The sequence below is a fragment of the Canis aureus genome, chromosome 37, assembly GCF_053574225.1.
Source record: "Canis aureus isolate CA01 chromosome 37, VMU_Caureus_v.1.0, whole genome shotgun sequence".
NCBI classification, from domain to species: domain Eukaryota; kingdom Metazoa; phylum Chordata; class Mammalia; order Carnivora; family Canidae; genus Canis; species Canis aureus.
This window is the reverse complement of record NC_135647.1, coordinates 12479869-12592809: the sequence shown is the minus strand read 5'-3', so window position 1 is coordinate 12592809 and position 112941 is coordinate 12479869. Positions and strand designations below refer to the sequence as shown.

The window sequence follows — 112941 nt, the reverse complement described above, 5'->3', positions numbered from 1 at the left end:
CCATAACACAAAATAAGAAAGTTGGATTTTATTTTATTTTATTTTATTTTATTTTATTATTTTATGAAATCCTTCAGGGGATTTTAAGCAAATGCATGATATGATCTGATTTCTGCCTCAAAAGTTTATATTTTTGGAAAATGAATGATTTGGGACAAGAGTAGAAGCAGGAACACCAGTTAGCACAGAATTTCAGGCAAAAGAGAAGGCTGGCTTGGCAGGTGTCCTGACATCTGTATATACTGCATTTACCCAGGTGACCTCTCAAAGAACTACACCAGGAAATGGGCTAACATTCACCCAGAAAAACTCTGCTCAGTGAGCAAAAGCTATCTGGAGACATTCTACCAAAAGAGGTAAATTAGAACCTGAAGACCATCAGCCTTCAGAGAGAGTCCAGAAAATCACTTGGACAGTTTCTGAGTGCAAAGGGCAGAATCGGGTCATCTTTCAAGTGCCCTTCCACCTGCAAGGGTGTGTGGTACTGACAATTTCCACACTGATAAGTCACCACAAGACACTGCCACCTTCAGTGGGTCAGGCCATCAGAGGTCAGCGGTGCCCTCCCTCCCCATGGCTCCATTCCTCCCTCCTCTGGTACATACCAGAGCCGCACACAGTCACTTTCTTTTCAGAGCTGTACTGATACACATCCTTTCCAATAAATTAATATTTCCATCTCGGTGAACAAAAACAAGTTAACGCACCAACAGCATGGGCTACCTTCCAGGGTTCGTCTGCTGACAGATTAAAAAGTGTGTCAACATGGCTTTATATTAACAAATATTGCAAGGCAGTAGCCTTTGTTTGTTTTGTTTTGCTTTGTTTTCCCGGTTCCATGGTAATGTCAGTGGATCCATGCCTACGCCCATGCAAAGGTAGACAGACCACGTGATGCCAGCCTGACCGAGACCTTGATATGTCAAAGTGTCAGTGAATTGCAGTGGTCAGTCTCCCACTCCTGCCAAATGAATCAGCCAGGAGAGCACAGCGAGGTGAGTGGGTGTGCAGTGTCTTTATCATGCGATTTGGGTGCCTAAATGCACGTTTAAGTGCCTGAATTCTAATTTTCATATCAAAGCAGGAGGAAGATGGTGATGGAAATGAGAGAACCATTTGACAACTTTTCAAGAAAAGTTTAAAAAAATAAAGAGGAAGAAAGGGGGGTAAAATCACCTTTTAACTCTAAAGAAGGCACTACCTGGATTTTCTTTCACCTTCCATCCCCAGTGGCTACCTATTTACAAATAGTGCTTAAGGGTTGACCTTTATCCAAGGTCCCTGGACTGGCCAGGGCACAAGGTTACTCTAGAGCAGGGGCCTGCCAACCATGGCCCTCAGATCGATTTTGATTCACCAGCTGCTTTTAACCTCCCACAAGCTAAGAGTGGTTCTCATGGCTTTTAATGGTTGGAAAAAGAAATCAAAAGAACCATATTTTGTAACACACGATCACACTTCATAACACATGAAAATTAAAATTATGTGAAATTCAAGTCTCAGTGTCCATAGATAAAGCTTTATTGAAACACAGCCATGTTCTTTCATTTGCATATGAACTATGGCTGTTTTGTGATACAGCAGCAACATTACCTGATGTCAGAGACCACAAGGCCTGCAGAGTCTAAAGTGTTGACTATCTGCCCCTTTACAAAAAAGTTTATCAACTCTTGCTCTAGAGATTAAGGAAGAAGCACACTGGATTTTGTCCTGTGGTCTCAGATCACTCTCGAGGATTAGGAATTACTGTTCTCTTGAGGATTAGGAATTCCTGTTCTATCCATTTGAGAATATATATACAGAGCTCCTGTTCTGTGCCAGGTGCCATGCTAGGTCCTGCTAGGCCAGGCTAGGTTCACAGTTGTGAACAGTAACAGACAGTCCTCCTCTCAGGGCTCAGAGTCCAGTAGCAGAGCAGGTGTTCAGCAGAGTCATGCAAATGCAGCGTGCTAAACATGATAACTGGGCCAAGTGTTCAATACAGGAGGTACGGGGAGCTATAAACACACTAAATAGATGAACTGACCTCCTGTTCCACAATATCAAGTAAGATATGCCCAGGTTAGATTAATGATTGATTGGGGGTTTACAGAAAATGGTGGAGTTGAAAAAAAAAAAAAAAAGATAATGGTGGAGTTGACAGGAAGGGGAAGAGAAAGGGCATCTATTTCAATTTCTTGCACACACTTTTCTTATTTTCTTCTATCCTTTACTGTAGCTCTGTCTGGGATGGAGGGGCAGAAGCACAGAATATGAGGTGAGCGAGGAGCAAGGTGAGGGTGCACAGTGTGGCTGGGGCTGGGCCATGCAGATACCCTGAGGCCGCGTGAAGGATTTTGTCTTTAAGAGCAGTGGGAAGTTCTACAAGGCCCTTCTCAGCAGCAGCGTCCCCTTAGCAAAACCCTGAAGGCAACCAAAGACCCACCTACTGGAGAAGAGGCACATGATGGCACAGTCACAAAGTGAAATATTACGAAGTAGTTTAAACGAGTCTGCTACGGCTACCGGCAAGAGTATGGATGCGTCTCAGCCATCTATTATTAAAGGAAAAAAGCAAGTCTCAGAAGATAACACAGAGAATGATGAACTTTTCATAACGTTTAAGGTAACTAAAATTTAACAGGACACTTTTTAGGAATACATTTATAAAACAAAACCACATTTAAATAAAGCAAGGAATAATTAAATACAAGGCTCAGAATGGTGAGTTGGCAGTGTTGTGGGATGGGGCTCAAGGCATAAGTAGACAAACGTTCTTGTTAATGTTCCAGTTCTTATGGGCAATGGATTCATAGGTTTTTATAATATTAAAAAATTTTAAATTGCAATGAGAAGCCATTAAGGCAATTTGTAACAGAGGGTGACGCAGTCTGATTTGCAATTCAAACAATCTCTCTGGCTACACTGAGGAAACTGATTTGGAACAGGGCAAGAGGGGAAGCAGGCAGGCCAGCAAGGGGCCGGAGTAAGCGAGTAAGCATAGCAGCAAGGCTACGCTCAGACCGGGAGATGGTGGCAGAGATGGACAGTGGCATCCCTTTGCTCAAACTGGCTTACCATCTGTTTCTACATTTAAGGCGTCAGTATTAAACAAACAGCAACTCAACACTTCATTAAATAGATGGTAGAAGAAACTAAATCAGTACAGCGCCTTTTACCAACAGATTTCCAAGCCTACCCATTGGAAAAAAAGAGTTATCAGATGAATAAACATAGCCTATGTCTGAATGAGGATTCAGAGATCGTTAGAAGTATTATCAGCAAGGCCAGCTAGCTTAGGAGATCTCATAGAAAACCCTCTAGAAAAATAAATAAGAGAAACACGGGATGCCTGGATGGCTCAGCTGTTGAGCCTCTGCCTTCGGCTCAGGCCGTGATCCTGGGATGGAGCCTGCTTCTCCCTCTGCCTGTGTCTCTCCCTCTCTCTGTGTGTGTGTGTGTGTGTGTGTCTCTCTTGTGAATAAACAAAATCTTTAAAAAAAAAATAAGGGAAACATGAAAGACACCTCAAACAGTGTCACACAGCCTCGCCCACCCTTCTTGAGAAGTTTTCTCCCTTCACTTGTGCTGTACCAACCTCCTACCCCCACAAACATACTTCAAGTTCTCCAAAGTATCAGTTCTGGGAAACCAATGTCCCAACTGGCATGTTTAGCTGCTCAAGTGTAAATGCAACTTGTCATACAAGGATCAAAGTTAAAGTCCAGCTAAGGCAAGTGGTGAGTTTGTTACCTCTACTCAAGGGAATGCTTCGCATAATTACTGAAGGCTGCCATCTTTGTTAGACCACTGCTGGGACTCCAAAAGGCAATGAGTGAAAATACGTTCCTCACTGTGACCGACACAGGGACCTGGGTACCAACCTATGAACCTGACAATACCAGGCCCGGGAAGACAGAAGCATTGGTCACCCAGCCCTAAGAAGTCATCTCAAAACACACCTACTTAGGTTAGGTGTACCCTGTTCTCTGCCTCATTATCAAATGGTCCAAAATAACTTCAACTTCTATTCCAATTGGTTTCCTTTTCTCTACAGACTCAGAACCCAGAACAGAAACAGAAGCCAATGAAAACTATTTTTGGAGGTTTACACTCCGGTGTGTTCCCCACAGTCACCCACTGGGCTGAGGACAGGTCTTAGGTCTTATCCTCTGCAATGCTGAGTGGCTTCTTTTTGTTTCCCCTTCTGCGTGGTTCTTTGTATCTGATTACTTCTTGGTGATTACAATTGTAAATCAAACAACTTAAAGGAAAAACAAAAGAAAGATAACGGGTCAACCATCCTTTGCCCCATCATACTCCATCCCCTTAACCAACAGACCCTTCTTCTCTTCCTCCTCCCCAAGAAACAATAAGGACATTATTTACAAGGCAGTTCTCATAGTGTCAGGCTGTAAAGGTTTACAAGTGTGTTTTCTGATTCTGGGGACTGTAAGATAAGAATCTGCCCCCTCATATGATATGAATAATAGTAATGGTAATCTTTTAAAACCACAGGAACAACAAAGGATATGAAAGCCCTACAGAAGACCAGATTTTCAGAAATGCGGAAGGTGGTTCGTTCAGACACCATCATGTAAGTGAGCTCCAGTCATGCAGGGGATATGGGTGTCCCTCAAGAGCTTCCTGAGCACACATTATGTACCTGGTAGAAATGGGAATTATGCACCCTGGGAACCCTGGAGACCTTCTGGTTAACTCATTTACATTGAAAGTTGAACAGATTTGCCCCATGTCACAGATGACAGATAAACTTACTGACATGGATTATAAATCGCAGTGCTGCAGAGCTGGAAGGGGTCCAGAGATCATCTAACCAAACTCGTTCATGTTACAGAAAAGGAAACCGAGGCCCAGAGATCCCAAATTTCCAGCCCCAGGGGCAGAGCTAGGCCGCAGGGTGCTGCCGTCCTGGCTCCGAGTGCAGTCCGCTTTTCTTCCAAGCCTCCATATGCTCTGAACTTGAGCAGAATGATTCTGTTATCTTACAGCAGACAGAAAGCAGTGAGGGAAACAAGATGGGGAAAAAAAAAAAAGAAATTGAAACAGAGAGGAAAGAGTGGAAGAGATAGAGAGTGACAGACATTACAGGAGGGACTCTCTGTCTTTATCTTTCTCTGTATCTGTCTGATGCCGTTCTCTCTGTAACCTGTCTCTCTCCTGTCTCCCACATGCTGGCTCCTGAAAGAGCACAGCATTATTTAATTTATCCTAAGTACTTTTGAAGAAGGCTTTCAAGCGAGCGAAATGCTGGTGGCCTGGGAGCAGTCAGAAGGAATTTTCCAGAACTTTTGCACTGTGGGTTTAAGGTGGGTGCCTCTCCCCTTCACTGCCACTGAGGAAGCAAGAGCCCATCATGCGTGCCTCCAACTATAGATCATGGGCATCACCTGAAACTGTTAAAAATGCAGAATCTCAGGGGCACCTGGGTGGGGGGCTCCGTCGGTTGAGCATCTGACTCTTGATTTTAGCTCAGGTCATGACCTCAGAGTCATGAGATCAAGCCCTGCATCAGGCTCTGCGTTCAGCAGAGAGTTTGCTTGAGCTTCCCTCTCTCTCCTTCTCTGTCTCTCTCTTTCTGCCCCTCCCCATCCACTCTCTCTCTCTCAAATAAACCTTCAAATAAAATGCAGAATCTTAGACTCAGCCCTATATCTAAGGGTTCCAAGTCTGTATTCTTTTTTTAAGATTTTATTCATTTGTGAAGAACAGAAAGAGAGAGAGAGAGAGAGAGAGGCAGACACATAGGTAGAGAGAGAAGCAGGCTCCCCGTGGGGAAACTGATGTGGGACTCAATCCCAAAACTCTGGGATCACACCCTGAGCCGAAGGCAGACCCTCAACCACCGAGCCACCCACAAGTCTGGATCTTAACCAGATGTCCTAATGATCAATCAATTCACAAGCACATGAAAGTTTGAGAAGCAGAGCGTCCTGGGCCTTTGGCTCAGGTCATGATCCCAGGGTCCTGGGATCAAGTCCCACATCAGGCTCCCTGCAGGGAGCCTGCTTCTCCCTCTGCCTATGTCTCTGTCTCTCTCTCTCTGTGTCTTTCATGAATAAATAAATTAAAAATCTTTTTAAAAATTTAAAAAATAAAGTTTGAGAAACAACAATGTCTAAAACATTGGAAATTCTTCCCAAGTATGCCTCCTCCCTCAGGCACAAACCTTCTTTCAGGCCCAGGGAGGAAGAGAAGTCAGAAAAGTGAAAGACTGAGTAAGATTTTCTCAGTTTTTTAAATGCTAAAACCCATCCTGGGATAAGCATGGGGAACACACACATTCATTTAAATAGTTAATTCCTAAAGCAGCTGAGGTTTGGTCTTTTCAGGCTAGTTGTCATCTGTGACAAATTCACAAGAATTTCTATAACAGGTTGGGTTTTGCAAAGTCCAGAGGGATGTAGATTTCCAATATTTCCAGCCTCTCCTAAATCAGAAAAGTATAAACAGCAGGAAGGATTTAAGTATTTTGAACTTGCCAAATTCCATAGTAAAGCAAATCTCTTTCCATGCCTTGCTGGAAAGGGGAGATTGGAATGGACAAAGCTGGAAGATGTGGATAATTCCACTGCTTAGAAAAGACAACCTTGGGGCACCTGGATGAGGTGGTTGAGCGTTTACCCTTGGCTCAGGGCGTGATCCCAGGGTCCTGGGATCAAATCCCGCATCAGATTCCCCACAGGGAGCCTGCTTCTCTCTCTGCCTATGTCTCTGCCTCTCTGTGGGTCTCTCATGAATAAATAGAATCTTTAAAAAAAAGAAAGAAAGAAAGAAAGAAAGAAAGAAAGAAAGAAAGAAAGAAAGAAAGAAAAAAAGAAAAAAAGAAAAAAGCAAAGCAAAGAAAAGAAAAGAAGAAAAAGCAACCTTGGGGGTGCTTGGGTGGCTCAGTCACTTAAGCATCTGCCTTGGGGTCAAGTCACGATCCCAAGGTCCTGGAATCAAGTCCCATGTCAGGCTCCCTGCTCTGAGGAGAATCTGCTTTTGCCTCTTTCTCTTCCCTTCCCACTCATTATCTCTCTCAAATAAATAAAATTTAAAAAAAGAAAGTGAAAGAGAGAAAGAAAGATGGCAACTTTGCTGCCAAGGTTTCTTGTAGTATGATCGCAATAAAAAATTAGTGGGAGAAATTTTTCAGGTGTCAGTTCTAATTGTGGAGTAACAGGCAAAGGAATAAGAAGCTTCTTATGTAGAAGCATTTCCAACTTTGAAGCTGGTGAGGGAATATTGACTTATATCCTTATTTCTCCCAAGTGTGATGTCATCCCATGTGTCACGTTGACACTGACAAGGATTTCTGGTTAAGTAATCCCTTTGCCAACATTGGGGAATAGCCCTGCCCTTTGATCTAAACAGATAGGATCTCGAGAGCTACCCTGCTTACACATCTCCAGTTAGGCTGCTCGAAATAATATTTCTGCAGGAAGAACGAGGAGAAGCAAGGTACACACAAAAGTAGAATGAGTGAGCTCAGAAAAAGGAGAGAGAACAAATTCTAGAATGTGTATCCTATGAATAGACACTGCCAATGTGCAGTGTGTATAAAGCATTCTACACCATTCACAGATTTTATTTAATCTGCAGATTTTGCCAATCACGTTCATATTTATAGCCGTATGCAACTCTTCGTAACTCAAAATCTAAAACAAAGGCCAGAACTTCTACCCCGGAGAATCTGAATTCTCTTTTCCTTCTTTCTATACACACATATGCACGCACATGCACACACGCACATGCACGCACGCGCACACACACGCACAAGCCCCCCCATGAAACTCTCCTGTGCCCACACGATGTTAACATCGTGTCACACCTCTGCCTGCACAATGATCTCAGCCACCGAGACTGAAAGTAAGCCTCTCTCCCACGTTGGATTTGGATTTCCCCGTGTCACCCAGAGGGAGGACGAGCTGGGCTTCAGGACTGGAAACGCTCAGAGGAGAAAATGAAAGCTTCAGGATTGAAGCAAAACCACTTCACTCATTGCAACGCACCCATCAGATGAAGCGCACACGCACACTCGTGTCAGCCCATGTTTCCTATGCCTTCAAAAGATACTTTGCTCTATTTTTATTGGACTTTGAATCCGGCACTGCAACGCTGAAAGTCTGATGATGCTCCAATCTGCTCCCTATCTGAGCTGGCTCCGGGCATCACAAGTAAACTGCAGGTCGGTTCCTGCCATAAGGATGAGCAAACCGAGCCGAGTCTTCTTTTCATCAAGAGGAAGTAGAGTGCAGGCAGGACCCAGTCCTAAAGACTTGGGAGAGCCTGTCTCTTTGGAAGTTTGGGGAACACAGAGTGTAAAAATACTTTAAAATAAGGAATCAGCCCTGTGACATGGAAAGCAATGCGGGAAGGGAGCGCCTGGCTCCCCGCCACTGTGCAAATGTGTTTTCAAAACCGATTACAGTGCAGCGCTCAGGCGGTCGATCTGCCCCTGCACCAGACCCCTTAGACCAGTAAGCTGGGTGCGGCCTTCCTGGACGCACCGCATCCTTGGGAGCCAGGGGACAGGTTTCTGTCGAAGCCTCTTGATAAAAGACAGGATTTCTTTGAAAAAGGACATCTTTTATTTTCACATCTGTTTCTTCTCAGTGTAGACTTCGGGGTCAAATCAGGTCTTCGAACATTCTGCAGGATAATTTGGCACTTTCCTCCTCGAAGCTGGAATACGGAGACAGAAAAGGGCTTATTTTACCACCTCTTTCACCACTGAGGACGACAGGGCTGCTGGGAACATCCCCCACCCCCCCACACCTGCTTCTATGCAAGAAGTCTTATAAATGGACGGTGGGGGGGGGTGAAAAGACTTTTGAAGGGGAAAAAATAGACGCCATCCCTCCCCAAGAAAAGGGTGTTAGTTAAATTTGTTTTCAAAAACTGCAAATCCTTATATGTGCGTAAAGCAAGTGAGACCGTTGTGTCTATGTACGGACCTCCCTAGATGGAGCACAAGGCCGCTGTTTCTTTTGAAATGGTGAGGTCTGGCTCCTCAAGTTCAAGCGACTGGGACACAGTATGAGCTTCCCTCAGTCACAAACAACTTGACACTTTTATATGAATCCAAGAAAGAAGGAGGAAAAAGCAAACATCAAAGAGACTTTTTTGCTCCAGCTGCTAAAAAAAAAAAAAAAAAAAAAAGGACTGTCCCTGTTCCTGGCCTTTCTCCACTGCTCACATTAGCTGGCCTCAGAGGGGTGAGATCCCTGAATGGAGAAGTAATCAAGCAGGTTGTGTGCTGGCTGGTGTGGAGCTCAAGCCACCAAAGGAGCCATGCAAACTCTATCGCCACCATCTCATCTCTCTGTCTGATCCCCAGCTGCTCCCCTCCCCTCCCTCCCTCCTCCTACTGCAAAACTCAAGAGTACCAGAGAGCAACATCAGCTACAAGCACAGCCCAAATTTTTGTTTCCGAATATAGTGCTGAAGAGAAGTGGAAAATGAAATCATTTACAACAAATTGCCCTTGGGACAGAGTAACTAATTCTGTGCAGTACTTTGTACGACCAGGTAAACGGGTAGGGAAATGGATATAAAGAAGTAGAGATTTGATTAAAGGGATAGGTAAGTTTTCCAGACGATATCAAGGCAAATTGCTTGACTGAGATTTAAAATTTTGGGGGTCTGGGTGGCTCAGTGGTTAGGCGTCTGCCTTCAGCTCAGGTCATAATTTCGGGGTCCTGGGATCGAGTCCCACATCGGGCTCCCCGCACGGAGCCTGCTTCTCCCTCTGCCTGTGTCTCTGCCTCTCTCTGTGTGTCTCTCATGAATAAATAAATAAAACCTTTAAAAAAAATATGTAAGCAGAAGTATGATTTGGGGCGGTGGTGGTGGGGAAGGGGTGGCCCACTAAAGGCCAGGACATTTTGTAGAACAATGGAGCTTTGCAGCTGGATTTATTAGAAAGTCCTTCTACCTCCCTCTCCATTCAGTTCATGTGACCATCACCATCCCGAGGGGGTGGTGACCCCACCAGGAAGGGGGAGTCCAAGGTTTCCTGAAGCTGGATGTGACTGAGCAGGGTCAGCCATCAGCGGGCTGGGCACTGAGACCTTCCCAGGCTACCAGGGCAAAGTGAGGTGTATGTCCATGTCCCCCCAAATTCAGATGTTGAAGCCCTAACATGTGGCTATGGGGGCTTTGGGAGGTGATCAGCTTGAGATTCCTCAATGAGATGTTAGACCCTCATGATGGGATTAGTGGTTTTATAAGAAGATGAGATTCTCTCTCTCTCTCTCTCTCTCCTCTGTCCCCTCCAGCACCAAGTAAAGGCCATGTAGGGACACGGCTAACGGCAGCCATTTACAAACCAAGAAGCAAGCCCTCACCAGGACCCAGGTCTGCTGGCCCCTTGATCTTGGACTTCCAGCCTCAAAACCCATGAAAAGCAAACCTCTCCTGATTAAGAGCCTCAGTCTGTGGCACTTTGTTGTGGCAGCCTGAGCAGACTAAGTCACATCCAACTCTGTCCCTCCCCCAACAGCCAGCTAGCGTCTCCAGGAGGTCACCTTCTCTGCTGCTAAAAATAATCCCTGCCTTAACCCAGCTGACCTATCTTCATTTCCTTCCTTCTAAAAATCATGGGATTAAGCTTCTGACTTCTGAAAGGAGCAAATAGTGTGTGTGTGTGTGTGCACGTGTGCACGCGTACATTGGGCAGAGAACATCCTCTCTTTCAAAGACCAACTAGAAAAATACAACAGCTACAGGCAGGCTTTCAAGAACATCATTCCAGAGAGAGGTGTGCTCTGTGCTTCTTTCCAAATGTGCTTGGCCTCCTTGCACACTCTCTGTCACGTGCATCGTGTCTGGTTCTTATAAATAACCTCTTGAAGAGGGTGTAAAGGTCATCCTGATTCACATGGGCAAAAACAAGGGGGCATTTGGTTGGGCTTGTCTCCATCAAAAATATTTTTTCCAAACTTCCTAGTGGCCACAAGCCTTTGATATCGGAGTGAAATATTCCTGAAACACAGAGACACAAAAAATACACCAAGTCAGATACACAAAGCCCTTGCACTTGATGATGCAGTCACCTTCACGGGAGTTAGTGTGGCAAGCTGGCAGGATCGATGGCAGAAGGACAGAGCCCAGGCTGAGATGGGGCTTCCATACTACGTTTCCTTCTTCTTGCCCCAAAATATGGCCCATCCCACACAGCCTAGAGAGCTTAGCTCTAGACGACACCAAGGGATAAGCCTTGCTTTCCCCAAGCCTTCCCAAAGGTCAAAAGCACCATGAAGGATGTTATTATGATTAAACCAACAGTGCTCATCTCCCACAGACTGCAGGAGAATGTACAAGAAAAAGGAAGTGGGGTGGCAGAGGAGGAGGTACAAAGAAAATTCTGGAGAAGAGTTAAGGGCTGGCGAATGTGGGGTGGGGGTAGGCTGCTGCTGTCCAGCAGAAGAGAACAGAAGGCTCAATGGGCAGATGGGGCACCTGGGGGGGAGATTAAAAATAACCCCCAATCGACTTGGGCCATCCCAAGTTTCAGGAATGTTCAGAGAAGGGGCAAGGGAGAAGATGGAATTCCATCCCACAAACGGGTCAACATCTCTTCCAGATGATTGTACCCCTGGACAGGCAGGGCTCACAGGCAAGGTCCTGCTGCCAGACAGGCCTGAGGAGCGTCCAGTCAGGACATTTATCAGAATATTTATCAGGAAGAGCTAAAAACAGGACGAGGAACTCCAGGGCAGGGACTGTGTCCTGCTTGTCTTGTACCCAGAGTGTCGTGTCCAGCCCTCACAAGCCTACAGCTCTTGGGCACTCTCACTCCCCTCTTCTCTATGGCTTGCCCCCATCCCCTGGTCATTGGTGGTCTCCACACCACACCCTGCCTCTCTGTGTCCTCCCATGACATCCCCCACTGCCTGGTTCCCTCTACTTGCTGCCTCTACTGAAGACAGCCCCCCACACCAAGGGCTCAGACTTCCTGCTCTGTCCTCCCAGCTTAGTATGCCAAAGTGGCCCTGTTTCTACCTCACAGGTAACCCTGGAGAGCACTCAAGGAAAGAGCTCTTACTACCCCTCCTACCCAGAGGGAGTTTGTCTCCAATACCCTTTAGACCTTGGCAACTCCGCCTACTGATCCATGGAGAGGCTGGGATCTGTACATCCCCACCCAGACCCAGCTCTCTTGCTTCCAGAGATGACTGGAGTGGTGGTCATCAGGCTCCAGATGCTTCCTGACTTGTTGGTCTTCATCACACAACTCTGATGGATGCCTAAGGAATCCCTTACTGGTGGGTCAGTTTACACTGGTCTTGCACCGTAGATGTGGGACATAGATGGATATAATCACACTTGATAGCTCTGGGAACATTATCTTTGGTGGAGGCTATGGGGCCTCCTCTTGTCTTTCTCGCTTTGGTTTTATCTATGCCCTTTTGTCCCCATCCATTATTCCATTGACTCTTCCCCACTGGAAATTATTCTGATGTGGTCTACGGCCATCTTTTTTTTTTTTTTTTTTTAAGATTTTATTTATTTGAATTTATTCATGAGAGACGCAGAAAGAGAAGCAAAGACACAGGTAGAGGGAGAAGCAGGCTTCCTATGGGGAGCTCGACACAGGACTCGATCCCAGGGTCCTGAGATCACACCTTAGGCCAAAAGCAGAGGCTCAACCACTGAGCCATCCAGGCATCCCTACAGCCATCTTTTTTTTTTTTTTTTTTTGTCGATGCATTCTCTTGCACAGTTTATTGCTCTTTGGTGTATTTATTTTTAACTCGCACAAATGGTTAGTGTTTCGATTTTATTCTGTTTCTTACTTTTTCCACTGGCATTACTTTTTTTTAAGAGAACCCATGCTGCTTTGTACATTTAGCGCATTGCTTTGAATTACTGCATGGCACGTACATCGATGACCTCCATCTACCTGTTTTACCGGGTAATTCTGCTGATAGACAGGAGTCTCTAACTCCCTGTCTACACAATAGTAGGGTAATGTACGAATACAAATATCTTCATATATTTTCCTGTCCAGACCAGGGTAAAACTTTCCCTGGGATATATACCTCTCTATGGAATATCTGTGCCACAGTTTATGCAGATACTTAATGCACCTCAGCAATGCCAGATTACTCAGGAAAACAGCGACCTGGCAGTCAGGCTCCACCAGCAGGGCACGAGGGAATCGTAGACAATCCATTCTCCACCATCAGTTGACATCACTGAGTTTTCAAATGTTTTTCCAGCTTAAACTGGGGTAAAGCGAAATCTCATTGTTCGTATCTGCAGTTCTCTGGTTGTTAGTACAAGATGGGCATTTCTTTACATGTTCACTGTCTTTTGGGTTTTCTCCTTCCTTAAAATGTCTATCTTTTGTTTGTTTTTCCATTGGAGGTGATTTGCAGGCCTCCTTTGCATATTCTACATATGCATATTGCTTTGTCCATTTCAGATGCAAACATCCTCTCCCGCTCTAGATCTATCCTTGGGTGTTCTATTGTGTTCCATTTCCTCTGTTTCTGAGGACTATTTGTGTGACTATGGTTGGGTTGTGTTTTAATATCTGAATAGGTACTCCCCTCTTTAACTTTTGTGTTTCTTTTGTAATATTCACTTAACTACTTGAAATCTTTTTTATATAAATTTATTGAGTTCCTGGAAAAAGTCCGACTGGAATTTTGACTGAGAGTGCATGGAGATTATAAATTAATTTGGGAAGAATTGCAATCTTCATAATATTAAATTCTTCATCCAAGAACATGATGTTTACTGATATTATTTTCTGTGTCTTTTATTAGAGTTTTTCAAGCTTTTCCCCATGGGGGACTGAGACAATCTTGGTTAAATCAACTCCTAACTAGTATTCTTTTTGTTCCTATTGGAATGGCATCTTATTTTTTATTATACTTTCTGGATGATATAGCATAGTAGGAACTGAAGTTATAACTGTGTCTGACTTAATTATTCCTCCCCACTAAGAAGGGAAGGAGGTCTTCCTGAGCTGAGCCTCTGTAAAGAGAATGCCCCATCTGGAAGTTTCTTCTCTCACATTTTTCTCTCTCTCTCCAATACCCCACTTCTTTTCCAGAGTCTTCGTGTTCAAATCTCCCAATGTGGAGATTTGAACTCAAAGAGCGGTTCTACCATTTTTTCTTTTTATTTCTTGCAAATTCCCAACGACAGATGATGTCTGTGGGAGTTGGGGACATGAGTGGGGCAGGGGATGAGCTCCAATTCTGTGAATGAGAACAAAATTGGGTGCCCAATTCCAGTTTTATACCTTAATCTTCCACCAAGAAGCACTCTGGCTAACTCCCAACTGGTTTCCTTAGTAGTAGCAGAGAACACCTCGCCAAGCCAAGCATTAATTTTCCTCGAAGACATCACAGTACTTTTTTTTTCATTTTTTTCTTTTTTCACAGTATTATTTACACGAAGAAAGGACATCGCTATAATAAAGATGACTTCGACCTTGTCCCTTTCAAAATAATAAACTTTGGCATGATGGTGTGATGGAGCCTTTTCTTCTTTCTTGGACTTGCACACATTCCAACAGACATCGCAGCAGCTATAAATGGCTCTCTCCCACCACCCTCAGTGGATGACACCAGCTCTGATGAAATTTTCTGGTTTTGTTTTGATGTCAAAGAGTTCTTTAATAAGAGGAGGGAATGCTAAGCTTACAGAATCCCTTTCCCGGCACCACTAGTAATACTATGGGAACCATGAGATCCAAGACTTCCCTTCTCTCTGCCATCCCAGGACCAACCTGAAAAACACTACCTGTTCTATCGATCACCTTCTACAGGCTGACAGGGGGCAAGTGGTGAGAATACAAATCATTCCAGGGCCTCAGATGTTGAAATGAGGTTTTGTCGCAAGGGAATTTGCTCAAAGTTTTACCAAATTCCTTGATATTTAGATGCAAGCTGGGACCACTCTGAATCTGGAGTGCATTTCACTTGCAGGAGACTCGAACCCTGCTCATTGGCATAGCTGTCTCATACTCCACCTCCTCAGTCAGATCTCTCTCCGTTCGCCCCTCTTGTAACCAGCCTTCCATCTACAAACCGCCCCTGGTTTGGGAACCACTGAATTGGAGACACCACTTCAAAATCATCAAGTTGACAGTGAAAAATCAGAAGAATTTTCAAAACCCACTCCTTCGAGGGGCCCTTCACATGTCCCTGTTTTCACAAAAGAATTCACCACTTCCTTCCCCTCCTACATCACTGAATGCTGCTCCAGGGCAAACACACCCTACACTTGCATGGAGGCAAAAATGAGGCAAGAAGGCAACTTTCTTCTCCTTCCTCCCTGTCTTGTACCGGACAGTGGCTGCACACAGTACTCATTCCGAGTGATCCTTACTTGCTCCTTATTCCTCAGCCTCACATCTTCCCTTTAATCTACTCACACTTCACCTCTGCACTTCAGCTCCAAAGCCAGACTGTGAGCAACCCAGACTGCAGGGAGGCTCCCTACCCGGTTGACTTGTCCTGGTCTCTCCCAACATCAGGGCTCCAGACTTCAGAGTTCTTTTGTTTATTTGTTTTTTTAAGATTTTATTTATTTATTAATGAAAAACACAAAGAGAGAGGCAGAGACTTAGGCAGAGGGAGAAGCAGGCTCCCTGAAGGGAGCCCAATGTGGGACTCAATCCTGATCCAGGCACCCTGGGATCACACCTGGAGCCAAAGGCAGACAGACCCTCAACGCCAGAGCCACCCAAGTGCCCAAGACTTTGGAGCTCTTGATATGCATGCAGGTAACAAGCCAGCTCCAGTTTTTTTTAAACTTCCATGCAGTTCTAGGGCGTGATGGCAATCCTCCCCACATCTCAAACCTGGGTCATTAATCCGCAGGTAGAAGCCAGGGGCATGGGTCTGTTTTCACGTGTATTTGAAGTCAGCGGGTCTGTATGTTCCCTGGATCCCCTGGGTTTTACCTTTTCACCTTGAAGAGGGGATTCCTGTTTCACATTTTACTGTCTCCTAAGAATTTGCTCACATCCCAGTCCAGGGTGGGGGGACACGCTCCCACCTCCATCACATGTGCCCCCCAGGACGGGATATTGTAGCCCTGAGGGTTTCCAGCCCCCTGATGAACAGATCGAGCTGCATTCACGACCCAGAGGCGCATTGTTAGGCGTTCAGCAGCCTTGGAGAGGCGAGGTCCCGCTGAGCCGGCTGCAGAAAGGGCCCGCGATTAATTGGTAGAATTGAATTGTTAACATTCCCTCGCTGTTCCCAGCGCTGGGCTCTTGACTGGACTGCTGCAGAAAATAACCGGGTGGAGGCGACAGTGTAGGGTGGAGGAAAGGAGAAAAATCTCTCATGAAAACCTCGATCAAGCCATTTTAGCACCTGCCCCCCCACAAGGCATTTGCTCAGAGCCCACAGTGTCATACCTGGTGAACACTTTCTCATAACAGATCTTGGCTCTTTCCTAAAACCTGAAACCATTGGCTTTTGTCGAGGAGTTTTGGGGTGGGGCGTGTGTCTTGAAAAGCTCACATAGGCTGAATCTTCAAGAGATCATGTGTTTGTCCTATAGGGTCTCTGACAAATGCGTTTTTAGGCAGCAGCGCAGGTGTGTACGTAGAGCGAAGCACAGAGATGTGTGTGTTACAGCAGATTATATTCCAAACTCTGGCCCTTTCTTCTTTTTCTTTCTCTCTCTTTCTTCTCTCTTTCTTAATTTCCTCCCTTCTTTCTCTTTCTTTTCTTCCTTCCTTTCTCAAAAGCAGGCCTTAGGTTAGTGCCTAAAAAACCTTTTCTTACATAAGGACTGCTGTGAGAACAGGTGCCTGTTAGATTGTATGGGCAGTCCTCCTTTCTGGAACTGCCCTCCACCCTCCTTGCCTTGGTCACAGGGAGCTCCCAGGAGCCATGTCTGTTCAACATGGTCCTTCACCCCCAGCCAACAGGACTGCAATAAGAATAGGCACCAGACCCATTCCAGACCAGTGAGAATTCCACATTCCAGACCCCAGGACTTTAGAATAAGAATTAAGGGGTGGACATCAGGGTGTGGCTGTGTTTTCTGCTTTGTGAACTAAGGCAGTGATAACATCATATTGCTGGAAAAAAAAGAAAGAAAATATTACAAATGTGTGGCAAGAAAGGGAAAAGTGAGATGGAGCTGTTGTCTAGGTGCCCAGTGGCCCAGCAAAGGAGTGTCCTGGTCCCCTGGTCGCCGGGACCACCTGTTAGCCAACTTCTGCATTCATGGAGTGAGAGCCCTTCCATTGGCGCACAGGGCCAGGGAAGGGAGGTCAGAACAGAAAACTCCACTGAGGATCCTAAGAAGGAGAAGCATTCAGTGCCTCCCATGTTATTTCCACCTCCTCTCACAGGGAACTTTCCAACAACAAAGCATATCATCAAACACATCTTATTCAAGGTAAAAGTATCAACGTACTGTTGTCATGATGAAATTTGACCCGTATCAAAATAGCTACTCAGAAATTCCACATGTTCTACACTTATCTGCTCACATTACTGATAAACCCACAAATATAAAGCCTGGGAAGAAAGGCTGACTCTGTATATTCACATACCCAAGACATTCCTAAACATTAATATTTACACAGATGAGGGAATTTGAGAGGCACTGAAAAAAGTGCCTGGTCCCAAATATCCCCCATCCTTTCTGGCTGCTGTCTTGCTACCTGTAAATTCCATTATTATAATTATTCCTCTCATTCCTATGAGAGCTCCTTTTGGGGATGCCTGGGTGGCTCAGCGGTGGAGCATCTGTCTTTGGCTCAGGGCGTGATCCCAGTCCCAGGATGGAGTCGGGCTCCCTGAGAGGAGCCTGCTTTTCCTTTGCCTGCGTGTTTCTGCCTCTGTGTGTGTGTGTGTGCATGTGTCTCATGAATAAATAAATAAAATAAAAAAAAAAGGAAAGCCCCATTTGTAGATGTTTCTTCTTGAGATGAGAATATCACATGGAAAATGTTACACAATAAACTACACAACAGCATGAATTTAGTCATCAGAGTCATTAGTTGACTTTTTTTAAAAGCTTAAGGATCTAGGCTATGCTATGGTAACCTTTAATGGGTGAGAAAGCAGATTTTCCTTACATTGGAGAAAATTATTGAGTCTCCACTATATGTCTGCTGTTCTGCCAGTGACATATAATGAACAGGACCTTGCTCCTTCCTCAAGAAGTTCTGAATGATAGAGCCTCTGTATATATACTGAGGAATTTGAGTATTTTTGTTCTACGTACACCCCTGGAATGTCTGCTAACTCTAACAGGCCACCTGCCAGTCAAGGTAAAATATGCAGAGTCAAGAGGAACCATTGAGAAGGTTACTTCTAAATGCTCAAAAGGACGTAAACAGACGCCTGCCCAAGGAACACCAACGTGGCTCTTTTAGCTTTTCCAAGTCCTGAAGCCCAAGCTCCAAGGTCACATGCAAGTACTTTCTTGAAAATTTTGTCTTTTCTCTTGCTTTGGTCATTGACAGGGGTTATCACATATATACATGACTTCTTGTTTATAATACTTTAGCCCTATTTCCAAAATGGACTGATATTTAGATAGTTTTTTTGGCTAAACCCAGAGACTTGTCTTCATTAAGGCTTAACTGGATTAACCTATTTAGGCATGCTGAGGTCCACCTCTGTGCAATATGATCTGTGGCTATATCCCAAAATACAGCAACTAGGGTGAACAGCTGTACCCTTTTGCTCATAATCAAAGGGTTACTTAAGGCCATTCAAAGCCAATCTCTGTCATACATTTCAGAGAAAGAAAGAAAATAATTTGGTATTTTTTAGAAAAAAAATACAAAGGGCACCATGGACAAAGTCAACAGACAAAATATTGGAAGAAGATATTTGCAATGTCAAAACTGACAAGGGGGGCACCCTGGGTGGCTCAGCGGTTTAGCGTTGCCTTTGGCCCAGGGCGTGATCCTGGAGACCTGGGATCGAGTCCTGCGTTGGGCTCCCTGCATGGGACCTGTTTCTCCCTCTGCCTGTGTCTCTGCCTCTCTCTCTGTGTCTCTCATGAATAAATAAATAAAATCTTAAAAAAAAAAAAAACTGACAAGGGACTACAATCTAGAATATATACGAGAAACTTCTGCCAATCTACAAGGGCCTGGCAGCCATTCTGGAGAGAATCTGGTAGTATTTCACCAACATAAGGACTGTGACCCAGCATTCCTGCCCCTGTGTCCTGGGTGATATATGCCAGGAATTCCTAAGGATTCTCCTTTCAGTCAACATGGGGACATGTTTGAGGATATTCATCACAGCATTTGTGGCAACGGGGAGTTGGAGACGGTCTAGGTGCTCATCACTGTTGCAACAGATGCGTAAAACAGGGTTGCTGCACCCAGCCACACAGATGCCTGTAAACATGCAGGGCAGAAAAAAGTAAGAAGCCGAATGAGGTTTCCAATATGCCATTTATGTAAACTTAAAACACATGTTCCCCAAACAGAAATACATGTTTTACAAGAATACAGGCAAATAAAACAACACACACAAACGCATTAAACTGGTTGCCTACAGACAAGACAAAAATGAGGGTGGAGAAGGGGAAGAAGGAAAATATTCCATCAATCAAGAGAAGAGCCTTGAAGAGATCAGTCACTGTAGCATGCCATGAACTGGCCTTCTGTACTTGAAGTGTAAAAACAAACAAAAAAGGGGGCAGGAGAAGCCCAGGGTCTTTGGCTCCTGGAGGAGAGGAAGCAAAGGGCTCCTTTCTGAATCCCCAACAGCAGTGAGCACTGTGTCCTGTCCTTGGGCCATGTCTACAATTTGTACAATAGATATTTGACGGATGGATGTATAAACAAATGATTCCATAAAAGGAAAAATATCTAATGGAGGATGGCCTGGAGCCAAGAAGCTGTCCTGTAAATAAATAATTACTGATGCTCTTTTATGTGCCAGGCACCATGCTAGACCCTGAGAATGAAATGAGTGAAGAGGGAGACAGTCAGAGTCCCCATGGGGTTCTGCTGAGAGAGAAATCAACAAGTCAAGTAGCAATTATGACATAGTGTGTTGATGGTTATGACACAGGTCATAGCACAGAGGGCCCTGGGACACCAAACGGGGGCTCCTAACCCAACTGTGGAAGTTCAGGAAAAGGATCCCAGGAGACACGGATGCCTGTACTGAATCCCAAAATATAAGTGAAAGTTACATCAGCAAGGAGGAGGGCGGGGGCGCCAGGAAGGGTGCATAAGAAGCAGGAGAAATCGCATATGCAGTGGGGCCCGGGGTCAGAATTTTACCATAATAACTCTGATCCCTACTTCAGAAGGGTTGTCTTCCTAGCCTGAAGATATAACGGAGCAGTTACTTTAACAGGTGGAGCTGCATGGCATTTATTAGTGTTCTGGAGGCGTCTTTATCAAACAAAGAACTGATCCCTGGGTAAGAGGGGGAAAAAAACCCCTTCAGTTCTCTTTTCAGAGCAAGCAAATGTGCACATCCAAGTCGATATTGCCTCGAGCAGGCCAACAGGAGTCGAGCACTTATCACTGTCCTGTGAAATCATTTCAGTTCGACTTAAGAGGAATAAAGAATTTTGAACGGAAAGGCTTTTAACCTGCCAAACAAGTTCACCTTTCTATAGTTTTCCTTTAATCCCTTAGTTATAATTCTTCATTTGTATATGGGCAAGGATGCTCACAGCTGACACACTTCACACGTCTCACTCGGGAGATGCTCTCCTGGATACGTAGGGCTTCAGGTTTGCTCTGGCTTGATGAGCTGAAGCAGAGTCCTATGAAAGCCGGTGCTAGAAACTTACTCCAGGGAGTCTCAACCTGGAGCCTGCAGCAGCACCCCCTGGAGGGTTTGCTGAAACCCCATGGATGGCTGGGCCCCTCCCAGAGGTCTGACTCAGAAAGTCTCAGCTGGGGTTGGAGAATTTGCATTTCTAACAAGTTCCCAGAGGTTGCTGATGCTGCTGGTCTGGGGACCACACTATGAGACCCACTGAACTACTCTAATTCTGCTGATGGAGAAACTGAAAGTCAGAGAGTGTGTCAAGAAAATCTCCACTCCTTTATGCTCACTCAGCTATGACTCTCACAATGCTTCTGAGACCAGAGGTGGGGGGAGGAGGACTCCAAGCAATTCTCTGGGACACCAGCTGGGTGTCCTACAATGTAATTCAATTCTGACACTACGTACCTGGACATAGCTTCAATCCCTCCAGACTGCTCCCCTCCTCCCCACCTCAGATGCCAGTTGCAGGTCCTGGTAGTCACCTGTGCTTCTGGCCTGTAGGAGGGACACTGTACATTGGAGGTTCCCACAACCCCGTCTTTGGGTTTGAGTCATTTGCTAGAGCAGCTCACAGAACCCAGGACAAAGGTTTACTCACGGTTTACCAGCTTACATAAAAGGATGTGATTAAAAAAAAAAAAAATGAACATCTAGATGAAGAGATGTCCAGAGCAAGGAATGTGGGGAAGGGTCTAAGCTTCCATGTTCTTTCTGGGCACCACTCTTTCCCAACACCCCCATGAGTTCATGCACCCAGAAGCTCTCTGAACCCCATATTTTGGGGATTTTTGTGAAGCCTTCATCACATAGCCTTGATCAATCATTAATTCCATCTTCAGCTCCCCTCCCCCCTCTCTGGAAAATGGGGGCAGGGCTGAACATTGCAAGCTTCTAACCATGGCCTGGCCTTTCTGGTGACCAGCCCCCATCCTGGAGCCCCACGGGTGCTTACCCAGAGTCACCTCAGGAGAACAAAAGACAGTGCTATCACCTAGGAAATTCCAAGAGATTTAGGAACTCTGTGTCGGGAACAAGGGTCAGAGATCAGATATTAGAACAAAAGATGCTCCTAATGCTCTTATCGCTTAGGAAGTTACAAGGGTTTTGGGAGCTCTGTGCCAGGAACAGGGGACAGAGTCCAATATATATTTTATCTATGATCTCATAGCAAGTGACTTATGTAAAGTGATACAAATTCCTGGTAATCCAATCCAGGTTATAGGGGAATATAGTGAATAGGAAAGAAATAAAGAGCTATGGAGATTCTTGAATCAAGGTCCTCGCAATGAGTGGCCTCATAAGATAAACAGGAGACATCTTCTCCTGTTCTTACAACCCTCTCCCTTCCCCTCTCATCCAGGCCTGAGAAGTGACACCAAGTGGGGGTTCAGGGGTGGCACCAGCAACAGAGAGGGTGGAGGTAGGTGCTGAGGGTCTAACCAAGTCCTAGAGGTCCTTGCAAGTCAGGTGCAGGTAATATGTGGTGGTGTGTCTCCACCCACAATGCCCAGTGCTCAAGACAGAGGACAGAACAGTGGGAAGGAGGGAGCCCTCTGCCAGAACCTCCTTTACCCATGCTCCATGACACTTGCAAAAATAGGTTGCAGGTCAATTCTGAAGAGCCTGCTCCACCTGTCACCCTTGGTACCCATGCGGGGATGGCTGCTTCTGGTAACCCCACAATGGTGCAGGGTGTACTCTGGGGAAATGAGGGCCTCAGCAGTTGTGGGACATGCAAGGCTTTGAACACGTCGGGGGGAGGGAGGCAAACAAAATAGAAGCAACAGCCGGCCTGTTTACCAAAGAGGGCTTAATGGTTTTAATGAGAAAGAGCAGGAAGTCTGTGTTTTCACTCTTACTTGTCAGCACCCTGCTGAAGAATCTAAATGGAGAAGGACTCCAGCTAGTCATCCTTGTTTTGCTGTCCACACCCCCACCCCCATTTTTTTTTATGAGAATTTGATGGGGGAGAAGTTAAGCCATCAGCTTGAGCCCCGGGGCCATCAGCAATGTCAGGTATTGAGCTGGAGATGCATTGTTTAGGCATTAAGAGTTCAGAGGTCAAGTCTCTCTGACTGTTTATTACACCTAGGGCCCAGAATACTCTAGACATCTGCAATTATTAACTGAGATTTCACTACAGAATTCTTTCCAATGGCCCTCCTAACGATCTATGATTATAGAGATGGAAATGTCTTGCTTTGCAAGAAGCATGATTGTGAATTCCACCAAAAAATAATAGTTCTGCTCTTCCGTTCAATGAGATGTCACAAGAAAATGATCTCAGAGCTGCTAAACAACTGCGTGTTATTTTAGAGCGACGAGTTCTAAGTTTGCTTCAGGTTCTCTTTCAAAGCTACAGAGAGAGGTCATTGGTCTCTGGAGACTCGTGGTCACAATGTGACTTAAGGGTAAGATATTCATTGCAGTGAATCCGAGCTTTAGCTCAGTAGCTGGTAGTGGAACAAGACATGCACCAATAAATATTTCATTTTATCATATAGAAGACATCTGGGCAAATATTCATAGACTACTAGTTGAACCAATTATCAACCTATCTTTGAAACCTGATTGCTGGTGAATAATCATGGTGCCCTGGCCACAAGCCTGAGCTACATACAGCTCACCTGACCCCTTATGGCCCCTGTTTAAAAGGCCAAAGAAATCAGCCCCACAAAGGTCTTAGTTAAAAAGATGTTGGAAGCTAAGGCTTCCAAGGTTGGGTCCCGCAGGGCAAATTCTCTTTACTCAGCCTTTATTTCTGATCGTAATAGCCTGATTCAGAATTTTGCAAAGTAGAGGCTCGCAGAACAGCGGCAACCACCATGCAGATCCACTGCCGTATGCTAGGCTATAAAGAGAGTTAAGTCCCCCAAATTAAGTCCATTCTTGTGGTTTGCATCCTTCTCCTGCCCTCCCCACCCACAACAACGTGCACACAGGCAGGGGACTCTGGTGTGGTTTTAGGTTTCCAAGGGTCATCAGCTAACCTCCCAAGACTTGTGTAAAAATGCCCCTTATAAAACTCTTTACACGTTTGTTTTTAAATTGTGGGGATGGCTGATTTACTTCCGAAGAATGTTTGGAGATCTTCCGAGCTGTGCAGGATCCATAATTATCAACAATTGCTAAGGCAGCTTAACCCTTATGTAAAATATTGTGCATACAAATGGGTTTATTTTGAACCAGTTCACACTATTAAATTTGAGTCTGGTACAGGGTTTATCCCTAGGCAGTGCTCAATAACAGCACAGTAGCAAACACCTTGGCTATATGTCTTTCTATTTGGTTGGCTCGTTTTATATCTTTGCATGTTTAAATAGGCAATGGGAGTGCTAATTAAAATGCAATCATGCAGATAAATTAGACCATGTTTCTAAAAGGTAAAATGAAAACCCTATTGAGTTCAAAATCCTTGTGATAGTCAAGGCAAAAGCACAGCGTGATACTGAACACAGAAAAATCTTCCATGATTATGGCATGTTTAAAACCAAAATGCATTTGTTTTGTTTTGTTTTGTTTTGTTTTTAGATGTACGGAACATGCGACAAATTAATTAATTTCTTATGGGAGTCAAGACTCAAGGTTTCTAGCAAAATGTTCAAGCTGTAGGTCACTCTGAAAGATCTGTTTTGTCTATGTTCTACCCGGAAAGGGGGAAGTGTACTGTATATTTCAAAGCCTACGTCAGTCTAAGCACCAGGGTAACCCCAAAATCTATGGTCAAGCCTCGCTCATTGGATTCTCCATTCTACCTATTGCTTATCTGTTCACAGGTGAACTTCACTGCCAGCAACCAAAGATAAAACAATACGCTGATGTCCCGTGAAGTATTTTATCTCTCTGAGCTCCAGTTTCTTCTACCTGCAAAATGAGTTCTGATAAGGCATTGCAGATGGCTTTTGATATTATAAACTGTTTGGAGAATTTGATGAAAGCCATTTACACTGTTTTTTCAAAAAAAAAAAAAAGTAGGTGTGCATATCCCCCCCAAATTGTGCACACGCATCCACTAATCCCCCAATACATATCTATGGACATGATCCAGCAATCCCAATTCTGGGCATATATGCAAAGACAATGAGAACTCCATGTCCCTATAACAATAAGATCGCATATATATATTTTTTTAAGATTTATTTATTTATTTATTTATTTATTTATTTATGATAGACATAGAGAGAGAGGCAGAGACACAGGAGGAGGGAGAAGCAGGCTCCATGCCGGGAGCCCGACGTGGGACTCGATCCTGGGACTCCAGGATCGCGTCCTGGGCCAAAGGTAGGCGCTACACCACTGAGCCACCCAGGGATCCCCATAGCATATATTTTTATCTAGGACTTTGTCCTAGCCCCTACCCTGTTCCCTGTTGCTCAAATTGTGCACTACAAATTCATCTTTGCAAAACAATATAAAAAAATCATATAAAAATTAATCTCTGCTTCAGCATGAGACTATTCTGCTGTGTATACCATGTACGAGGAAATAACTAGAAACCACATAAGTAGTAATGCCATCAGTTTGGTCTAAGTGAAAGCATTAGATGGTCTAGGAGTTATTATTTGCCCACTCCCTCCTTTGAGAAAGCATGTATTTTATTTCAAGGACACGATTTCTCCCATAGGTTCCCACTACCTTACATTTTCTAGTCCCAGACACTGAGCCTACTACTGGTGCCAAGAGGAGGATGATGCTTGGGTGTTTGCTTCTTACCTTCCAGATTTTGATCCATAGCCTCTAGAAGTGTTCAATTATCACCCTGAACTACCTTCTCCCCAGGTCTGTTCTAGAACATTTCCTCAAAAATGTGCCAGAAAACAATGTATTCCATGGACAAAAGAATCTGGGAAATTCTGAACCTCAGATACTCCCACAGCATTTTGTCATGTTAATGGCACTGAGAAGTCTTTCATAAACAAATCAGTTTAATTGTGCTTTCCCAACGTTTTAAAAACTTAGGTGATCTGGGGTGCCTGGGTGGCTCAGTCGGTTAAGGTTAAGCATCCCGACTTCCACTCAGGTCATGATCTCAGAGTTCTGGGATCGAGCCCCACTCGGGCTCCACACTTAAGTATGGAGTCTGCTTGTCCTCTCCTTCTGCCCCTCCTCCCTCTTCATGTGCTTGTGCTCTGTCTCTCAAATAAATAAAATCTCTTAAAAATAAAAATGTATGTGATCTTAGAATCATCTTGTTCCTATGATATTACCATCAGAGCACACTCAGAAAAATCAAAGATCTGGTTTCTACACATCCTCAGCCAATGGACCCTCAATGAGCTTAACTTAGATTCTCTGTTTACTCAGGTTCACTGCTCATCGCTTTCATCTTAACATCATTTTATCCAGAGACTTCTTAAGTCTTTTCCAATTTTGTTTGCTGGTGCTGTCAAGCCACCTGGGTCCATCTTCCTCCACCAGCAGTTCATACCCACACTCCCTTCTGGAACTCACAAAGCACATTTATGTATAAAAAGACGGTCACTATCCTTCCCAGGAGATAGGCCCCATTGTATCCCCTTCAAATGTGTTTAGAGTCTTAGCAATTTCAGACCAAGAGAGCCCTGGATATCACCCAATCATTTTATAAATTTACAAACAAGAGAACAGATCTGAGAGGTTACAAGCTTTGACAGAAGGGAGACCAAAGCCCAGCATTTCTGATTCCCGGTCCAGTGGTCCTAGGAAGTAACTCAAACTAACTAGAGGTACATGAGATTGATACATACCAGAGAATAAATTTACTAATTTGCAAGGAGGAATGAGATGCATCTGGCTAGACCAGTTATCCAGAGAGAGACCTAACCAAACAATGAAATTACAGCTCAATGTTTTCCTGATGAGGATGGGCCTAGAGGCTGGATGAGCAGTTGGATTTTCTTAAGGCATTGATGCACTGGAGAGCATATGGGATAGGGAGTTAGGAAGGGGATCTTTATTTTCTCACTACCGAATGGCAATGTCATTGGTCTTTCGTTGCATCACGGACTACCTGGCAGGAGATGAGACAATTACTTTCCCATCCCTTCCAGATCCACATTTTGGGATTCTGTGATTCTAAGTTCCTTCCTTTAAATGACCCTGTGTTCATTTCCTCAACATCCCTTTTTATATGTTAACACAAAAACCCCTAGTCCTTGGTCAGAGGTTCTTTCAGTCCATAATCATCCAGTTTTTGGTACAGCCCTCTTTGTCTTCACAAGGTCATTAGATAAATCGTCTCAGTATTCTCAAATAAAAGACTCTTTAAAAAAAAAAACAAATTTTAAAAAAGTAGGTGTTCGTAGCTTCTCATTTGATCTTGAATATACCCTAATGTCCCCGTCTCTTCCTGGAAACTTTAATTAATGTAGTTCCCTCATACTCACCAATATTTATTCAGTCTATTTCACAGCAAGACCTAGGGCTCCCAGGGAAACCAGAGTCACACGGTGAAGTCTAGACTACTCCATCGGGGAGTCTCCACAGCTTCCTGCAACACCAAATCGCAGTGTCATTAGCTTCAGATTATGATGACAGGGTCCCCTAATTCAAGTCTGTGATGGTGCTTTTAAATCACAACAACTACTAAACTGCTTCATTTATTTAAAGAATGTCCACTGCCCCCAGGGCCTCTGGGCATGGGTACAAAGTGCTGCTATCAAGAAGTGTCCACAGCAGTTCTCTGTAATCAACTCATTGCTCATTATCACACTTTTACCAGTAACACTAAGTGCATCAACAAGGATGAACTATAAGAAACATATGATTCTTGTTCACACTTACATAAAATAGTGACAGTGCTGTTAGTAATTAGTTACCAGATCCTCGATTGCTTTGTTCTTTGGCATTAGTAATATGCCACTTGAAGTTTTACACCAAATTAACATTACCCACATTCAACTATTTCCAAGCCCCTTGAAAATGTGCTATCCTTCCTCATAAGCAAATACATGCGCCTGACAGTAAGACGTGTATTTTGAATTGTTTGCTCGCAGCCTCAAGTGAAAAGGGTGCTGGGTATGATCTATCTTGGTGCAGGAACATTGCTCTGACCTTGTTAGCAATTGTCCACAACTAGGAAAGATTACTTCACTATTTGAAGCTAACTCACCTGTCTGGGAAATAAGTTTATTAACATGTAGCTCTGTTAAACCATGAAGCCTAGCAGATGAAGGTGAGAGAAAGCAAACTCGAATACAGCCGAGGCTCTTCCTCAACCAGGACTCATTTTGATTCCACAATTGGCTCATTCCACGTAATGCCAGAATCTTAGGGATTAAAGAGTTTTGTAATCAATGCTGCTAACACCCTTAAATTCAGTTTCTATTTTCCTATTTGTAGGAACTCAATGGTAGCTGTTGACACCTAAATTTCTTATGAAGATGGGCAAGGTGATAAGCACATAAATTACTTCCATTTTAAAGGGAAAAAATGCTTCTGGAATAAAGAGAATTAGTGTAGACCAGATGGGATCCCAGAACCAGGCTCCAAATTCTGCTCCCCCAAAGTGGGCATCTACTATCTCTAATTCTATCCAGAGTAACTATCACTACCTTCGTCTTATGGATGATCCTGTGGACAATGTTTTTATATAATACCTAGGGATTTTGTTTTGTTTTGTTTTTCACTGTCACTATACATCAAGTGTTTTCAACCGCCACTGTAGCTAGAAAACTGGATCTAAATCTTCTCACTGGTTAACAATTCCAAATCCATCTGAAACTCCCAGATCTTTGACTACCCACTTCCAATTGAAATTTGAATGTGTCAATTAGCTATCTGGCTGAGGGAGCACACACCGAATCCAGAAACTCCAGACTTTGCCACAGGATTAAATATTTCATATGCTATAAGCACAGATCCTAGAATTATATTTAACCTTTTTCTTTCCCATAATCCTACTTGAGTCAAATGCAATGTCGTTCATGTTCTTGCTGATTGGCTCACGGTGCTGTCTTTCATGTATGGACGTTCTGATTCATTAACACAAAAATGTGCTTCTGAGGGTTTTAACCAGGAAAGAGAGACTCCATTGTCATCAACCCTCATTTCACCAAATTCCTCTTGCAACCATATGAAAGATGAGTGCTTGCACTGAAGAGCCCCCTCTGTTAAACCAGAAGAGAAGTGGGTTGTTGGCATTAAGTAACATGAAAGAAATTGAAGTTCGTGATCTTTGATTCTTAATATCACAGTCTCATAAACCGAACCAACCATCCCAGATATTATAAGAATGTGACTCAACATTTATGAGGAAATAGCACCTTAAGTGTTTAGTTAAAGAATGTATTCTAGACTCTAATAAGTTTTTACTATGTTGGCAAACCGAAAAGAACTATAGGATTGGTAACAAATGTTTTGCTCCTGCAAGTAATTATTTCACTTAAAACAAAATACTCGACTATTTTTTTCCCTTTCCACAATGTGAATTCTTCGATCCTTTTGGATAAAAGGCTTAGATGATCTGTTGTCTCTAGCCAGAATGGCTGCATATGTTCAATAATATATCAGTTTCATCAGCCGCCATAGAATAGGCACATATGACAATAAATCATTTTGGGAACTTCCTGAATCCCAGCCAAGTTGTAGACAATAAAAGATCCTGCTTGTAAAGGCAGCTATAAAAGTTAATTTCATACAGGTTCCCCAGCACACATGCTACGGTTCAGTTCCAAACAGATGTGATCTTGGAACAGCAATGGAAAATGGCATGAAGCATTTTCGCTAACTTTCTGTATCCAGGAGATTCAAATATTTCGTGTTTTCTGTAACCTTTAGTCATTAACACATTGCAGCAGGTATGAAAAATGAATTCTTCAAGCTTTTCTAATGCCTAAAATACTGTTGTTCCAGTCTAAAATATTCCTCCACGTTGGAAAGATTATCCATCAAGCCAGACACGCAGCGACTGAGAAAATCCTCACTGAGCAAAATAACAAAGACAAAAGCAGACATGTGGGGCTGTATTCTGGAAGAACCTCTTAAAACAAGAACTTCTATTAATTTCCTTATTTGCCTTTGCCTATAGATGCCCCAGCAAAGAGCCACAGAGACAGCTGGCCACTGCACTCCCTTGTGGCACCGACAGGAAAAAGGGATTTGAAGGAAAGAGCCGCTAAGGTTGAACTTAGGCCACATACACCAATGACATGAATTGATTTAAAATTTGTCTCTAGGTCACAAATTGCACTTGGTCTTTCCACACTAGCCATCATGAATTCTTTCCCTACCCCTGCCAAGGACCACTGCACATCCTCATTCATTCCTAAAATTCCCCATGATGGTAAGACTAAAACCACGCTTCTCCTGATTTTAAACAATAGTTGAGTTCCTGGGATGTTGCACGTTCATCTGAATTTTTGTAACATGAGCTGTTCTCTATATACTAGCGGAGCTCCCTGTTCACGGGTCTCTGGAATCAATTCGCAGCAAAAATTGTCAAACCTGTGGTGTATCTGTGGCTGGAATGGGGATTTTTTCAAACTGTGGTAAAGATACACTCTCTCCACAAAAGCCCTGCTGAGTTTGAGAGCACAGAGTGCAATTGAAGTCCGAGAAATTATAGAACAACGAGCTGCTGAGGGCTGAGTGAGGGTGCCATTAACATATTAATCATACACCTGGAATTAATTAAAGCCAACCTCGGGATTAAGGTGCTCCAGGCCAAAAGAAAGAAAAAAGTGGATTGATGATGTTATGCGGTAGATATTTATATAATCACATCTTAGACCAGCAGACTGCTTTAAAAGCACAGGTGACACTTCCCATCCATTAGTTCCTAATGAACGTTAGGCCAACCTCAGAAATTCATGGGGGGGGGGCTCTTATTTTGAGGGTTCGAGGAAACAGGCTCAGTGACATTGGGTGGCCATCCCAAAAAGGAAAAAGGAAGAAAAGGCCATGACTCCAGGGACATGGCCTTGAAAGAGTTGAAAGGGTGTCCTGGGGATGCCTGGGTGGCTCAGTGGTTGAGTGCCTGCCTTTGGCTCAAATCATGAACCCCAGGGTCCTGGGATTGAGTCCCGCATCAGGCTCCCTGCAGGGATCCTGCTTCTCCTTCTCCGTCTGCCTGTGTCTCTGCCTCTCTCTGTGTCTCTCATGAATAAATAAATAAAAAATTTAAAAAAAGGAGTCCTAACTCATCCCCAAGGGCACCACTCACCCTGCTTCTGGGACTGTGCTCCAGGAGGATTGGGTTCAAGCCCAAGGCAAAGGAAACCGTGTTTTATGTGCTCAGACACCAACCAGCAGTGGCCTTGGCAGATCACTGTAAACTCTTGAACCTCCCCTTCTTTAACAGCAAAAAGAATAGACTAGAAAATGAACCCTAAGATCCTTTCCATATCCTCCCTTCTACATGGGTCAGGGAGGAGGGGGCACAGCTGAACTTATTGGCAAAAGGCACCAAGAAACGTGTTTTGTGAGCCTTGGGTTGAAGGTATTCCTGCTCCTATGTTCCTATGAGCTATGTTTTTATCACAAGTGCTTTGCATTTTCAAGAAATAGGTATAAATATGTCAAACCATGGGTGGGGGTAACCTCAAATCAGAGGATATTTGCTTTTGCACCAGAGTGAAAGACCAAGCAGACCCCAGGGCAGGAAAGCCAGGGACCAGAAAGGCAAGAAATAAGGTCAGTCTCATGAGCCCCTGGGCAAATTTGGTCGGTTTCACCCGAAACCTTGAGGTGGTTCTCAGTTTTGTGGTTGGTTTTCTTGGAAGTAAGAGCAAGTGGTTTTGCTTCATCAAGCAGGTCAGAAACCAAATACCTGTACTGTGACCAACCTGATGGTTGCCTGAGGAAATAAAGCTGATTGTGATGTCTCTCTGTGGACTCCTACGACCTGTCTCTTTGACCACCTGGGCTAATGCCCCAGGCAGGAATGAATCTCACATCCAGTATCCTCCCCACCCCCCAACCTCCCCACCCCCGCCCCATTGTGCAGTTCAACACACTGCAGGTCTTCACTAGCCTGCTATCAGATGAATAGGAAGGGTCCCAACTGCTGGAAAGGTAATCTGTAGCGTTCGACAGAAGTAGGACTGATTTGATGCCCAGACTCTACCACTAGAATGATTCCTTCATTTAGCAATCCCATGAAAATCATAGTCCTATTTTATAATAACTAGAACGTCTATAGCTCCTAGCAATTTCTCTCTGTCCTTGTCTTCTGTCATTGGAACAGACTGATTTGCAAGATAATAGAGCTGACTTGGTTATATATTACTTAATGGGTCAGCTCTTTGGAAGCAAACTGGGTATCCTATAAGGGAATAAATAGTACTTCAGTGGCAGGAAGAGTTCTCATCTGGCTTCCCGGGCAGAGCTTTCTACCTGATATAGAGATCATTGGTTTACCGTCCATACTACTTTCTAGAAGGTGTGGGCTGCGAAGAAGCTCTTCTATATATGTGCCACTGTTTAAAATATGTCAGCCCACAGAGGAGTACACCCCTCTGCAGTGTCTAAACCAAGACCAGGTGATATTGTTTTTTAAGATTTTATTTATTCATGAGATACAGAGAGAGAGAGAGAGGCAGAGACACAGGCAGAGGAAGAAGCAGGCTCCATGCAGGGAGCCTGATGTGGGACTCGATCCTGGGTCTCCAGGATAACGCCCTGGCCCGAAGGCAGGCGCCAAACTGCTGACCCACCCAGGGATCCCAAGATTGGGTGGTATTAAACAACCTCTACCCTTCAATGCCTCCCTAGCACCCCCAAAGAGCAGCCTTGTGAGGTAAGACTCCAGCAGTGGGCTTCCCATTGACAGATAAAGAACTTCACACCGAGAAGACATGAGCCATCTGTCCAGGCCACATTTGTCCAGGGATATACTCATGGTTTTCTATCTCACCAGCTCGGGGTGACAGTCAAGAGAAAGTTTCAAAAGAAGGGCCTTGTGCATTGATTTTTTATATTGATCATAGGTTTCTTCTCATCTTGGAATTGTTCTGTACATAACGTAATAATGCCATGGGCAAATCCCCCAGATCTTGGTAACATGATCATCCATTTTAAAACATTGCCACCCAAAACACAAGATTTCTACGAGCTGGTTTCTCATTGAGGGAAAAGGAAAAAGTCACAGAGAGGTACTTCGAGCCAGGACTCTTTGCCGGTATTTTCACCATCACTGGGCAGAGATGTTTTTTCTAGTTATACAATGTATTTTATCATTGAAATAACCTCCTATGTCTTAGACCTTGAGAAAGAAAATGAACCACGAAGGTATCTAAAGACAATTCCAAATATTTTAGGATGCTTATGTTATATCACAGGGAGTTTGGGCAGAGATTTGTCTAGCCCCAATCCAACCATTGCAATTATTTTTGTAGTTTTATGCAATTCGTGGTTAAGCTTCAAAATAGCCAAGTTCATATCAGGCCATTCAAAGTTATTTCAAGGAAACTGACACTTAGTCATAGAATAGGCATAATAAAATCTCACATCCGTACAACACTTGACAGTTGATGGAGTGTTTTCCTACATCACATTTTAATCCCCACAACCTGTCTAAATTGGCTACTATTATTCTCCTTGTATAGATTAACACCGTGGCTGAAAATACCCAAATACAGGATTCACACTCAAGTCACCTGAAAATCTAAATCAAAATCTAAAGCTCCTTTCACTCTACCACAAAGAAGCCTCAATAGTGTCAGATCAATTCATAGGACATACTGGGGAGTCGTACGTTGAATGAAGAGTAATATTACATTTCTGAAATTGTGCATGAACTAATTTTAAAGTGGGTGAAATAGTATCCTAAAAACCAAGAGGATTAAGTACTGAACATGATTTACTTGGCAGATCTCCTCAAGTTTTATTACTTTGAGCAATGCTGTGTCATTTGTCATGTTTCTCAACAACCAACCAAGAAGACTTCAGTTCTCTGTGGCAAACGTCCTCTGCCTCTCTGATGGCCTGCATCTCCCTCAGGAGATTTCATCATCTCGCTCCATCTCTGTCTCTAATATGCCTCCAGAGAACTAGAGTTCAGATTCTGGGTATTGCTCTATACAGTCAACACCCATATGGGTTTACGGGTGGTTTGCAAATAGTATCCAGCAACCCTGCTTCTGCTCCCTGAAAGCTCCTTGGAAGAGAACGAATGGCCCCACTGATCACCAATGCCAATGCCACCTTGAGCTGCCCTGTTATGGCCCTAGCAAGGGAAGGCCAGGAATAGACTTGGCCCAGAGAACAAAGATGTTTGGCCAGTAATTGGCCATGAATCATTTGTCTCTTCAATTAGAATTTTTAAATCCTGGTTCATGGTTATTTTCCCCAATTCCTGGGATAGTATCTGGTAAGGAATAAGGGTTAAATGAATGTCTGTTATACAGGGAGGAAAGGGGAGAGGCAAGGAGGGAGAGAGAGAGTAGGAGGAAGGGAGGACGGAAGAGACCGCGGCTATGCTTCTGAGACTACCTCCAGGAAAACAGATCAGAGATAAACAGGTTCAAATGTGAAAGCTTTTAAAACCACTTTGATCACAATGTGCCACTTCCTGGGGACTTTCCCCCCCCTCCCTCCCTCTGTACAGTTGGCATCTCCCGCCTAGAAGCAAAGATCTCCTTCTACAGTATTTGTCACTGTGTCCAGTTTCCCTAGGCTCCCTGCCTTGGCTCTGCGGGAGGCCTTCCATCTTCCCTGAGAGTGCCTCCTTTCCATTCTGCCTGCCAGCTACACCCTGGAGCCACGCTTCGCCTGCGCTCCATAGGCCTGGATGGGCCAGCTCAGAAAACCAAGCCTGCTTCCCCCAAAAGCCACATGTTTTCTGTCTCATATCCCAACCTTCATCAGGGGGTGGGGAAATGTCCTTCCAGTTTACAACAGGCTCCTTCCCACACATTCCTTTTTTTTTTTTTTTTAAAGATTTTATTTATTTATTCATGAGAGACAGAGAGAGAGAGAGAGAGAGAGAGAGAGAGGCAGAGACCCAGGCAGAGGGAGAAGCAGGCTCCATGAAGGGAGCCCAATGTGGGACTCGATCCCGGGACTCCAGGATCATGCCCTGGGCCAAAGGTGGTGCTAAACTGCTGAGCCACCAGGGCTACCCCTTCCTGCACATCCTTAGCGCGCGCGCACACACACACACACACACACACATACACACATCCTCAAGGGCTTAGGGAAGCATGTTCTTGAAACCCCCAGCCACCTGTTGCTCAACCTCAGCTCCTGATCACCCAACTTGACATGGTTGGTGTCACCTAAAGATGCATTCTTTGCAGAGAGAAGAGAATGTTTGTTGCGTTATTGCCTTGTTCCCAGCTCCTCTGGCTGGCTCTGTCCCTCCCTGTGTTTAGATCAGAGCTGAGATTCTGTTTGCCTTTGATCACATGTGAAAGATTACTCCCAGATCAGGAATATTAATGGGTAAACCACAGGGAATGTTTTTGCAGGTTCATTTCATTTGCTTATAAGGATAACATTAGCCCCCTTTGTAAGGAAGAAAGGAAAGAAAGAGAGAGAGGAGGGCTAGAGAGGGGACGGGAGGGGAGGGAAGGTGCTTAGAGAAATTTTAGCTTAGGGACTATCAGAGGGGCTGTCTGCTCATATTCATCCTCCCCATTTTAATACTGCAACTCCTAAATTGTACCTGGGCCTAGCCCGTCAGCTGAATACTACATTTCCCAGCCTCCCTTGCAGTTTTGGTGTCCATGTGATCAAGTTGTAGCCAATGGGATGTGAGCAGAAGACTATGTGCCCAGCCAAGTTCATTGTCCTGGCTCTTTTCCTCCTGCCTGCTGAGTGCAGCTGTAGCCACTGCCTTGCCTGCAGCCCCAGCCTGCTGACCTCTGGGCTGTTATATAAGAGAAGAAGAAACTCCGATTCTCTTTATATCACTATGTTTTGAGATCTTTCTGTTTTAATACCTTAACCTGTGCCCTAACAAATACAGAGGATCGGGGCTTTCATGTCACAGTACTTAGCTGGGCATTTACCTAAACTGTGATTTCCTCAAGTCTCTTACTCAAGTGAGTTTTTAATTTTATGTCAATCAATTTACTGATTACATATTTCTGAGTGTGTGCTCCATTCGAAGCACTCTGCTTGGCCCTGCAGACATACGTGACATCATCCAGCTCTCAGGAATGTGTCACCTAGCCATGAAGACCAGACAGACACACAAACACCACCACACAGCACTGTGCACTGCAAATCTCCATGCCAGTGGCATCAGTGGTGAGCATACAGCTACACTTCTTCCACCTTCATCAGTAATGCTCTTCCTGGTCCAATAGGCCTCCCAATATGAAATAAGATTTTGTGGTGTTTGAGTAAGTTTTCTCCTCCCCAGGTTGCTTAGTTTTCCTCTACCTCAAATTTCGCAATTATGAAATCCCCAGCGTATTATCAATGTCCATAACCGTTTGACTCTCTGGCTTGGAATTCCCAACCTCTCCAATATGCCTTCTTCATGGTCCTAGGGCACATGGAAGTAGTTCCAGGCCATTGCAGAGTTTGCTTCTAAGTCATCCATTATTAACGTTGGAGATAATTGCTCAGCGCGTCTCTTCTTGCCACCCAAATAGCAAACCTTGCTCTCTCGTAATGGTCACTGCTGTGCCTCATGGGGAACAGTGGCTCTCCAGCAGCAGAGAAAAGGGGCTGTGCAAATTGGCCTGGATGCCCAGGTAACAAGGCCAGAAAAGGAGAAGATTCACAGGCCTGAACAAAATCAAGACACAAATTGATGAAATGAGGAGGAATATAGATTGATTCTCATTATGTGTCATTGGCAAGTTAACCTAGAGCTGTTTTCTAAACTGATCAAATTGTTTCATTATTCACCAAAGGTAAGAGTAATACCTAGCTACAATATTGACCAATGTTAAATAAAACATGCAAACACGAAATGGAGTTCTACCTATTACTTTGGATTAATTACATTTCCAAGCTAGTTATATGGCAGAACCAGAGCCCCGTCTAAATATTAGATGAATTGGAGAGCTATCTCCTTCATCGAGGTATAAGGGAACCATTTGTGATAGAGAGAGAAGGCATTTTGTGGTGGAAGACCTGCCTGACGACTATTTTACTACGAGTCTAACTTGCCAAGTGACAGTAATTCCAGGTGAAAAAACAGGATAGCAATGCAGGATTTCACCGAAAGTTACTGATAAATCAAAGTACCTCTTGCACTGCCTGACCCAGAGTAATCAATCATTAGTTGTTAGCTCCAGCAGAAGCAGACATTACAAAATGCTAACATTTGTTTGAAAATCAAAATAAGGGGCACCTGGGTGGCTCAGTGGTTGAGCGTCTGCCTCTAGCTTAGGCCGTGATCCTGGAGTCCCAGGATCGAGTCCCGCCATCGGGCTCCCCACAGGGAGCCTGCTTCTCCCTCCGCCTGTGTCTCTGCCCCTCTCTGTGTGTCTCATGAATAAATAAATAAGATCTTTAAAAAAAGAAAAGAAAATGAAAAGAAGATCCTACAGAGTGACATGGAGGGACAGGCTACCAGAATACGTGAAACCAGGAAAAGGAGTCAGGAAATGAACCTACATCCTCTGAAGAGGAAAGATTTCAGGCAACCTGAGAAAACTGGCAAAGACACAGCGTGAAGTGACAGAGAAACGTGTAGGAATGCTCAGAAACCAGAGAGGATCTCCAAGGACACAAGGCCGGGGAAGAAACAGAATCACTCACAGTGTCTTCCTATCGGTAGGACATGGGAGCCGTCCTAGCCTAACAGACTCAAAGGGTGCGGCGGGGGGATGACTGTCAACCACATACAAGGGACACACACACACACACACACACACACACACACAAGGTGGGGGCCTAACAGACTCAAAGGGTGCGATTGTCAACCGCACACAAAGGAGAGGCCGGTGGAACGCCCACCTTGGGATCAGGATGGAAACAAGGCAAAAGGCAAACCGATGGAGGGGGAGGCCTGGGGAGACATACAGAAGCCCGAGGTAAATAATATAAGATTCCATATTCCCGTAACGTGCTGAGTGTGGAGATTTGCATATGTTGTGTAAGATCATTGTGGAAGCTGACAGCATGTGTGGGGTTTCAGAGAGATGCCCGCTTTGGAAGGGTTGGGGGCTGCTGGGGCAGGAACCTACATTGTCCTGGGGGAGAAATACGTTGTAATTCTCAAGACCAACTGTAAGGCTCTGAGAGAGAGAGAGAGCCCCCCCCCCCTTTTTTTTGTCCAGCAACACTCCAGATTCTGCTCTCTCAGGCCACCCTGAGCTGGAGAAGTCATTTGATTTGTACCTTTTTATCTAAGAGAGTAGAAGGTGGGGCATCTGGATTTCAGACTGTACAGCAGTTAAGTCACAGAGGACACATCCACCCCCAGCCGGTGGGTAAGCAGCCCACAGAACAGACCAGTGACTCCCCCCAGGGACTCGAGAGCTCCTGACAATTAGAGACAGAGAGAGGGAAGAAAACCTGTCCCCAAACCCCTGGCTTCAAGATCACAGCCTCACCTACCGTCAGGCACAGCTCTGCTTCGCTTTTTCCCCCAAAGCAGGCATAAATCCTACACCAGCCACCCCACCGGCCTCCCCACTTGCAGGCTGCATGGGCAGTACCTTCCGGATGCCCACACCTCGTTCATGGGCAAAGGAAGGCCAAGGAACCTCTCAGAACACAGAAGCGTGATAAATGGTTCCCCATCCACTCTCCAGTTGGATATCCCCACCCCCAAGCCTGTCCCCACCCAACACCCTGCACCCCGGTCCTCGCAGAGCCTGCCCCCAAGTCCCACACCCCATCGACGATGAGAAGGGACGAGGGGAGACAGCCTTGCTGCCAGCAGCCTAAAACAAACCCAGGCCCAACTGCAATTGGACCCACATGGGGCATCCAGATGGCTCTTTCTCTGCCTGGGAATGTGCTTCCCTCGGATGGCCCGAGCTCCAAGGGGAGAGGAGGCAATTGTCGCTGCAGGCAAACATCAGCCTCACTCTCATCGTCCAATTTCAGCGGCACTGAAAGACCACAGGGCACCCTCGCTTCCCTGACGCCCTCCCACACACACAAAAGCTCAGAGCCATTTATTTTCCTTTGCTCAATCTCCCCTCTTTTTTTTTTTTTTTTTGCCGCCGAGACAGTGTAAAGTCGGGAAATCTGTGCTCAGCACAAGACGAAAACAGAGAGAGGAAGAAGCCGGCACAAAATGTTTTCTCCAGCGAGCTGCCTGGAGAGCCAGGCCTTGACTTTGACATGTGCTGGAGGTGTGGTGTCCAAAGTAAACCTTTGAACTCTTTTTTTGGAACCTCCAGAAAGACCCTGCACATCAAAGGGGATCCGATCCCTGCTCCGTGCGTTGCAGGCATCATTAAGCATTTTGCATGAATCAACCACCTTCTGAAAAAGAAAGGAAACCCAAACTCAAAGCACATTGCCAGCCCATGGACCCAAATGTGGCCCCCAGCACATGCTCACCACATGGCTGCTTCCCCCGGTTCAGTGCAATCAAACCCTACAGGGGTGCCCAGACTCCGTCACCCAGCGGTCACCACCGAGCCGCCCTCTGCAGCCCCCCAAGTCAGATACAATGGGGCCGCTTGTCCGAGTGGCCTCTGGCCCCTTGCTCGTGCCTGCCTCAAGGGAGCCCACATGGGCTCTGACTCCAGTCACGAGGGGAGCCCTGCTGAGCCACCCCACCCCGAAAGCCAGCACAGGATGCCATTTAGGGCTGAATAGGGAGTCCTGTGTGAGCTCTCTGGCACCATGCCCAGAAAGCCACAGCTTATGCGAGCGCCCGCGTTGGTGGACACAGCTGAGAATTCCAGTCCCTGCAGAAGGCAGAACAGATCCAGAGTCTCGAGACTCTTCTGCTGCCTACCTGGGGGAACTCATTTGGTTGGTCGCGGGCAGCTCTGGTGGTCGGCTGCGGACGAGCTGGGCCTTCAGAGGTCACAGTTGCCCAGCAGCTCCTAGGAAAGGGGAAGATGTTATCCTTCTCCATCAGCCTGAAGAGGAAAATGTTTCATGCCTTTACCTAGCAGCTGCGCCGTCGGCAGACCTGCAGCTGGAATGATCATTTGAGGGCAGCAGGGAATGGCCTTGGGAGGCCACTTGTGTCCTCTCCAGCCACTAACAGCCTTCAAAGCACTAGGAAGAGATATTCGACCCTGCAATTTCACTGGAGGTCCATGAAACAGTTCTTAAGACAAGATGCCATCATTCTTGGCAGTTGTCTTTTTTTTAAGTGATTTTCTCTGGTAAGCAAAGTTCTAGCTTCAAAAAAAAGGGGGGGAAAAGGTTTAACACTGCTAAGGCAAACCGATTGGTAAGAGTTTTAATTAGCAGTTCAAAAACTGCCCACATTCTGGGTTTTTAATTAATAGGCACAATTTTTGTTGAGTTCTACTTCAGTAGGAGCTATATAAAACCAGTGAGTGGGTGACATTATTCCATTCAAAAAAGAACTATAAAGGGGAGGGAAAAAAAAGCCGAATGAGGAGGAATAGAGAAGACAAATGAACTGTTTCTCTGGGTTATACCTTTATAAATAAACATTGTTATCTAACACGTCTTGCTGGAAGCCCTTCGCCCCATGACCAGTCAACCCCTTGAACTATTTTAACACCTTGACAACACTGACACTTGAGTCCAGACACTGAGGATCCCAGCTAGATGCCCTCATTCAACAACTACCGACTGAGCACACTATGTGCCAAGCACCAGGCAGGTACCAAGGATGCTGAGATGAGAGAGCTGGTCCCCACCATCCAAGCAACTGGGTCTTCTACAAAATCATCACGAAAGAAATAAAATGCGACAAGATTGGACTACTAGCACCCCAAGCACAGAAATGCTATCTTATCTGCTTTTGTATTCCCATGAGCCAGGCAAGGTCTATACAGAGTAGGCAACGGTTAAATGTTTGCTGAGTGACTGCAGGGTGAATAACACGGGCCTCCACATGCACAGTATGGGCACAAAGGAAGGATGATCAGCTCTGTTAGGGTGGATAAACCCAGATGCCAGTTACCTGTGCATTGAGGCAAGGCCATGCCAGGGGTTCTCCACGGCATCTGTTCTGATTGCTCAGAGCCCCAAAAAAGATTAGTTGTGAAATATCTTGGCCATCATCCACGGGGAGAGAAGTGAAACTCATCCACGGGGAGAGAAGTGAAACTCTAGAGTCTTAAAAAACCAAATGGGAGTTTCCCAAACAGAAGAGCTGGCAAGGGCATTCTGGACAGACGGGGCAATCCAGACAAAGGCAAAGAAAACTAAAATTTACCAATAAGCCAGGCGATCCAGAGGGGGAGGCTGGGCTGACCCTTAGGAGCCAAAATCCTGCAGAGCACCGTCTACCATGCACAGGAGTACAACCCTTACCCTGAAGCTGAGGAGGAGTCATCAGAAGGCTTAACCAGAAAGAGACTTAAAAGAGACAGATCTGGGGGAAAAAAAAGCATGTTTAGAGGTTAATAAATGGGCAAGTGGAAAGATGTATGAGGTTAGAATGAAGGCACTGGCAGTGGGGTGGAGGGGACATAGGATTATGGGTATATCTGGAAGGTAAGCGATCTTCAGACGAAATGAAGAGCCCCTTAGATGTGAAGGAGGAAAGAAGAGCTCAAAATAGCTTCCAGCTTCTGGCTTGGGTAACTTGAGGGTTGAGGGGTGTGGGGGATTCTACTAACATGGCAGGAGACATAAAGGAGCCCGGGAAGGCTGGAGCGGGGACATATTTTACACAGTGGCTGCTGCTTTTGCCATGACAGTTGGAGGGATCCGGCGGGTGTCCTAGAGTTCTAGAGTTCAGGCAGCTTGGTCCTTGAGAGTGGACCTCTACTGGTCTGGGATTTGCATGGACGTTTTGGGGTTTTTTTTCCATAGTCTCATGCAAATGCACACTCATGCGCACACACGCAAGCACACATGCGTGCACACAGCCTCCAGAATTTCCGGATGTGTCATCCCCCTGATAAGAACATTTCCATGTTTGAGGAAAACCTGATGCTAATTCAGAAGACGCTACGGAAAGCATAGCACAATCAGAAGGTGGCTGGCTATGACACCACTGAGTTAACGTTATGACAAAGCAGACTCTGGGAACATTTCCAAATAGGGAGAAATGTTCAACCTTATTTCTCATACGTGTTCCAAAGAGCTCAGAAAGAAACCCTGGTGCTTTCAGTAACCTCAGGGAACCTCTCCCCATTTAAAGAAGAAAGGAAATAGTGATAATAAAAAAGAATCCTCCCTAGCACACATCATCAGTCTGAGCCCATCAGGCTTCCAACACAGTGATGGTCCCATTAGACATCTACCTGTTGAATTCCAAACAAGAAATCCTGAGCACTTCAATAGACAGACAGCCTTATTATCTCCTTCCCTTTGGATATTTTTCTTATAATCCTCGCTTCCCCGAGAACCAAGAAATTCTTACTAAGCATTCACATCAATTAACCTGCCCCAGATTTGATGAATCCACTCCTGTCTGGAGCACACTGTCATTTCCAGGTGCAAAATAGAGTCCAGGGAAAAGTCTAAACCTATGTGGCTGTAACATGACCAAAGGGATCTTCGTGGTCAACATATTCTTCCAGCCGACCTGCTCGTGACTCAAGTGAGCCCAAGTCATCTCATTTTACTACCTGGCTGGGACACGTAGAGAACAAGCAACTCCCATGAGATAATACAGCAAATTGTGAGGGCTCAGCCCTAAGATAAGTGTTCCCAAATATAAGATGGCCAGGCATCCCTGTCATTTAGAGAAGGGAGTTCCAGCCATCTCTGTGAGGAAGGTAGTCTGAACATGCATTACTAGACTATTAAACCACCCCCGATTCAATTACAGTATGAACCCTAAGTCTAGCTCCAAGTACACTGCCCAGGAAGAGGCACCCCAAGAAGTTCAGAAGATCCCATGTATTACAAAGACAGTTGATACTTATTATTCAAGGTAGTTATGTTCTTTTTTTTTTTAAGGTAGTTCTGTTCTATAAAACTGTAAGGAACACTAAAGCCATTAAGTACAGAACCACTGCTCCTGAGGTTCCTGCAATGCTCTGACCAAAACATTTCCATCAACCCATCAACACATAACTTTCTCTTATGTATGTTTCTGTTTAAAGATATATTAATACATATATTGTTGATTTACAAATACTGAGTTCATGTTAATAGCACTATAATTCATGCCTGAATGAAAATTCTCTAACACACGTATTTAAGATACATCATGGGGACACTTGGGTTGCACAGTTGGTTGAGCGTCCAACTCTTGGTTTCAGCTCAGGTGGGATTCTCAGGGTCATGAGATTGAGCCCCATGTGCGGCTCAGTATGGAGTCTGCTTGAAATTCTCTCTCCCTCTCCCTCTGCCCCTCCTGCTGGCTGGCTCACGTGCGCTCTCTCACTCTCTCTCTGAAAGAAATGAATAAATCTTAAAGAAAAAAAAAAGACACATTGCAGCCTTCTTACACTATGTAGACTAAACAGTGCTCCAGCATTACACTTGAGACCATTTTAAACAGTGAAATCATGAAGAAAAAGCACGCAAAAATGTGGGAAATGTGGCACCACGAAAAAGACACTCAGAGTCTGAGAGCTGAAACCAGAAGGCGGGGCATGGTGTTGCTCACCCTCAGCTGGAAATGTGCAGGTTAGGTGACTCAAATTTTTCACCACTCTGCATGTACACAAATGACTATGAAAGCACTCTAATTATTGATTTGGGGGTTATAAATAAATTTTAGCCAGTAGGCAAATTCACAAATACAGATTTGTGAATAACAAGGATCAACAGAGGTTGTACTGCAGCTCTTTCCTGGAACCTAACTATTCTGCAGGGGATATAAACTAGGTGTTCAAGTACATCATCACTTAAAGCAGTTCATCCTCAAGGTCACTCAAGCCACTCCTATTTCTTTTGGATTTTAGTATATGTATGTATTTTTAAAGATTTTTTTATTTAATAGAGAGAGCAAGAAGAGAGACAGAGAATCTCCAGCAGACTCCCTGCTGAGCACAGAGCCCAACATGGGGCTCAGTCCACAACCCCCAAGATCGCGACCTGAGCCAAAATCAACAGTCAGACGCTCAACCAACGGAGCCACCCAGTTGCCCCGATTTTGGTATATTTTTAAAACAAAAATAAATATGAAGAAATGACCAACAGGGTGGTTAAAAATGCAGTGTACTTTGTTTACTTTGACAAATTAATACGTTTAACTTATAACACCAATATAAAGTAATACAACTGGCACTAATCATAAGATAATGAAAGGATTTTTAAAATATTCGTTCATAGGTCATCCCAGGCAGTTTGGTCTGGCAAAAAAACACGAGTTTTAAGTCATATGATGACAATCACCATTTATTCCATCTGGATATTTCTGTGTTTGTAACCTCATTTGAAGAGAATCCCAATTTCTATATTTGAAGCCCTCTGTAAACATGTGGCTTGGGCAGATGATTTTCCTGATCTTCCCTGTGACAGGCTCATACGTGAATGATGATCAAGGCCTTGAAGGGACCTTCTTAGTTCGTGATGCGGTAAAAGAAACCTATTGTTTTTATCTGCTGGGCGAGTGGCAACAGTGGCTCTCAGAAGCCAAAGGCTGGGACCCTGGGGAGGAAAGGTTACACAAAGCCAGAGCTGAGACTGTGCTTTTGGGCTGTCATCTCCCACACTGCCTCAGTTTCCTCAAATGTAGCTATAAGATGTTCTAGACCAAAGGATGGTAAACATATTCTAGAAGGGTCTAGATAGTACATATTTTAGGCTTTATGGGCCAAGGGGCAAAACCAAGGATATTCATAGGTCCTTAGAGAACAAGAAAGAAAATTAATTCCCACAATTTTTTTCAATCATTTTAAAACGTGGAAACCATTCTCAGTTCATGGGTGGTGCAAAAACAGGCAGCAGGCGGGACTTGGCCCATGGCATGTAGTCTGCTGACCCCTGCTTTAGATCAGATCATAGCTGTCCAACAGAACTTTCTATAATTATGGAAATGTCTAACCATACTGTGGCTATGCAAACTTGAGATGTAACTAAGTGTGACTGAGGAATTGAATTTTTTAGTCTTATTTCATCTTGATCAATTTTTTTTTAATTTTTTTTTTTTTAGGGGCAGCCCAGGTGGTTCAGCAGTTTGGCGCCAGCTTTGGCCCAGGGCCTGATCCTGGAGACCCAGGATTGAGTCCCACGTCAGGCTCCCTGCATGGAGCCTGCTTCTCCCTCTGCCTGTGTCTCTGCCTCTCTCTCTCTCTCTCTCTCTCTCTGTGTGTGTGTGTCTCATGAATAAATAAATAAAATCTTTTAAAAGTAAAAAAATAAAAAAATAATTTTTTTAAAAAAGTAGACTCCATGCCCTGCATGGAGCCCAGTGCAGGGCTTGAACTCACAACCCTGAGATCAAGACCTGAGCTGAGATCAAGAGTCAGATGCTTAACCAACTGAATTAAGGAATTTAAATCAAAATAAGTACCTGTGGCTAGTATGCTAAGCTGCTTCCTGAGGCCCTAATATTATATTATTAGGTTTATTATTAGTTCTATAGCTCCCTGTCTTCAAGAGCCTCTGTTTTATGAAATTGGCAGATATGGACAGGCTTTGGAGATTTTGTTCTCATTGGCATTGACTTTCTCTAGTTTTTGACAACGGTGCCTCTGGTTTGCCATACCCGTTCTAACACTGAATTCCACACTGTGCAGGCACCCCAAGATGCCACAACAAATTCAGAGGTGTTACAGAATATTTTAAATTGGGGGGCACCCAGGTGGCTCGGTCAGTTAACATCTGCCTTCAATCAGATTATGATCCTGGGGTCCTGGCACCGAGACCTATGTCAGGCTCCCTTCCCTGTTCCACGGGGAGTCTGCTTTTCCTTCTCCCTCTGCCCTTTCCCCTGGCTCATGCTCTCTCTCTCTCTCTCTCTCTCATGTTCTTTCTCTCAAATAAATAAATAAAATCTTTTTTAAAAGAATATTTTAAATTGGAAGAAATCATACCACGCTAAACATCTATCTATATCAGCTTGAACAACTAGCTCAGCATCTATCCAGTCGTTCAAACAGCATAGCTAGCTCATAGCTTCACCATTAGATAGTGCTACATTCCTTTCAGTGAAGTCATATCTTTGAAAAGCTGGGTTTTCAACATTTGCAGGGATCAAAGGCAAGAACCATAGTGCCGTCTTAGTCTGTTTGGGCTGCTATAACAAAGTCCCATAGACTGGGTCACTTATAAACAACAGAAATTTACTTCTCACAGTTCTAGAAGCTAGAAGTCTAAGATCAGAATGCTGGCATGGTCGGGTTCCGGGGGGAACTCTCTCTGAGGTTGTAGATCACTGACTTTTCTTTGTGTCATGTGGTGGAAGACATGCAAGGGCTCTCTCCTTCGAAGTACACTAATCCCACTTAAGAGGACTCCACCCTCATGACCTGATTTTATCCCCAAAGCCCCAGATACTATCCAAATATCATCACAAAGCAAGTAGGGCTTTAACATGCACTTTGGGGAGACACAAACATTACACCATGTAGGTGCCCACTCTGATCCCAAGATTTTCTTAAAGTACAACTTTTATCCCTTCCTTTCTACCTACCTCAGAAATTGGGCCTCCCAATTTTTTTAATCCACAGAGCTCAACAACTTACCTCATGAAATTTTCAACACCGAGGATCAGTCCTGACAGGAAATAAGGGAACTTACCCTGCCAAAATCTGGCTAAGGTGAGATTTTGCCTGAGGCTTCCAAGAAAACATATTGAAGCATTTGTCACATGTAGACTGGGGTTCCCTCACCTGCTGTGGCAAGTAACTGTCTTATTTTTAGAGCCCTCAGAGAAGTTCGTGTTTTGTTTGTCTCTTCAGTGGTAAACTCCCCCCACCTCCATCACTATGGAGTCCTGCTTTTAGAAGGCCTAAAAAAAAAGCCTGGTTCTCATACTGACCAACATTCTCCCTGCCAGGGAACAAGAGCCCATCACATGTTCATCCCTATGAGCCAGCAAGCAGCCCTTTCTCCACTTGACCTGCGACACAGAAAGTTTAAGGAGTCACCTGCAGGCTTTATGGCCTTCTTTCCAATTCCCAGGGTTCTCTGGTGTCTGGCTGCTGCCTGCATAAAAAGCAATGAGCCTGAACCATTAACATTTTTTCCATTTTGATCATGGGGAAAAGCTAGGAAATAGCACCAACAGGAATGCATGTGTGTGTATATATACACACACGTGTGTGTGTGTGTGTGTGTGTGTGTGTGTGTGTAGTCTGTGCCCTGTTTTTCCTCTTGAACCTGAAATCCAAGGTGGGAGGTATTTGAGGGGCAATTATCCATATGCATGATGAAATCTCCACAGTTGGGGCTACCATTGGATCCCACCCTTACCCCCAAGATGGCGTGCCACACACAGACATTTCACCATGGGGTCAGGTTTTCAGACTTTCTGGCTTTCAACTGACAATTTCTCTTGACTGAGATTCAGTCCACTTTAACTTTTTTTACTTTTTTTATGTTACTGAAACCTCTTTTTTAACTTCAGGTACTCTCCACAGGGGGAAAAAAAATCTCTCTTTCACTCTAAAAACAAAAGCTCATTAGATCCATATTACTAAAAGTAAAAATTTTTAAGTCCCGTTAAAACACCTCTGAATTCTGGCAATACCTACTGATAGGCTGGAGGTGGCGGGGGAGGTATCAGCCCAGGAGATTTCTCCTACACAAAAATAAAGTGATTATATTTAAAAAGCAGAAGGGCAGGCAGATGAGTTTCTCCCCCTGAGATTTCATGATTCTATGGACAGTTCTGAGGGGCTTTGTAGGCTCCCCTCACTATGTGACTGTGGACAGATTCTATACCATTTTATACTTCCTCTCCTTTAATTTGGCTCAATTTAGAAAGCCACAATGGGCCTAGGAATATGCCAAGAGCTAGAGACATCAAGATAAACAAGGCCTATTCCTTGTCTTCAAGTAACACAAAGAAGAGATTTTTTTAAATGCATAAAAAATCATTCTAAATGTCCTCTAAGATTATGGAGAGGAAGTCAAGGAACTTCCAAGAGAGGATGTTGCCTGGGAGGTTCTCAAGCAGAAGAAAAGCAGAGCCTGGGACAGGCACATGCAATGCATTCAAGAAAGAGCATGCCTGAGTCAGTATAGCATGAGACTCTGGATCTCAGGATCATGAGTTCGAGCCCCACCTGGGGAGTAAAGATTATATTTTTAAAAATAAATAAAGAAATTTTAAAAGGAACAGGGATGCCTGGGTGGCTCAGCAGTTGAGCATCTGCCTTCAGCTCAGGGCATCATCCTGGAGTTCTGGGATTGAGTCCCACATTGGGCTCCCCTGTGAGGAGCCTGCTTCTCCATCTGCCTATGTCTCTGCCTCTCTGTGTGTCTCTCATGAATAAATAAATAAAATATTTAAAAAAAGAAAGAAAGAAAAACAAAGGTTAGCACTTCTCAGCTTCTTGCCTCTACCTCTGGCTGCCCCCTCCAATCCATTCTTCATTCCAAACCAGAGCAATCTTTCTAAAATGCAATTCTCTTAAAACCCCTCAGTATGGTTTGAAATGCATCCCACAGTCTGGCCACTTATCTCTCCAGCCTCAACCTAATCATCTGACCAGTCCTTTGCAGCCAGCACTCCATCCCCACCACTGAGCAAAGCTAAATCCAGCTAATCTTCTAGGACTTGGCTTAAGGGTGCCTCCAGTGAAAAGTCTTTCCTGGCTCCAAAGGCTGGTTTAGGCTTTTCTTCTAGATGCCCCTAAGTATCCTGCAGCGCCTACTAGACTGTATGGTAATGACCTTCTCCCTTGTCTGTAGCCCTCACAGCCCTATCAGCCACTTAAGAGTAGGCACTCAATAATAATTGTGAGGAGTGCGCTGGCTCATCAGTAAAACATGCAACTTTTTTTTTTTTTTAAGATTTTTTATTTACTTATTCATGAGAGTCACAGGGAGAGAGGCAGAGACCTAGGCAGAGGGAGAAGCAGACTTCCTGCAGGGAGCCTGATGCAGGACCCAATCCCAGGACCCCAGGATCACAACCTGAGCCAAAGGCAGACGCTCAACCACTGAGCCACCCAGGCGTCCCAGAACATGCAACTCTTGATTTCGGAGTCGTGAGTTCAAGCCCCACATTGAACATAGAGGTTGCTTAAGGAAATTTTTAAAAACAATAAAAAATAATAATATTTGTAGAAGAAAGGAAGGAGCGGGAGGAAGGAAAGGAGGAAAAGGTGGGGGGAGGAAGGAGGATAAATCCTGAAGAAGTCTCAAGTGTAAGACATCAAGTAAAGAAAAACTAAGAACCAGAAAGAGTACCATCTTGCAACCAAAGGTAGGACGCTCTCCTCATCATGAGAGAAACGCTCTAGGGAAATCAGATTGCCTAATGATTAAAACTGGGTTCTTTGCTCCTTTTCTGCACCATGGACCTCTGTGGCAGTCTGGTGAAACCCATGGGCCCCATCTCAAAATAATGCCATTACATATCTAAAATGCAATCCACATGATTACAAATAAAACTGCTTATATTGAAATACAGTTATCAAAATATTAAAACATCACCATATAGTAATATCTGTACTTCTCTATTAATGCATTAAGCAGTAAGATCTAGAAGGTGGTCTGTAAACCATTGCAATTTCCCAGGAGGGATGAAAGACACCAACACTTCATGATGTCTGCAGTAACCATAATGTGGTATTAAAATATCTATGGGGATATCTAATTACAACAAACACTGATACTGTGGTTGACTACCTACATTCATAATGGAAGGAAACACTAAATTTCTGGTACACTTGTGTATTTGCCCCATCAAAATTCATGGGCTACCCTCCCCCCGCCAAGCAAGTCACTAAACTGGCAAGGAGGTTGTCACTGACCTTTGCCAGAGCAGTTTGAGGCAAGCAATGGGACAAAAGCCAGGGTGGAATTAAATAATGAATGGAATTGAGGGGGGAGAAACAAAAGCCATGATTATAGGTTCCTTCTTTCCAGATGTTACTGTGGCCAAAAGAATGAAAAGGCTTGGAGAAGCTCAAAGGGGAAGAAATGTCAAAGGGAAAGAGAAACAGAACGTGCCATCTCCCTGTGACCCAAAAAGTCACGTCAAGTGGCTAACTCACCACTGGAAGTGGTCCCTGCATCATGAACAAAGGACAGTGGATCAGGACAGGGAGTTGTTCACAATGTTTTCAGTAGTGTGGACATAATGAAACCCACAGAGCCTCAGCGTCAGAGCTACGGGAAAGAAGAGACAATGCACAGGATTCTCTTGGGAAAAATAACTGGCCACCATTGTTCAGAAGAGGAAGACAGTGGGTTGCCTTTGGAATCGTCTGCAACCCCCACCCTCCCCGGGTAATGCTGATCATAGAAAGGACTATGAAAAGGAGCCTTCTCATCTACCCAGAAGACAGTCTCCCAGCCACCTGCTCCCATATAGCTCTTCTTGGGCAGGTGAGAGATGGTCTCAGGGCAGCAAGAGTTATTTCACCTCACATTTTTCTGGGTCAGCATTGAACACTACCTGTAGCAGTTGACGAGACCTGAGGCATCGGATGTTAAGAAAAGAATATGTACACGAGAGACACAAAACCGAAGAACAGACGAACCCGAAGGTGATGAAACATAGACCGCAACTCCAACAAAAGTAGAGAACTTTGCATTTCTTCATCACCTGCCTCTCCTAGCCAAAGTCAAAAAGAAAGCCTCCCGAGATCCGAGGAGCTGTGCAGCAGGAGCCTCCCTCAAGTTTGGGGAGAAAGTGAGCAGAAGGAAAGCCCTGCAGAGGCTCAAATACCCTATTCAAATCCAGGCTTCGCTCTTCCTACAACTGAGGGTAATTATGTGGTGAGAGAACTGCCTTTGAGCCACTTCTCTCCAGAAACAATCATGGATCTGTTGGCTAGTTGACTGCATCCAGCCTAAGCCCGACCCAGATAAATCAAATTAAATGTCCACCGACACACAGCCCAGAGCCTGTGTGATTCTGGAGCAAGCGTCACAGAATCTGTGGGTGTGGGGAAGCTGGAAGTCTCTGGGCCTCTGACTTGGTCACCCCTGGGCACAACCCTGTATGGATCACTGGATGTGGTGTTTTATGTTTTTCTGTGCAAGGAGCCCGACGCCCTTTATAGCAGTGACCTGCGTGAGCCTCCCCACACCTCCCTGAGCTCTGCCAGCTGGCAGCCAGACTGTATTATCAGCCCACATTCCAACTGCAGGGTAAGAGGGAAGGGGATTTATTCAAGGTCACCCAGCAGATGGAGGCCAAGCCTTGGGTAACACTAACCCCTAACCTTGTGTCTTATCTTTGACGGCACTGTTTATCTCGACCTGTGGCTTCCCGGGAAACAGCCAAAAAAAAAAAAAAAAAAAGCTCTTTTCCAACATGGTTCAAGGCTATTATTTGTGGGACCAACCTGGAGTTCTCAGAGGACCTAATGCAGGGGTTAAGAAAAGGTTAAGGAAAAAAAATCCCATTCTCCTAACCTCATGGCTCAGGCTTCTAACACCCTCACGCACTAGCTGCACAGAATAAACTAATTCTGGATTCCTGCAGACAGTGTGAATTGAACACGTTGTGGACACTGGAGAGTTTCATGCTTCTAGGGAACGTGAGAGTCCGACAACCCTCAGCATAGGGTAATTCCACATCTCAAGGATCAAGTCTCCAGTGAAGTGCTGGTGTCCCTCCTCCCAAAGATCCCCATGGAATCATGACCACTCACTTGAGATTCACAGCCTTCCTTCTAGCACTTTCTTCCAATTTGGTACTCCCTGGCTTCTACGGAAACCCAAATAAGCAAAGCTCCTGCTCCAAGCCTGGAGATGAAGAGATGGGGCCAGGCTGCCATCCTACCCTCAGTTTTAGGAGGACTTCTGTCAAGCTTAGCACAGACGCCGGTTTCCAGGACAGAGGGTTCCCATTGAGCCAGCCGTGAACTCTGACTCACCTGCCTGCAGCTGGATCACTCTGCGTGGCCCAGTGAGTAACTATTTAATGAGGACCTGAGAAACAAACATGTTCTGTTTGATTCTCTCCTGGTAAGAGCACAGCTGAATGAGGGCGGGAAGGGGCAGGAGGTGAGGGCAGGTGTCTGCACTCACCTGGAGGCTCCAGCTTCTATTGTCTTCTCCCCTCTGTCTGTTGCATGTGTGCTCCCCACAGTCCACCAAAAGCCACGGTACCCGGATTCTGCACCCATGCTACTAGGCCACCTGTAAACTCCACAGGTCTGGTCAGGGACACAGCAGCACTAACAGCCACACTGCTTTTAAAGGCACCTCCCTTATCGCTGAGCTTTGCTTTCGCCTGAAGCCAATAACACTTTGACCACGTAAAACTGCCCACGAAGTGCAGAGGGTCAAGGCCTCAAATAGAATGAAGAGAAAGAACCAAAGGGCTCTAGCTACCCCCCAGGCAAAGAGATTGTGAGACAGACTGTCAAAGTCGGAGCAAGCTGTTTATCACCAACCCTTGCTCCCCATTTAGTACTTTAGGACTTCCTTAGTACTTACCGAGTGCCAGAGAATCCAACAGTCCGGTGGCCGAAGGGGACCCTGCTTCCACCATCTGCTTCTGTGAGATAAAAGGATCACCTACACACATTTACAAGATGACACCTGACTATGCATTATGGGATGCGGGCGGACAGAGCTGGGAACTTCCACCCCTAACCCCCAGAGTCCTCTCTGAGTCCTTCAGCATCTTGCAGAGTCCAGGAAGCCCCTGGTGGAGGCCATCACGACGGCCTGTGTGCTTCATAGTCACGCACACAGCACTCCCCCCTATCCGGAACACATGTTCAACAGCAACCTCGCTTCTGCTTTCCCATCCCTGGATGCCTCCCCTGCCCTCACACATTCCCCAGGGGGGTTCCAAAGCTCCCTGCAAACCTCGCCCTTGCTTCCAGCTCCAGCCTGCTTCGCAGTTTACCACCTGGGCTTGCTTGTGCCCTAAGCACAGAGGATGCCCCAGAAGCACAGAGGATGGCCTCCTCTCTAAGGATAGCTGGCCCTAACACCCAAGAGACTTGACACCCCTGACCTCCCCATCTCCACATCCTTGCCCTGGACTTTTCGCCACTGCCTTTCTGGCTTGAAACATGCCACTCCCTCCATCTCAAACTGTGCATGTGGAGGGAGTTCCCTCTGAACCTCATCTCCTTCCTCCTTCTTGGCCAACCTTTGGCTCCAGTAACCTCCATTGCCTTTCCTAAGCATCATGTCTTCCTCACCCTCCAGCTGCCTGGTCCACACACAGTGGCACCCCTGAACCCCTGAGCCCTCAAATGTCAGCAGTCATCCTTGGCCATGTTCAGTAATACCTTTTCTCATTTCTCTCTCACCTTTAACTTTCTGAAACATTTCACAATTTTTTAACGACCATAGGGATGGTCGTTATCTACACACACACACACACACACACACACACACACACACAACCCGCCAGCCATCTATCATGAGAATTTCTATGGTACTCTGCCCTCCTCAGTTTGTTCTCCCTGCTGCTGTCCTTCTGTTTCCTTGTGCGTTCTCTTTCAAAGGTGGGAACAGGAGGATGATCCATCCCCAAGGCTTATATTATTCTTCATCCTTATACTTTTCTCATTATTTACATGATCTGAAATAGCCCATTGATCCTCATTGCTGATAGAGCAAAGCACCAACTGGTATTAATAGCCTTGGAGGTCTTCCACATGATCCTACCCTGCCAACCTTATCCACCATGCTTCCTTCTGCTCCAGCTCGGCTGTTGGTCTCCTTCATGGACCACAGGTGTGAATGTGCTGATAAACTCCAAAGCTCCACCTACCACATCCTTCCTACCTTCCTCTTCTCTGGCCAAATCCCACTCCTACTTCAAAATCCAGCTAAACTTTAATCTTGTCTCACTTGTATTATTAATGCACAGAAAACCAGGAATGTGTCTTACACTTTTGAATATCCCCTCAATGCTTATGGCAGACATATGGAAGCCAAACGTATAACAGATATTGAACAAATTCATTTTTTTAACAAATTTTTTTAACAACCATTTTTTAAAAAATTTATGATAGTCACACACACAGAGAGAGAGAGAGAGAGGCAGAGACATAGGCAGAGGGAGAAGCAGGCTCCATGCACTGGGAGCCCGACGTGGGATTCGATCCCGGGTCTCCAGGATCGCGCCCTGGGCCAAAGGCAGGCGCTAAACCACTGCGCCACCCAGGGATCCCCATTTTTTTTAACAAATTCACTTAATATATCTAACCTATGCATCCTTATGTCTTGACCCCCACAGTAACTAGCAAAGAAATGTACTCTTCATTCAAGTACTGCTAGCTTTGCAAGTAAGTGATCATAAAGTCTATCATTATACATTTATAATTTTCATTTCCTAGGTTTAGGTTGAAAAATCTGTACTAGATAGATGTATTGTTTCCTCCCTCTCCATGGCTGGGTGAAAGTTAGCTGTCAGTAGTTAGTATCAGCGTTTCACACTTGGCTATGTGGCCTAAACAGGATGGCTTATGCCACTGACGTGGTTTATCTGAAATGGTGATAAGCAGACTTTTCCTATTTCACAAAATGGAGCCCTTTGTTGAAGCACCTAAATTTAAACACCCCAAAACAATACCAAATGCTATGTTTAAAAGACAACATGGGAGTAGCTTTTTATTAGAGAAAAGACACACCTAAGGAAAAAATACCTTTCTTATTCAACTTTAACTGTCAATAACTCCATAAACTTGTATTCTTACTTCACGTGTTGATTAAACTCCCCCTCTACAAACCACGTCTGCTGTATCAAAACAACTAATCTCCTAAGGTGCAGAAACCCCAATTTTTAACTGGCTACGGCCCAGCCTGTTACTAGATATGGCCTGTGACTGTGTCTGCCCAATAGGATATAAGCAGAAATGTCATGTGCAACTTTTGGAAATTATCTAAAATGAAAGAATGTTCCCTTCCTTCTCCCTCTGCCCTTCCTAATAAATACAAATGACTTGGACCCTTCAACTGCAGGCGGTGAATAGAAGCACATGTGGAAGAACAAATAGAAGAAACCTGGCCCTTGACATAATACCTGCCTCCAGAGTTCATTTCATGAGAGAAGTAAGTGTAGGTCCAATTTAAGTCACTGTTATATGAGGTTTTTTGTAATGTGAGGCTAGACTTAACTATAACTGATAAACTCACCTGAGAATCAAGACTTATGACTCAATTCACAACTTCCAGAAACTCCAAAACAAAATCCTGCCCAATGTATACTACACAGCATTGCCTCCAAAGTCCATGTACAGGCCAATTATTTTCTTTGCATATTGAATGGAACGATGGCTCATTTCAACTAAGGCCAAAATAAGTATTACTCTCTTTCCCCATCTTTATTCCATTGTGACTTTCTTTACCCAGTAAAAGAGAGGCTGAGCAGTGTCACAAAACATGCATAAAATGTGTGGTATGAGAAGCTTAAGTTGACTCTCATCTCTGCCCCTTATTAGCCACATAACCCTGAGTAAATGACATCCTGTATTCAAAAAATGGGGTGAATAATTTCCATTTGAATCACCAAAATCCCCACTGGGTTTGCTGTGAGCATTAAGTGACATAATATGTTAAAGAGCCTGGCCAGCATCTCAAATGTAGGAGGAGTTGATAAATACTCGTGAAATCTAAAAAAACAAAAAAAACAAAAAAAAACAAAAACAAAAAACCACAGAGCCTAGAGCTCCCAAGCAATTGGCTTCTAATCAATAATTATTAACAATTTCCTTTTTAAAGCAAAGAGAAAAGCTATACTCCTCACCACAGGTGTTAGGGTATTTTGTACAAAGCCATGTACTGAGACTCTTGGCCTTGCAACTTCAGAGCCGAGAAGTCCAGCTTCCCCATAAGCAGTAAAGATTTACAGGGAGTTCAAAGCGAGCCATTACTTGGTATGAGTTAAAGGGTGCAGTAGATCATCCATAAAGATGGCAGTCAACCACCTTTTCAGTTCCGTATGCGCATGTGCACACTAGTCTTCACAGCAAGAGGACTCTTGCAATTTGCTTTGACCAGTAGAATGCAAGCAGAGTGGCATTTTGTGAATTATAGGCCTGGGCCTTACGAAGCCTTGCTGCCTCTTTTTTGCTCCTTTGGAAGCCAGCTACCAAGTGAAGAAGTTTAGGCTAGACTAGTTACTGAATGATGAGAAGCCTCCTGGTAAGAGGTTATGTGGAGGATAACCAAGGCTTCCCAACTGGCAGCCAGCATTACAAACCCAGACAACCACCCTCTAGACTGTCCCAGCTCCAGCCAGCTCCCAAACAGGTGCACCACAAGTGGCCCCAGTTAACATCAGGAGAAGCGGAATGGCCTGGCTGACCAACAGAACTGTAAGAAATTTAAAAAGAAAGAAAGAAAGAAATCGTTGTTTTAAGTTCACTAAGTTTTGGGATCATTTGTTACACAGCAATGTCACTGATACAAAAGATGAGCACTAATCCCATAATTCTTAAAACACAGGACAGGGATGCCTGGGTGGCTCAGCGGTTGAGCTTCTGCCTTTGACTCGGGGTATGATCCCGGTCTCCCTTCAGGCTCGCTACAAGGAATCTGTTTCTCCCTCTGTTGTGAAGGCCGAGAAAATTAAGGCCATTCCACTTTAAGTTCAGTGTTAGCACAAGTACAGCCATCCCAGGTTCCTGTGAATAAGAGCTGAAATTTACATCACTTCAGTTACAGGAAGAAAACAGCTTACAGTTTAATGTCCTAGAAAGCCCCATATTAGAATGAGAACAAAGCCCAAGCCAGTGGCAGGAAGCCCCATATTAGAATAAGAACAGAGCTCAATGCCCTCGAAAGCACCATATCAGAATGTAAACAGAACTGGAGGAATTGCTCCAGCCCTTCTGGAGGGCCCCTAGACCAGCCCTTAAAACTAAGCTGAAACCCACCTCGGGGTCCAAGTCCCTGCTCCCCTGTGTCGGGTGTCCTTGGACCCAAGCTCGAGTTTGTAAATAAACCCTTGTGTGTTTGCATCGGTGTCGGCTCCTTGATGGTTCCCCGGATTCACAATCTTGGGCACAACATTGTCTGTGTCTCTGCCTCTCTCTCTGTGTGTCTCATGAATAAAAAAATAAAATATTTTAAATAAATAAATAAAAATTAAAAATAAGAAATAACATAAAGGGAAGAAGTACAAAGATAATCCAATCTCCAACAAAGACTTTTGGGTGAGAGTCTCCCTCTGGTTGGCTCTGCTAATTTGCTATACTTAAATCCCCATTTTCATAAATATTTTTCCTCTTACTAAACTCCACAGGATAAATAATAGTAACTAACATTTATTGTGTTTTTACCGTGTGTAAGGCACTGTACCCAGCATTTCAAAAGTATAATATCATTTAATTTTTGACAACTCTATTAGGCAGATTCTATTTATTTATTTATTTATTTATTTATTTAATCAATTATAAATCAACCAGGCACCATTCCAGGTACAGAGGACACAGAAACAAGCAACACAGACAAAAACCCTCCCCTCATGGAACTTGCATTCCAGAGTTGAAGAGAGACAATAAGTGAATAGTGCACAGGATGGTGAAAAATGCAAAGTATGGGAAAAATATAATGCAGAACAAAGACCTTACTGATCAGGAGACACTGGAGCAGGAAATGGCCCTAGGGATGGATATGTGGGAAGAACATTCCAAGCAAGTACAGTTCCCTGGGCCAGGGACATACTTCTTGTGCTCTAAGGATAACAAAGTGACTCGAACACCTGGATCAAAAGGAAAGGTTTAAAGATGAGAAGAGAAAAGTAATGAGAAGCCAATCCAAGGAGAGCCTTCTAAGTCATGACAAGGACTTTGACTTTACTTGAAATAAACTGGGAAAGCATGGGAGAGCTTCAAGCTCATCTTTTTAAAGACTCAATCTGTCATATATATATAAAACCAGGGAAAGAGGGTAAGGAGACTAATGTCATAATCCGGATGGAATGTGATTGTGGCAGTAGAGGAAGTGGCAAGAAGCAGCAAACTTCTGGAAATATTTGGAAGGCAGAAAGAACTCTATTACTGTTGGCATTATTATGTCCATTTTACAAATGAGGAAACTAAAGGTAGACTAACTTACCCAAGGTGGTTACAGCTAATGGAACACAGAGCCAGAACTCAAACCAGGATTGACTTGATTTGAGAGCTCATCCTCTTCACCACGCTGCCATGCTGAGCTTCATAAAGTCAGAAATCTCACCAGTCAAACTGCTCCAGCTCTACCATGCCCCATCCACACATAAAACAGAAATAGGTGGGAATGCAAACTGGTGCAGCCACCGTGGAAGACTGCATGGAGCTACCTCAAAATATTAAAAGCAGAATGGCCCTATGATCTAGTAATTGCACTACTAGGTATTAACCCAAAGGATACAAAAATATTAATTCAAATGGGTACATGCACCCAATATTTATAGCAGCATTATCTACTAGCCAAATTATGGAAACAACCCAAGTGTCTATCGACTGATGAATGGATAAAGAAGAGGTGATATATATATGTGTTAAAAATGGAATATTACTCAGCCATATGAACTCTTGCCATTGGCAATGACATGGATAGATCCAAAGAGTACAATGCTAGGTGAAATAAGTCAGCCATAAATAGACAAATACCATATGATTTCACACATGTGTGGAATTTAAGAAGTCAAACAAATGAGCAAAGGAACAAAAAAGAGAGAAAGGCAAACCATGAAACAGGTTCTTTTAACTCTAGAGAACAAAGTGATGGTGACCAGAGTGAGAAGGGGTGTGGAGGGATGGGCTACATAAGTGATGGAGATCAAAGAATGCACTTGTGATGAGCACCAGGTGATGTGTAGAAGTGTTGAATCACTATTGAACACCTGAAGCTAACATTACACTCTATGTTTAACTAACTGAAATTAAATAAAAACTTAAAAAAAAAAAAGAAAAGAAATAGGTCAAGCCTGAATTCAGCAGTTTGTTGAACGAGGACTTTGCCCTTACGTCTTCAATAATCCCTCTTCCTTCTGTGAAATAAGACCTGAAGCCAACATCCTTGCACATGGACGAATTATGGGCTGCAGCCACAGCAGGCTTTACCAATTCCCCTGGACTGCCTGAAATCTGGGAGAATGGCTTTTCTCTCTTGAGGAAGTTGCAAACAATTCCCAATAAGTGACTACCCAAAGAGACCAAGGTAACAATCTCCCAAGACAATCAATAGAGAAGACTGACAAAACAGTGCATCTTTAAGTGTCCAAATAATCGTATCACAACCTGCCACTTGGTAAATTTAAATGTGATGCTGGGAACGAAGTTCTGCACTAATGAGTGCCATGGACTGAAGAGCTCCGATTCTCTTACTCTACTTGGAATATTCTCACTCATGAACTTTGACAGCATGACACAGTGATGATCCAAATGTGTACGGGGTGAGGAGTGCTGCTCAGAAGACATGTGAGCGTACAAAGGGCTTTACAGAAAGAACATGCCACTGTCAGTGATCAGATGGTCATGACCTGGTTGCACTCCGTTTTAATTCTATTTTCTTTCATTCTTATTCATTTACAACCTTGGTAAAATCCTCTAACATAAATTTTGCTTAAGAAGAAGAAGTTCCACGGGATCCCTGGGTGGCTCAGCAGTTTAGCGCCTGCCTTCGGCCCAGGGCGTGATCCTGGAGACCCGGGATCCAGTCCCACATCGGGCTCCCTGATGGAGCCTACTTCTCCCTCTGCCTTTGTCTCTGCCTCTCTCTCTCTCTCTCTCTCTCTCTGATAAATAAATAAATAAAATCTTAAAAAAAAAAAAGGAAGTCCCTTCCCCACTTTCAAATTTCCTATCACCAAAGTTGAAAACAAAGGGCCTTCTCTGAATCTCAATCTCTCTCTCTCTCTCTTTTTTTCTCTCTCTCTTTCTCCTCTCTTTCCAAAGCAGAGGACTCCAAGATTTTCAGCTGCTAAACCCTCAGAGACCTCAGAGGTTCAACTGTTAAGAACACCAATTTCCGACCGAGGAATCACATGCCAAGAGAGTGAAAGATAACTGACATCACAATTTATTGCCCCAAAAACAACCTTCTCAACTCAAAGCAAAACCATAATTATCGGTGAGAAAGACACTGCCTGTTAACTGGCTGTGAAAGAGTGATTTACAATGCATTCTCCCTCAGTAGAAGGCCTCTTGGCAGTCACAAATACGGGTTTTGTGTATTCAGAAGCAAAGCTCAGAGGAACAGAAGAGAGCAAAAAGATATTCGGCATGGAAGTGTGCCTTTTCCACCACATTTATTCCATAAAGTCACAGCAGTAAGAGCTCTTGGAAAATGCCCCATTAGAAAAACAAACTTGCACCATGATAGGGACAAAGACTGAGCACTCTCCTTTTTGCTTTCTCGTTTTTTCTCTTAAGCAGATTCATATCCATTGAAATCTGCCGCTCGGTATTTATGGCTTACAGGAAAGATAGCACTTCACAAATGAGGAAAATGCTAATACAATTTTAAGTCACAGAACAACACGACCTAACCTTGCCAGAGATAGACGATTTAAAATAGTATTAAATTCTTGTATCAGAGAGAGCTGTCAAGCATTAAAGCTAAAACAACACTCTTCAGATAAGCGGGCGTCAGAGAGAACACTTCCCTGGCGCTACCAGGAGAGAGGCTAGCTGAGGTTAAGGGGGTTTGGGGAATGAAAAGCGTGGGAGAGAGAAAAGGAGTCTGGAGGAAGGACAAAGTCTCCTGGGAGCTGGGCTAAGGAGGAACTGCCTATAGAGAAAATCGGCCTGGGACACCTGGGTGGCTCAGTGGTTGAGATCTGCCTTTGGCAGGTCATGATCTCAGGGTCCTGGGATCAAGTCCTGCATCAGGCTTCCTATAGGGAGCCTGCTTCTCCCTCTGCCTATCCTCTGCCTCTCTCTGTGTGTCTCTCGTGAATAAATACATAAAATCTTTTTAAAAAATTCTTCCGGGAGGTGGAACCCCTTCTTCCTGGGGTCCCATGCCAGGTAGCATATTCCCAGGAGGCATGGATCAGAAAACTCCTGGGCCTTGCCCCCAGATCTAGAGAGCTGCTTGCTTACATGTTTACCTCCATTTTTCCCTGATCAAAGCTGGTACCCTCAGTACAGAAACACCGGCGTCCTTTCCCTCCTATCAGATGCAGTCCCAAGCAGTATTAATTTTTGGAAATGCCCCCCAGGGAACTGGGGGATTCGTCCATTTTAGGATTACTAGGGCATGTTAAGAGAGAAATGAGTGCGGATTATACTTTTCCTCGCAGACGATTTCTTCAAGAGTTCCCACAGAGTGGAAAAGTCTGGAATTCAGAACAAGATGGGAGCTAGGCTACTAATCCAGCGTGTCTTCAAGCCAGTAACTTAAATGCTGAGTCTTATCTGTTAAATGGAGTTGGAATAACTGTGTGGAGGACTTGCTGTAGACATGTCATGAGGTGGTTCATCCAAAGCATCAGCACATGGATGACTGGTTAACCAGTTGACAGTCAACACATGGGGGCAGGCCTCTCCTGTGCCCTGGCACCTGAGCTAACCACCCTAAACCCAAACTTGGGACTCTGGGGGAAACAGGGCTAAGGATCAGTTGGCTCAGTTGGCTGTGCTGAGGCTAAGAAGGAGAAGAAAATAAAATATCTAAGGAATAGAAATAGGGGGAGGAGGTAGCCAATAGCTGGCAGCCATCAGCACACCAATCACTGGCTTTAGACCTTTGATGGGGTTGCTAGATAAGGTACAGAATGTGTAATTACCCTTGAAATGCAAGTAAACAAGGAATACTTTTTTTTTTATTATAAGTATGTCCTAAAAATTGCATGAGCACACTTGTAAAATTGTGTATCTGCTGTATGTCTGAAATTCAAACGTAGCCCTTGTTCGTTCCCGGGGCAGGATCAAGTGGCTGGTGGGGGAGAGAGAGTCAAAAGGAGCTAAAGTATGGGGGAAGAACGGAGACAGTTTTGGGGAGAAAATGAGCAAGGAAAATCCACGGAGAGCAGGATGAGGAGAAGCACAGCCAGACAGAAGCAAAGCAGACAACTGACGCAGAGAGTTCCTTAGCTGGTTTGAAAAGACCATCCCAACATATAATATATCATGGATGATTTGCATCTAATTTAATGGAGCCACCAGGTGCCTGGGGAAAGTCTGTCTCCTACTAGTCCTTTCCAGCACACAGAGAGTTAAGAACCAAGGCTTTATCATCATTGCACGACCACTAAGCCTCTCAGGGAACCAAGATACTGCTCAGAGTCCACAGAAGCCCAGGCTTTCTGCACTCAGATGATTGCTTTTCTCCAGACACCTTATTGCATTTACCATAATTATGATGTCTCTCTCCACCCAGGGAAATAAGTCCCCCCACCCAGCGTCGGGTCCTAGGCTTGGTCCTCCCATCCCCCAAGATATAAATCACACATATAAGTCATCAGAAGCCTGGACTGTGTGCTAAGCCCCAGGAGGGGCATGGGAGGTGAAGACAATGACATTGGCATCATGAGATCTTCTCTTGGGGGTCCACAATTACGGACTGAATGGACCCCAAGAACAAGGCCTAGCCACCTTCAATGGGCAAAGTACAAATGAATACAAGATAGACAAAGCAGGTCTACAGTTCTCAGCTCCTTTAGGCCACAGGGAATGTTCCACTCTTTGTGACATGTCCAGACTCTCCCCCACTCACTACATGGAAAGGAAGTTGGACCCAGGACTCCAGCAAGACAAAGAAATCCAGAGGCCCCAGCAGCAAGCAAAACAGTAGTCTGGTAGCTGTGAAGGGAAGACCAACTCTTGAATTTCCTCCTTCCTGCTGTGGGAAATACCTCATTGCTGAAGCCCATTCCATCACAGAGCGGAAGACGTGAGTCTGAAAGAGGAGGAAGGTAGGGGAGGAAATGGCAAGGTCAAAGTGACTGCCTCAGGAAGTCTGATTACTCGACATGTTTAAAGCATTATTGGCTGGTCTGGAAGTAGTAGGCACAGAATGAAAGGGGGAGGGGGTCTGGGGAGCTGTAGAAAAAGAAGGAGGCTGTAAACTGGAGAGTCCCCCCTGGAGTTTTACTGAACCTTCGGCAACACTCCCAGGGTTCTCGTTAAGAGAGGGCAGATGGGTAAAGAGTCAGCCAGCCAAATACAAAAGGAGAGGAGTATGGAGTAGAGGTTAATTGTGGCCGTCAGAGATGAGTGGTTACATGGGGAGATTCATTTAAAATTAACGAGGCGTTGGTTGCATTTTATAGGTCTTCCCAGGTAGGAAGATCATAAGCCAAAGGGGCAGAATGGAATGACTCCTCAGAAACTTTTCCTGACCAACAACCCCTTCAGGCCAAATAGACAGCCGTGGGGACTCTCTATGCCAGAGAAGCACAAAGGTACAGGATGCCAAGAGAAGGGTCCCATCCAATGTGCCTGGGCCAGGACAGGGTACGGGAGCCCTGTGGGAAGGCAAGACCGTGAGGCCTTGAGATCCCATGCAAGAAAGAGAACCTCGATGTCCACTGTTTGAGCTTTTTCATCTTACTCCTGCCATCTTCAGAGTTAGGCAGAGTATGAACGGGGAGGGGGCGTGCCAGTAATTGCTTATGCCAATAACTGATTGGTATAGACTCTTCTAGAATCTGGCTTGGGCTGCGGGGTGGGGTTACACTAGCTTCTTGGTGTCTCTATCGGGATGATCCTGAATCAAATAGGCTAAAAGTTCCTTCCTCTGGGAAGGTTCCCTTAATGCTCCAGGCAAAAAAATTGCTTCCTCCTTTGTGCATATGTTCAAAACTTCTATTGTTTTATTTTCCGGATTTTTTTTTTTTTTTTTACTACTGTTTGACTCAAGAGTGAGAATTTGGTCTCATTTATCTTTATCCCTGCCACACAGCACAATGAAAGCTTAATAAAACTGTCCGTAGATAAAGAAACACAGAGTGATTTTCTAACTATGGTAACTAGCCAGAGATGACAATGAACCAGAAAAAGAGGGAAGACTCAGGAGAAAAAAAGAAAAGAAAGAAAAAATGCACATGTCCTAAAGCTGCAAGCGCAGAAGGAAAGAGGGTCATGGGCAAGACATCGAGAAACATTCCAGATGAACGGGAAGCATGAGACTGCAAGCCCGGGACGGCAGAGTGAAGTAAAGAGAAGAAATGGAGATAAAAAGACAAATAAAAAGAGTGCTTATCTCTTGTAGAATCAAAGGTTCCCAACACCAGGAATATAGAGACTCATATAAGCCTGTCGGGAACCGGAAATCATGCACATGGTCACTGTCTCATCCAGCCCCTAGATGCTTTGGACCTAACACCCAAGATGCTTAAAATTGTAAATAACTGTTGACCAGTCGATTTCTCATCAAGTCTTCACTTTGTGAAGAAAGCAAGTAGGGGAAGAATACTGATATGAATCAACCAGCTCTCCTTTCTCCTCTCTAAAGAAAAGAATCTACAGAATGTTCAGGTAATACCAAAGGCAAGAACACAGAAAATGAGTTGTTCTAACAAGACATTGGGATTCAAAGTAATGGACCAATTCCCAGCTGCAACCTGACTGGCACTTTCTTCCCTTGGGAAGACCCCCTTTAGGGCTGCTTTGGAAATTTCGAGCACAGACCCGGTGGCCAAAAGGCCTTCCTCCTCTTTCCTGAATTGTCATTTCACCCACATAAGAACACATACATACATATACAAGAACTTCCAGAGTAGGATGAATGTCTCGTATTTCTTTTGTAGGTTTCCTTGACTTCTAATAAAGAGTAGGATCCTTGTAGCTATTCCACTTGGCCAGGGCACAGAAGTACTAGGGAAGACAAAGAGGTCAGGCTATTACTCAGAGTATTAAGCTGAAAACCAACAGGAGTTAGATGGAGAAGGGCTAATGGCCACTTACAAGGCTCAACTCTGGGGTGCCTGGGTGGCTCAGTAGGTTAAGTGTCTGATCCCAGGTTCCTGGCATGGAGCCCCACATTGGGTTCCTTGCTTAGCAAGGAGTCTGCTTCTCTCTCTCCCTCTACCTGCTGCTCTGCCTGCTTGTGGGTTCTTTCTCATTCTCTGTCAAATAAATAAATAAAATATTTTTAAAAAACAACAAGGCTCAACTCTGTCAGAAATGGGGAGCCATTAAGGAGCATCTGGGAGGGTGTCATGAAGCCTTCATTTCAGAGGGATGACTCTGCAGAGAGTAGATTTGAGGATGACAAGCATGGAGGCCATTGTAATAGGACATGCAAGGGCTGGTAGGAGCCTGAGCAGGACACTGCAATAGGAGGAAGAAGGGGCAGGTGTGAAGGTGGTATGTGCCAGGGGCTGCAGGAAGTATGAAGGCAGATTGCACAGTCACTCCCTTTGGGCTCTGGGGAGGGTCCAGACCCTGAGTTGCTGTGTGGATACCAATGCCACCACTGAGATGGCTGGTTGACCTTAGAAGCTAGACTCACCCTGTGGATAGAGGTCGCATTTTTCTTCTTAAGGAAATGAGTGCCCCCATTGTCAACCACGTTGGGCCATAGAAAGAAAAGGAGTGGACTTTGGATTTGGGGAAGATATCAAAGGGAAACTGCACCCAACATTTGTTGAAAAAAAAAGGCAAGGCAGGTTGTATTCAAGCTACTGTGGTAGGCGAGAGAGACTGCAGTAGAGAACTGAGCCTGACTCTCAATGTGGCAAAGACTGCTGGAGATTTATGGCCAGTGGGTGAGTGAGGGGTCAGTGGTTGGGAAATCACTAAAGAGGAACTTGATTAGATCTCAAGAGCAGGGGAGTCTCACTAAGCTGGGCTCAGCAGGCCAAGGACAAGACCTGGTTAAGAAGAAGTTCAAAGGAGCCTGACTCAAGTTTCCAGGAAGAGGGAGTCCTCACCAGAGGAAAGGACCATCTCTGCTCCAAGGGGCAGAGGGCCCAGGGAAGGGGCCTGGGTTGTGCTTCACTGATACCAGGAGGCAGCCTGAAAGAGATATGTGGAAATCTGCTGGAAGCTAAGCAAGAACCTGAAGCCAGACATGGGGCCTCCAAGGGCTGAGAGCACCCATAGCTGGGGTGAAAGGGAAATGAGTAACCATGTGACCTGGGATGTTCTGTGAGAGAGGAAGACAGGACACAGAGCATAGCTACAGAACCAACAAGGTCAAATCACATATCAGATCTAAATGGTTGGATCCCACCAGGATGAATTCATGGGGGCACCTAGAAACTGTCAGGTGCATCCTTAAAGGAACACTGGGGGCACCTGTGTAGCTCAGTCAGTTACGCATCCAACTTTCAATTTCAGCTCAGGTCATGATCGCAGGATTGAGAGATCAAGCCCCACATCTGGCTCCACACTGAGCTTGGAGCCTGCATGAGATTCTCTCTCCCTGCCTCCCTCTGCCCCTCATCCCTACACACATACTTGCTTGTGTGCTCTCTCTCTAAAATAATGTTTTTTAATTTAAAAAATAAAGAAACACTGGACTTCTTCTTTCTGATATAAAGGGACTCTCAGAGTGATGGTGATTTGAACATTACCAGAAACATGGCCTTACTTTATTCTCTCAACTGGAAAGGTAGGCCATTTTGGCTACTGCAGATTTCATCTGCATAAATGTCTGATATTCTAGGGACTGACTCTACTAACACAGATTTTTTTTTTTCTTTTTTTTAGTTCATGGGGGTGGGAAAGACCAAAGTTAACCTGAACTCAGAGAACTGTTTCTAACTGGGGACCCAACACATTTCTTTGTCCACCCAGACCCCTGAGATCAGCCAACAGTCCTTGCCTGCATGACTCTTCCAACATTCTGCCAGAGAAAGCTAAACTACAAGCAAAGAGCTTGGCTTGATTCAATGCAGCATGTTAAAATCCTTCCCCCTGCTGCGACCCGATTTCTCTCGCCTTTATTATATATGATCAAGTGAGTTTGAATGAAACTGTCTCCAAGTCCTCATTTTTATTTCATCCTGACAATATTATTTTTATCAAGCTCATATTTCACGAAGCTTTATTCTACTCTGACTTTCCTGAACCAGGGGAAATTATCTTGTTCCTTCCCTTGGGTTTGAAAGAAAACCTTTCCATAGCTAATGTTTATCAGCAGCGCAATTTCTTCTGCAAGAAATTGAAACCTCCTTGACATAGAAAGGTAAAGAACACCAAGTCTGGGATGATAGACCACCAAGAAAAGCTTAAGGGGAAAGGATGTCCACCTTTCACAGAAGCTCTGCCCTCTGTGTGCCTTTCTGGGCAATGCATGCTCATTGAGCCAAGAGTGGTTTCAAAAGCCGTACCAGCCAGCGGAGCCCAGAAACTGACCAATCGGAACAGAGAAAGGTCCCTGGCTGGATTCCTGCTGAACAGACTTTAACACTTTCACCTCTGGATCACAGATAGATCTCTGGGAAAAGACAGCAAAGGGGTGTATTATTCAGAGTTCTCCAGAAAAATGAAGCAGTTGGATACATACATGCATATATGTGTATGTATGGACTATACATACTGGTACTAGGCACTGTAGGAAGTATGAATACATATATACAGAGAGAGACAGAGATACCCAGTGAGAGAGAGAGAGAGAGATTGAGATAGAAAAAGAGAGAAATAGAGAAAAAGACACAAAGAGAGAGAGAAAGAGAAAGGGCCGGCCAGAGACAGAGACAAATAGAGATTGAAATTTTAAGGAATTGGCTCATGCAATTATACTGGTTGACTAGTGTAAAATCTGTAGGACAGGCCAGCAGGCTGGAAATTTGGGCAGGAGTTGATACTGAGTCTCAAGCAGAATTTCTTCTCAGAAAAACCTGTTTTCGGGACGCCTGGGTGGCTCAGTGGTTGAGCGTCTGCCTTCGGCTCAAGGCGTGATCCCAGGGTCCTGGGATGAGTCCAGCATCGGGCTACTGGCGCGGAGCCCACTTCTCCCTCTGCCTGTGTCTCTGCCTCTCTCTGTGTCTCTCATGAATAAATCAACAAAATCTTTTAAAAAAGAAAGGAAGAAAGAAAAATAGACCTGTTTTCACTCTCAAGGCTTTCAACTGATTTGATGAAGCCCACACATGTTATCAAAGGAAATCTCCTAGAGTCAACTGGCAATAAATGCTAGCCACATCTACAAAACACCTCAAAGCAAGACCCAGAAGAATGTTTGACCAAATAACTGGATACTAACAGTAGTTTGACCAAGTTGATCCATAAGACTAACCGTGGCAGTGGAATGAGGTTGTGGGGGGTAAGAAAGCAGGGAGTCACTCAGGAGATTTGAGGCAGCTGCCACTCACCACCCCATTCAGGAGTATTTTAATATTTTAAGTAGTTGCCCTGGTGTCCTCCCTAAATGGGGAAAGAAATGACACAACCCAAAAACGGGCCTCCAGGAACAGTAGCTAGGAGGAGCTGCTCTGCAGAGACTAGCAGGGAATGTCAAAACAGCTTGGAGCTTCATGACAAAATCCTGTCCCCCAAATTCGTACACCCTTCTAGGTCATTTGGGGGAAACGGCCACCATCACCCTAAGAGCAAAAGCAAATCTATTGCTCTTGTCATAGCAATAACAGTTCTCATTTATTGAGAACCTACTAAACAATATGCTATGAAAACTTCAACAGCATTTAAAAGGTAAAAGTTATCAACATCTTTTATACAGATGAAAAGACTGAGACTTCCCAAGATCAAGTAGTTCGTCCAGCACCATCCAGGTAGTGAGCGGAAGAGCTGGGCAATCCCAGTTCTATTCAATGCAAAATCTATGCTCTTTTCACAAAGTTAGGGAAGCAAAGAGATGTGTTAACCAGAAGTCAATTAGAATTTAGATTGCTCTAGTTTAGATAGTCTGGTTAAGGATGTCCCCAGTTAAGGGGATCCCTGGGTGTCTAAGTGGTTTAGCACCTGCCTTTGGCCCAGGGTGTGATCCTGGAGTCCCTGGATCGAGTCCCATATCGGGCTCCATGCATGGAGCCTGCTTCATCCTCTCCCTGTGTCCCTGTGTCTCTGCCTCTCTGTCTCTCTCTCTCTTAAAAAAAAAAAAAAAGGATACCCCCAGTTAAACACTGGTAGTTTTAACCAGAGTGGAAGAGTAGTTTGCAATGTTCCTAGGTCACTGTTCCTCAGACACTATTGACAGTGAATTTTCCAGAAGATCCATGAACCCTTGGTTTTGCTTTGGTCCTACAAAACTCTCATTTTTTCCTTCCACTTCCCTAAATCTAATGCCAAAGTTTCTACTAGTTAGAATGTAAGCTATGGTTGATACTTAAACATACATAACTTTCTATTAATAGTGCGGTAAGTAACTACAATTTTACCAGCGTGTTTTGCTGCTGTCTTATTCTGAATGGCATCCTCCTTGCCCCCAAAGCAATAATACTTTGATTGCAAACTATTTCCCTAACCAAATATACTTCCTCCCCTAGAGAACTGCTACCATGGAAATCTATGCAATAAATTCATTTTTGTGGCATTGCACATCAAATCTGACAACATAATTTTGACATTTGGTAAAAGTACATCTTTGTCTATATCCTCAGAAGAAGACTTGCTTAATAGCACTTCTCTCAAATGTTCCTACAGTATATATATTATGCTAACACCAAAAATGGGGGCAAAGTTATCTTGTTTGGGGCTTTGCATTTTGGCTTATGTTTCTTAGATACCTGAAGAAGGACTTTTCATAAAGTTAACAAGGTACCTAGAAGTCAGGTTGTGATGAAAAATTATTTGCAACTCCATAGAGTATTCACTAGTATGAATTCAGCACTAATGACCAATTCCCCTTTTGCAACACCCCTAACCACATACATTCCTCAACATTCTTCCTGATGCCAAACTCCGTTGGAAAGATTACTCTGAATTGGATTCATGAAAAACAAATTGGACTTATTTCACTCCAAGAAATTGGAACCACATAAAATAAAATAATGCCAAATTATGCTTGGAACTAGGATATGCTTGGTTCCGATTTCTTGTGACAAAAGAGTTCCAGATTACAACCAACGTGTGCAATGTGGAATAAATCCTTTCTTATTTTTAGATATTATAAATATCCCTAGCATTGTGTTATTTGAAATTCGTAACTTTCCTTGGTCTTTGCCACATTACCATTCTCTAAAGAAAAGGATTTTATATAAAAGAGTGTGTTCAACACCATCCAAAGGTGTTTATTTATTGAGGTGGCCATAAGGGCTTATTGGGCAAAATAAATCCATCAGAGACCATTATCATATTATTTCACTCACATGTGGAATTTAAGAAACAAAACAGAGGACCATAGGGGAAGAGAGGGAAAACTAAAATAAGACAAAATCAGAGCAGCAGACAAACCATAAGAGACTCTTAATCATAGGAAACAAACTGAGGGTTGTTGGAGGGGAGATTGGTAGGGTGTGGGGTAACTGGGGGATGGGCTTAGTTAAGGAGGGCACATGATGCCATGAGTATTTGGTGTATGCAACTGATAAATCACTGAACTCTACTTCTGAAACTAAAAACATGCTATATGTTAATTAATTGAATTTAAATAAAATAAAATTCATTTTCTTTAGGAAAAAGTCTCCTAGTTGATTCCAAAGCACGAAACTCAAGTAGTGCTTCAGAGTGGGGCTCCAGTGAATTTCTTTTAAATACCTATACAACTCAGTGTTAACAGCTTACTATCGACAAAGTAATCTGTCATTGTTCTCTCTCCAAAATGAAAATTGCCTCAAGATTACTTCTGTTTTAATCTCTTACATGAAGAAAGCAGAGAGGGGAGACCAACTTTCTGGCAGGTAGATGAACTCTTAATGCCTCAAAAAGCATATTTCAGGGATGCCTGGGTGGCTCAGCATTGAGCATCTGCCTTTGGCTCAGGGTGTGATCCTGGAGTTCTGGAATCGAGTCCCACATCGGGCTCCCTGCATGGAGTCTGCTTCTCCCTCTGCCTGTGTCTCTGCCTCTCTCTGTGTCTCTCATGAATAAATAAATAAAATCTTTTTAAAAATAAATAAATAAATAAAATCTTTTTTTTTTTTTTAAAAAGCATATTTTAGTCAATGATTTTTAAAATACATATAATTGAAGGCATGGATATTTTTAGCTTATACATGTTGGGTTTTTTTTCTGCAGTATTCCTTGTCATTACTTTGAGCTTAAACAAAAGGCCAAATAGAAACGATATCTTCCATTAGTTTCTGCCAAAATCTGGTCAGAGAAGTTCCTCTGACCCATTCCTGTGTTAGGAGCAATGAAGGATACAGGAGTACACTATGATGGCCAGCCCTTGAGAAGCTTGAATGCCATTATAAGACAATATATGCATTTGCTTAACAATTATTAACAATGCAAAGCAAAAACAGACAGTGAGTACTCTAATTTACCACACATCTATCCATCTTTTGATCCATCTATCAATCTTTTTTTAATGGATTTCACAGTAACTTGCAGACGTACTTCTATACCTATCAGCATGCATAGCATCAACTAGAGTTCAATACAACAAAGGATGTTCAACATGATCACATTTGAGGGCGAGAAAGAGCCCACTGATGTCAGTGGGGAGGATAACGTGCAAGAGACAGACTCAGAGGCTGAGACAGTCAGGGGGCCATGGCCAAAGTTCCAAAGATAGATGATGAGGGTCTGGACCAGGGCAAGGATAGGCAGAGTGTAGAGGAGGGGACAAGCAGATGGTAAAAGTTGAATTTGGGATGTAATTTTAGGATACTATAAGTGTCAATTAGAGAGACAGTTTAGAGTCAGCAACATTTGTGTAGCATTGCAAGATTTGTCTAAAGAGAGGGAGTATTCAACTGGAGCCAAGAACAGAGTTTGATGCAGCATGGATTTCGAGAGCAGGCAGGGTAGAGATGCCCATAAAAGAAACAGAAGAAGCCAAGGAAAGAGGAGAACCAGAGAGAATGGGACCTAGGGATTAAGGGGAGGAGACAGTTTTGAGATGAACTTGTCAATAGTATAAGAGGCTGAGAAGTTAAGGAAGATGAGAGGACCACAGTGTATGGGATTTGGCAACTTGGATATTGATGGTGACCTTGGTAGAAGTCAGTTGTTATGGAGCTGGGGAAATGAAGCCAAAATTCAGTGTGTTGAGAATTGAATGAAAGATGAGGTCATAGACAATACATGAAGACTAATCATTCTAGAAATTTGGCCATGAGACGTAGGAGCTAGGTAAGGCATACACATTTAGAGAAGGATGAAGGTCACGGGAGGATTTGCCTTGTGGGCAGACACCTTGGCCATACACAGATGAATGCCTGTGCTGTTCAACTGACACCTAATACACATGGCCTTGCATTGACAACTGTCATTGTGTGCATGCATTGTCTCGCTAGTTTGACTTAAGCTTCCGTAAGTAGGTGGACTGTGTACTGCACTCATAGTCCTATGGAACAGAAAAGCTGTAGGTGTCAGAGATCATTTACTATAGCCCCTCATCTTATGGCCAAAGAGTCTAAGGCAAAAAGAGAATGAATCATTCAAGGTCGTGCTCAGAGCAATTGGTAATGAACCACACAGATCCTTCACATTGTGGCTTGCAGTAAGGAGAAAAGTATTATTTTTCAACACAACTCCATGAAATTCCAGTCGGGGAAGCATCTCAAAGGTATAACCCTGATCACATGGGTGTCTCACAGCAACATGGTCATCCTGACCTGGGTAGAACAAAGCCCATCTCCAAGTGTGCCCCCCAAATTGGGATTGATCTGCTGGTCCAAAATTCTGGAGCAATATACTTCTGCAATTTCCTATCACTTCTTTATTTTGCTCATATCTGCCCTATTTAATGTTAAATGGGAGCATTTGTATGTTGCTAGAGAGACACCATTTCTGGGTTTCCAGGCCCGTCTACAGCAGACATGCAGCAAAGCTTTTGAAGGGACACTTGCCTTTAGCCCCCTCCCTATTTTTAGGAATTGTATTGTGTGGATTCATTTTGGAGTGATGGCTGGACAAGGGCTAACCCTTTTAACTCTTTCTATTGTCTATTCCTGCCTCTCCAGCTCCCTCCTCAAGTTCCTTTAATTAGCTACACTTAAAGCCCTTTGGAATCACCCAGTGCCTGGCGAATGTAGTCAATCCTCGCAGACAAAGAGAAGGATGAGGTAAGCCACTTAGAAGGCAACTGATTTATTACATGCAGAGAAACTTCCTGTTAGCTTCCCCCAAAGTTATCTCTTCCCTTATTATTTGGAAAGCACAGTAATTTTCCACTTACTCTCTACTGATGTGAAACAGATTTGTTTGGATCTTAGAGGAAGCTCTGTTTTGCATTGTGTGTGTGTGTGTGTGTGTGCACGCGCACGTACTACACGCGCGTATGCGTTTGTGTGTGTGTGTGTGCGTGTGTGTGCACGTGCACGCGCTTTTCCTGGTAAACCTGGTAGAGCACAATCACTTGGCTGTGCATGCCTTTATTGGACTCGGTTGCTGCACTATACCACACTTGCAAAAATGTTCTTTTCTAAAATGGTGAGAAAAAGCCTTTACAAGCTGAACTAACAACATCTGCCTCTCCAAAATGCCTTAATTGTATTGGCAAAAAGAGCATTTCTTATTTTTTAAAGCCTACTTTAACTGGATTTTTGGAGCGGCACCATTAAAAGGATAATGACAATGTTACCCTCAAATAGATTTTCTTAAAATAATTGCTTTCCCCCACTGAGGGCTGGCACAGCCCCCGTGAAATTCTGGTGGGGTCAGCAGGTTCTTTGATGTCGCCCACCAGAAGACTGTCTCTTCCTCACTCACCCTCTTCTTTTTCTCATCCACACCTCCCTGCTCCCAGTTATATTAGATGTTGAAACTTGCTTTCATACCTGTATTGCAGCTCACTCCTTTTTTAAAAATGGTAAATATGTAGGTTTCTCAATGGGCCAGCAGTGCTGCTTCTTTATTCTGTCTTAAAATCGTTTTATTCTGGGAGTCAAACATAATCAAAACATTGATTTTCAGAGATCGCCATCTCAGAAATTGACGAGTTGGCCATGAAATCATAGGTCTGCCCATTCTGCTTCTTGTCTTGGGTGAACCTAAGAAGTATGACGATGATGTGCCTGAATGGGGGCATCCAACCTTGCTGGGAGAGAGGTGGTGTCAGGACTGCTTATAGCACCTACCTGGGCTATTATTCTGGGGTTGGGGAGTAAAGGAGAGCCTAGTATAGGTGTAGGTGAGGCTCTCATGAGGCTGTGGATATAAAGCAATAGAGAACTGCAACCTGTGTCTCTGAAAAAGGAAGCCTCTAGAATCAAGGGGAAGTTTTTTTTGTTTTTGTTTTTTTTATTTATGATAGTCACAGAGAGAGAAAGAGAGAGAGGCAGAGACATAGGCAGAGGGAGAAGCAGGCTCCATGCACCGGGACCCCTATGTGGGATTTGATTCCGGGTCTCCAGGATCACGCCCTGGGCCAAAGGCAGGCGCCAAACCTCTGCGCCACCCAGGGATCCCTCAAGGGGAAGTTTAAGACATGAAGCCAAATTATCAAGCAAAAAACTGAAGAAAAGCAAGACAAAGAGGCAGAGCTTAGAGATTCTTAGAGACAAATGCATGCAGATGGAGAGGGCATTTATAGTTGCCCTTTGCTCTTACTCTGAGCAGGAAGGAACTTGTTTCAAGAATCAATTTATACAGGAGAAAAATCAGACTACATATTCATTGTTTTATTTTATGTCCAACTCAAACTGAGGCAGCTCACAAACTAATGCAGGATATACTTAATCTCTGTGTGAACACAGGAGCTCAATAGTGATATGCATACAGCCGGAAGGTGGAAGGCATTAGCTTAATTTTGTTGACATTGGACTTCAGTTTGGCCCATTTCATTGGATTGACAGGCCACCTCGTCAAACCTATCCAGAGTTATTAAACTAACGGTTTATATCATGTAACATAAAGGTTTTCTTTGTTTAGAATCATATTCTAGATTCGCAATCAAACCTGTGAGCCCTTGGTTCTTCCTTAAGTAATGCATGGAGGATGGATGAAGGAAAATTGAAACACGTTTCCGCTATGTTACCTTTCAACCCATTTGTTTACAATATACAACCACTTATGGCTTACAAAGAAAATCCACCACGATTTATTGCTTGGAAAGATGATGCAGAGAGTTTGAGAGAGAATCACTATTAAATTGATGGTGGAGTGCTTTGTTAATAGAGTGCTGTTGAAATGCATAATGAGGAGTGGCCCCTTCAAGGTCATTTCCTGAAGAAGAGGCTAGAACTCTGGATTCTTCCTCTTCATCTAACAGACCCTGGCATACAAAGTGTGAATGGAGCATGTCTTTAACCCCACTTGGGTGCTCGTGGAAGGGGCCCCCACTTCTTTCTATCCAGTCGTCTGAGCAAGGCTAACAAAGTAAACAAGAAATAGAGCAGGTGCTTCTCAAGCTTTAACATGAAAACAAATCTCTTGGGATCTTGTTAAAATGAAAGTTGGGAATCAGTAAGTCTGGGGTGGGGCCTGAGATTCTGCATTTCTAATAAGCTTCCAGACAATGCCAATGCTATTCACCCAAAACTCAGCTCCAATCTGAAACATTTGGACAGGCACAGAGATTCTTTTAATCACTAGGGTTCCAATATGCTAGAAAAGACGGTCTCTGAAGGAAGCTAAAGGGTTTTTTTTTAGTGTTCAAGATGCAAAAACAAAGCATCCAGAGGGAGATACCTAGAAGACAACTGGAGATACTGAACTGGAGTCTAGGAAGACAGTAGTGCTGTGAATAATATTTGGGGAACTATCCACATAGACGTGTCATAGGTGATGTCATGAGTTCAGATAACTCTATAAATAGACTGACAGATAAACAGATGAAATATATAGAGGGACCTCATCGGTTCACAGCACATTGTCATCATTGGCTCATGCAAAGCCCCAAGCCCCATTCTTGTTTGATTTTTTTTTTTTTTTAGAACAACAGAGAGTGCATGTGTGTGCAAGCAGTGGGGGAGGGGCAGAGAGAGGGGGGAGAATCTTAAGCAGGCTCCACACTCAGTGCAGAGCCCCACGTGAGGTTTATCTCACAACTCTGAGATTATGACCTGAGTGGAAATGAAGAGTCTGACGCTCAACCAACTGAGCCACCCAGGTGCCCCATGATTTTTAAAAATTAGTTATTTCATGCATTCCCTTTTATCCTCATCCCTTCCACCACAAGCAATTTTCTAAAGGGTTTGATGTGTAGCTTTATATTTTGTTAAGTGTTCATATATAATGCATTTTATTTTGCGTGCATGGGTTTGTTTTTTGAGATATAACCGTTCATGGCCAAGTAAAATAACCTTAGTTATACAACTTGTTGAATTTATACACATGTACACACTATGTAGCCAGCACCCAGCTCAAGACATAGAATATTTCCTGTGGCTCTGTGCACATACTTTTAATTTACATAAGTGACATTGAATAATAGATATCATTCTGTTTCTTACCTCATCCCACAGCACAACATTTTCAAGGTTGATGTATGCATCTGTGTTTACATATTTGCTTCCAGCTACTTCAGAGTATCCCCTTTATGCTTCTGCCACATTTATTTAACATTCCCTAATGAAGGACACCTAGATTGCCTCCAACTCTCCTTACCACAAATAATGCTAGAACGAACATCCACATTTATGTTCTCTTATGGGCCCAGATGAGATTTTTCTTCCTAGATTATATAACCAGGAAGGTGATTACTGAGTCACAGTGTATACATATACTTATTTCAACTAAAAGTTACCAGACTGCCTTCCAGAATAGCTCCAGCCAACCTGCACTTACAAATTCTTTTTCTTCAAATCAAATGTATGTTTCTTTTGAACGTTCACTACATTAAACTGGACTCAAGGTGACTAGGTTTTATTGAGGTTATATGTAGATTTTACCTGTGAATGGCAATCGTTCATTCGTTGAATATTTAATGAGCATCTACAACATACTGAGTACTCTTCTAGGGGCTGGTGATGCATCTGTGAAGAAGATAAATCCTCAACCCACATGGAATTTATGTTCTGATCAGTATGACATTAAAGTGGATGAGATCACTTAGGAAGAGAATATAGGATGAATGAATGGAAAAGAAAACCAAGGACAGAATTCTGAGAAATGTCAAAAGATTAAGGGGTACAGAGAACAGAATTCTGGAGGAAGATCAACAGTGTTCTGAGGTCACAAGAGAAAGTGGTGGCATAGGAGCCAAAAGTAAAGACAGTTTTAAGGAAAGTATAGTCTAGCAGAGGGAATATAATCAGGAGATGTTTGGTCACCAAGAAAGCTTTGCACAAGCCGTTGTTGGAAAATGGGAGAATGATAGGACAGTGCACATCCTTTGTGCACTGTGGTACTCAGTCATGTCCTCAGACTAAGAATATGACCTCCATTTTCTGAAAGCATTAGGACCCTCTTTTCTTCCTTTAGGGTGCATTCTTTTCTAAGAAATTCCTTCTCTCCTTCAGTAAACAGACCTGGCTCTTCCATCCCTCTAGACCAGAACATAAATTCTAAATTCTGATGTAAATTCCACTGAGTGATCTAGGATAAAATTTTGTTGATTGTTCCAAAGAGTAGGACTTTGGTCCTCTCCAAGAATTTTGCAAATCAATGTGCATTTAACAAAATTAGTCTGTAAAATTAAAGAAGACAGAAGGGCGGGGAATGAGTGGAAATCTTTTCATCTGACAGTTGAAAAGACAGCTTCAGATGTCATATTACTGCTTTTATGTGGGACATAACAATGACTTTATCTTTGTCTTATTGCTTTCACTCATTTTTTCATTGTATATCATGGATAGTTGGGGGGCGGGTTCTGTAAAATGCCTGCCCCATGTGTTCAATCTTTTGTATTTTCACAGTTTTCCTTTACTGACTTGGGTGTGGCCCTCATTGCCTCCTGCCTGAATCGACAACAACCAGAGGACACACACTCTGCTTCAGGTCCCTATCCTGAGCAGCACCATCTAATAGGGCACTCCCACTTTTTAGAAATGTCAGTGCTATCCCACTGCCTCCAGATAAATCCCACATGCCAGACTCACAGTCCTTCACGGCCTGGCTTCACACCACCCTAAAACTTGGGTTTCCCACTGCATCACAACTATAATGTTCTGCTCCTGCCGAACTGGCCTGCTTTGATCTTCTCCAGATATGCTATGCCCTTTCTGCGCTTTGTTCCTTGTTCCTGCCTTTTAGCATATTTGGAACTCCCTCCCTCTACCCAGAGTCCATCAGGTCCCATACTCTCAGCCTCCACTGCTCTGTCCAAACTTCTAGAACAGCATTTCCCAAACATCCTGGTTTCAGGACCTTTTTACACACTTAAAAATTACTAAGGACCCCAAAGAGTTTTTATCTTATGGACTATATCTATCAATTTACATTAAATTAAATCAGGAACATGTTTAAATTTTTAGTAATCATTTCTGAAAAACCATTATATGTTACCACAAAAAATATATATTTTATGAGAAACAACTCTATCTTCCAAAACAACAAAATAATAATGAGAATAGTGGCAATGCTTTCTATTTTTACACATCTCTTTAATGTCTGTCTGACTAGAAGACAGTGAGATTCCCCTGGTTCAGCATTCAATCTTTTATGATAGGTTGTTTTGGTTGAAGCATATGAAGAAAATCCAGACATTGTATTGGATTAAGGGAGAAGAATTGCAATAGTCTTTTCAGATTATTTTTCATACTGTCCCAAACTGGAAAAGTGATAGTTTCTTAAAAGTTAGTTGTAACATGGAATCTGAAAACGTATCAATAAATTTTTCATACTCTGTTATATTAAAATTGATTGATCTATCTTGTACTTTGTTTTTTTTTTGTTGTTGTTGTTGTTTTAGATCAACCAAACATATTTAATATAAAAACCTTTTAATATACAAACTGTAATCACAATTGCATCCACATAGCAGTGAGGGAATGGGGTGTTGCAGGGAGCATGGCAAGGGGAGAGGTTTTCAGGGTCCCTATGGTTTCCTGTGCCTGCAAGAGCATGAGGTCTTCGCAGAGGGCAGATTAAGGCAGGCAGAGGGGCCCTGATGCCAGCATTGAGACAGACTCCACCAACCTGCCACCTTCCCACCATGGCAGCCTCCAGGAAAAGCCAGATCCAATTAAGAGAGGACAGGAAGGTGGTTGTACGGAGAGGAGTCAACCATCATTCCTTAGCATCCTGCTAAGCATACCTTTGGGAACAGACTTTTCCAGAGGCTGTTGGATTAAAAGACCTAAAAACTATCCTAGGAGGACAGAAATTGTGTCCAAGTCCACCTTCTAACCAAGCTTGGTTCCTTGCCTGTGACTCCAAAAAGCTGGGTGGATTTGCTCAGATGTTTGGGGATGGACAAGAATGACAGAGCCTTCGGCTCAACAGGCCTGGAGCCTTGCCAGGCGTTGACCAAGAAATCCTCAAGGCAAGCCAGGGAGGTCTGTGGGAAGAGCTCTGGGTCAATGGTACTCACAGGAGCATGGTGGCAGAAAGGCCTGCAGGTGGAATTTATAGTGTGTGTGGAAGACAGAAAAGACACATGTCACAAAGAATTAAAAAGTGAAGTACCTGCTTCTTACAGGCCTGGGCAGTAGAGGTAAAAGCTGATCCTTCTGGGTCAGGGTTGGGAGAGACCTGAGGCCTGCTCCTTCCTCAGAACCACGTCTGGCTTGGGTATAGTTGATGGCCCCAAAGTCCTCTAGATGGCCTCCGTGGGATTGTCCAGGAGGCCCAGCTGCCCTCTCCAGATGTGCTAGGAGACTGGCCACAGTCCCGGCTGGGCCCAGGTAGGGCCTGGATTCCTCGAGTTAGATGCAGTCCATGGAATTCTCGGGTAGGAGCCCAGGAATGCAACCTGGGAGACCCAAGCCTTTGATGGGAGCACAGCTGAAGGGGAGGCCACAGCCCAGGGTGGGGTCCTGGTTCTCTATGGCCTCTAGTCTGTCCATGTTGTCCCAGTTGATGTGGAAGCGGGTCACTCGGGGGTTTGAGGCCAAGATGTTCCTCTGGAGCTGAGAGAAGTCTGGCTTCAGGGGTGGGTTCTCCCTCAGCTCGGGATTGGGGTATTCATTGTTGACATAGTAGTCCACACGGATGAACTCCTGTCCATGGTAGGTGCAGGTGATGAGGACCACGGTCACACCCACAGCATCAGTCTCTGGGATGAGGGATGGGTTGGGGACATCAGCCTGAAAGATGAACATGTGCCTCCCTGCTGGGACAGGGCCAACTAGCACAGAGTCCAGGATTTGGTCAAACTCCTCACTCTCAGCTGAGCCAACATAAATGATCTTCCATTCTAGATCGTCCGCCAGGGCCTCATTGCACTCGAAGCTGATCTCGAACCGGAAGGGGCTGTGGAAAGGGCTCGGATTCTCCAGCACCGCCACGTTCAGCACAGAAACCTTGGCCATCGCCTCACCGGGCGGCGGCAGAGGCCACAGCTGGGGCCAAGCCCCCGCCTGAGTCCTCTGCGGTCAGCGGGGTGGCGTTACTCCCTACCGCTCCCGCCTCTTCTGTCCGCCGACTGAAGTGCCTATCTTGTACTTTGAATGGACCTTTTATCTACTTATAATTTTATGGCATGAAGCACTGACCATTTGGGTAATATTGGTTCATGCAGAATTTCCAAATTTCCAAATGTTGACACATTTCATTATAGAATATATATATATATGAGATATATATATATTTGAGATATATAGATAGATAGATATCCCATATAGTCATATCACTACCAATCTCATCAAAAAAAAAAAAAACTTGGCTTTCAAGTAGTATTGTGAAAATGTTAAGCTTATGGTGGTGAATACATATGAGTTTTCCAAAATTCTTTTTTTTTTTTTTTTCCAAAATTCTTTTTCATTGAAAGCTCGAATTCTCTAATTGGTAACAAAAATATCAGTTGTTTTCCTTGAAGTGATAGGCTCTCTTTGTTCATTTCCAAGAAAATGTTTGGCAAATACCCAAATCTGAATAACTATAGTTTATCTGTCAATCATTGTGGAAGGCAGAAAAAAAAAATGCCTTCCCCGCACCAAAGATATATATTCACTTCCCAATCTCTGCAACTTGTGAATATTACTTAAGGAGCCTGAGAAGAGGGGCTTATCCTGGATTATCCAGTGATGAGTCCCTTATAAGAAAGAAGACACAGAGACACAAAGGAGAGAAGGCTATGTGAAGACAAGGCAGAGACTGGTGTGATGCTGCCAAAAGCCAAGGAATGCCAAGGCACACCCATCACCACCAGAAGCTAGAAGAGACAAGGAGTAGGTTCTCTTCCAGAGCCTCCAGAAAGAGTTCAACCCTGCCAGCTCCTTGATTCAGGGCGTCCAGCCTCCAGAACTATGAGAGAATAAGTATCTGCTATTTTAAGCCACCAACACTGAGACCATTTGTTAAGACAGCTCTAGGAATACAGCCCTTCTTGCAAGTAAACATTGATGTTCCATGAAAAAGGCTGCTAGTTCAGCTGGCAATTCAATCATCACACAAGTCCTTTTCCTCAAGGTTATCATCAGACTTCAGTGTAGAGCAGCAGGGCATGCTTCTCATTTCCTCACCCAAAATGCTAAAAAGAGAGGTACCCAAGAATTGAGATGTAATAAAATGTGTCACTTATAGAGGCCTTCTTTATACAAATGAGTGAGTGGCAGTAAAGAATATGACAACTATTGGTATAGTGGGTTCCAGTGCCTGGTTCATGCTAAGGCACCAGAGTCTTACTTATTCTCACTCCGCCCCATCATTACAAATATCAACATAGCAAAAAAAAAAAAAAAAAGAAAAAGAAAAAGAAAAAGGACATTTTAGGATTACCATGAAAATTGTTTTGACCTCAAGGATGCCCTTGAAAGTGTACTATGGGCCGCCAGGGCCTGTGGGTCACATTTTGGCAATGGGTGAAGGAAATACAGAAAGAGGTTAATTTAAAATTAGGTGGTGGGTATGTTGGTATTCACTGTATTAGTCTTTAAATTTTCCTATATATTCTTTCATTTTCATAGAGAAATGTTGGGTGAAAATGTTTTGTAAATATGTTAAAAAAAATTGTTAGCTCATTTTGTGAGGCCAAGACTGAAAGGTGAAATTACTATCCTTGGCCTGCTGTCTTCTGGCTCTGGCTCCTGTTCACCCCTTCTTGTCTCCTAACTGCTTGAACCACCTGATGATCTGGAAACATTGGGCTGCTGGGAGTAATCCAGACACACCTCCGTCTTCCCTGTCTCTATATGTCTTTTCATGTGTGATTCCTCAAACCAGAATATAATCTCTCCCCCTCCACCTCTCTTGATGCTCCTATAAAATTTTAATTCAGCTTTAAGGTTGGATTCCCAATACTTCTTCCCCTGGGGAAAATTCCCTGTGTCCCCATGGACTGACATTAGGGATTCTGTATCTAGAGTCAAATGGAAGAGCAGAGCCACTGGACATCTGCCCAAGACACCAACAAACACAGGATGCTAGAACATCACTGGAATAAACTTGATGGATGATGCCAGTTACCTCAAGTTTCCATAGATGAGTCTTCAGGTAACAGGTGAAATATGAATTAATGATGAGTATTAAAGTAAATAGCGATCCAAAATGGAACCATTCTACATCTTCACAAGCCTTTCACTACTCAGGGTTTTTGCCCTGGACATGAGAAGTCGTTCTAAACAAACACGGGCCATTTCTGAGACACTTACCTTAGGTCATAGTTGGAACTCGCAAAACTCTGAAACCAAGCAATACATGTAGGGTTGATATTTGCCCGGCGTAGATGGGTCATGTTGTTGTATAAATCTTAAACACTTTAGTAGGCTTCCCAAAAAGTTGCCTGGTTTCAAAAATTGTAGTCCCGAAATGTTTCAGCTATTCTGATACATTCTGTGACTATCATAAATCTCTTATTTTGAACAAAAAGAAAAAGGTAAACAGTTTTTATTATAGAGAATTCTCTACATTCACACCAATAATACACTGAATATACATGAAAGGAATATCAGTTTGAAGAATGTCAAATGATTCGTCTGCCTGGGATGCTCATATGTTGTAGCCAGTCCATTCTTCCATGATAGCATGATATCACTGTAACTTTATTATCTAAATTTTCATCTCCCCAGTTGACTACAAGCTCCTTGAAGATGGAGACTATCTGTTTATCTTTGTATCCCAGGGCCTAGGCCAGTACCTGGTATCTAGAACATGCTCAATAATTAAGTAAATAGTAGGGGAGTGATAGTAGGGGAGATCTTGGCACATATGAAATTCAGACATCCATTATACAAATTCCACATACAGTACCTGCCTGATAACAGAAAGCAGGGATCCCACGGAAAGAACCCAGCTCATTTGGCGATCCACTTAATCAATCAAGTATTTGTTGAATGACAAACACCAGCAACTCACAGGCCTCAGAGCTGAATGCAGAACAAAATAAGGTCCCTGACCTTCTGGAGTGAATAATGCTAACTCCACAGACAGTCACGAAATAATTTGAGAAAGATTAAGCGTGTGGAGTTCCATAAAACAAAAGCTGGCAGAGGCCCTTCAGGGGACCCAGAATTTGAATATAGGATGCTACAGAAACCTGTTCCTTCCTTTATTATACAACAATTGAATGCAAACAATGGGAATCTGATGCAGTAGGGAATCTGAGGCCTAGATTTCCAAGCAAGCTGATAGGTCATGCAGTATGTGACCCCCTAAAAATATAATAATAATAAATCAAGTCAACAAAAATGTAAGGACTCTCAGAAAAGCATCTCTATACAGTGTATCTAAATATCTCTTCAAGAATGAAAAAAATATATATTTTGATTACTTTTCTGTGTAGCCCATGGGCTGTTTTTAGGTCCTAAGGTAAATTTACCATTTACCATCGCCAGGAGAGATTAAAAAACATAACCATTCGCTAGGGGCACCTGGGTGGCTCAGGTTGTGATCCTGGGGTCCTGGGATCCAGTCCCGCATCAGGCTCCCTGCAGGGAGACTGCTTCTCCCTCTGTCTATGTCTCTGCCTCTCTCTCTGTGTCTCTCATGAATAAATAAACAAAATCTTTTAAAGCATAAATAAATAACCACTCACCAAGTCACTTCACCAACATTTACCAAGTGACTTTATATCTGTCCTCTCATTAAATCCTCATAACATCTCTAAGCACTGCAGCCCTTACAGCTAGCAATCGGAATCCTGTGGTGGACCCCACACTCTCCTCCAGCCATGTGCCCCTCCCACCCCACAAGAGGCCAAAGCGATAGGGCTCCCCCAGAGCCCTCACCCCCATCAGCTTCTAGCATGGTAGCAAACACAGGATGCAGTTAAATTTGGATTTCAGATAAACACGGGATTCTTGTTTTCAATAATGCCCCACATTTAGCATATGTATGTCTCAGAAGAGCGAATTTCTACCCAACTTTCATGACCAAGCCAAATGTCAAGGCCTCAGTGCTCTCATTCCCCTCCACCTGCGCCCACAGGTAGGAGTGCACGCTTCCTCCTCTGCACACGTGTTGTACTTCACCCACACACCTGCGTTGCTTTTCTCTTTCTATCCCAGGGCACTGGACAGTCAACTCCTGTGCCAGTCCCACCTCCTCTATTCAACGAAACCTCTTCAGCGATAGAGACCTGTTTTAGGTGAGGGCCTTGCAATCCCGTGTTCCCCTACTAAAGTGTTTGAGCCTTGCCTGTGGAAACTTCGACCTCTCTCAAATGCTAGGGTCCACGTCAGGCTGGGTGACATCTGTGCACGGGAACCCCATGGACACCATGACAGTTGGTGTCACCGAGTCACAGGAAGAGCACTAGGGAGTCCCCTCCCTTCATCCCTCATGCAGGATGGCTTTTCAGGGAGCATCTCTGACGGACAGGCACGCCTCATATGCTTTCCTTCTTTCTTCCCTCATTCTGAAGGCTATAATTAACTCTCCTTAGGGAACATCTATCCCATACAAATCTGTCTCGTTTTTCTCTCTGAAACTATGTAAAATATCAAAATATTTAAATCAACAAGAATCTTAACAGTTAGGATGTTAGGGTAGTTACAAATCAACAAGAAAAAGACAAAAGAGCCTCAGTAGGGCAGGCTACACTTCATAACATTCACAAACATAGAAGGAGGCATAAGGGCATAAAAAGACAAGTCAATGTTGGCCAATTGAATTTAAATAAAATTTATTTGAAAAAAAAATAGCTCAAACTCATTGTTATTCCAAAAAAATGGCAATTGCTTTTTCTTTAAAATTGCAAAAAAAAAATAAAATAAAAAGGATTTAAACTTATAAGACATGGTTTTGGTAAAAGCGCTTTGAAAGAGGGTACTCTGGTGTGCTGCCAAAGGAAGTATAAACTCAAAAAAACATCTCTGGAGAGAGTTTGTCAATTCGTATCCAGAGCCTTGAAAACATTCATATTCTTCTGACCTAACTACTCCATTTATAAAAATTTCTCGTGAGAATCCATCAGATAAGCACTTGAGAGTTTTCACAGCTGTGCTATTTAAAAAAAAAAAAAAGTGTGAAACAAATAAATGCCTAACAATAGGGGGATGACTAAATAAAATTTAGAGTATGCATATAATGAAAAATTACTGTCGTCGCTAGAAATCGTTTTCAGGAGAATTCCTGACATAAGAAAATATTGTATTAATTCAGACAGGCTAGGTTGTCCTGCAATAACAGCTTTTAAAATCTCAGTGGTTTAGCACAACAAAAATGCTTCTCTTGTTCACACTCTACATCTAAATGAGATTAGGCAGGAGGGAATGGGGGAAGCTCCCTCCATGCAATCACCCAGAGCCCTGAACTCTCAGGTAAACGTACGACCAACCTCTTGGCAGTGAAAGAGAGGACAAGATAGTCCCAAGAAGGCCAGAAGCAACACACCTCACTTTGCATAACAGCCCATTGGCCAGAACTAGTCACCTAGCTCCACCTACCTTCAACGTGGGGAGGAAAATGCCATCCTACTATGTGCGCAAGAGGAGAGGTGAGCCAGACACAGGGCAGTGCTAAAGATTTCTACCATTATACTTGTGATATGATAGTAAGTTTAAAAAAAAAAAAAAAGCATACTTTTTTTACTTTCATACTTAATTAACACAATCCAATTTCAGAGAAGTTTTTATGATGCTTTCATATTTGTGTAAGTGGAGGTAATAATAGAGGTATCTGGGTTGTTAAACTGTAGATGGTTCTTATTTTCTTCTCTACACGTGCTTGCATTTTCTAAATTTTCTACAAAGCACACCTTAATTTCTACAATAAGAGGAAAATAGATTTTCTGTTTCAGGATTACTCTTGCTGTCCTGGGTTTTCTCACCTTTGGAAAACAAATTTTTCTTCTCCCCTAGTTCAGCAAATTTCTTCTAAGCCTCAGCCCCAACTGTAATGGAATAATATTAGTATTCCTCTCCCCATGAGAGAGCTAAATGAGAAGTAACCAATAAATGTCCATTTAAAGACATTTGTAACGGGGGCAGTGGATAGCGGTAGGTGTTCATTGGATGCAAACATCATGATGCTTCCCTCAGAACATGCAATTAAATTTTGTCACCCTACATAGGAGATTAGATCATATCTCGCTGCCATTTAGCCAAAAGATATGCCCAATTCATTTGATTATTCCCTAAGGAAGTATGAACCTTACTACACAGTTCAGGCTCAGAATATTCACTCTCACAAATGAACCCAAGTGGATGGATTTTATCTCTTGGCTGCCAAGTTCGTTGTTGATTTCCCTAAGTCTTCCTGGCTCACTTGGGCTCCAGGGGCTCTTCTCTAAATCCTTACTGTTCACATTGTCTGTATCAGACAACCAACCCCAAATCATTTGACACCTTGTGTCAAAAACTAATTTCCAGAGCCAGGGATTCTAGGAAGGAAGGGACCCTCTGGGCTCCTCTTTCTGCCTCCACTACCCATCTAGCTCAGCACCAGCATCGCTCAGCACTGCTTGATAAAGACTCTGTCAAGTTGACCTGAACTCTTCAGGGGGAAAAGTAAGCTGTGGGTGTGACCCTGGCCCCTTCCTCACAAGACACCTAATGCAATGTGTTTATGTCCGCATGATCATCACGGAGATTAGAAATGGGAGCAGAGTACAGTAGGATCCTCAGGAACCAAATTGAGATTCCATTATTTAAAAAACAAAACAGAACAAAAAACACTATATGCTATAGCTAATTCAAAGAAAAAAAAATGTAGTTTTACAAGCCTATCAACCCACTATCTTCCAGTAAGAGTGAAAAGAAAATGTGGCTGAAGGGAATGCCAGTGCATCGGGGACAGATGGAATGCTCATGTTTAGGGTCTTTATTTTTAATGTGCCCCACTGGCCAAAGGTCTCCATTGATGTAAAGAAAAATTAATTAATGGCAGCATCACCACCACAGCATATTTGAACTAACTGCTTATGTGACTGGGCTAGGGAAAAAAGAAAAAAAAAGAAGAGAAGAATTGTGGCAAAACAGATGAAGTTTTAATTTATGGTGTCTTGAGATGTCAGTTCTTCTGGAACAAAGTAAGAATGACCTCCCTTGGCAAATAATTCATCCAATCCCACATTCACTGTACAACTGTAATATATACTTCTCCTGTATGGTTCCCAACTCGAAGTGGAGACAGTGGAGAAACACACTAAGGTAACTGGAACATTCCCTTTACCTCATTATGTCTCATCTCCACAGGCCCAGGGACCAAGACCCCAGACGGGCCTGGCTGGGTGATATGTGGGTGCAATATCCAATTTTACTAATGCATTCACACCAGCGCCAGATTGTGCAAAATCATGCATTTTTGACACAGGAACCATAATCCTATATTTAAAATGATTACCAACCCTTTTGACTTCTTAGCTGTAAATATGAGATTTAATCATAACGTTTAGCTCTGTGATTTATGGATATCATAAATCACATTGTGTTTTGAGTCTGGGACTGTCTGTCACAGTGCTGAGAGACCACGGCAACTGGCATCTTAGAAAGAGATGAAAACAAGACTGTTTATAAAGATATTTTGCTCTTCCTCCATCGTCATCCCATCCACCCAAACACTAGTACCTCCTCCCTTGATTGGGACACAGCACCACTTACAAACTCAGCATCACTCAGTTTTTGCCTGCCATGTATCATTACTCTCTATGCATAGGAGGAAAAGTAGGAGTGATTTATGTTGCCTCCTGGCACTGAATTGGTTTGGGAAAATTCTGGATAAGAAATTCCAACTTTACTAAAATGTGAATCAAATAGCATGTATTGGGACCACCTCGTAGCCCTACGTGGACTGTTTTCTGGCACACCAGGCCTCTCCATCATCCTATGTTGCTTCTTTTGTTTCTGAGTCCATATTAGGCCCATAACTCGCTTCTGGACCTCTGAAACTCTTAGCTTCACCCTAAATGTTTCATAATCCAGATTGCCGTCTTGGTCGGCTAGGGCTGCCAAAACAAAATACCACCAACTGAGTGGCTTAAACAACAAACATTTTATTTTCCCACATCTATTTCCAGTTCTAGAAGCTAGAAGTCCAAGGTCAAGGTGTCAGCAGGGTTGTTCCTCCTGAGACCTCTCTCTTTGGCTTGCAGATGGCCACCTTCTCGCTGTGTCCTCACACAGTCATCCATTTTTCTGTGTGTGTGTGTGTGTATGTGTGTGTCCTAATCTCCTCTTATAAGGACACCAGTCATATTGAATTAGGGCCCATCCATATGACTTCATGTTACCTTAATTACCTCTTTAAAGATCCTATCTCCTTATTTGGTCAAATTCTGAGGTACCTAGAGTTAGGACTTCAACATACCAATTGGGGCAGGGGGAAGGACATAATTCAGGACATAATATATGTTTTTTTTTCCCCTAGCATCCCTGAGGTCAATGTGCACACATATGTGCACACACACACACACACACACACTTTACATTTTTCTATAACTTGCTAAGAAATTCCTACTCCAACTATTACATTAGGAACCAGGAGGGGTGGGGGACAGTCTCCGTTTGTTATGGCTCCCAGCAGTCTTATTGGAGTAAACCCAATGTCTTCCAACAATTGCTGAGTTTGACAGCATGTCTCGTCTCTCCAGGAACTCACACATACACTTTTTCTAGGTGTGGAGGGAAGCATAGTGCCTTCATGGCTGTGGAGGGAAGACCTGGGACCACACTCTCCTCTGGTTGCAGCATCTCCTACCTGAGGACAGGTGTGGGCTCTGTTGTCACTGCTGTTGTTGCTGAGGTGTCCAAGCCCAATGTGACCCCAGTATCCATTCTCCTGCTGGGGGCACCACACAGTCATTGCTCCCATTGCTCCCATTGGCCTTCCCCACTGCCGACAGAGGCTACCTCACTGGCCCCACAAGCACCCCCATAATCTGCTCCAGTCTCCTCTTGACTGCTCCAGCAGTCACTGTTCCAACCCTCTTCTTCTGGACAACTTTGCCCTTCACCATGGTGAAGCTCACCAAGCCAGTCTCTCAGCTTCATCCACATCTCCCACTGAAGCACACTGTGGCAGCTGCATGGGGCCAGAGCTCGTTGACTGACACATCACACAACCTTTCTCTGCGTGGGGCTGCCCCACCTTGACCTGCAGTGCCAGGTGAGGTGATCCCCTTTCAAGGTCAGAACATGGAGTATGAGTCCAGCCCCTCCATGTTGATTCCCCCTCAACTTGTTTGGGATATGTTTACTACCTACCATTTCTTCACCTCAGATATTCTCCACTTTGCCAAGAGATTTGAAATTGGCAAGAGGAAGAAACTAAAACTTCTCTCTCTCTCTCTCTCTCTTTCTCATTCTCTCTTCCTTTCAGCTCTACCTCCCTGAACCAAAAGGATTTTCTATTCCCAGCAGTATAGAAACTTTCCTTATATCATATTCTCTCTTTTCTCCATCATGGCTCAAAATAATAACACTAGCTCAGGCCTCCAAGTTTTACTCTTGATATACAGATGGAAGCTTTTTGGAATTTGGGAAACACTTTTCTCTCTCAGCAAAGCAAGGATCTGAAGACTCTCTCACTTTTCACATAACAATTCTAACATGAAGCCCAAAGCTAAGCCAAGATTCTTTTATTCTGGGTGGTCTCCTCCTTCCCCTGAATTGATAGATTCAATGCCAGGACAGCCTGATAGCAAAGAATGAAAATACATGGATATATCAAGACTCCAGTTCCTGTTGCACTAGCAGCTGGGAAACAAATATTCTAGTATATCTCCCAGAATAAGCTGATTCGTTATGGGCATTTAATGATCTGGTTAGCACTGGAATTATTTTCCTTAGTAGACAGGTAACTAGGGAGGCAATGGAGAGAACCATCAAATGTGTTCATTAAGAATTCACTGGCAGAGGCCCCTCGCTGGCCCAGAGCCGGAAATCTTCAGTATCCAATAGCAGTTGTCATCCCAGGAACTTGAAGGTGCCCAACACCCTTATTATTTGCTCATATCTCACTTGGGACCCCTAAGGACTATGGAAAGTAGTAGAAAAGAACCCTGGGAAAACATCCAGTATGGAAGGATTGAATTGGCTGGATCCCTGATAAATGCATTACATAGAAAAACCTGACTTAGAGGCAATCCAACATGGCGGCTAACACAGGACTAGAGTCCAACGGTTTGGCTTCACATCCTGTTTCCTCATTGGTATATGAGGGTTACTAAAAGACCTATGTTTATGGTGTTGTTGTAAAGCTTCTAAGAGTGAAGACACATAAAATGCTAGAACAGTGCTTGACACATAGCAGACTCTCCATAAATGTTAATGTTAGTATTATCAGGTTGTGGAAAAGTGGTTATTATGAATAATATTAATAGCCAAAATTTATTGAGCGCTTATAATATGCCAGGCAATGTTATAAATTCCTTACATGTGTAATGGGGGCTCAAAATTATTAATCTAAGAATATTTTTAAAACCTATTTTCCATCCCTTTCTAGGCCCATCCACCCCCACTTCCACTAGTAAAATTCTGATTTGGTTTACTTGGCATGCCCCCATATCCTCAGTTCATGGGCCTTAATCCACACATTGGGGGAAAATACTGTAAGCCTGAGAGGCAAGAAGATTTATATTTGAAATGAAGAGAACTCCTGGCAGTAAAAAAAGAATAGCTCCAAGAAAACACGACAGAGTGAGTATGAGAAGTTTTACTTGGCAGTTGAGAGTGGAATAAGGAGAGATTTTCAAGTATAGCTACTCTGTGTTGAAAGTGAGGGGTGATCAAATTGAAGGCAGAGAATTTTTTTTTAAGTGTAGCTATTTCTTATGCATATATTACCCTCTTGGAATTTTCTTAAGAAAGTACAGTAAACACTTGAATTGCTTTTGATTAAGCTTCTCTGTTAACTTGTTTTTCTCTTTGAATGTGAGTCTAAGCGAAGAACAGGACCACATGGGAACCCACCTTTATACAGGTTATATACACATTCTCTCATGCTTTCCTCATGGCAATCCTGTGAGTCAGATACTATTATTATCCATTATTTAAAGGAAAACTGAAGTTTAAAGAGCTAACTCGTTCACAGTCACACTGAAAGCACCAGAGCCCAAATTCAAATGTAAGTACACATGGTTTGACCATCAGAGCGTGCATACTGTCCACCCAACTGTACTAATCAATTATCCCTTTTAGCTTGAGTTAATTCCTGCTTCCTCAATTGTTCTCCTGCGATTGTTGTCTAAGGAAACTGATGCTTGGTTTCTTCCCAATACCCAAAAATATTTCCTGTTAATTAAAATAAAAACCAAAGTGTACATGTGTGTGTACGCACGTGCACCTTTTAATTTAATTAAATATTCACATTGTTTAAAATTCAAAAGGTACAAATGTTATAAAGCAAAGTCTCCCTCCTAACCTTGTTCTCCCAGCCATCTGGTTCCCCTTCCCAGAGGCAAACAGTGTTATCAGCTTCTATTGTATATTTCCAGATAAAAGCATTACAAGCAAATACATTTTGTCTCTCTCTCTTTTTTTAAATGATAGCATAACTTACTCAGTGTTGTGCACTTTGATTATTTCCATTTGTCAATACTGGAAACAATCTTGGAAACACCATTCCGTATTAGTGTACCAGGAGTGTCCTCAGCTTTCCTTATAGCTAAAAATAACCCATTAGGACGCACCCTCATTTCTGCTGAATAATCAGAAAATTTCTAAATTTGTGCTGTTGTAAACGATGTGACAACGAATACTCTGTCATTGTGCATGTTTCTAGATGCATAGTATAAATTTCTAGAAACATAAAATACTGATAGAATTGTTGGGTCAAAGGCCATGTACACACATTTTTTATTTATTTTTTTTAAGATTTTATTTATTTATTCATGAAAGACACATACAGAGAGAGAGAGAGAGAGAGGCAGAGACACAGGCAGAGGGAGAAGCAGGCTCCATGCAGGGAGCCCGACATGGGACTCGATCCCAGGTCTCCAGGATCACGCCCTGGGCTGAAGGCAGCGCTAAACCACTGAGCCACCAGGGCTGCCCACACACATGTTTTTTTAATAGATACACCTAAATTGCATTCCATAGATTTTTTTTTTTTTTTTTTTTTTGAGAAAGAGATTGAGCAGGCTCAAGCAGGGAGACAAGCAAAAGGGGAGAGACAGGGATAAGCAGATTCTGCACTGAGCTCAGTGCCCTCAGGAGGCTCAACCCTGAGATTACAACCTGAGCCAAAATCAAGAGTCGGGTGCTTAACCAACTGAGCCACCCAGGCACCCCTTCCACAGATTATTTTTAACAAAGTACATGCCTACCAGCAATGTATGAGATTGTTTATTTTCCCTTACCCTCTCCAACACAGTGGATTATTAAACTTTCTGGTCTTTGCCCATCTGATAGACGAAAACGGAAAATCCATTTCTTCTCTTGCCTCAGGTTACTTGAGTTTAAACTGTAACTTGTTGCCCACAAACTTTTTTATTCATTCATTTAAGTAGTATAAGGCATTTCTCACATATAAGGTTCTATCTCAGTCACCTCTTAACCCTGTGAAGTAGAATCTCTCTCCAAAATCATTATGTGGCTACAGATTCCTCCAGATGGCTGAGTTTTGAATAACTCCTGATTCCTTCATGGTAGAATAATAGGATAATTATTAGGGTTTTGGAAGAACACATACATAATATTCCTGTCCCAATTCTCCCCAATTCCCTCCCCACCCAGCTCCAAGCTGGGACCAATCAAGAGACAGTCACAGAAATCAAACAGATGGGGATGAAAATATCTGCTTTATGTCTGATAAAGCCGATTGGAGTCTAAAGCTTAGACCACAAACAGATGGGTTTTCTAATATCTGCCCTGAACCAAAAAAACAAACAAAAAAAAGCCACAATTAAACCCATACACTGGGTCACAGGCAGGCATTCTCAGCAAAGGGAAGTCTTCCACGCAGTGATGGCCACTTATTATAGGGCCTCAGAGGAAAGTAGGTGTCCTGAGGACAGCCACGCCTAGCAAGAGCCTGCAGAGGGACTGAGCATGGTCTGCTCAACTGGACCAGCAAGACATGTTACATGTGGCCACAGAAGTATAAGTCCCCTATATCTCCCCACCCCCACCCCACCCCCACACACACACTCCAGAGGCAAGGAAATTCCCACCCCTCCATGCAAATGTATGGAGAAAGGAAAAGAATACTCCACTAATTGTTTAACCTTCAAGGATGAAGGTCTAAAGAAAATGGGATCTTTTGGGGACAGGAGGGAATTAAAAATGTGAAAAAAATGCAGAATGTATTCACTAGTTAATTCATAAAATACCGATTGAGGATTTACCTAGTACCAGGCTCTGTGCTAGGATTGAAAGGACAAATACTCAGATCTTACCTTCTATAGGACCGATGTTGTACGAGAGAGAGAGCACATAAATAAATCATCTTATACAAACTCTAATCGAAGCATGGATGAAGGAATAGACAAGGCTTTGCAGAGGTGCCCTGAGCTGTGCTAGGAAGGATGACTAAGGCAATAAACAGCTTTCCTTGTACATGACATTATTTTGCATAAGGGGTCTGTGGGTCGGGCATGAAGGAATATACCAGATCAGGAAAAAAGTGCAGTTGTGAAAGGAGAGAATGCAAACATGTGTTTGGGACACAGAAAGTATTTCTATGCGGATTGGGACCCATGCAGAGGTTGAAAGGCAGGGCACAAGTGATATAAGACAAGCCTGGGAAGGCATCAGGGCTGGACTGGGAAGCCTTTGCAAGCCATACTCAGAAGCTTGTGCTTGATCCTTAGCCAAGGAGCAGCCCTTAACACCCTTTAACCAAAATTGAAATGACCCCATTTGTTTCAGGAAGATCACTCTGGCAGCAAATGAGGAGGATAGAGTGGAAAGAGAGGGAGAGAGAAAGAGAGAGAGAGACCAAAAGCAAGAGAACCAGTTAAGGGCAGCCCCGGTGGCCCAGGGGTTTAGCACCGCCTTTGGCCCAGGGTGTGATCCTGGAGACCCGGGATTGAGTCCCACATCAGGCTTCCTGCATGGAGTCTGCTTCTCCCTCTGCCTGTGTCTCTGCCTCTTTCTCTCTCTCTCTGTTTGTCATGAATAAATAAATAAATAAATCTTTAAAAAATAAAGAGAGAGAACCATTTAAGAGTTAACAAACTGGTGCAGAAGAAAGAGGTTAAGGATCAAAATTAACACAAGAGTGATCAAGAGAAGTGAAGAAATTCAGCAGACATTCCCCCGGTAGAATGAGCAAGACGTGGTGATTGATTAACTAGACATGGGAGGGGAGCAGGAGAGAATCCAAGGCAAACAGGTGTTCTGTTTGAGTGGTGAGGCCATAACTGATACAGGAAACAAAAGAGGAGCAGGTCAGGGGAGAAGAAATTGAGTTTAGTTTTGGATCATGCTGTGTCGGAGTTACCTGATAGATACCCAGTAGGATGTGCTCAGCAGGTGCCTCGAAGTGAAAGTCTGAGCTCAGGAGAGGAGTTGAGGTGCATACGGACATAGCAGCCGTTGGTGTAAGGGCTGTAGGGAAAACTATGGCAGTACTCTAAAAGCAGTCAGTTGAGCAAGCAATGAGGCATGCAAGAGAACCAGGATGATGTGAGGGACCAAACAGGTGATGGTATCTGGAACAGAGAAGAAGTCAAGGAGGAGAGTTCCATGGGGAAGTGAGGAGGTCTGGGAGATGAGGAGGGAAGAAGAACCCCTCAATGAATCATGGAGGAGATCAAATTTTTCCTCCTCCTAAGTGTTCAAGGTCACACAGCATCTATGGAGGGAAAGTTTCTCATCCACATTTGTGCTATAGCATTCATCTTCTAGGGCTGCCTGAAAAACAAACTGGGTGGGAGAAAAAAGGGTGAGGACAATCGTACAGTTTCCTCCGGCCTACCTCTCTGGAAGAAGTTTCTCTTTGTTTGTCACAGAGTGGAGGACAAGAGGGCAGGGCAGGGCTTTAGGAACACCTTCCCCCACAAAATCTTGCAAAAGCTCTGCATTTACAAACATCAAAAGGAAATCTAATACCCTCCTATGGGTTAAGGAAATCTAATATCCTTCTTTATGGGTTTAAGGAAATCTAATATCCTTCCTTTCCTTCTTTATGGGTTTCTCACCAGTGAAGTCTGCTCTAACAGTGATTCCTGCCAGGATCCTTCATGGCCACACCATCTGCTCTGGTCAACAATTTGGCCAACTCTCTATGCTTATCTTTCTATAGCCATTAGATCTTGGCACAAGCTAGTCCATGTGCCTGGAACATCCCATTCTTTCTATAAAATTTCTCTTGATTTCTTCAAAGTCATGCTGAAGTCTTACCCCATCTATGAAGCTTCCATTCATTTTCCAAGTATGTACATCAACATATGATGCACACCTACTGTCCTTTGACTACAGACTTGGTCTGTGTTAACATTTTTTTTCTACAAAAATCATGTCACTTGTTATAATTATTTAGGGCAATAAGCAGATTTTTCTAGATAACCAGAGCTCTGCTTCTAAGCATCAATCTTTTGTTTGCTTCATTCAATGGGCCAATATTTATTGAGCATTTACTTGTTTTGTGCCAAACACTGTGCTATACAACAGAGGTTTTATACAAAGGAAAGTAAACACAGAGAAAGTATTCATTACATAGGCCAAGAAATTGGCCTGGGCCTCCTTTAGGGAATGAAAAATTTACATCTTAATTGCTCCCACTTCCTTGTTTGATAGATCTTACTAAAGCAGATCATTCTCTTCCCCGCCTTCTTAAACAGAGAGGAATGAACAACATCTGAGACATTTGTGTTGACTTGGGTGCATCAACTTGAACATTTCTTTCTTTAATTAGAAAAACAATATGTTCCTTGTGAAAAGTTGCAAAAAAAATCTTTTTAGTCACCCATGGTCATACCATCCAAAAAGCAACTGCCACTAACATATTTGTGTATCTTTCTAGGCTTTTGTCCAATCCAATTTTAGGAAGTTTGCTGTAATAGAGATAGAATATATGGAACAAAAAAGTTCATAGCTTGCTCTCTTACAAGTTCACAGTATGGTATAGCCATTTTTCCAGGAAGCATCCTTTGTTGAACAATGTCAACCAGGAGAGAAATCCCAGGCCCCATTGCTCCCACTACTCTGGGAGAAGAGTTCACCCCATCCTCTGCTGTGACAGCAGAAACTTGAAAGAGTAGAGGAGTGATGGACACAACAGACCCGAATTCGTGAAATCTGTAGGATCCAAGGATGAAGGAAGAGACAGAGCCCTCTTTATTTCTGGAAAGAGGAATCGTGAGTCTCAGGGTGTAGGGTAGGGCAGCAGGAGGTTCTAGACACAGAGACAGGAAGAAATAAAATGGAGACATGGGGGAAGTGAAAAGATGTCCAGGAGAAGGAGGAACATGCATATGGGATACCCTCGGACTAGCGGGGATGTCCATTCTCCTCCCTCATCATTGGCAGAAATTGCAGATAACCCCTCTGCTGAGAAGGAATTCCTTATGAAGGCTATCATCCAAGCAGAGAAGACCATAATATGTCTCATCTTTGAGACACACAAGTTTCCAACTTTTCCATTTCCAGAAGGTGCTGGAAGATAGAAAATGATGTGTTCTATTTGTAATAGAGGGACATCTCCCAGGACCGCCAAAGACCAGGGAAGAAAAGCATATCCCTGCTACCTGTTCAAGACATAGTCTCACCTTCATGCATCCCAAGGAAGTTATAGACTGCCTATAGAATGTGAACAGTAGTTGCCCCTATACAAAATGGCCCCAGAACATGCACAATTAAATGTCCATTATTCTTCCTGCACCTTCAGTGCAGTGACTTTCAACCTTATCTACATGTTGGAATCACCTGCATAGCTTCCAAACTACTAATGCCTGTGTCCTACCTCCAGAGACTGTATAAATCCATTTTGGGAGTGGCCTGGATTTGAAATTACTAAAAAGGATGCTCAGGTGACGTCAATGTGTGTCAGATGTGTTTGAGAACCACTACTTTAATGTCAGGTCCTGGAAATCACTTCTCCTCTTCTGGTCTATAGCCATTGTCTGGGACGACCCATCCCCCCAACTCTAATCCAGAATGTTCTGGAAAAGCTTCTAGAATATATCTGAAACAGGGGAAATGATTTTGGAACAGTGCAAATAAAATGCATGAACTGTAGAATCATAACTCTTTTTTGATTTAAACATCAAATGTGCCTGCTCAGAGACCTCAACTTTTTTCTAGATAGCCCAGCTGGCTAAAAAAGTGGTCACGAGCTAAGCCCAGTTTTATGGCATCTCTGTACGTGGGTGGATTATGCATTTATATATGCATATACTTATAGATATTTAACCTAAAAGTGATGAGTTCAAACTATGTCTTCCCTGAGGGTTCAAGCAACTTGAGAGCAGGTATCGTATCTTTAATGCATCATTGTGTGGCATCTTGAAGAGAAATTTTATACCCAGGAAGTTCACAGTAAATGTTCAGAGTAATATTTAACACCCATGTTGCTGCTGATTCTCTCAGAGCTGGCTAATGGACCAAGGAACAGCCCCAACTCCTAAGTGACAGGGCACTCCTTATCAAAGTGGTGTCTGGGGTCCTTCTTGGGAATATCAAATATGATCTCTTCCCAATTAAAATATTCCAGATGAATACTATTACTTGTTCCCCAGGGAGGTCACTAAGAGAGCTAAAAGCAATGAGTTCACCTTATAGTTTCCCACTCAACTGCCCTTTAAATGTGCAAACAATTATTTTAATCTTTCTTAGCTGGATGCTGCCCAGAGCTAGAACAGGTTCTCCGAGCATCCTTGAGAGACATGGACCATAGAGAGAGTTGCTCCTCAGAGCTCTTGGCTGATGCAATCTGAGGACATTCCCCAGAAGACATACTCCTCACTTCTTAGTTTAAGAAAATAAATTAAAAGTTTAGGAAAACAATCCTAAACATCACACTAATTGACTTCAGAGACAAAAGACAGATCTAGCTCATGATAGCTCTGCTCAGCATCTAGCAAAGGCCAGAGAGTCTGTGAAAGCACGGGTTCCACCCATGGAGGATAAATGTGCTCTGTTGGTATCATTGCTACAAGCACCCAGGCAAACCAAAGTGTTTTTGCCCTCTGACATGTCTTTCTTATTTACCCTTCTTTTAAAAAAAAAATTTTTATTTTCCCCTTATAGCAGAGCCCTTTATAGAGAAGGTTTAATGATGTATTTAATTAAATCCAATCTCAGTGTGCTACTGGAGATCCCTCAAAACTCTTTAGAAATAAATAATTTAAAATGAATATTTGACACCTTTGGTACACTTTGATCTTAAAGAAAATATATCCTTTGACACATCTGGAGAAACAGAACAATTGGAGGAGGAAGGAATGGCTTTCTTAAAAGTGAAACAAATAACAAGGTATTGCAAGACTCCAAGAGTGAGAAGTACAGTGGTGTCATGACACTAATTGCACCTGTGGGCCCCTTCCGTGGAAAGATCATTCTGAGAAGAGCCTTTTTGTAGAATAAAGGAATCCTCTAACAATTTTTCTTCCCAAACCCTCTCTTCTTCTAAATACTTTCTAAATATGGCATTAGGAACCACTCTGCTCTCTAAATGTTCTTGATTTCCATGATACCAATCTCTACCAATCCTCTCCATGATTTTCCCCATCCTGCTTATGGGCACATCAATCTCAAGCGCTACACTCTTGGGCTCTGCCCTTGGCCCTCTTCTCTCATGTTCTCCCTAGGTGACCTCAAACACTCTCATGACTTCAACTGTTATCTGTAATTTCCAGAAGTAGATCTCCTGCCAAGATCTACATCTCATTATTTCCTGGACATGGATTGGCCATCATGGAGGTTTCTCAGACTCAACATGTATAAAATGAAATGCATACTGGTTCCTGAGGTCTCCTTCCATTTCTGATCATTGCAACTAGCACCATCATCTACCCCATGACTCAAACAACAAATTGGAGCTCACCTCAAATCTTTCTGTTCACCCTCTTCACCCTCTTCACCCAGTTTATCATCATTCGTCTCCGGAACTGCTTTGAGCTGCTAGATGAAAACGATGGATATTGCAATGACTTAAACAAGAAAAGATTTTTTTTTCTTATTTAGCATGAGGTTCAGAGGTAAACTATCCAAGGCTGGTGCACTGGGTCCATCTGCCATGTCATTGGGCCCCCAGATTTCTGGCCTTTCCTGTCTGCCATGCTCTCCACAAGGCTCCCATCTTTAACAGCACATCATGGTTCCACATTGGCTGCTCTCCAGTTCCAGGCAGAAAGGAAGAAAGAGGGAAGAGGCAATTCAGGTAGCTTATTTGGCTCATATTTCATTAGCCATAAAGAGAAAGCATGGAACAGCTATTAGTGGGGCAAGATAGAAATCAGTGCCACCCATTCTACTTCTTGATATCTTTCAAATTATCCCTTAACATATTTTGTTCAGGCCCTCATCATTTCTCCTGTGGATTACTTCAACAGCCTCCTAATTAGACTCATTGCTTACCACCTGTGCCCCTCACAGCCATTCTTTACACAGCCGCCATAACTATCTTTCCTAAATGTAAATTTGATCCCTGCTTAAAATCTTTCAGAGGCTTTCCTATATCCCTCAAGAAAAAGCTCACCCTGCCTGGCATGCTTTAAGCCCTTCCCAATCTGCCTCAAAATCACTTCTGTGTCTCCTCTTGTCTTTGTTCCCCCAAGTTCCAGACACACCAACCACACCTTCATCCCAGAACATCTCAGTTGTCTTACACCACCCCATCTTCACAAGCACTGTCATCCTGTCTGCAACGAAGACACTTTCATGTGCAAACAACGATTAAAGGTTTGAGGGAGTACCCACACTGCAAGACCACCTGTTCGTACATGAGGAACAGTCAGCAAAACATGTTCTTTGTTACACATGCCTAAATACAACCCTCTTAAAACACAACAGAGCTGCTTCCTCTGTCTCCAGAAATAATATAAAGATGCCTCTCCAGGAAGGATGACATGGGAGGGTCTCCCCATTACTTCCTCAGTGACCTAACTAGTCCAGACTTCCACACGTCGAAGAAGAGAAGGGAAAAAAATGCAACTCCTCACTTAAGAGTCCACCTTGCAGCCAAGACACCCCTATGTAGATGAAAGCAAACCAAAGAAAAAGTGAATAATGATGAAAGAAAAAAGGAGTAATGATGAAAGAAGGGCTGTACCCCTAGATACACAGAAACTCCTGCAAAATGCATCCACCAGCCTGGATCCTGACCTGAGATGTGTGGCTTGTGGGCAAGAACAGAGAGAATTGAAAAAACACAAGAGGCTAGTTGAAGTCCATGTGATGGTGCTTTTCCTGGTTTTATCAAAACTAAACTGCTTCCTACAAGTGCCAAGGGGGGAAAATCATGATCAAAACTTACCGTGGGGTAGACAAGGGTGAAGCTAACAAAAGGTGATGTGTGCCCAGGTGTGTGTGATGCCCTGGGCACAGTATCGTTGGCTATTTGGAGACCCCTTTGGAAAATGGGACTCTGAGTCTCTTTTGCCATGTGTGAATTGGCTCCTTCCTGGGAGGCTCCTGTGGACCTTGTTTGTGTTAGTTCAATGTGATCCCCTTTACTGTAAATAAATGTTGCCGGTGGGGAGCTGGCCTATCACCCCAATAGTACTAACACTGGGCTGCTTTTTCCAGGACACACATCACCAGGAATGAGACTGGCAAATGAGTCAAGTGTTCTGGAGAAAGAAATATAATGATCAGGAGGCTGTCCAATGACAGAAACTGCTAAGGACTCATATCTGCTCTCTGTTGACTTATGTTACTATGGCTCTGTGGGAGGATTCTTAGAAGTGGTAGCAAGAAAAAAAATCAAGGATTTTAGTGTTTCAGTGACACTTCATCTTGGCCAGTTACTGTACTCTAAAGGGGGGGAAAAAGCATCTTTTAGGCACAATGATTAAAGAGAAATATGAGACAGGACAAGAAAGTTCCAAAATGCTCCTCTTCAGCAACCTGAAGCAATTTTTCTGAAAAGGATTGGATAGATTGTGTAAAAAAAGTAAGTGTTGGGAGAAAGTAAGACTGAATTACCATGTAGGGGATAAAAGCACCACCCATCCTCAGCTGGCCTGATAGTCACGTAGCCTTTGTAGGTATGCATTGTAGTCATGTTTTTAGACACCTAGAAAGCTGGCCATCAAGGCTAGAGTACTTTGGATTGATCTGGGATCATCCAGACCCATCTATGACCCATCAGGATCATCCTCAAAGGACCACCCCACAGAGTCCCTGATGAGTGAGTACAGACTGGGAATTGCCAATCCCCTTGTACCAACGCCCTATCCTAACTTGATATTGTCAGCTCCAATGCACTGGTCATTCGCTGGCTCCCCATCCTTCTTTTCTTCCCATCCTCTCTTATTCCTCAATGTTCATCGATCCATAATGTGGCAAGGAAGTCCAGCACCTTAGATAGCACTAGCAATGTACTGTGTCTAGCACACTATTGGCTCATTTGACATCGTATTCGTCGTCCTGCAGCGATGAAGAGAACTCTCAGGTCCACTGTCATTTGCTTGGAGGCCCTTTGCTTAGTAGAAAGGACTTGGATTCATCTTCATTAATCTTTGGCTAGACCAGAGGCATCAATGAAGTTACAGCAAAAACAGACTTGCAGTAAGTAATGGCAGTTTGTGGCATAGCTAATCACCCATGCATCTAACAACAATTTTGGAACAAGACCAAGTACAAATCAAGACAATACAGTGAGTCTTGGATTTTTTTTTCTTTCCCTTCTACAAGCGATTGCCTGCTGCCCAGAGGAAGTTTTCTTTAACTGAGGTTCTACAGAGATCTCACGTGTTTGGGAGAAAACTATGAAAGCAAAGAGAAACTGGTTACATGTAGGTGTTTCCTAACTTTCAAGTTTCACTTTTGTCTCACACACACTTTTAACCCAATAAAGGTGAACTAGACAAATGCCACCATCCCCAATGACACTGGACAGATGGTCCTGCCTATGTCCATTCTAAAGCTGAGGCTCCCATGGAAGGCCACCACCGCTTGATCACCAGCTCCACAGCCAGGCCAGTGGCAGAGTCAGGCAGCTGACTGGCATCAGAGAAGTGACCAGAATAGCAGTGTTTCTCCCCTTTCCCTAGTTGGTGGTGAACAATTAGCTATCGTCTTACTTTCTTTGTGTCTCCTGGAAAGATTTACAACTGCTAAGTATCTACCTGTAGTTTTCATTGCTATTTGTTTGTTTGTTTTTAAGTAAGCTCTACGCCTTATCCAGGGCTTGAACTTACAACCCTGAGATCAAGAGTCACGTGCTCCAATGACTGAGCCAGCCAGGCTCCCCTTCATTGCTGTTGGGGCTCAGTTGGTTGAGCCCTCAACTCTTGGTTTCGGCTCAGATTGTGATTGCAGGGTTGGGGGATTGAGCCCTGTATAGGGCTCCACACTCACCCAGAGTTTGCTTGAGATTTTCTCAAATAAACAGATCTTAGAAAATAAATAAATAAATAAATAAATAAATAAATAAATAAATAAATAAATAATAAATAAAACGAAGAGCTCATGGGTGAAGGAAAAATGGGGAATTATGTCAGCCACACTTTTTTTTCTCGTTTTCTTCTGAAATTGCAGAAAAGAGAGTAGAAACCCACCAGTATTTGTAGCAAGACACCTCTACTATTCCAAGAATTGTACATTTCAATTTGTTTCCTAGTATAGGTTGCACAAACTCCCCCAGGGAGCCCTTTATTAATACCTCATTCACCAGAGAGAATGCAGACAAAGCAGGCAAAAGTTGCCATGTCTGATGCAACTTCTTTTAGGACTGAACCAAGCGCTGATGCAAAACCCCAGGGAGTCTCGCAGTTAAAACACCACCTAGGAGACTGAAGGAGAGAAGCTCTTTCTTTAGCCACCGGTCTTCTGCCTTTGCTTTGATACCCCCATGCCTTTCTCTCACTTGACTGCCTGCTACTTATTACACTTAAATTAGAAAACCAAAGCAGGAGGAGAGAGGGGCTCGGGCTCCTGTGCAGCAAAGCCTAGAATGCTTTGGAGACAAGCAGATGTCTGCAGGAAGTAATCACATGCCCATCTTCTGAGCATTCATCCCTGAGACATGCAGTGGCACTTCTACATCATTCCGTATGTTTGCAAGTTCTCATACACAGCAGAAGTCACCTTCTTGGGGCAGGTGCGATAAATGGTGGGGAAAGTGTACTCAGGGCCCATGCTCGGGGTTGTTAATTCAAACTCTTGGAAATTTCTAAAGCTGATTTGCTCCCTCACGCAATCCAAAGAGAAGAGGAGATGCCTGCATATCCCCACGCCCTCTGACATGACCACAGGAAGTTACGTGAACACTTCTGAGATGACTGGATGGCCATGATGACGCTGCCAATGTTCCCACAAAAGCTCCTCTCGCCCTAGCTGGGCTGCGGTCACTCTGATGAAAATGCTGAGACACGGAGAAACATCACCACTGTCTCAGAAGGTCATTGTGTCCTTGCCGTCCCCAGCCTTCCCGGTGAGAAAGAACGGCACTAACCATTCATTCTGAGGATGGCTCTTACTCAGCCACATCTTCTAGGCCTTCTTGAAACTGAGGTGGATTCTTAGTATGGAAAGTTCCAGACTTAGGGTTTGTTTTCGAAAGAAACCAGATCTACACACTAAGTAGTGAAGTGCTGGGCCCCAGAACAACATCATCTCCCAGGAAAGCCCCTTAAACTCAGACAAAATTCTGTCTTTATTCACCTGTGAGATTTCACCAGAGCTTGTAATCATGAAGTTTCTAACCCATAGATGAATGTTAGGGAGGACAGGAAAGAGAAAACGTATAAACGTAGGTGCCAGGCCAGGTGAATAATGGGGTTTTTTTGTGGCTGTTTCCATTAATTTCACCAAAAGATTATACCTTCCTTTTCTTTTCCTTTTATCTCCCCAGCATCTTGTCACCTAAGGAGTGATAAAGATTTAAGGGGGAAAAAAAAAAATCCAGTTCAGATTGATTTTTTTTTTCAAATTGGTTTTCTAAATGCAAGTGATAATGACCAAAGACTTTTTAAAACTCATTTCTAAATGATTTCATCTTTCTGCCTTGAATGCATATCACTTAATTCAATACTCTCAAGCAAGACCACACTTTTGTTAACATTCCACATTTCCTTTATTGATTACTGTAGGCCATCTTATCCAAAGGGAATGGATGAGCCAGGATATCTCTCTTTAATTTCTACATTGCAATAGTTCATGGTTGAAGTGAACTGGAGGCCCATCCACGAAAGGAATGACCCCAGTAATGGCAATTAGGAGAAAACAAAAAAGAATTTCTCTTGTTGATCTTATCCATAATACATTGAGACAGTTCTCTCTCTCTTGCTCTCTCAACTGGAGACCTAGCAAGGCTGGTAGATAGAAAAGCCAAAGAAACTTCATCTGAGGATAGTTCCTTTCAATAGGTCGCATGACAAGAGTCAGAGGCCAAGTTGCCCCCCTCCACCCAGGCTCCCCAGGGAGGCATAAAGAAAGCTCCTGCTGGGTGCCCTCTCACAGCAGGATCCCCAGCCCGGCAGGACGAGGTCACTCTGGGAGACCCAGTCAGCTTTAGATATTGAGAAGTACATCATTGTGTGCACGTGTGTGTTTAAATGCGGATATGAAAAACAGACCACAGACATTCTCTGAAAAGTTGTGTAATTTTTCTACACAAATCAGGGCTTGAAATCCCTTGGAGGCGATAAATGGGAGCACGGAGTAAGGGTGACAGGACACAGTGAGTCATCTCAACTTCCTGCTGATCAAAGGAACCCTACAAAAGCTCCATGTGTCTCAGATTTTTGCTGGGGGCTTTCCATCTCAATTCAGCCTCCATCCGATTTCTATGGCTTGCCCCTTCTTTTCATTTCCCCCTCTGCATCACATTCATCTGAATCCTCTCTGGCCTACAAATAACGTTATTGTGCTATGGTGGACGTTGGGTTTTTAAATGTCAGCATCCTGTGCTCAGCCTTACGTGATAACATAGAATGTTTCTAACTGCATTCCTGTGATGCTGAACTGAGGCATTTAGCTGCTAAAAAAATTTTTTTAAATAGTAGGTGAAGGAGATTAAGAGTGTACACTTACCTTGATGAGCACTAATATATGGAATTGTACCATATTGCACACCTGTACCATATTGCACTCCTAGCACTGTACGTTAACTACACCGGAATTAAAATTTTGCAATTAAGTTAAATTTTTTTTCTCAGATGGTGGTTATTTTCATAACCCTGGGGGTGGAGGTAGAATTAGGCTAATGGATACAATTTTATCAACTTTAGGTTTTTCTCCAGCTTTTCCTGAAACTTGTAGTTCTTGTGACCTCTTAGACTACAAGAACAAACCAAAAAGGAAACTGGGAAGGAAACTTCATTAATCTGTGATACAAAGAAGCAACAATAATAGATTTATTTTATTTTTTTTTATTTTTTATTTTTATTTTTTTTTTCAGAATCAAATGTTCGGTTTCTGGTGTCTGCCTGCCTGGCTGGTGGGAAATGCAGTCCTAGTCATGATTCTTCCCCATTTCTATGGTATTCTGAGTGCTGCATGGGACCAGGACAGGGAAGAGGGAGGAGGAGGGAAGGAGGAAAGGTGCCAGGAGGCTGAACTGTGGAGGCTCATAGCCAACAATACCCCTCTTCCTGCTGCCATTGAATACTAGTGTCAAAAATTATTCTGAAAGTAAGGAAAACTTTATTCAGGAGACAGCTGAATCGGAGAAAGAAAAGTAGGGATTTATGGCCAAGGGGCAGGATAAAGGGGTCAGTGGGTGGAAACTTACAAAGAGGAGACATGAGGGGTGAGGAGATTCCAGCCTTAAAAGAATCTTTGCTGAAGACGGGCCAGGATGATCAGACACCAAGGATGGAGGTGAGGAATTTGATCAGATGCAAAGGATGGTGTTAAGGGTGGGGATTCTTTCTAAATGACCCATCAGGATTCTTGCTAAAAGTGGGCAATGCTGTTCCAACAAAGACAAACACTGAAGCCCAAGGTCAAGGTATAATTGGGTTAGAGGAGCCTCATTAAAATTTAGTCAAGAAGAGAATCTTTGTCACTGATTGACTGGCAAAGTCTAGATGTTCTGCTCTGAAAGGATTGCCTTATAGTTGCTGTGCCCACAGACCACCCATGGAACCCTCACGGCTACTCTATAGAAAATTGGCCACAATCCTTGGGATGCACTTGGCTTGAGAAGGGCTTGGGACCTTCAATGCATAGAAACCCCAAAGGTGGCCTGTCCTTTTCGTTTTATTGAATCTCTCCTCCCTAGCCACCAACACAGAGCCAGTGCAATTCCTCTATTGCAAATACTTTCCTTCACCCACTTCCTTTCTTGGAATATCCAGTTGATCCTACTCAAACAACAAAACGTTGGGTAGGGTTGTCTTCTGGGTACCAACAAATCATGCTTTGGCTTCATACCACAAAGGCTTGGTTTCTTGGGATGGGAGAGGTGAAACCACAGGCAGGAACACAAAACTAAATATCTCAATAAATTGTTTCTCACAATTATCAATGGAATGACTTCAAAACATAATGGTTCCACTTAGGTGTGTGTGCATTTCTATCGCAGTGCTTTATTGTATGCCTACAAATCATATTATCTAGAATGCTGGTAAAATTATTACCAAGTTTTCTGCCAAAAACACCTGATGTCCAGGTGCCATATCCCCTGAATGAGTTGCAAACCATTGATACTGTATGTGTGAAAATCTGTTCTGTCCTACTAGGAGCATGGTGGCTATAGAATACAGGCTTGTTGATTTTGAATTACATCATTTGATTCAGTGGGAGGGAAGGAAAAAAGATAATGCATTGTGACTCGGGGAAGGGAACTCCCAGTTCAAGAAAAGGAGTGCTCATGGCCCCCTAAATGCTGAAGTCAAAAGATTCATCAGAGGACAGGAGACCTGCCAGATGAAATACAGGATTCAATTTGAAATACAGGTATTCAATTCAATACCTAGTTCAATTTGAATTTCAGATAAACAATAACAACTTTTGTTTAAGAATGTACCACACAATGTTTTTCTCATTGTTTATCTGGAATTCACATTTAGCAGGGTGCTTGTATTTTTATATGCCAAATCTGGCAACCCTAATCACAGGGTCCCTTTTTAAGTATCGGCTTAAGCAATGGATAATATGGATATTGAGCCTGACAAAGGGCACCATGTTTAAAATCATGCCCTAAACTGGACCCCAAAGTGGGCTGGTCAAATATTGTAGCAAATCACCTTAAATCTCTTTCTGGAGATTTAAGAGAGCCACAAGCTGGAGCAGTCACTGACCTGGGATGGAAAGATACCATATCCCAAGCAGCAGGCAGTAAGGCATTCTATAGGACGAGGGAGTGGTCACCAGAAACACTTCGTTTCCTGCATAGGTTCCTCTTAACTTCCAGTCCCAGGCCCCTGTCTCAGACCTCGGCTCTTCCGTGTGAGCACTCTCTAAGAGAACGTCTTTCCCTGCTCACAGATTCCATCACCTCTGAACAGGTCTCTGCCTCTGGGGGTTCAGGCAGCACCCCACTATTGAGTTCCACTTGGGTTTCTCATCCTTCCTTAAACTCAGTGCGCCAGAGCAAAACTCACAAGCCTCCCTTCAGACCAGCTCCTCCTCACGTCTATGGCATCCTGGTCTCCACTGGCCCCAGCCTACTGGCAACTTCGATATCGCTCTCTTTCCTGTCTCATACAGCCAGACCAAGCCTCAACATTTTTTCTCTGCAAATTGTCCCTCACCCATAGCCTTTCCCAATGTGACCACATCATCCCGGCCTACCCCTCACATCTCAAATTGCAACATCCCCACACCCAGGCTTTTCCTCTCCAAATCAGTCTCCTTTTTGCTTCCATGGCTTCTGGCTTCCTACAGGAAGCTTCTTTTCAAAGCCTCTTTTCCAGGTGTTCACAGTCCTGTGTAGTAAAGTCCTACCCCGCCCAGAAATGTAGGTTCCTAGATCCCAGCACATACCTTCCTCGATGGCCTCTCTGTCTCTAAAGATGGGCTTCCTCATTTCTACCCCACCCCACTCTCCCCTCTGAGAACATGCTAAATCTCACCCTTCCTTCTGAGACAAGCTTAATTTTCAGACCAAGCCAGAGCCCCTAAGAGAGTCAAGGAACAGTTTTTCCTCCCCTACATCCATGTCCTTTGGTTTGGGGGGCGACTGGCTCTGCAGAAATATCTTCCAACTCTGTAGGCAAAATCCCCTCTAGACCTTAGCCTCCGATATCTCCAATACCTGGGTCCTCATATCTAAGCCCCCAGGGCTGGTGGAACATATGCTAAAAAAAGAGCTTGGGCAGCCCTGGTGGCTCAGTGGTTTAGTGCCACCTTCGGCCCGGGGTGTGATCCTGGAGACCCTGGATCGAGTCCCGCATCGGGCTCCCTGCATGGAGCCTGCTTCTCCCTCTGCCTGTGTCTCTGCCTCTCTCTCTCTCTCTCTCTCTTTCTCTCTGTCTTTCATGAATAAATAAAATCTTAAAAAAAAAAGGAGGGGGGGAGAGCTTCCTGAGGTTCACACTTCATTTCAAAAGAAAAATGAGAAAAACCTAAATTGTATTCACTGTAATAAAATTTTCCTGAGTGATTAACTTCATGCACAAGCAGGGCTTATGGCTTTTTCTGACCTCAACATTTTTAAGTGTTTTTATTGTAGGTTTTTGCACCGATCAGTGCTAAAAACCCAGCTCTTTCAGGAAGCTTCCGTTTCCTGATTTCTTCTATCACAGTCTGATTCATCCAATGCTGCCTAATTACTACCCTGAGTTCTTGTGTCTTTCTCTGTTTGCCAGTGGTTTCCATGATGCACCAGGGTGGGATAGCCCTCTCCAGAAAATAAATGCATTCAGACATAGATCTTAAAGCCTGTGGTGAATCAAGTTACAGTTGATTGGCCTAAATCCACTCTTTCTTTCTGAAACTTGGTAAGATCAATTTCTCCATGAGAGTTGTCCTCCTTTCAAATTTCATGGATATCCAGGTGGAACAATTAAAGACATTGATTCTAGGGGTGCCTGGGGTGGCTCAGTTGACTCAGCGTCTGCCTTTGGCTTAGGTCATGATCCCAGGGTCCTGGGATCAAGCCCCACATTGGGCTCCCTGCTCAGTGGAGAGTCTGCTTCCTACTCACCTCTGCTGGTCACTCCCCTTGTCTGTGCTCTCTCTCTCTCTCTCTCTCTCATCAAATAAATAAATAATCTTTAAAAAATCAATCAATCAAGATGTTGACTCTAAATAGCTATTTGCCCTTGATTCTGATGGGTTGAAACTGTCTAGAATGAGGAACGGTAGCCAATTCTGACTGGAAATGGGCAAGGTGCAAGAAAACCAGAGGTGCAAAAATATTTAACAGATCAACAACTAGCAGTGTGATTTTAATGATATCCTGAAACCTTGCTCTAACGAACAAGAGGACTTCTGTAGAAGGCGGACCCCATGCAAGGATGGCCATTGATGGAAGTAACTCTGGGTACAGGATGGAGGGGTCGCCTCACCAGAGGCCGTGAAGCCAATTAGGAAATGATGGCAGCCGTCCAGGTGAAGTAAGGAGGGCCCGAAATAAAATGGTCAGGGCAGGAGGAAAAGAATATACTGAAGAGGCCTTGAACCTGGGTGTGTCTGAGAATTATTGGAGGTGGACAGCCAGAGCCATCAGTTTAGAGAGGTGTGATGCGTGGGGCAGCGCGGGTGGCTCAGTGGTTTGGTGTCACCTTCGGCCCAAGGCCTGACCCTGGAGACCCTGGATCGAGTCCCATGTCGGGCTCCCTGCATGGAGCCTGCTTCTCCCTCTGCCTGTGTCTCTGCCTCTCTCTCTCTCTCTCTGTCTCTCATGAATAAATAAATACAATCTTTTTAAAAATAATAAAAATAAAGAGGTGATGCGTGGAAGGCATGGGACAAGAGATTTGCCACTGTTGCTGTCGTGGGGGGCAATGTCAGTGAGGAGGGGCTTATTCTTGGGTCAGAGATTTTGCTGTCTGGACCCAGCCCCATGGGTGTATGACCACGTTCTGCAGAAAGAGATGCTGCAGGCAGCAGTAGCCGATATTCTTTTCTCAAGATGGTGCGAGACACAGAAACACGAGCCACACTGTTTCACACCCAGGTGACAAAATGCGACCCAAAATAGAGAGCGGCGTCCTGTCGTCTGAGCCCAGAGCACGGGGTGGCCCAGCTCAGGAAAGGTGGTGAGGAACGTGGCACCTGCTGGCTGGAGCCCCAGAGCGCTGGCAGCCAGAAAGGCAAGGTCCAAAGGACATCCCAGGGGCAGGGCCAAAGGACAGGAGAGAGACCCCAGGGGCTCACATGGGGCCATATCACTAGGGGAGCCACTCGGGCCAGTGAAATTTGAGTTCTGACCGTGAATCTGACCTCGTTTGTATCCACAGGCTGGCAGGGCCTAGAAACATTCATGTTACAAATAGACACACAGCCACACAGCCGCACTTATCACATTACATCCCAATCCCCAGGTGACATAACTTTCCTGCTCGCTGCTCAGGGAGCTTGTGGGGCCGAGCGCCTCTGTAGGCCATCCCAACAGGGGCTTGCATGTGGTGGCTGCGGGATCTAGCGCAGCCTCTGGAACCGGCTGAAATGCCAGGAGAGCTCTCACTGTCATTCCACCGTGGAATCCTGCCCCCTGGCCCTAAACAGCGTTATTATGAAATTCCAGCATAAGAACTAAAAGTCAACACTCTTCCAGTGGGCACCGTGAGTCCCAGGATGACACTGGAGCCTAGGGAGTACCTGGTCTCTTGGGTGACAGCAAATTGCTTCTATCTCCACATTTCTTACAAGACAGGAATGCACTTAAAGCTAATAAAATGGGCTGCTTGGTCAAGAATAGCCACCAAAAACCAGAGAAGGAAAAAAAAGTTATTTTCTTTTCAGGGGGGTGGAAGGGTGGGGGAAGGTAGGTTCATGAACTGTTTGGGAGACCAAAAGTCTAAGCGACGCATACTTGGGCATGTATGCACACATACTTCAACCCCACAATCTGAGGGGTCACTCGGGCCAGGAAGAGGCAACTAGAGATTTATTTAAAACAAGCATCAAGGAATGCCTGGGTGGCTCAGTGGTTGAGTGTCTGCCTTTGGCTCAGGGCACGATCCTAGAGTCCCGGGATTGAGTCCCACATCGGGCTCCCAGCATGGACCCTGCTTTTCTCTCTGCCTGTGTCTCTGCCTCTCTGTGTGTGTCTCTCATGAATAAATTAAAAAAAAAAAAAAAAAAAAGCACCAAGGGACACCTGGGTGGCTCAGTGGTTGAGCGTCAGCCTTCAGCTCAGGGCGTGATCCCAGGGTCCTGGGAACAAGTCCGATGTCGGGCTCCCTGTCGGGCTCCATGTAGGGCTCCTTGCTTCTCCCTCTGCCTCTCTGCCTCTCTGTGTGTGTGTCTCATGAATAAATAGATAAAATCTTTTAAAAAATGAAAAATAAAATAGATAAATAAACCCACTCTCCCTGATGGTCCTGAATGGGAGCTGGTCTGAGGGCAGGGAGCAGAGATGCTTGCATTCATGATACATACTGTTCCTCCTTCCCCACACTTTTTTCCCCCAAAGTCATTGATTTTTTTTTTAACTTCTCTCTAAAGGAAGTACACAGTCCTATAGCCCCTCGACTCCTGCTGTTCACAAGCAGGAACAGAAATACTCCGGGGTCCAGGCAGGGAGTCTTCCAATGCACTGTCAGCCACAGTGGCCTGAGTCCACGGCCAGGATCAGAGGGAGCTCTTTCCAAACTCTGCAGAGAACTGTGTCCAAAGCAAGAAAAATAAGAAATATCAATTACAACGTTTGAGGAATTTTAAAACATGGTTGCCATTCCAGCTCGCTTTTCTAGACTTAGCATTTGAGATAAATCCTGCGTGTCCAGATAGTAAACTATTTGGTTTGGGGCTTCAGAAAGAGGCCTGGTAATATTTTTCTTAGGCTCTCTGAGGGAGAGCAGATATCAGCCCATTGCAACTGTTCAAAAAGATTTCAGAGTCGGTAGTGGCTGGGATGGGACAAAGGTGGCACAAGAATATTAATTCCAGATCTAAGTGAGGCCGGCTTAATAAGACGCATATGGTTTGAAAGCATACTACCCGTTAAGTCACCCGTTAAGGACGTTACTTGCAAACACCATCAATGCGAAAGATGTAAAGATACATCAGGCATGTATCCTGCCCTCAAGGACGAGTCATCCTAGCCTCTGCAATAACACACGTGTGTCCAGGACTCGCCCAGGAGCAGAGATGAGAAAGGTGGCCAGAAGATCAGAAGACAGACAGACATGCTTGGGGATGCGTAGAGCAAGCAAATTTCTCCAAAGGTAGCATTCCCTTCCAGCGGGCAGGCCTGGGTCGAGTTCGATCTGCAAACGGACAGGACTGTTGCTCTGTCTGCAAGAGCAACTGGGAAGCTTCCCGGGGAGGGCAAGCCAGCACTGTGCATGTGGATACCAAGGACTCCTCCCTACATGAAGACCCCCTTACCACAGAACAGGGGCACGCTAAAAAATAATGAATGAATGAATTAATTAATTAATTAATTAATTAAAATTAAAATTAAATAAAAATAAATAAAAAATTAAAAATAATAAAAATTTTTTTTAAAAAAGAACAGGGGCACACATTTCTAGGCCAGCTCCCTTGGGATCACCACCAGCTTCCTTAGAAGGGGAAGATATAAAAAAAAAAAAAAAAAAAAAAAAAAAAAAAAACACCCAGGCCAATCGAAAGCTCTGTCACCGTCCTAATGCAGGGTGTGACCTGGTGGGGGGGAGCCAGCATGGTAACTCCCCACCCACACACCTGCCCACGCTACTCTCGGAGCCCTAGGAGGGG

At 43.9% G+C, this 112941-nt stretch overlaps 2 long non-coding RNA genes and 1 pseudogene across 3 annotated transcripts; 1 reads left to right on the top strand and 2 right to left on the bottom strand.

The window, feature by feature from the left end:
* Positions 1 to 8550: 8550 nt before the first annotated feature.
* On the bottom strand, positions 8551 to 52143 carry LOC144306485 (uncharacterized). 2 transcript variants are annotated; one of them, XR_013373568.1, is made up of 4 exons: positions 51786 to 52143; positions 39532 to 39622; positions 27098 to 27201; positions 8551 to 8667 (listed from the first exon to the last, which is right to left on the bottom strand). It is a non-coding gene; the product is annotated as an uncharacterized LOC144306485 (long non-coding RNA). The 2 variants fall into 2 exon arrangements; XR_013373569.1 differs by lacking the exon at positions 39532 to 39622.
* LOC144306565 (uncharacterized) lies at positions 31630 to 33981 on the top strand. Its single transcript, XR_013373640.1, has 2 exons — positions 31630 to 31724; positions 33257 to 33981. It is a non-coding gene; the product is annotated as an uncharacterized LOC144306565 (long non-coding RNA).
* Positions 52144 to 78541: 26398 nt separating the features above from the next.
* On the bottom strand, positions 78542 to 80144 carry LOC144306795 (histone chaperone ASF1B pseudogene; annotated as a pseudogene).
* Positions 80145 to 112941: the final 32797 nt, after the last annotated feature.